Consider the following 123,437-nt stretch of genomic DNA (forward strand, 5'->3'; position numbering starts at 1 on the left):
TACTTACAAGGGAGACATCACATTTTTCTTTTGGGTCTCGAGCTAAAAGGTTTGGGAACCAGTGATCTAAAGTGGTGTTAGTGAAACAGGTGCTTGGTTCATAACGGAAGGAAATACTTAATACTCATCAACAGACACCAAGAGGTTGGCCATAGCTCTGGCTCAATGGGAAGAGTGGCAGCCTGCGAGTCTGAAAGTCAATGGTTCGATCCCTGTGCCCGACAATGTGTTGAGGTGTACATGGAACGGCATTCTTATCCCGTAGTTGCTCTCCTGCATGCTAGATATGACCGCCTCAGCTGGGTAAAGCTGAAACCTAGTTTCCCCTGTAGGAATTATATATGGTCTTTATTATTATAGAAGGCAAAACTTGGCCTTTACCCTGTATTGTTGCTTATTTGTAATTAATAACATAAATGTATTAATAAAGGTTTCTACAAACGGTAACAACAACAAAGTAACCAATTTGTGTAATTGCTCATATCAACCCAACAACTTATGACTTATACATGAGTGGGTTTTATGAATGCATGTGCAGAGGTTCTGTTCACTTTGCTTTTAAAATATATATCTATAATTTGTGGTGCTAATTCATATTTCAATAACTTCCGTTCAATCTTTGCTTATGAGTAATTATCATTCCAGAAGAAAAAGAAAAACCTCAGTTGATGTAATCAAATCATTTTTAGTTTAGGCAACGCCATGTTTAAAATGATATGTATGCAGCAGTGTCACAAACTATTTTGTTCTGGGCCATGATGCTTGGTATTGATTTCTTGAAAGCAGTCTGCAATAGTCAAATGATCTTTCTACGGTTACCATCGTTGTGATTACAGCACTTACAATAACACTCTGCTATGTGCACATGACCATGTGAGTTGAATAAGCAGTTGTCTCATCCAGTCCTGCACCTGAAAAGTGTTGCATTTGAATTGGATGCGTTTTCGGGTTTATTATATTAAATAGTGCATTTACACCAAAGGAGTGACACAACACAACACAACACAACATCAAACACTTTAATCTCACGCCTATAATCTCAATCTACACACACATGGAGAGACACACTCAACGTTAATCTTCCGGTCACAGAACCACCGAAAATGATATCACTTGGTCACTGGTACTTTCTCGCACACAAATTTGTCAGGCCACTCAATAAATGTTTGTATTCATTTTGGGGCAATCCTTAGTGTTGATAACGCAGAAGAGTGTATAAATGGAACCAAATTGACCCGTAAGGTTCCACTTGGTTCAGAGGGGGTTAAATTGGTTTGGAGTCAAATTTGTCACTTACTTTTTGTGACTGTAAATACTGTACCTTCCCATACATTTGATGTATATTTAATAGCTGTTGTTATTTTCTATGTTGCACAAGAGACTGTGGAACACTGTCACACACTTTATGTATATTTGATCATTTTGATTTGATATATTTGATGTGTGGGTGTATGTCCGTCCGTCTGTGTACAGCTAATCACTGTTGGCCCGATCGGCGTGAAACTGTGCACACACACTTCCTGAATGCCAGAGCAGAACCTCTGCCGTAAATTTTTCACATCGGCCTGTTATAGCACCACCAGGAGGCAGATATTTGCTAAACACATTTTTTATATTACTCCTATAGATTTTGTCCAAACACAAATCTGTACACAGTATCTCTATAATCATGTGATCAAGACGGGTCTGTCTGATTTTTCATATCCATCCAGATTGGCTAAGATTGCCTTCCAAAGTTTGCAGGAGTGGTCCTTTTCGAACAAAATGCCTCAAATCATGAACGCAGCGTCCGATTGCCGTGAAACTTTGCGCGCACATTCCCACATGGCCGAGGAAGAAATGCCACCCTTTTCACATTGTCCTGTTGTAGCGCCACCAGGAGGTTGATTTTTGCAAAACAAACGTTTTGATATCACTCCTACTTTAATATCTGGTATAAACTTGTGATGTTGTTCTTGGATTTACTCATTGGAGGAAGCATTCTGCTACCTGTGTCACAAATAGGCTTGCTTCGTAGCCTATCTGTGTCTAGCTCTATTCTATTATAGCTCTATCATTTAATGATAGAGCTATATATTAAATGCCATAGACCAGGGGTCCACAGTCCTTTTGGCCCCAAGGACCCCATCCAATATTGTCAATGCCCTCCCCTTCAACTATTACATGACATATTTTTTTTATTATTAACCATCCACACAGTATATAAAATGTTGCTGTTGTTATACTTACATAATACACAATTTTTTTTACTTGCATAATGGGCGTATTTGATATTTCAAATCTATTTGATATTCAAAATCTCTTAATCGAAAATGGCTCGTTGTGAGCTTGTAGATCTGCTATTTTCTGCAAATATTCGCCTATTAAAACATGCCGACCCCCAGGGGTCCTTGAGGGGGTTCCAGGGGGTTCCAGGGGGTCCCAAGTAACATTGGTTAATATAGCATCAAAATTAACCACTTTAATCCCTATATACAATGCATCACGATGTGTTGTGAGCTTATACGTATAGATCTGCTATTTTCAACAACAACAAAAAAATTACAAACATTTTAACAAAAGTCTTATATGGGGATTCCTGGCACATCATATTTTCAGATGGGGGTCCTTGGGCCAAATACGTATTCATTTGGGGGTCCTTGACCTGAAAAGGTTTGAGAACCACTGGACTGATAATGTTTTCACCTGTCCTACTGACATGGTGGAATGATGACAGGGTTAAAAAGCTCTTCCATCAGTTGAATGATCTCAGCAATGACTTTGACATAATGAAGCCTAGCTGCAGTGACGGACATTTATTTGAGTACTGTACTTAAGTACATTTTGTGAATATCTGTACTTTACTTGAGTATTTGTATTTTCGGATACTTGATTTGACTTTCACTCCACTATACATTTGAAAGACAGATACAGTACTTTTGACTACACTACATTTCTAGGAAGAGAAAAAAAGGACATTATTAACCCCTTAAAGGGGTAGTTCACCCCCAAAATAACTTTTTTTCTATTGATTACTGACCATCTGGAGCCTTGAATTCATAGATTTTTTTTTTGTTTTTGTCACATTCCTAAGCCAATAATTTGATTATAATAAATGTGTCCCCATTGATTCCGGTAGGAGACACAAATGCATTTGTGTCTCCTACCGGAATCAATGGGGCTAAAATTATTATAATCAAATAATAAAGGAAGGAATGCGACAAAAACAAATAAATATCCATGAATTCAAGGCTCCATGGGGTGAGTAATCAATAGAAAAAAAGTTATTTGGGGGGTGAACTACCCCTTTAAGCTCTATAATATAGTGAAAATAGAAGATCTACAAGCTCACAAGGTGTTGTGATGCGACGCGTATTTTCACTATTATTGATATTTTTTGTTTTACAATGTGCATGCATTGATATTAAAATAATTTGTAATATTTACTTTTGAATATATTTGAAGTATTTTGAAAATCAAGTACTCCAGTACTTTAACTCAAGTACAAATTTGACTGAGCAACTTTCACTTGTAGTTGAGTAATATTTGACCATGAGTATTTATACTTTGACTCAAGTATACTGGGGTTGAGAACTTTATCCAGCACTGCCTAGCTGTTGACATGACAATGTTTCAGTACCCAGTGTCATTTCTTTCTTTCAAGCAGCAAATGTTAACAGATAAATAATATTCTAAATAGTAGTCTAATATTCCAAGTAATCTGACCTATAAATCATAAAGGCATGGCAGGATAGCAATCATTATGTGCCCAGATATTTACCCAGACAACTCTTATAACAATATTTAATTGTGAGTACCCATTATGTACAATTTTACATATGTAAATCTATCAGCTTATACATTTGACTCACACTAAGTGAAATGTAAATTTAACACAAACGCCTGAAGTGAAAAAGAGAGAAGATTGAGGATCACTTATGATTGATATTTGTCCTGTATCAATACATAAGGATATAGTTTGTGATGTCCTTTGGATAATCTCTACACACGTTGAGAATGACCTGACACAAGTGCAGGGACTATAATTTAATAGTACGAGAGTGTTTTATTTGGGTGTACAGAAATACATCTGAATTCTGAAAAAATAGATATATTATCAGTGAAATTCAGATCAAGTATATTGATAATATTATTCAGCCTATATGATTTCTGACTTTGAGTAACAACAAAAGAAACTGGTTAACATAATACAGTACACTGTTACAGATCTATTTTCTATATATTAGGCCTGTACATATTAATGTATTTCTCCTTTAAAAGGAAGAAAAGATTACACTCCCCTATGTGGTATTTCTGTAACAGACAATTAAGAAGAAGAAGAGGGGAAATATTTCAGCATTCAGCATCTAGTACACATTTAGATCTACAATAAATAGTAGTCTATCACATTTTCCGAAATAATAACCCATATGACAAACAATACATATTTAAATAACATATCCATAGGCTAACAATAGCCTACACATAATTATGAAAGTGCACTTCAATTGTATAGCCTATAGCCCATAGGCTACATTTCCAGATATGCAGCACTCACTTGCATCATCCCAAATTCATGATTGAAAAGGAGTCATTCAGCCACAAGTAGATCTCCATCTTTAGCAGCCAGCTTGTTTCTGTCAAGTCAAGTGACAGCGACTCTCTCTCCCTGTGTCTCGCTTAAGGATTCATTAGGTCCCTATAGCCCCAACATATTGCACCATTCAGCTGGTACTTATGTGTCAGCTGTTATCTGTTGGACTGGTGTTGCTGTGCCGGGCATATGAATGATAATCAGCCCTTTGTGTCGCCCATAGAGGTGCAGCCATGATCTTTCTCGGGGTCTGTTGGAAGTTGCCTCAGGGGCAGATTAGCGGCTCTGGCAGCCGGTCCTCTGTGTCACCACGACGGTCACAGCGCCCATCCATCCCGCGGGCCGCAGAGGGACCTTAAATCCTGTTACACTGTCAGACTTAAAAAAAACATCATTTGTATTAGAAATGTGTGGGTGTTTAAGTAGTGCGTGTACATATTAAGTGCGGCGGGAGGGACAGTGTCTTTAAAACGATGAATTATTCATACTATATAAAAGAAAAAAGGAGATATTGACTACATCTCCATAAACCGAACTGCTGTTCTCCGTTTTTTTTTGTCATCAAGGCACGAGATCTATTGGGTATAATTACACATACAAGCCCATGAAAATGTGCTTCTCAAATGGCAGCAGGCTCTGGTCAGTGTTATCATCTGAAGGCTTTGGATTTGAGTGACTGACGGCAATTGTTCGGTACTTAATATCTTATAAATAATTTACTAGTTCGGTTGGAGTGTTATTTTCTCCCCTGTCGTGGTTTTGAAATAGGGTTTAACAACCCGCACCTGCAACGTGTTGACAAATTACAGGCAGAATGCATGTATATGCTTGTAAGTAGCCTGGTATTTGTTACAGCTTATACCTGAGCACACAATTGATGGGGGAATAAGGTCTATATTATGGCCTATATATAAACCCGTGTTGGAAAAATGTTGTTTTCTTGTAGCCCTAAGTACATTAGTAACTAAGTACATTTACTCAAGTACTGTACTTGAGTACAATTTTGAGGTATTTTTACTTTACTGGCTTTACTGCCAGTTTTCAGTACTTTTACTTCTACTCCACTACATCTCAGAGGCAAATGTTATACTCCACTACAATTATTTGAAAACTTTAGTTAGGCTACTAGTTACTTTGTAGATTTAGATTATTATATGAAAATAGCCGATCTACAAGCTCACAATCTGCTATTTTCAAAAGATTTTATTTCTTTTTTTTTACCAATACTTTTGTACTTTTACTCAAGTCAATTTTGAATTCAGGACTTTTACTTGTAACCGAGTATTTCTACATTGCAGTATTGATTTTACTTAAGTAAAAGATGTGAATACTTTTTTCCACCACTGCCTATAAACTTCAAACTCTCTCTGTATCATTGTGGTATAAGTGGGCTATTTCCCATGGATTATTTAGCTCGGTAACAAGTCATTATTGGGGGAATGAGATTCTTTGCACTTCTGCCCCGCGCCTCCAGAGGGAGGTCAAAACTATTTGTCAGTCTCCAGTCGGGTTTGCAAATTAGGATGAGCCTCCCCGCGTGACGACCCACCCGTGGAACCTCTATTCCTACCCGCGGGGTGGACTCTGCTGCACATCACTGGGAAATTAGGGCCTTTGATAATAGGCCTACCTTTATGTTATTCTATTGAATACACATCAGGACCCCAATGGAAGCAAGCCATAGTGCTTTCTGTGGTTTAATCCTTTTGTATTGAACTGTACTTTCTGTGCTTTTTTTTGCAAACTGTTGATAAAGTATTCAATCAATCAATCAATCAATCAATTAATATTAAGCAATACTTCAAGACCAGTCAGAGGTGTTGCCATGCCCGCTTATTATAAGTGACTTTGGGCTTCTTTTTAAAAGTGTATAGTTGCTTCCAATTTTTCTTTTATTATTATTATTTGAACCAGTGGTTCATATTTTCATGTCATGGACACCCAAATTAATGTATTCGTCCCTAACCCCCCATCGGAAAATGTTTTGTGCCAGGGAGAGCCCTGTATAGGCTTGTGGTGTTAGAATGTTTAAAGAATCTTCCAAATATTCCACATTTTATTTCAAGATTTCTTTTAAAATAGCAGATCTACAAGCTCACAACATGTGGCATTGTGAGCTTGTAGATTGGCTATTTTCAAATAGCCGTTGTAGGCCTCAGTAGGTATTCTGGTCGGTGTGTGAAGTAAATCTGGCAACACTGTCAGAGACCATGACCGGTTGACGCATGTATATTTACCAAATAATCCCTTTCTATTTTGCACCGAAATTCAGCATCCATCCAGTGTTATCTCGCTTTTTTTATTTTACTGAAGTGTTATTTCATACACCCCAAAAACAATTTGTTTTGTAAGCACATCAACAACCAATTAGGCCTAGACCTATCTATCTATCTTCCCTAATTATGATCAGAATAAAACATATAGGCCTAATACAGCGGTGAATCACAAGATTGGCCTATTAGTTATAGTCTGATGGTGGCCTGGTGTGAAATGAAAAGGACGAATAGAATTACTATGAAAATCACTGTCGACTGATGATAACAGGCTTCTGTCCATGATGTACCACTAATACACCCACAGCCTTTTAATGGTTTAACTGATCATAATGTCTACATAATGGCTTGCCCTAATTGCAGGTCTACCTTTTATGCAAGATTAGTGGTATGAAGCTGAGTCCATAGTCATCTTTATGAGGTATAAACAGCTCCCCATCATTCACGCCATTATGTTGGCATAATTTTGGGGTCTGAAGAGCCACTTCGCTGGTGGGCGCCAGGACTGCTGGTTCTGGGGAAATGACGCTTATTGGAGAAGCTGCAGATGGTTAGGAATAGGCAGGCTTAATTGTCACTGCATGTATAAAAGGGAACAACGATGAACATGAGCAAAAAAATGTGCCTTGTTGTTTTTATGGACCTGTGGTGCATGCAACCTCCAAGAGAATGAAATCATGCATTTTTCAAAAAAGAGGAATGCTGTACAATAATGTAAAACACTGCATGCGAATTAGAATCAGGCCTATATATATTTGGAGACGCCTTTTCTATTTCATATAGCCATACCCTTTAAGTTTTCAGTAAGTGATGAATATATATATGTTTTGCCTATACAGACATAACAAATAACCATATAATATATATATAATAATGTGAAATTCATTGTATATCAATATGTCTTAACATTTGGACTAATAGATATGGCTATATATGGGTCTATTTATGATATGAAGGTATTTTGTTTGTTCAACACTTGTTACATAGATTTATTTTCCGTTTTTCTTTCTTTCTTTTTTATTACATATGCCTGTTTGAGTTTTTTTTTTGTGCATTAACGCCAGTCGGATTTCAATGAACACACACACACACACACACACACACACACACACACACACACACACACACACACACACACACACACACACACACACACACACACACACTCTCACACTCACACACACAGACAAAACCTATAGAGAGAGGAAGAGAAATGGACATTCCACTATATTTACTCACATATTATGGATCGCGTCCCCCCCTTTGAAGGTGTTGTTTAGCAGAGTCTAAAGTGAAAGAAAATGTTTTCCTATTACTTAATTCAATCAGAGCGAGGAGAGAGGGGGCTTCACGCGCCGCGCGCACTGGGCTCCCTCCATGACAGAGTGGCCTTTGTGTGCGTCTATCCTCCGCTGTCACACACTTTAATTCGAGTCTCTTTCTCTCTCATTGAAACCCCTCCACAATGACATTCAATACGGGCCGCCGAGTGAAAACCTGGTTATTTTTACATATTCTTTCCCCGGACTCGGCAGGGGCCCGAGCAAAGGAATTAATCACCGGTCTTTAACAGCGTTGCCTTCAGGCAATGACTTGTCCTTTTTTGTGCACCAGAAATGACACATTAACCTTAAAATGAATATACATTCATACTCAAAGCTTTTTGTTAAAAAAAAAAGGAAAAAAGAAATTCAGCTGGCATTTTTAAGCCTCTATAGGAAAATAAAACGGCTCCCTTTTTTTGGTCAATGTTGAGCATAGATAATATCCCACATTGTGTAATTTTAAAATACATATTTGCGAATAAGTTATTAGAAAAACACTTGTTAATTGAAGATTTCTGAAGAATCACACACCCGAGCCTTATAGGTTTCCCATAACTTTATCATATCTCATAACCACATTACATATGTCACTGAATAATAAACTGAATGAATGAAGTGAACATTATTAAAGACCTTGTCAACGATATACAATTTCTGTGTAGCACCTGTGGTTTTATGGCAAAACTAAAAAACTAGATGAAAGTTGTAGCAGTTTTAGCTCACCGCCTCTAACCAGTTTATCCAGACCCGCTTATGCCTGCATGCATGCCTACAACAAGTGAATCGGGGACTTCTCAAAAAGTGACAGAAATGTTTTCTTTGCCAAATCGAGGCTATATGATAAAATAAGTGATGATAAAAGGGAGAATGGGGCTAGTGCCGCCTCTTGCGGCGTGGGTGGGGCCGACAAGAATAGAGTACATTATGCAGTTCATTTAGTTAACAAGTGAAATAATGGGGAAGCGTGCAGTGGGAATGCCAAGAGAAAAGGCACAAAACCCTATTGAAGAGAAGAGCTCTCACAGGCTCAGCGTAACCGTCACATGGACGAACCGGGTCCTCCCGGCGAACTATTTAAAGGGGGGCCGGACCAGTGTGGCTTCAGCACCACAGCGCTGTCCACCCTGCAGGCGACAACACTAATAGACTGAAGCACTCCTCTCCATCCATCCGTCTATCGCTCCATCCATTCACACACACCGCTGCAGACTCTCCAAGACTTTAGAGCAACAAGTCTGCAAAGATGCCGAGGTCATTTCTCGTGGATTCCTTGATTTTACGCGAGGCGAGCGACAAGGGCGGCGACAGCAGCCCGCCTCTGTTCCCGTACGCCGTGCACTCGGCGCATCACCACCACCACCACCACCCGGCGCACCACGGGCTGCAGCCCGGCGGCTCCTCATGCCACTCCAGGAAAGCGGGGCTGCTGTGCTTCTGTCCGCTGTGCATGGCCGCGTCGCAGCTCCACGCCGCGGCGCACCCGGCCTCCTCGCCTCATCCGGGCCTGCCGCCGCTGCTCAAGGCGTCGTTCCCGGCCTTCGGCTCGCAGTACTGCCACTCCGCGGCGGCTCTGTCGCGGCAGCACCACGCCACCGCGAACGCTGTCAACCTCGCGCACCACCACCATCACCACGGCCCGGCGTCCATCTACCAAGCCGCGTATTCGGTGCCGGACCCGCGGCAGTTCCACTGCATCTCCATCGGTGAGTTGACGTTTCGCTTGGATTGAATTAGAACTGTGCTTTTCTGTGCTTTTTTTTGTTGCAAACTGCTAAATAAAGTATTCAATCAATCAATCAATTAATCCATCAATTAGGAGTAATTTAACTCCGAATGGTAATTTGGACCTTTTGGTCCAAGGGTCCAAAATGGCAAACGTCTATATCTGGAAAGCTTAAGTAATCTGATATATCTGATTATTTACGGATGACAATATTAATTAACCCATTCTCTCCCCCCCCCATTTGTTTACAGAAAACAGTAACAGCAAACTTCAGAGCAGCAAGCGCATGCGCACGGCCTTCACCAGCACGCAGCTGCTGGAGCTGGAGCGAGAGTTCACGTCCAACATGTACCTGTCCAGACTGCGGCGCATCGAGATCGCCACGTACCTCAACCTGTCCGAGAAGCAGGTCAAGATCTGGTTCCAGAACCGCCGGGTCAAGCACAAAAAGGAGGGCAAGGGCAGCGGCAACGGCCACCACAGGACTGGCAACAACAACAACAACACGCACAACTGCAAGTGCTCCTCGTCGTCGCTGTCGTCCGCGCGGTGCTCGGAGGAAGAGGAGGACGACATTCCGGTGTCGCCTTCCTCCTCGTCCGAAAAGGAAGACGTGGACCTGTCCGTGTCCCCTTGAATTCACCATCATCACCACCCCCCAAGCCCAAAAGAGAGACACCCCAAAGAACTGTTTTCTGGTCGGTGTGTGAAGTTATAATGAATACAGCCAAAAACAAAAAAGGACAGTCCCGACTCCAAACTGTGTTCTGTTCAGATCAGATCTTGTACATAAGGAAGAGAATATATCAAATCTGGGGATTTTGCCCCCTGAAAAGTATTTGTATACATGTTGTACGTTTTTGTATGTAGTTTTTTCTGAAAACGCTCCACTTAATTGTTGTTGCCGATCCAAATTATGGTAGTCTGGTATTTACGAACCCAAATATGAATAGCAACATTTGTTTATTAGTATTATCTTGGGGGAAAGACGGCAGTATTTTGTATACATTGTGAATACATGGTTAGATTCACTTCTATTACTGTGACGAAAATATGGAAAGAGTAATTTCACTGAGGTTTAATCTGAAATTATATCGTCAGTTGTAATGGGTGAGAAAAACATATTTATTTATTTAAAAATGTTGATACTTAAATAAAAAATATTTCTGAGCGGCAGGTCACGTTGTCTGAGTCGCACGTTTTACTCTTGCGCACCACTGGGAGCGCACACACTGTCTGGAATATGAAAACATTATAGTAGGCCTATACAGGCCTATACATTATGTATACAGCCTATACATATTTATAGGCCTATTTGATAATCAAATCAGGTATTCATGAGTAACAGTGGCTAAGTAGCTGAGTGGCCTTTTGATAAAATAGTGTGTAGATTTATGTACATTTTCATCGCATCGCACATTTGAACGGCGCTGAGCTGCGCTCTCTTTCTCTTGCAACAAGTGAAAAATAAAATACATTTTAAACCATGTCAAAAACACATTTATCAGTTACTTTCAGACACCCAGAATAAATAAAGATACGTCAGACTTATTTACATTTTAAGAAATAAGCACTATCTTGTAATCATGTTGGATGGATGGAGAGGAGTTGCTGCATGTGCGCACGTATATACGGGTGGTTTGATATGTTTTATTTAGGCATTTACCAGATATATTAAGGCTAGTCGAGGGCTGACAAGGTCAAGGTCTTTTTTATTCTCTCTCCACGGGGCAGAAAGGTGTTCGTTCGGGGGTGTTTCGTGGACGCACTAAAGCAATATATAGGCTATAGTGCACAGTTTCGTCCATCGATGTTTAGCTCACTCAACATTACGCACAGACTCCTTCGCCAAGTGATGTGGAGATAGGATTCACCAAATAAACACCCTGACTCTCAATGAGTAAATGAAATGCTTGGTAATCTCTAAAGTGCATAGTATTTAAGTGACAGGATCATGATCATCTCAGCCTGGTAATGTTTGGTCTTTGGAGTGTCCCCCCCGGGACCAGGTCCCTGGTCCCGAGGGACACTCCAAAGTCCAAACATTATAGGCTATATTATGGTGGGGCCCTCAGTGGGACTTTTCCCATGCCGGCTAGGGAGCTGCTGTCACAATCTTTATCTGATCTAGCCCTGATCCGTCTCGTGTGACTGACTCAATAAACACTGTGGGGTGTGTATTGGTTCTCAAGTGCACACAGACTATAGCCTAATACATTTATCTGTGAACTGATGAGAGAAAGAAAAGGCTGGTTCGGTGTCCATAACCCCGCATTGTTCTACTGTCAACATTAACCGGCTGCTTTCACTTTCATGACTTCCAGGTGTGATCTAACCATGCTTTAAGCCCTATTCAATGCCGTTCAATTCATTGCAGATCATAAATGTGTTGATTTGATTGAGTTTTTTTTATTATGTAAAGTATTATGCTTTAATGGCTAAACGCAAATCTGACGCATACGACACAATTACGCCATGATTTGAAATAGTAGCACAACGTGTTTTTATATTTTTAATGTTTTAGCAATGGACTTGACCATTGTGGTTGTATAGCCAATGATATCTGGTTAAGATGAGACAAAAAATATGAGATTTGTGGCTGTATAGTTAAAACAAAAATGCATGCACTTGTGATCATAAAACATTTTAGAAAAGGACCCTGGTTTTAAAAGGATAATATAGCCTCGAGGTCCTGTTTTGGCTTGCGTATTTTACGCACTGCTGCTGCTGGTCTCTGAATCAACCATGGCTGAACAAAATTACATTTATTGTGTGGAATAGAGTTTAAATGGTATTTATACTTCCTTTAAAACGTACCATCAGACCTCACAGACAACAAAAAAGCACTCCTTAAATAGGCAGTTGGCATATTATGCACATAGGTTACATTGTAACTTCGGGGATGTGAAGTTTCTCATGTAAACTTTAATTTAATTGTTCACTTAACCATCTTAACAAAACCCAAACATTTGCATTTGTTAAGATATGGGATTAGACTATTTTGTTAATTGCACCATAGAGCCCCATTTTGCTCACTATACTCCTCTTGCAAAAAAAGAAAAAGAAAAAAGCGCCCTTTATCCATTCAATAGCCCGGGGGTATGCGCCCTGGGGGAGCTTATACGCTCTCTGCTCCAAATGCTCAATTTATTTATTCTTAATTTTGTGCCGATCAATTCATTGAAGCCAAAAAGGAGCACGGTGTCTTTTTAGAGCAGAAGAAAGGAGGGTTGTTGACGTAACCCTGACGGAGCCGAGCAGAGAGCTGTGGAGAGCCGCTTGAGTCAACAGGCGCCCATCTAGCAGACTCGCCCTTGTCTTTATTCCGGCTAATTTTTTATTTACGGCCTTTTCTTTGACATGTCTCTTATCTATCAGATTAAAAGAACAGCTTGTAACAAATCAGTCTGCACGATTTACAACAGCATTACAAGGGGACAAAGGGAGCAGGCCGTCGGTACCTGAGAGTCTGGTAGACGGGCGCAGCGCAGCAGCTGATTCGATGGTTTGAAAAATACGCACGAAACAAAATACTTGAATCCTTGAAAAAGAGCCCCTTTGTACGTTTCTTTAGAAATCAAGCAATTCTGCATGACAAAGGACAATTAATAAGCCGTCTTTTCACGACCAGCAGCTGGTTTCCCCGTCAAGGAAAGTTGGAAAAAAATTCAGACTGAATGCGCGCAAAAGCCCCTTTTGCGCGCAGACAGCAACCCAAGGTGACCCATTTGGCACCGTTAAAATAACCAAGCCGAGGTAAAAGCGAGGGAACTGTCAAAAACATTTAAGCTGAAATATCTTGAAGTTGCAAATCCCTTTATGTGGAGGGACGCTGCCGATGTGGGTTAGACGTTACAAAGGAGCTGGTTAAGTTGGAGAGCCTTTGGAAACGGACACGTGGCTTCTCAATGAGGGCTCTCTGCGGCAACGCGCATTAAACGACGGTTTAAACTTACTCAAGTCCCAATAGAAGTACTAGTGCAAACAGCACCTATATAAAACGTTGACCACAACTTTAGACAAAGTAGCCTTTGAAAACATGTTAATACTTTTAGACATTTAGGGCGCATTTTTACGCAAATTCCAGGAGAATTTGTGTATTTTTTTATTTTCTTTTTTTTTGCGTGTTACTCGGCAGTTGGTTATTGTTATAGGGAGCTGTTTTCAACAAGAACTGTTTGGAGCTATAAAGTTACACTGTTAAGCATTTTGCCCTCACAAAAATGTGTGGATATAAATATGAATATGGACATATTATATCTTATAAAATATCAGATGGAGTTATTTGTTATTTGTGTGGATTTTAAACGGTCACATCGTGTACCTTTTCATTATAATATATCATAATGGCATTTTACACATATAGCCAATTTTTTAAAAGAAAAATGCTGAAGTTTACAGAATGTGCAACAAACAACACGACCAATTCACGAGTGGCGTCACTTTACATTCAATTTGGTCACATTTCCATTTTTTTGTGTGTGGAAAGCAGCATCACCCTGATGCCGAGGTATAGCTAATAACTTCTCTCAAGGACATCATGGAGCCATTGAACTTTTTCAAATGTATAATACGGTTTCACTTTGGTTAATGGCGTGAACGACAGCACAGCAAAGGACATCAGTCAGTCAGTCACTGATGATGATCATGACCTTGGAAACTTCCAAGCTCCTCTTTGTTCAAGTCTCGTTCTGTTTGAACCGTGCTGTGGATAAATAACCACAACACCAGTGGTCATTAATATTTTAGAGTTTTTACACACTATTATAATGTTCTTATTTTGACCATAAGACCCAATTACTGAATGTCTCCAGTCTCCAGGTTTATTCAGAATATTTATGACTGATTTATGACACCATGTATGGCACGTTAGGGGTCCAGCAGGACAGTGGTTCTAAAACGTTTCATTTTCAAGCACCCCCATAACTCTGAGAGTGTACAAATGTAACCAAATGGTCCATTTGGTTACATTTGTACACTCTCAGAGTTACAGACCTGTAATGGTCATACCTAGGCTCTTTGTGTTTGTCTCATTTTGTATGTCTGTGGCAAAAACTGAATTTTGACAAAAAATATCCACTGCAAGCCATGGCATGGCGATGATGAACACAACACAACACAACACAACACAACACAACACAACACAACACCGCAGCAACAAGTTGACTAATCATCACTGACATGGAGCTAAACGTCGGCCCTGGCTTGGCACCTGTTTTTAACATCGTACATTACCCCCCCCCCCTCGCTCTCTCGCTCTCTCTCTCTCTCTCTCTCTCTCTCTCTCTCTCTCTCTCTCTCTCTCTCTCTCTCTCTAATTGAATATGCATACCATGGGGGCCGAGTGTTTGCCCAGGGGAGAAAGAGAATCGAGCTATTTAACTCTATACACCGGCGGTGTCAAAGGTCGACAAATAATGAACTGCACTGACTTGGAACTGACTTTTGTATAAGAGCCACGTTTCGGTGTCAAAAGAAAACGGGGCACGTCTCCACTCGCAACGCGCACTGATCGTTGATTGGATGGCTGCTGAAAATTAGATTTGCCATTTGTTGGCCCAAAGATGCCTTGCATGCACGCAGTGGATTCTTTTTTACTCATATTCCCAGGCTTTCTGAAATCCACAGTGGTGGAAAAAGAATTCAAAATGTACTTGAGTAAGAGTACAAAAGTATATCAAAATGTACTTAAAGTACCAAATGTAGAAAGTACTCATTATGCAGAAAGTCCCATTTCACAAGTTCAAAATATATACAAATCTTTTTTAAATAGCAAATCTACAAGCTCATAATGCATGACGCATTGTGAGCTTGTAGATCTGCTATTTTCAAATGGCCTCTGAAATGTATATAGGGCTGAAGACAAGTGGGTAATGTACTGTATTGTGTATATGTTTTGTAATAATAATCAAAATCTACAAAGTAACTAAAGTTCTCAAATGATTGTAGAATATGTAAAATAACAATATTTGACTCTGAGATTGTAGTGGAGTAAAAACAAGAGTATAGACAATTTAAAATACTCCAGTAAAGAAAAAGTAGGCTACCTCAACATTTTACTCAAGTACAGTACTTGAGTAAATGTACTTAGTTACTTTACACCACTGCATATTCCCAGGCTTTCTGAAATCCATACAAAGCACATGAGTGGAATACATTGGTTTATAGGCTATTCAGGAGTCTAGAATGCAGATTTGTTACATTTTCTTGATACTGATATAACTATCAGTAAGTATCATGATGGTCTCCTTTATGTTTAGGTCAAAGTGAAATAGTTGACCAACCCATGGTGTGCCACCTGTTGTCTATCAGTGGTTCTCAAACTTTTTCGTGCCCAAAATGTATTTGGCCACGGACCCCCCATGAAAATATGTTGTGCCAGGGACCTCTAGAAGCAAAGATTCGTGTTAAAATGTTCGCCTTTAAAAAGAAAAGATTTGCACACATTTTTGAGATTTTTCAAAAATAGCAGATCTACAAGCTCGGCACTCTGTGTTGCACTATGAGCTTGTAGATCTGCTATTTTTGAATAGCCAAAGTGTAAAATATTGATAAAGGGGTTAAAGATTTTATGAAGCTTTGTTAACACATTTTGCTGGGGACCCTCTGGTAGGCTAGCCTACCCCCCAACTGCCCCAAGGACCCCTGGGGGTCCCCGGACCCCACTTTGAGAACCAATGGACTGACACAACCTCATATGGAATGACTGGTCTGATACTTTTAGTTACTGTGTATCCTGACTTGTCCACCCTAAATCATTCGATATATATCCACGTTTCATTTTTAATTAATGCAATTAGGAAGACCTACTATTCCCCCTTTATATTATAAAGTAAAGTAGCTACCTGGTATATTTACCCTATAGGCTCACTGACTCCGCGTTTAAAGCCTGTTTTAAATTGTAAATACAATAATAATACAACAAGTAGAAGCCAGAAAGGCGATGAAAAGGCCTGTAAATCAAACAAGCTCGCACGCCCACGCGCACATAGAGTTAACAAAACAGATGGTAAACAAAACATGATGTAACTATCATAATATCACCAACACACTTTCTGTGCCAAAATTATTTTGAGGATACAATACATAGCCTACAAGTAGCCTATCTATCCAGTCAAAGACAATCTCTGTGTCAAGTTGAACTGGGTTTGCACCGAGGGAAAATGCTGGGCAGTAGCGCCATCTGGTGGAAATGACAAGAAATGAAAGATGTTTTCGAAGTAGGCAACTCCAACTGATAAGCTGTTGACAGACAGGAGGACGCCATTGAAAATTTAAAACTGTACAACTTTAAATCTTCTAAACTGCCCATTCAACTTGTAAACTTCCACAAGCAAGCCCTGTACTCTTGGAAGATGACCCCCACCAAGAGCTTTCCACAATAGGAGAGTCTTCTTTCCTGCTTTAAATGTATCCCTTGGTTATTCCAGTTATTCCCAAGTTCAATGGCTTATTTTTTATTTAGTTTACATGTAGGCTGGTACTGAGCATATCTGAAAGACATGGTCCTGTTTCTATAGTAACAGTGGAAACCAACTTACAGATGATTCAATCAAATGTGTATGGTTAATAGTTACATTTCACAGCCATAACTCAACAATAACTCAAACCAAACATAAGCATATTTGTATTTGTATAGATCGGCTATTTTCACTATTTTAGAACATTTTTAAAGTAAAAAAATAAGGCTTAAGAAGTAATTGAAACCAGTAAAATACAAAAAAAAAATCACTTTTATCACAATATTACAATATCTAAAACCACATATTATGATATATTGATATGATATCGATATATTGCCCAGCCCTAATTTGTACCACTGTTCACACACCCTATTCTTACTGTGTTGTAACTGACCTATTACAGGTATACTCGACACTGTAAAAGTGCTCTTTAGAACAGTGGTTCTCAACCTTTTCAGGCCGTGACCCCCCAAAATAATCATATTTGAACTGGGGACCCCCCCAACTGGGGACCCCCCCTCACACCCTGACAAGCACTTGGAATGTAGGAGTTTTTTTGTTTGACTTGGTTCCACAGATAAATATTGTGAAAATAGCCGAGCTACAAGCTCCCCAAAATCATGTGGGGTCCCGAACCACAGGTTGAGAACCACTGCTTCAGAATGACAGAGAGCCACACTTTGAGACAAAGGCAAGGCAACCGTGTCCTCTGCGCTCTCTGTGGTGAACGATATTGATTATGAATATGCATACTTACATCTCAGGCATTTGGCTGATGCTTGAAATGAGTGCAACTCTGCAATATTAGACCTAAAGGTATTTATTTTAATTTTCGGGTGTTGCTCTATCCAGGATAATAAAGAGACAGGAAACTGAGGACCGAGAGAGGAAGGACATCATGATGCAACACAAGTCTCCAGAATCGAACCTGGGACGCACCATCCGGTCAGTGAGTCCTATACCGCACCTAACTTTTGATCTTTTTGTAGATTAGCTCCTGAGAAATGGTCAATGTTATCTATTCAGGAATGAATGTCAGCATTTGGAGTTAGTTCAAGTTGTACCATTCCACATAACAAGTACACAATGAATATACGACTTTATGATAATATATCATCTCATTTTTTATTACCAATGTCAGGAAAATATGTCCATGGAATTGGCTAATACACAATTTTTCATTCAAAAAACAACAACAACTTGACTGATAAAGGTAATACTGCAGTGGAAAAATATGTAAACCATGTTCTAGCTCTTAATTTGTTGTCATTTAAATTTGTTTGATTCAGACAAAATTCATTATTTACGGTGTAGTCTGAGCCGAGCTCGGCTGATGCTTTACAACCGTGGATATACGGTGTGCTTTAGTTATCCTCTTGTTGTTACAGTATAAATCAGGCTAGATAGAATGTCCACAAAACACAGCATGCCTTCCTTGCTCTACTTGTTGCTCTGTCAGTTCTCGGTGAACTTGGTGAAGTGTTTTATATAAACTTGGAGATGTTCTTCAGAAAAGAGATTTAAACCATCACAATCTAGTCTCCTTCAGAAAATGGTCAACTACTGTATATTGATATGCACTGATGAGATTGAGAAATTAAGTGATCCCCTTGTAAGGTTATATGTGAACAAACAAAAATACTTATATAAAAAAAAGAAAAAGGTCAGTTTTGTGACATTTAATACTGATATTATGCTGCTGTTGCTTATACATTATACACATAATGTCTTTATAATACATCTGTGGGAGCCGTTTCACTATGATGCTACTCTTCCTCACAACAATCTGGTGTGACAGCGATTTGACTGTTGACCCAAGGGGTGGAAAACATCTGAGAAACCAATGAACAAAGTCTCTGTTTTCTAAACACTGGTCTATAAAGGAAACAGCAATATACTGTAAATGATCCCTTTTTTTCTTTATCTTCATAATTCTCCATAATGTAGTCATTGTTTGACTGTATGGCTTACGCAGGATTTGCTATATCATACTATTCTTGTCTTCTCTATCATAACTTTGTGATTGTAACAGCAGTACTGAACTATCTTATGTACATTACTTCTTAGACTACAATACAAATGCAAAACATAAAATAAAAAATACAATAAAATAGAGATCGGACAACCAAGATTGCAATCCCTGGTTGTCACGAGACAAAACCAGGAAATGATTACCTCGCTGGCTTGAACCTAGTTGACTATTTGAATGCACCTTGATATTTAATGAAACCATCATAGTGCTACCAGTTACAGAATACATCAAGTCAACAGCAAATCACATTGGAGGCAGGGTGTCATTCTCCCATTTACTGTCAATGGATTCATTAACCACTTAAACCCTTCAAATACTTCATTGACTGGAGTCCCCCAGAGGTGTACACTAGGTCCCCTCCTTTTCCCCCTCGAAAATAGTCTCGTGTAGCCAGATGATGAGAGATTTCCACGCATTGACTTCTAAAGTCATGGGCTAGAACAGGGTGGCTCAGGAGGTAGAGCGGCTGCTTGGGAAACAGAAGGTAAACCCTAATTGCTCCCGATGAGCAGGTTGGTGCCTTGCATGGTTTCACATGTGTGTGTGTGAATGGGTGAATGTAAGGCGCTATATAAATGCACCATTTACCATGTAACAGCGGTGAGAATGGCTGCTGACAAACCTACCTCTGATGCTTTGAAAACCAATCCTGATGCTGTCCCAATATGAACGACTGCCCGATAGTCTTTGCAATGGTTCTGCGATGCAGTTATATTTAACATTTCTGAATTGTTTCCACCCAGTTTAAGCCCATATACACTGAATTTAGATTTTCCCAGACATATCAGTATAGGTGGAGGTCTCTGATTGTCTGGCTACGCGAGACTACCTCTAAACTAGATCTCTACGCAGAATATAGCCAGTCTACAAGCTCACAATGTGTCGTGACACAACTTACAGTAAAGAAGAAATAGAATAAATGAAAACAATGATACATGTTAATTAGAATCTCGTGTAGAATACTATTAGTTCCACAACTGAAACAAGTAAAACAAAAATAGCACAACATCCTTTCATTTTAAACAGTGGATAGCACCACTTCTAGATCACAGTGCCAATGCATACATTGTATGGTAAGAGTCAAGTTCACGTCATATAACATGTCAGTTATTAAAAGAATAAATAAAGACAACTTCAGCAAAATGCAAACTCCATGATGGAATTCACGACATTCCATAAAAAGATGAAGTCTGACATTGCCATAATTCTCGTCTTGGATCTTTGATGTCTTTTCGATATTTTTTTAAAAGTGATTTAAAAAAGAAATGTCATTTTCTGATTTGTAAAACGTGCAACATATCATCCACGCTATTCTTTCAATTCACCGGTTCCACTATACATGTATTTACACTTGCACATTCCCATTGTCAGCTCTGATCTCCTGGTCCGTTCACTCAATCTGCCTGTGGCTCCTACTGTCAAATATCATGGATCTTCTTTGTGGCTGGTAGAAGCAGCTAGTTGACGTTTCAAGCCTCTGTCCACTTTTTGGAATAGTCATTTTGTCCTTTGGGGTCCTGAGATTCTCCGCCATCTCTTTGGAGAAGACGCCCAGTGCTGACGAGTCAGGCAGGCTCTTGATGGGAGAGAGGGGCAGCTTGCCATGATCGTCCCCGACCGATGGGTAGTCCATGATGGGGAACGGTGGACTGAGCAGAATGAGACTCTGAGGCCTCTGCCTGTTCCTGAAGGACGGTCTTTGCAAGACGTTCGTTCTGTTCGCTCTCGGGCAGTCGACAAACACGTCAACGTTGGGGGTGTTTTTCCTCCTCATCACTGGGAGTTCTGGAGCAGGAGACGTCTTCACAGCCTCCACGGTTTTCTCCGTACTTGCCTGCCGTTGGTGTTTGGCGGGCACGGGCTCTTTATTCTCCAGCTCCTCCTTCAGGTCTGCAATGGTCTGAGGCGGCGCAGCGTTGAGTTTCTTCTCTGCACTTGTTTTCGGGTGTTCCTTCTCTTGTCCCTTTACTGCATCCCCATCCTTCTCGTGTCTGGAGTGAGGTATCTGACTGTACTGCACCTTGGGAGGTATGACCGGCACAGCTTTGGCCTGGCATGTCTTTATCATGTACGCCGTCCTCACTGATGACACGCTGACTGGCGCAGAGTTCCGGCGCAGCGGGGCCTGCCGGTCGCCGAGGAACAACTCCAACTCCAGGGGCAGGCCGCTGCTGGCAGTCCCAGATGGGGTCAGCGACCCTCGCTGGCAGGAGGTAAAGTTGGAGGAATTGTGGTTTTGTTGGTTGGAAATGTCTCTGATGCATCGATGGCCCAAATCCAAGTTCAGGGAAGTTGGCCTGTGTTTGACCGGGCAGTTCTCTGGTCTTCTCTCGGAGGGAGATGCCTCGTGAGATGCCTGCCTGTGGAACCTCTGCGATGACGGCGTAGGTTTCAGTTTGGCTGTGGTGTAGTTGCCTGTATGTGTCTGTGTCGTGTTACTGGCGGCCGAACCAAGTCTGGTGGGTAAGGGCTGCAAATGGGTCCCTTTAATTTCTGTTTTGCCACTGGAAGCCAGCGACTTGCTTCCTGACACCAGTTCTGTACCCTTTGCGGGACATGATCTATAAGGTTCTTTGTTGCATTTCAACGAGGGGAATGAAGCGTTTCCCTCCTTTGAGCTCAAACTTTCCACCGCAAGCACATTAGCGAACAATTCACTTATTGTAGGTTCGTGGAGGGGACTGGTGACCCACTGTTTGGTGGAGCTGAAATCCTCCCAGGACTCCACAAAGTCCAACTCTTCCATGTGCCCCACACATCCGTCTTCATCGTCAAGGTTGGGTAGCAATAAGGTCTTGGGTCTGTCCTTCAAACGCAGTGATAGCCTCTGAACTCCAACCACAATCTCGGGAGTCACATCTTTCATTAGCGCCTCGCCAGGGGACTTTTTGTCAGTCTGAGGAACTTCACATTTCCCTGGTTCCTCCGTGCTTGTGTCTGCGGTTGACAGCACTGTATCTGCGGTAGTATTTCCCGTCGGCAAAGCTTCCACGCCGTGACTTTGTGAAGGAAGGTCTAAACTGGTGCGTGCAGGAACATCTTGCCAGTGTTTAATATCGACAGGTTTGTCAACGTTCGGAGGTTGAATTTTTGGAGAATCGTGATGCAGTTTGTCCTCTTTCTTATCACTTAAATCAAGGGGATAAGGGTGAGGATTCTTTGTGTTTTCATCAAGCGGGAAGTCAAAGTCTTTGTCAAATGAAAACAGAATATCGGACTCTGAGTGCTGTTTTCTGGTAGGGTGCGATCCAGCGGACAGAAAATTATCAGCAGTAGTCGAACTTGAAGCCTGTTCTCTGTAAAACAAAGAGAGAGTTGGAGAGCTGCACCTTCTCTTGGGGTGGACATTTGGCTTTAGCCTGACGTCCTCCCAAGTGCTCTTGGAACAGAAAACAGGCTTAAATGTCTCTTCCAGTATGTCAAGTTCAGGTTCAGTGATTTTCAGTTCTTGGTGGGGATCAGACCATAATTCATTCCCGCTATGGGATGATCCCTTGTCCTGGGAGGGAAAAAAAATACAGTACATATTTATTATACATTATTTAATCATAACAATAAATCAATGTTATTATCAACAGTTATTCTAAAAAGGAAAGTGCCATTGAGGGGCTTACCAGTTGTGTTTCCATGGGCTGGTTATGCAGCTGTTTCCCAGGAGATGGCGCTGTATCTTTGTCTTCTCTTGGACTTGGAATGGAAGACTGTTCCAGTTCAGCAGCACAATCCGTCCGCCCTCCTGGAGCCTCCTGCACGTCTACACTCCAATCTAAGCAAAGAGACACAAACTGGATGTTATATCTTGCACTTTGCAGAATTGGGTTAAAGGGAAATACCACTCATTTTCAACATTGAACTATGTCAAACAGTGCAACGTGTAGTAGTTTACAATGGCATTATGGTTATATATCACATTTCACAAGACATAGTACTTGTAGATACTAGAGATCAATTGGCTGAAAATGTTCTAATAAGTCTTAACTTTATATTCAAGTCGCACTGTTTCAGCTGGGAGTGAGATTCCCCATTCTAGTGAATGCAGCAGCCTAGAGGGCGGAGCCGAAAGTACACCCTACGTATGTCACTGATCACATGACCTCAGCAATCAATTCTCCAGTTCTAGGCAACATAGAGGGGGGGGGGGGCTTTTTTCTTGTTTCCACACAACAGCTCTAAGGTGTATTAAAGACATAGTTCAATGTTGAAAATGAGTGGTATTTCCCTTTGATGTTTTTTAACTGTAATCAAAGAACATTGCCATACCCTCCTGCCTGCCTCTCGTGGCGGTCTCCACTGTGCTCTTCTCCTCGGACGTTCCTTGGCCCTCTTTCCCCGGCGGGGGGCTTGAGCCGTGTCCCGCGGCGCCATCGTTGTGCTCTGAGAGCGCGGCGGCTTCCCTGCTGGGTTTCAGTGCAGCTGCGACCGGCTTGTCCTTCCCTGGCCCCCTGCAGGGGGTGCTGTTGGAGCTGATGACCGCAGACACGCGGAGGGGCACGGACACTGCGAACGGCTCCGATATGTTGACGGCCTTCCGCTGATGCCTGGGGGAGGACTCCAGTGGGAAGAAGCTTCCCGGAAAGGAAGGCCTGGATGAGCTGTGGTGTCGGGAGCAAAAATAAAATGGTTAACAAAATAATTTTCTTTTTGTTAAGGAAAAGAAAAAGATAAATGAGGCTTTACAAAAAAAAACGATTACTAACTGAAACTTGTGTGTTGTGTGTGTGTGTGTGTGTGTGTACACAACTAACTAAAACAAACTTATAGAGAACTTAGTTTTAGTCTTTGTAAATATTTGATACATGAGCAATAATATTTTAGGTGGACAGGTGCCAGTTTTAAGCCCATCAAAAATAGTGAAAATAGACGATCTACAAGCGTTGTGAGCTTATGCTATTTTTCTCAGATTTTTGAATCTATCCCCTGACTAGCCCATATCACAATAAAAAATCTGAAACACTAAAACAAATCAAAACTAAACAAAAACTAAGCCTTTTCAGAAAATATTAACTAAACCAGCAACCCCCCTTTAAATCTAAATCTAAATTCAAATCCCTTTGAATCAAAAACTAAAATGAAACAAAAAAAACAAAAAAACAACAACAACAACAATAAAACCGCCAATGAAAAGTGCAAAACTATAATAACCTCGGCTGGTGGGAGGAGGAGCCGGAGTACAGCATTCTCCGGCTTTTAGGGGAAGTGGGCTTGTAGCCGCGGAGGTCGTCGCCCTTGAAAACCTTGAGTTGTTCCGGAAGTGCTTTTTGGGGCGGAGACGACGAGGCACCGCCGGCGGGCCCACCCCTCTGACTCACGTCGGGGCTGCAACCACCTGTCGCGCCCCCCACGCTCTTCCCTTTGAAATCCCACTCCTGCTCCTGCTCGCTCAGGTCATACAGTGAGTCAGAGCCCAGCGTTCTGGACTTCTTGTCTGGCACCAAACCACCGTTGGCTCCGCTGGACGGACTCGCGCTTCCTGTTCTGTCATCATCTGTGTGTGTGTGGGAAAGTCAAAGGAGAGGCAAAATCATGTTGAAGCGAGGTGACACTTTGGTAGAGCTTTGAGTTGTGTAGTTACCTTGTCATGATGCAATTGGCGAGTCTAACGGTGTCGTTAGTTTTGCTTACATTGCATGGTGAAACAGGTCTCAAAGTCACTCTAAACTCTAAAGTCGCGACATAAACAAATGCAACACAGCTGATATTTCCAATACACTGACTGTATGACACCACAAAACCCAAAATGGCATAAAATGTCAACTTCATGATGATTTAGCTATTTGCATTAGGAAGACGACTGACTGGATATTCAAATGGTAAAATCAACAAGAAGTTTACTTTTTTCTCTATAGCCTATATAATGGTGTACTGGGTTTTGTGATGTTATACAGTTAAATGGCAGTCAACTTTGTTTGTGTTTGATTTTGTGCTAAAAGATTGACTTTGAGAGCTGTTCACTATGCAATGTAAGTCAATGTAACTACGCAACCCAAACTGCTACCAAAGTGTCATTGCACTTTAACATAGACATGATTTACATGTCCATCCTCAAATGCAACAGAGAAATTAGATTGGCAATATTTGTGTGGAGATTATTAAAAAATGTTAGATTGGGTTGGTTTGGTGTTGGAACAGAGCCCAGTGTTCTTATTTCAATATATTTCATTTTCAGTTGTACCTGTCGGTAGAGAGCACAGGGACTCCATACTTCTGGATGGTCGAAGAGATGCCTTTTCTGTGGGAAAAGGACATTATAATGACTTTAAATCCAATACAGCATGTTTCATCAGAGGCCTGTCAATCATCTGCTGATCAATACCATTAATCTTTCTAATTTAATTAGGAACACAAGTGAAGTTAAGAATTCCTGATTTATATTCATATGATCAAAAAATTTACGGCCAAACTTGCGATGTAACTGTATAATGAATGGAAGACTGAATGTGTTTTTCTTTTTTACCAAGCAAGCACAGATTCTGTACAGCAGTGGTTCTCAAAGTGGGGTCTGGGGACCCCCAGGGGTCCTTGAGGGGGTTCCAATGGTCCCAGCAAAATGAGTTAATATAGCATCAAAATCAGGGTTAGACAACTTTAACCTTATAGCCGATTGACAAGCTCACAACACGTGAGCTTTATATGCTATTTTCAAACAAATCTAGAATGTGAAAACCGTTTGAATATTTTTGAAACATTTTGACAAAACAAATCTTGTATGGGGGTCTCTGGCACAAAACTTCAGACGGGGGTCTGTGGGCCAAATACATGTTAATTTGGTGGTCCTTGACATGAACAAGTTTGAGAACCACTGCTATACAGGTTGACAGCGCCATAATAGTTGTGAATGAAGTTAGTTATATGGAGGTGGTGGAGCACTGGAGCTCTTAGGAGGATTAGGAGACAAACTGGGCCCCTGGGCATGGACTTGAAAAGGCCCCCCACACTGTCTGGTAAACACTGACTTGCAGCCAACAGCACAATAACTACACTCAACAGAACGTCATGCACACACAGATAACTGCAAAAGCATTTTAACTGATGTCTTATTTATGATCTTCGAAAATAGCTGATCTAAAAGCTCTGTGCATGTGACATGTTGTGACACTGTGGTGTTGCGTCACTGTCGTATGACGTATAAATCAGGCTTAAGCCTTATGACAGTGGTTCACAAATTGGGGTTCGGGAACCCCAGGGGTCCTTGGGTGTCACCTCAAAAATGAGTTGATATAACCTCAATATCAGTTTTAACCACTTTAACCCTATATACGTCAGCTAATCTTGAAAACGTGAAAATATTTTATGGGGGTCGCTGGCCAAATACATTTGGAGGGCCTTGGTTTTAGGCTATTCCTTCAGGTTTCAGTATAGACCTTTGGGGCTCTGTTATTGACATGAATGACTACGTTCTTTGACAAGAAATGCAAATGTAATAATAACTGCGACAGTTTATGCAAAGGCACTGGTTTAGGGGCCCCTGGGCTGAGGCCCCAGTATGCCTGCCTGTTCGCTAATCCACTCCTGGTGGAGCTATTGCTGAGTTCATTTGAAAAGATAATATAGATATAAATAGACATAAATATTTATATAAATATATTCAGAAATCTCTATGGGGGAAATGAATGGGTTTTCTATCTGTGGCACCACAAAATGGACGCCACTCCTTTGACTTATGAGCAATATTATTTAGTAGTGTGTCAAAATTGTAACTTAGGTTTCACTTTTACAGTAAAAGTGAAATGTTTTTTTGAGGGAATTGATCTATTTATTTAGGCATTTCTAATGGTATTGTTTATTTTCTTAAATGAGACACATCTGATGTATTAGATAATAGTCTCCACCTGCTGCCCCGGTATCATTTAGCCTAAAGGATTAACATTCGAAACAAAAACCAGACTGCTGTGGGCTGTGGCGTGTTTGGAGAGCAAGGGAATGTGCATGATGTCATCACCCGATGGTGATTTTTGTTATTCACAAGGAAACATAGATTAGAAGCCACGACTACATGGTGGTTTAATCATCCATTTGACATGTGCCCTGCTCAGCTCATGCAACACATGAATGTGGGTTCACTTAACTTGCAAATTAATTCCTCTCTTGTTATTTAAACACCACAAGCTAGGTAACATTACCTAAACAAGTGGAAGACATGCAATGTCTGTCTGCAGATGCAGCCAAAGGCGCCCTCTTGTGGCCATGCCTCCCTGCTTACTTGACCTGAATATATGTCATGAAGGCCCCATGATACTCGGCTGTACTATTGGACGCATTGTGAGCTTGTAGATCGGCTATTATCAAATAGGGTTAATGTGTGTTTTGTAATAATAATTAAAATTAGTAACTACAAGTTTTCAAGTAATTGTAGTGGAGTAAAAAGTACAATATTTGCCTGTGAGATGTAGTGGAGTAGAAGTAAAAGTATTGAAAATTGGAAATGTACTTAGTTACTTTCCACCACTGGAGGTTTACCTGTGATGTTCAGTCCTCGTATGAACACACTGCCATTCCGGCTCAGTTTGCCGCCCTTAGACTCTCCAACAGACTTGCCCAGGTTGAAGATGGATTTCCACTTTGATTTCCCAGAGAACTTTCTCCTATAACAGATAAAGAGAGATTAACTCCCTTTACGTAGACGGAGGCACAGACGCATTAAAACGTGCACTTGTATTGCAATAACAATTTATGTTGAAATAATTCTTATCTTGAAATCTAGAAGTAGGTCAAATACCTGAGTTCATGATTTATTTTTTACTGGATCCGGGTAATCAAGACTTTACATGCAATGGATGCCAGAGGCAAGTCGATAACTTACACACAGAGTTCCTGCCTGAGTATTTATTACGTTTTATCTTTTATTTATCTCTCTAAAATTACTTCCATAGAGAGTTATCCTTGTACAATGCTGCCAAATTAGTGTAATGTGATAGCAGTATTTCTCTAAAGTGTCAAACATTGAAAAGAGAGATCAGTGCTTCATCATTTTAACCCTATAGCATCCCTGTTATGGGCATGTCAAAACAGGTGAACATTCGACAAAAATAGCTTATCTTCAAGCTGTGTTGCAGATCTATTTTCACTGAAGAGATTTGGTGTACAGCTTGTAGATCGGCTGTTTTCACCATGCAACACCATTAATAATTTTTTTTAAATGGTAAAAAAAAAGCTCTATATTCTGGTAGTAATTATTGCTATATAGAGTGTTTGTTCAGTAACAGGGGTTTCCCCGTTTCTCCTGCTCTTTAGTAGACAGAAAATACATTTTCAGGTGGGGCACTCTTTAGCAATGATAAAAAAAATCATTTACCAGTGGTGGAAAGTAAGTATTACATTTACTCAAGAAGTATTTCCAAATTTCAGTACTTTTACTTCTACTCCACTACATCTCAGAGGCAAATATTGTACTTTTACTCCACTACAATTATTTGAAAACTTTAGTTATAGTTACTTTATAGATTTAAATTATTATATTTTAAAACATACATTAACCACTTCAGCCCTATTTTATACCTAGGCTATTTGAAAATAGCCGATCTACAAGCTCACGACGCGTTGTGAGCTTGTAGATCTGCTATTTTCAAAGATTTTAGTGCTTTTACTTTAGCTACTTTAAGTATATTTTGATATAAATACTTTTGTACTTTTACTCAAGTAACATTTGGAACACAGGCCTTTTACTTGTAACAGAGCATTTATATATTGTGGTATTGCAACTTTTACTTAAGAAAAATATCTGAGTACTTCTTCCACCACTGATAGCAATGATAAAAAAGTATCACTTACACACTTACTGCACTTTTAACCGTATAACCCCAGGAATCCATAAACCCGTCTTACTTGCTGTCCGCTATGTCGATGACAGTGTGGTAGAGGATGGCCTTGCTGGTGTCGGGCAGACTGTTCTCTCTCTGGCGCTCCCTATGCACCGGGTGGTTGGGGCTCAAGCTGCGGGCCTGGGCCTCCTCCAGGCTCATCAGCTTCATGGGTCCACACTGGCCCACCGTGGTGATGGGCAGGGTGGCGTACTTCTCCCCACACACCACACCACCCGCCGGTCCTATAGTGGAAGGATCAGTGAACACATTCATTCATACTTTCGGAAAAAATCAGCTCCTGTAATGGGTGTACAGTAAATTATATATTTTTGTTAAAAAGTTAAAGGTAGGGTAAGTGATATTTTTTGGTTAAAACAAAAAGTTTTGTATTCAAAGGTTAAAGCTCTATAATCTGATAGTAATCATTGCTATAGAGTGTTTGTTCAGTCACAGGGGTCTCTGTCTCTCCAGCTCTTTAATAAACAGAAAATACATTTTCAGATACAGTAGGTGACAACATTTCAGCCAATCAGGAGAGAGTACCCATTTTATCAGCTTTATTTTAGGGCTGCGTTCGGATATTGCGCACCGGAGCGCACTCGCCTATTAGTTTGTATTGGCCAGTGCGCTCCGTGCTGTATTTCCGAACGCACCCAATAGCGTTGCAGTTCCAATTTGTTCTGCTCATTTCTTTGTGTCACCACTTCCAATTTCACTTATTTAATCTGTATCCTGATTGGATAAAATTGGTACAGTATCCTGACAGGAAAATGCATTTTGTGTTTATTGAAGAGCTGGAGAGACATGGAGACTCCTGTTACTGAACAACTCTATATCAATGAGTACTATCAGAATATAAAGCTATTTAACACTTATTTTGACCAAAGAAAATCACTTACCCTACCTTTAAAGCTCTATTTTTCTGAACATCTCTCTACAGTAGCCTGGTAAAGCCCCTCCCTCCGGAAAATCTAATTTCCATTTGATGGAAATGAGATTTTCCGGAGGGAGGGGCTTTACCAGGCTATCTCTACAGCTCTTTAGTGAACGGAAAATCAGTTTTCAGGTTGGGGAAACCAATTTTACCCAAATAGGAGTGAGATCCCCACAAAGATCATTTATCAGCTTCAATTCTATAGAGTTCCAATTCCAGTTTTGTGAGCTCTCTCTTCTGATTGGATAAAATTTATATCCTGACCTGATTTTTTTTTTCTTCTGTTTTTACTAAAGGGCTGGAGAGATTGGGAGACCCCTGTTATTGAACAACCACTCTATAGCAACGATTACTATGGGAATATTCAGAGATACAGTATATTTAACACTTATCTTAAAGGATCTACACCATGAATTTAAAAAAAATATTTGATATTTAATATCATATGGTGTATGTCCCTCAAACCTTTTTCAAAAGGTTTGAGCCTAAATCATCACTCAGATATACTCATCCCAAGTCAATTGTCTCTGGCTTATACAGCACTTTCAGCTGCAATACCAAAACGTCCTCTTGGGCAGGGGGGGGCTACTGAGCAATTCTGTCTGTTAATTAAAAACATTATTTAAAAAAAATATTAAAAAAAAATAAAAAAAAATCGAAAAAAAAACACTTTGAACATTTTTGAACAATTCCACCAAGTGTTTGAGGTGCCTGTTTCACCCACTTCCGGGGGGCGGAGCCAAAATCCGAGCCCGAAGTATTTGTTCGTAGACCCCCACTTAGGGGGGGTAGAAAAAGTTTCGGAGCGATTCGGGCACTTTTCATTTAACATTGGGTTTGCCATCATTAATGTTTGTGACACCATAAACATTTCCATTCTGAGATCGCCTGTTCAGACACGCCCATTCTGGAAATCCATGAAATGAGAAGGAATGACTGAATAAAAAAAAAACACATTTTTTGGGGTACAAGAGACACTGGGGACCCCAAAAAATACAAAAAACCAAGAAAAAAGTGATTTTCATGGTGTAGACCCTTTAACAAAGAAATACCAGACTAAACTAAGAACTTGCAGTTTCAAGGACATTTCTTTGAGCAACTTATAAATGTATTTCCAAGCAGGAAATAAGTACTTGAATGGAAAAGCAGTGTCTAGAAGTTGTTCCAAAAACAGCTTCTGATTAGTTGTGTTTGGCACCCAATGTTTGCATATTTCGTCTCTGCAGGGTGGAAACCTGGGTGTCCAAAACTGTTACTTTTCAGGATTCAAATAAAAAAATAGCACAAGTAGCAAATCTACAAGCTCAAAACACGTCGCTTCGTGCAGCTTGAGAATCTGCTACCTTTGATGCTTTCGTGTGACGTTGTAGTATGATCAAGCAGGGCGTTAATTTACGAAAAAACACAAAACGTTAGAATGGAGATACGAGGTTTCTGCCCGACAGCAAAGATTTAACCCATTCAATCCGGGAACGCATCTGTGTCATTTTAGATTTTTTTGCTATATAACCATTATTTTATACTTTGGCTATTCAAAAATAACAGGTATACAAGCTCATAGCGCGGCACTCGGTGCCGCGCTATGAGCTTGCCCTTAATGCGAACATTTTGAACTCAAATCTTTGCTTCTGGGGAGGTCCCTAGAACAACATATTTTGAGATGGGGGTCCGCGGCCAAATACATATCATTTTGGGTATGATAGTTTTACACACACACTCAGTGCCACGCCTGTAGATCTGCTATTTTTGAATAGCCAAAGTATAAAATAGGACTAAAATCTATGACACAGATGTGTTCCCAGATTCAATGGGTTAATAGTATGTCTGAGGATGTAAGCGCTTTTTCTCAAGGCAGTGCATTGTGGTGACACTCTGAGTCTGCACAGATGGACATGATAATGTTTTACCTTCTTTGGGTTTGGGTTGCATGATGGCATGGTTGAAGATCTGCTCTGTGTGGTTCAGGATGAACTCCACCACAGACTGTTGTATTCGTACTTCCTGGAAAGCCATGTCTCCATTGCAGGACGAAACCTCTATATTTTTAGATCTGCAAAAGGAAAAGAAAAACATGATGAGGGTGAAGAGATGGTATTCTTTTTAAATGAGAGGAATGCTGAGTATAATGTGTGATCTGTCTTAGTCTTTTGTATGGTCTATAGTGGTTCTCAACCTTTTTTTGGAGTCTGGACCACTAGCATGTTTTGAACAATTCTCTAGGGCAGGGGTCTTCAACGTTTTTCAGCCCAAGGACCCCCTAGCCGAGAGGAAAATGAAACAGGGACCCCCACTACATATTGTATAAAACTGTGTTGCAGATTAAACTTTTTCTTAGATAGTTGGATTCATGCTAATGAGTATTTTCAGAAGACCCCTGCTCTAGGGCCTCCCCACCCCACAGCAATGTATATTTAGTATACTGTATAAGAATGCATAACACAGTCATTTCTACTTTATTTACAACAAACTAAACAAAAAAACTAAACACAAATGATCTTAAAGCCCGATTTATACATGATTGATCTTAAAGCTGATCTACAAGCTCACATCACTGCGGCGCGTTGTGAGCTTGTATAGCGGCTATGTCCGGTGCATGGCACCACACGCAACCACGTAAATATATCAAGTCATAACAGTAAATATTTGATTTAAGCTTTTTTCCCCACATGCCAACTAGTTTACATTTGATGGACTTATAAAATATTTTTAAAACATGTTTGATACAATTAACAAAGGTACAATATATTTTTTTTTAACATTTTAAAACATTTTCCCATGGAGCACCTGTAATAATACAGTGGACCACTGGTTGATAAACAGAGGTCTATTATAATGCCCTGCCTTCTCACATTGAATGTGAGCTGCTATTGTTCTGCTGTTCCTGTGCAGTTTGTTAGTGCTTGTGTGTTAAAGTGTGTTATGTTCTCCTACGCCCACGTCACCAAGACACATTCCTGTTTATCTGTTGTACATTTGTGCAATCACTAACAAATGCTGCAACTGCAATTAATAATCTGTTAATGATTTACTGTACTGTGAATATTTTCAGTACAAAGTGGATGTTTAAATGTAGGTGTGCAAGCTCTGATGTAATGAAAAACACTCGAGACTTAACAGTACAACATTAACTACAAACTGGTGTCTTATGCTGCATGTGATAATGGTATTTAAAGAGAAGTTTTAAAGAATTATTTGTACTCTTGGACATGCAACTAATTATGTGTAAAAATAGGTTCCGTTAAACATTCGGTGAATCCACAGAATACATTTTCAATGTATTAATTACCACTACAGCAGCTCCCAAAACATTTATTGAAATCTTTATGTTTTCCTTTTGCCTAGAATCTAGCTTTTGTCTTATTAAAAGCTAGAAATTGAATATTGATTGACTGACTGAACCGTCTCATAATTTCATGAAGGAATGGTATTTGTAACGATTTGGCATCTGATGTGTTTGTTCAGTGTTGCATAATGCAGTGGTTCTCACATTTTGATAGATTTTGTGCCAGGGAACCCTAGATATTTCATAATCTTTCAAGATTTCCCCCCCCCCCAAAAAAAAATAAGCTCACAACCAGTCGTGTCGCACAGAGTTGTGAGCTTAGATTGGCTATTTCCAAATAGGCTTAGTATAAAATAGTGTTGAAGTGGTTAAACTTTTGCTGGTTAACCCCTGGAACCCCCTCAAGGACCACTGGGGGTCCCCAGACCCCACTTTGAGAAGCGGTGGTATAATTTACTAACCTCAGCAGGTTGGGCGCCCACACCAGTGCCAGGTTGCGTGTGTGCATGTTAGTCTGGGAGCTTAAGGTGGCCAGGTGAGCCAGATGTTTGGCCAGGACCTCCAGAGTCCTGGGAAGAATTCATAAACATTTTGGTAAAGTTTCTCTGTCAAAGGAGTCATCGATTCATTACATTTTTCTGTGGCGTGCAAGTCTTTCACCTCTCTAGTACAATTTACGACCACAATATCTTTAACCGAGCATAAGCAAGGGTTAAGCATGACTTATGCTTTGCCGACAAAGCGTTGGCTAAACAAAAATACATAGGAGGGAGAGAGCCTATTTCATTTAATTAAGTACATTTACTCAAGTGCTGTACTTAAGTACAATTTTGAGGTATGTTCAATACTTTTACTTCTACTCCGCTACATCTCAGAGGCAAATATTGTGCTTTTTACTCCACAGCAATTATTTGAAAACTTTAGTTACTTTGTAGATTTGGATTATTATTACAAAACACACATTAACCATTTCATTTCCATTTGGATTACCAGACTTTTACTTGTAACAATGCATTGCAGTATTGATACGTTTTTTTTCCTCCCACCACTGATAATAATGCAATATTTTCAGCTTTTCATGCAATATTTTCAACACTTTTCTCTCAGTTGAAAATGCATTTTGTTTGTCACCACTACACTTTGTTTTGCCGGAAGCATGAATGAGAGTTGAGGTGTTCACCTGAAGTGGGGAACAGGTAACTCCTTGATGGCTCCTTGAATACGTAGCAGCTTCTCATGATCATCCTGGATTGTCACAGATTCCTGTGTGGAAAGAATTAGAAATTGAAGATGATGATGATGAGGATGATGGAAAGGAAGAGGAAATTATGACTATGAACACTCAACTGTGCTTTATTGTGCCAGTGAGAATACTATTTGTTTAATTTTACACTAGTAAAAAGTACAGTACTTGACATATGTTAATACATAAGTTATACCATGTTAATAAAATATAACTAGTACATGTGCAGTGGTTGGAGGTGTCTGGTGTCAGGTAGGACACAGTTGACAATGTCAATAAAGATATTTGAAGCAGACCATTGGACACTAGATACACTAGATCTTTATTGTCGTTTGGACATCATTGCATTTACCTCTCTCGGTAGGGAGACATAAAACGTATGCATTGTACAGTATCTTTATAGGTTTAAAAATAGTTACTTTGTACTGATACAAGAATGGCTTAGCTCATCTACAACCTTAGTACTGTTGTCTTGTGTTGCAGGACCTTCATCTTCTGTGTTATAGTCGCACTGCCTAACCTTTTCACGTCAAGGGCCCCCAAAATGATGTGTATTTGTTCGCGGACCCCCATCTCAAAATATGTTGTTCCAGGGACCCCCAGAAGTAAAGATTTGAGTTAGGAAATTTAGCTTAAAACGATATATATTCAAAGATTTGTATGAATTTTCATGATTTAAAAAAATAGCAGATCTACAAGTTCATAGCCCCACACTCGGTGCCGTGTTATGAGCTTGTATATCTGCTATTATTGAATAGCCAAAGTATAAAATAATGGTTAAAGTGGTTACATAGATGCGTAACATTTTCAGCAGAATGTACTCGCGGTGAATCTGTCGTAGAGCTCATTACGTGAGCAGGTAGTGTAAATGTGCTCACGATTCATTTGTTGTAGATCAGTGATTCTCGACCTGTTTTAGGCTACGGATACCCATATGATAGCAATCTTTTTACGTCCCTGGACGTGACGTTGAGAGCCAGTGTTGTAGATCTTGTATGTGGGCAGAGTATATGAAAGCACTGTTTTATTAGCCTCTACGGGACATACAACGGACGCGTTTTGACTCGGTCAGCAACTTGCAATGGGCCTGGTCTTCAAGATACTCAAGGGACCAGTTTCCATGTACCTGTCTAACTACTTCAAAAAGAGTGAGTAACGCCCACGGGCACAACACCAGAGGGAGCTCCACTGATCTCATTCCCCCCAGATTCGGCACAAACATGGGGATGAATTCATTCTATTATTATGCCACCAAAATGAGGAATGCCCTACCAACAGCCATCAAAAAGTACGACTCCCTCCCTACCCTCCTTCAAAACCACCATAAAAGAGCACCTGTCTGCTATTTCCTACTGGAACCTAGACAAGTCTTCTACCTTGACAAACAAAATGACCCCCCACTGTTTACCTGTAAATATAACTTCACTGCTCCTAGTATTGATGATTTCTTGTATAGTATTGTATGTCTTGATGAATTGAATACACAGGACCACAATGTAAACAAGCCCTCAGGGCTTTCTGTGTGATCCGATTCCTTTTAGCATTATTGTATAACTACCTCTGTACTTTTTGCAAACTGTTAAAGGACGACTTCACCCATTTTCAACCTATCTTCGTATAATTGGTCCTCACTGATGCTCATGATAATATGTCTACCAGTGACATCATCGATGGGGAATCCAAGCTAATAGAAACTGCAGGCTTTCTATTCCTGGAAAGTTATGTGCTATAATGGAAGCCATCGTTCTCGCGTTAATAAAAATCTAAATTTAAAAAATAAAATCGGCCTAACGATGATGTCACTAGTAGGCGGGTGTCTGAAGTGTCCACAGCCCTCCTATGAGACACAGGCAGAGTAGAAATAAATGGTACCATTTTATCATGAACATTATTGAGGACCAATTATATGAAGATACGTTGAAAATGGGTGAAGTCGTCCTTCAAATAAAATAAAGTATTCAATCAATCAATCAATCAATCAATTAGTATTCATCAGCTGATGAAGACTGAGTCAAAATGCGTCTGTTGTCCCGGTGAGGCTAATTAAAACAGTGAAAGGACATTTCTGAGTGCGGGGCTTCTCTCTTTTCTGTCTCTTTTCCTCATTGTATACTCTTTAGGCCGTTGCACCTTAAACTAAAGCCTCTGAATGGTGGTGAAGTGTTGCAGGCGTTTTGGTGTCTCTATATAAAACGTACTCACAGTGAATTTGTTGTACAGCTCGTATGTGAGCAGGGGGATGGGCAGCTCTCTGAAGTACAGCTTGCACAAGGAGCCCACACAGTGGATGTCCTGGAGGTACACTTCCTTTGTAAGGTCAAGGCTCGCCTCGGAGCTAAATTCCTGCCTGTTTATAGACATAAGCACGCGCACACACACATACACACACACACACACACACACACACACACGCACACACACACACACACACACACACACACACACACACACACACACACACACATACACACACACACACACACACGCACACGCACACGCACGCACACAGTTGAATGCATTGATTGTTTAAAGGCTTGTTTACCGTACACTTCGTTGTACTATGGTGTGTAAATTAAGCATAACTTTCCTCCATGCTTTACTTAGTGCCGTATGTCACTTCTACTCAGTTGAACGATGTTACACTATAGTATACCAACAAAGCAAACACATCAAACATGCAAGACAAGTAGTGGTGGAAAAGTAACAAATTACATTTATTCAAGTACTGTACATTTCTTTTATGCTTTATATTTATGCTGTGTTCACACCGGCAGATACAAAGATATACAGCACATTTGTATCTTTGTATCTGAAGTTGGAACCAGCTCAACGTTTGTGTAGGTTTTGCAGCAGCTCTGCAAACGTCGGATGTATCTTTGTGTCTTCATGTCACTGCATGGCTTTGAGTGGCTTCCATTGAAAAAGAATGGTAGCCTGTATCTTTGTCGCTGCCGGTGTGAACGCAGCATTTTACATAAAGGACGCCATCACCCACTTTCAACCTGTCTTCATATAATAGGTCCTCACTAATGCTCATGATATTATGGTAAAAACTCGGTCCAGGAGAGCTGTGGACTCCCGCCTACCAGTGACATCATCATTAGGCAGGTTTTTTTTATTAACGCGAGAACAATGGCTTCCATTGTAGCATGCTAACTTTCCAGGAAAAGAAAGCCTGCAGTTTCTATTAGCTTGGATTCACCATCGATGATGTCACTGGTAGGCGGGTTTCTGAACTGTCCACAGCCCTACTCTGAGACACAGAGTGAGGACCAATCATATGAAGACGGCTGAAGTCGTCCTTTAATATTGTACTTTTTACTCCACTATAAGAACGTGATAGCTTTAGGTGCTAGTTACTTTACATATTTGGATTATTAATACACAACATAGATTATAAAGTGATAAATGATGATGCATTATCATACTGTAGGTTAAGTTCCCAGCAGCACATATCAGCCCCACTTTTACCAGCTGTAACATTAAAGTAATGAACACATTAACGCATAACTAATAACTAATCCGATAATATGATTGTGTACTTTTATGTTTGGTACCATCAGCATATCGCTGTGTCTTGTTCGTAAATTAACGCCCTACTTGATCATACTACAGCGTCACTCAAAAGCATCAAGAGTAGCAGATCTGCAAGCTTGGAACGCGGCGCGAAACGACGCGTTTTGAGCTTGTTGATATATTTTTATTTGAATCCTGAAACGTAACAGTTTTGGACATATGAGGTTTCCACCCAAAAGAAGATATTTTAAAGATATATTTTTGGCATTTTCTGCCTTTATTGGTATACAGTAGACTGACAGGAAATGGGAAGAGAGAGATGGGGAGTGACACGCATGCATATGTCGTTGGGATCGGGATTCGAACCTGTGACACGCATTAGCGGCCTAGGTGCCCGGACCGCTACGCCAGCTGTCCGGGCCAATACCTGTGTACTTTTAAGTTAAATTGTGTGAATGCGGGACACTTCCTTGTTACTTGAGTATTTCTACATTGTGGTGCTGCTACTTGTAAAAGTAGCAGCACCACAATGTAGAAATACTCAGTACTCACTGAGTTAAAGCCCAGCATTCACAATATTGTGAATCCTTTTTCCTATAAAAGGAGTTCAAGCATCATATTCCAGTTGCACAGATTATGGCTGGTTGAAGCCTGCGGTGTTGCTATTAATACACTGTAATGCACTATACTTCCATGGACAGATCATACTAATCCTCCTAATACAGTGTTTGATTCACTGAAGCGTGACCTTATCTAATTTAGATTTCACAGAAATAAATTAAAAAATGCTGACAAGCCTATCATTCTCTCCCTCATGGCTTCAACACACATTGACCTATTTATGGAAAGCACTTAAAGTATGTTTTTGCATGTGTGGTGACTGAGTCCCTAATCCTGACAGGGTCAGAGCCAAACCCCAGCTGTTGATGTGCACACAGCACACAGTACTGTACTTCAGTAAAATGTTGAGATATTTGTACTTTACTTGAGTATTTCCAATTTCCAATACTTTTACTTCTACTCCACTGCATCTCGGATCAAAATATTGTACTTTTACTCCACTACATTTATTTGAAAACTTCAGTTACTATAGTTACTTTGTAGATTTTGATTATTATTGCAAAACATACATTAATCACTTCAGCCCAATTTCGGCCATTTTAAAATAGCCGATCTACAAGCTCACAATGCGTCGCATCGCTTGTAGATCTGCTGTTTAAAAAGAAATATATATATATATACAGTATATACATTTGAAAACTTGAAATGGGACATTTTGCATAATGAGTACTTTTACTTTTGGTACTTTAAGTACATTTTGATGCCAATAGCTTTGTGCTTTTACTCAAATACATTTTGAATACTGACTTTTATTTGTAACAATTGCAGTACTGATACTTTTACTTATGTAAAAAAAATCAGTACTTTTTGCACCACTGATCTCCACTGAGCTGCACACAAATAGAATCTCTGGTGGATAAACACTCATTTATGCACTGTTGAAAAAGTGACTGCCACAGCATAAATTAGCCTTAACTGCATAGTTCTGCTTTCAACTGACCTACACAGTAAATATAACTGTTTAACCACTAAAGCAAAGCCCTACATTGGCTATTCGATAATAGCCAATCCAAAAGCTCACCGCAATGAGTTAGAATCTGCAAGCTCTCAATGTGTCACTTTGCTCACAATACAATTTACTAAATTGGTATTTATTTAATCTCACTTTACTTTCAGACCTTTTTTTTCAGTGACTGGTTTTTGATGTCACACAAAACAAGACAAACTGCAGGTTGATTTCAGGGTTTCACAGGAACTTTGAATAACTCCCCCTCTAACTATACGTTAGAGGGAGTGTTATAATAATATATGTGGGGTTCTCTCTCCTGATTGGATAACATTGGTATCACAACATAAACAAATATTTGTTTACTAAAAGAGCTGGAGAAACGGGGGAGACCCCAGCTACTGAACAAACACTCAAAAGTAATGATCTTTCTTTCTTTCTTTCTTTCTTTCTTTCTTTCTTTTATTATCACTTACACTACATTTAATGTAGGCTATGACCAGTGGTGGAAAAAGTACTCGCATCTTTTACTTAAGTAAAAGTATCAATACTGCAGTGTAGAAATACTCTGTTACAAGTAAAAGTCCGGTAATCAATATTTACTCGAGTAAAAGTACAAAAGTATTGGCATCAAAATGTACTTAATGTACCAAAAGTAAAAGTAAGCATTGTGCAGAATGTCCCATTTCACAAGTTCATAATGTATACAAATCTTTTGTAAATAGCAGATCTACAAGCTCACAATGCGTCGCATCGCGACGCATTGTGAGCTTGTAGATCGGCTATTTTCAAATGGCCGAAATATGTATAGGGCTGAAGTGGTTAATGTATGTTTTGTGATAATAATCTGCAAAGTAACTAGTAACTAAAGCTGTCAAATAATTGTAGTTGAGTAAAAGTACAATATTTGCCTCTGAGAAGTAGTGGAGTAGAAGTAAAAGTATTGAAAATGGGAAAGAGAGTAAATGTACTTAGTTACTTTACACCACTGGCTATGACAAATGACCTTTTAGGAAATAAACATGTTACATTAAATTGAATAACAGTGATAGGTCAGTGAACTAATTACCTGAGGCGCTGGATGTTTGAGGTGACCCCAGACAGTCGGTATATCCCGTCCACAACTCCATGCTGTTCAATAAACTCTGCACATTTCTTCAGAACCTGAGGGACTAGAATGTAATAAGCGTGTTATCAGCCAGCATCAGCTTCTTTACAGCCACAATATATACACAGTGTTTCATTACTAAAATGCAATATATACCACATTATTTTTGCTAAAAATAACATAAAAAATAAGAATAACATGAACCAGGCAGCCTCCATAATATCACTGAAATATCAAGGATCTAGATCTTTCAAAAAACAAATTGTCAGAATTTATTGAAAAAGATACAGTAGGCCCTTCAGATGTAGCCTCTCATTTTCGAGGGGGTCTTATATTTTGACACACAGTACATCCCATAAAAACCTTGAAGAGAAAAATGGCGCAGTGGTAAAGTCCCTGCCCACCACCACAGAGGTTGTGGGTTCGAATCCACCGTGGTGCATCTGGCTTTGTCGGGCGTATGCGAACAGAATTGTGTTCTGGGGAGGGGAGCCGGGCGGGGAGGGTGATATTGGTCTCTATGTACTCCTACGAGCTGGGATGGAGCCTGTCAGCAGGGAGTGTTGGGCAGGTTTTGATGTGAATATAGCCTATGGAATGAAAGCCTTCAATGAAAGCCTTCATCTACACAGCAATGGAACATAATATCGTCTCTGTCAGGTGGAAACCTGTCCAAAACTGTTACTTTTCAGGATTTAAAAAACAGCAAAAAGTTGCAGATCTACAAGCTCAAACCCTTGTGGATCTGCTACTTTGGTGCTTTTGTGTGATGCTGTAGTATGATAAAGTAGGGCATTAATTTATGAAAAAACACAAAAAGTGAGAATATGGAGATAAGAGGTTTCTGTCCGACAGCAACGATATCATTGAATTAACACGATGATATAACAAATATGTCCATGATAATGTGCTTACGACAATAACAATGTACAGGAAAAAAGAACTGGCCTTGTTGCTGTTTCAGGAAGCCTGTTTCAGCAAGAGCAACCTTTACACAAATCAAAATAGGAGTGTGCAACAATGTTGTGTGATAGGATTATTATATAATCTTTTTCAATGAACCACTTGAACCCTAGCATCCCTATTCTGAGTGGAGCATTAGCTGAAAATAGCAGATCTACTGCGAGGCGTTGTGAGCTTGTAGATCGGCTATTTCCAGCAAAGTAGTTTGGTGTAGAGGGAAAAAGGAGCAAACCAAGTACAGAGCCAAGGGTTTACTAAGTATTGCGTGTGTAATGGTTGAATGTCTGAATCTCTGAAATAAACAAAAAAACATTCATTCACACCGCACTGATAGTCAATGAAGCTATCTATGCAATCTATGAGAAAGTTTCATCTGCAACACAATTATATGTAGTTTGGGGTTTCCCTGCTCTCTCTGTCTCTGTCTCTCTCTCTCTCTCTCTCTCTCTCTCTCTCTCTCTCTCTCTCTCTCTCTCTCTCTCTCTCTCTCTCTCGCTCTCTGTCTCTCTCTCTCTCTCTCTCTCAGCTAAGGGGTCCTTGGCCTGAAAAACGTCAAAGACCCCCTGCTGTACACTGTTAACTCAAGCTAAAAACTAAATGCTGAAATGTTAGTCTTTATCTAAATAAATGTGTGTGTCAGTCGGACAGTGTTGATTTCGTCGACTAAAACTGTGATGAAAAATGTCCGTCGACCAACTTTTTTCACTGACGAAAACGAAATAAAAACGAAATAAAAACTAAGTTATGATGACTAAAACTAAGACTAAATATATTGACAATTTCGTCAACAAATAAAAACAAGACTATAATGTTAGGGAGGTTCTAGTGGAGAAGAGATCCAGTAGAACTAAAAGACAAGTCAGTTTTATGTCCGGATGCGCTCGGTGTTGCGCTCTGAAAATAGCAGATCTACAAGATCGCTGCGACGCATTGTGAGCTTGTAGATCGGCTATTTTCAGCATGCAACCAAGTGTAAAATCAGCCATTATATGACGCCATCAAGGCACCGCCAAATATTTTGTTGACTAAATCAACTGTAGATTTAGGCGACTATAATCTTATGATATTTAGTCGACTAAAACTAGACAAAAACTAAAGCATTTCAGATGACTAAAATATGACTAAAACTAAATGGAATTTTATTCAAAAGACTATGACTAAAACTAAATAAAAAATGTGCTGTAAAAATCAACACTGCTGTCGGAACTACAGCATGAGTGTGAGCTACAACTCTCTTTGTGCTGCACACAGTAACACAATATGAGTGCGGCGGCTGTGCTTTGTATTCCGCTGGGTTACTGAGAAGGTGGAATTTGACAGGAAGTTAAAAATGGTTTGTTTGTTTCAGAGGAAGGCTGACACACCCAGTCCTTGTAGTGGGGTATTACTTGCAACATTTCCTCTAATAGAAAAAGTCTCATGAAATGTGACCACCCAGACTATACACAAGCTGCTGCTGCGTCTGGCTAGGCCCTCCACAAGCTGTATGTTTTCTTCTGCTTTGTATATTGACTGCTAAAAGACACGCTACCTGCTAATCTGTCTTTGAAAAGGCCCCGTAAAAATGTCTTGAGATAAGTTGAACCACATGAACCCTATGGCGTCCCTACTGAAGAAACATTATAGCATATAGAGCTATAGCCAGTGGTGGAAAGTAACTAAGAACATTTACTCAAGTACTGTACTTAAGTACCATTTTGAGGTATTTGTACTTTACTTGAGTATTTCCAATTTCCGATACTTTTACTTCTACTCCACTATAGCCTCGCGTGGCCAGACAATATCACACGACACACTAGGGCTAAAGTGCAATGCAATTTTGCAAAGGCAGATTCGTCTGGAACCAGGCTAACTCCACTACATATCGGATCCAAATGTACTTTTACTCCACTACAATTATTTGACAGCTTTAGTTACTAGTTACTTTGTAGATTTGGATTATTATTACAAAACATACATTACCCACTTCAGCCCTATATACATTTCGGCCATTTCATTCAGCCGATCATTGTGAGCTTGTAGATCTGCTATTTTCAAAAGATTTTGGGAAACAATGGGACATTCTGCATAATGAGTACTTTTACTTTTGGTTTTGAATTCCAGACTTTTACTTCTACTTTGCACTGATACTTTTACGTAAGTAAAACATTTGTACTTTTTCCACCACTGGATATAGTATATTCAACACTTGTTTTAACAAAGAACTATCACTTACACCTCCTTTAAGGGTACAAATGATCACAAGCTGAATTACTAAGAACTAGCAGTTTCATGGACAGGGTTTTTGAGCAATTGAATAGTTTATTTTCAAGTAGAGAAGAGTTACTTTGATACTTTGATGTTGATATGTACAGTTAGTGTTTAGAAGTTGTTCCAAAAACAACTTCTAAATAGTTGTTTTGGGAAATCCAATGTTTGCATATTTAAACCACCACATGATGCCATAGCGTTGCCATTCTGGGGGCAAACGCTCTGTGGAAATATTTGATCTACAGTGCAAGCTCACAACACGTGGCAACGTGATGTGTGAGCTTGTAGATCAGATATTTTCAGCGCAGATATGTGGTGGGGAAAAAATAGTGTGGGCCTAGTATAGAGACTTGGGGTACTCCGGTCAAGTATATATGTGGTTGATTAATCTGGAAACCCTATCTTTTGACGTTTAGTGCACACTGTTGCATTATGATACAAGTGTTATTTCACATGTACAAAACAACAATGAACAGTAAGGCTTTCACATACTGTATGTGGTTAATCAAACTTGTTAAACCACATAAGTGAATAAAACACAATATAAGCTGGTTGCAGAAATCACATACTTTACAAATCAAAGGACAAATGTCAGAGACTTTAACGTTGCTTTGTGTTGTGTGTGCTGGAGGCGTGTGAATACATCCACGTTTGATGGATACGGTATAAGAATCCCTTTCACTGGCATTCCAAAGCACCACAACCCTGGCTGTGTCTGAGTGACTATTGTTTTAGTCTGTTAGACCAATTATACGCAAGTGTAAAGGAATTATTATGGGTATAATATGTTATATAATATATTATTATATATTATAGATATATACTATTATTTATAAAATGAACTTACAGAGCTTTCTAAATCTAAGTCCATAGAGAGTTGATAGAGCACAGTATGTCAAAAGATTTAAAAAAGTTTAAACATAAAAAATCACAACTTTTCATCAATTAAAAACAATTCCAAGTATTTCATAAATGAAATGGAAAAAAAAACTAATAATAATTCATAAATAAGTAGAAGTAGTTGAAAATAGTAGATCTAACAAGCTCACAACGGGTCGCGAAGCGACTTGTGGTGGTGAGCTTGTAGATCTGCTATTTTCACTACCCGGGCAAATGTCTAATTTCTCTTTTGGGTCTGGAGCTAAACAAGTTTGGAAACCACTGTCAGCAGGGTGCAAATGTCTCAATGGAAGAGTAAGGAGACCAGTGACCAGCTCAACCGCTGCAAGATGTACTAGTTATATTGTATTAACATATATATGTTATATATATACACTGTTTCTCAAGATGTACTAGAGTGGTGTTTTGGTCGTTGGACGGGACACCACGGCGTGTGGCCAGTATTTTTTCACGCGCATGTACGGCACGGTACGCGCGTGCACGCCACTGCCGTACCGCCGTACTGTTCCGCCGGAAAAAAAACTCACTGACTACTTATATTTACAATTTACAATTTAGGCATTTACTGTAGCAGAGAGATTTACAGTAAGCAAGGACAACACAAGATAATACATGAAATGCATAGAAATGGTAATCTAATAATAAAGTAATACATAAGTAAACCAAGAATCTAATAATAAACTAATACATAAGTAAAGTTAGTAAACCAAGAACCTATCATCAGCCTGTACATGAAACTATACACACTATAGGACGCCAGGTCAACAATGACCTGGCATCTGTCTACATAACATGCTATCTAAGTTACATTTTAGCCTTTGCATAATCCTGCAAGGTCATCAAGGCTAGGGCAATGCTACAGGCTGAGGTGGAGTCTGAAGAGGTGAGTCTTCAGATTATGGTGGAAGATTGGGAGTGAGTGAGTCTGCAGTTCTAATTGCAATGGGGAGTTCATTCCATAGTTTGGGAGCCAGAAGGGAGAAGAGTCTGGGACGTGTGGAGCGTTGTCCCGGATGTTATATATATTGTATTAACATATATTCTACCACACCGTTTCTCAAGATGTACTTGTTATATTGTTAACATATACTCTACCACACTGTTTCTCAACAGGGGTCCAAATGGACCCTTACGGGCCTGTAACTCTGAGAGTATACATGAATTAAATTACCCAGTGTAGATTGGGGTCCTAAACATAAAGTTAGATTTTACAGTGTAGATTGGGGTCCTAAAGATAAAAATAAAAAAAAGATGGTGGAGGTCCATGGCCTATAAATGCATATCAAACTGGGGTACTTGAAATCAAAGGATCCCCCAAACTCGAGCACAAATTTGACTGAGCAACTTTCACTTGTATTTGAGTATTTTTTTAACAGGAGTATCTCTGCTTTGACTTTGGCACTGGAGTTGAGTTCTTTATCCACCACTGGCTTATTAGTATAGAGGCCTTTGAGAAGGTATTTGCCCCCGAAAACAGCTCCAGGGAGCCACTGCATTGACAGTGACCCTACCCTCCAACCTGTCTGGTGACGTGCAGTCGTGCACGTGTACAGGACATGCTGTGTGTGTGTGTGTGAGTGTGTGAGTGTGAGTGTGTTTATTCAGCAAAGGTCCGGTTTTCGACTGCCTCTTAGTCTGCATATCTTGACAATAATGTCATGTTATGGCACGGTGGAGCTTGCTGGCAGGGAAACGCAGGCGTCAAGGTTTGTTCTGCACGTGCCAAAGATGAGGTCGTTTTCACCCAAGTAAACAAACAACTTGTGTGTTTTTGTTATTGTTTCTGACGGCATTTTTAAATGACCCCAGTGGCACCGAAGAAATGGTGAAATTTGAACAAATTGGCTATTTAAGCACGTCCAACCTGGCATCCCTATTTTTGGGTATGTCATGCCAATTTTCTAAAAAACGTTCCTAAATATTCCAGAATGAAAAAATGCAAACCGTCTTACAATTTATTTTACAAATGTCTAAACCAATTCGAGAATTTTCCAAAATAGTAAAAAACTGATCCAAGACAAAACTATATGATATTTCTTAATAATTTCACCCAAAACGTTTATAACAAATTATGACTATTAACATAAAATAACACTGTCTGTCAGTTATGTAACATAAGAGATTTGAATAGGTTTAAATAGGATTAAACCTGACTTACGCCAAATGATTTACTGATTTACTCCAGACGTAGGCATTTTTTTGGGCCTAAGTCACAAAAACATGAGTAGCTATTTGGCAAAAAAAGGCATATTTTGGCCCAAGTCACTCTAGGGAGATAAGCCATTATACTAAAAGAGGAAGGAAGAGCATGAACCTTTTTAATTAGGAGATAGGCGATTTTACTAGAGGTGGCCAGTGTCATGAGGAGCTGACTAGGCAAAAATATAATTTTCCTCAAAAAATGACTTAGGCCATAAGTTTAAGAAGGTGATGATATGCAAGAGCTCTACAACAGCTATTTTCACTATTTCTGAAAGATTCCTGAAAAACTTCCTATGAAATAGGGCTTGCGTGGTTAAAGGCGTTTACTTTAAAACAGACAAATCATTATGCTGTATAATGAGATGTATGAAATGCTGCTTCACACAGATGGTTTGTTCACATTCCCATTGGTTCTCATGCATGAGGCTTGGTTGGACCTTCTAGCAGCATGCATGCCTGTGGTGAGGTGCTGGAGCGCAGACAGGAGTTCAAACCACCACCAGCACTCACTAGTTTACTTTGAACCCAAGGAACGCGTCTGTGTAACCACTTTATCCATATTTTATACTTTGGCTATTCAAAAATAGCAGATATACAAGCTCTGTAGACTTGTAGATCTGCTATATATATTTTTGACTCAAATCTTTGATTTCTGGGGGTCCCTATTACAAAATGTTTTGAGATGGGGGTCCGTGGCCAAATACATATAATTTTGGGGGTCCTTGACATGAAAAAGTTTGAGCACCACTGATATAGCAACATACGTTTTTTTTTTAACGGTTAGGATTTAGAAGATATTTGTAGAATAGGCTATGTATTCAAATATTTGCGCAAATTTTCACGATTTTTCAAAAATAGCAGATCTACAAGCTCGTAGGGCGGGACTCAGTGCCGCGCTATGAGCTTGTATATCTGCTATTTTTGAATAGCCACAGAAATCTAAAATGACAGAGATGCATTCCCGGATTGAATGGGTTAACCACCATGTACTGTATATATGTATATTTATTTTTTAAGCATTCAACATCATCAATGGACGATGTGTTCAGAAGAAAAGTTAAAGTATTAGTCAGCAATTACATGGTGGACTTGTAGGATGTGGAAGAGAGATGTTTGGTTTACAGAAGTCATAGAACAAAGTGGGATCTAGTGGGGACCCACCAGGGGGTCACCTCAGGGGGTGAATACGTATCATTCTGTATGGAGGACCTTGAGAACCACTCATTTGTTGTTGTTCTTACACAACAAAATCCTTAGTGTTAGTTTAACTCTGAAAGTGTACAAATGGACAAGAAAACCTTTAGAAAGCAAAACCGCAATAAATTCTTCTTGTGTGTTTCACTGCTGGCCAAAGTTTTAGACTCCATGTGAGCGCATTTATCTAAATGCTACATTATTAACCTCACTTTACTTTACTAGTTTCTGTTTCACAACCTAGACAGTTACTGTTCCTTATTTCAGTGGTTCTCAACCTTTTCAGGCCGTGACCCCCAAAATAATCATATTTGAACTAGATAAATATTGTAAAAATAGCAGATCTACAAGCTCACAACGTCTCGCGTTGCGAGGCGTTGTGAGCTTGTAGATCGGCTATTTTCAAATGTTTTACCTCTTTCTTATAATTTGACAATTTGGCCAATGTTTGACCAGTTTTTATAGTATAATTTGTTGATTACTTTTGGTAATTATTTTTAGGTATTGAAAAGGTCTTAAAAGTCCTTAAATTGTCACTTCACTGTCATCATGGGGACCCCCACAAAAATCATGGGGGGACCCCGATGATATAACAGAAATATTAGAGTATCATACTGTATGTTGCATGGTTAACTTCTATCACAATACCACTCAACATGCTCTCTGGCTGTTTTCAAACCAGGGTGGATTTGAGTGGCTGGATTAGATCAGTGGTTCTCAACCTGAGGTGGTCCGGGGACCCCCAGGAGGCCCCAGCTAAATGACTGATAGTTAGGAACCAAATGGACTCTTTACAGGGCTGTAACTCTGAGCTAAATTAACCCTGACGCTAGGCCTGTCATAACTATTACATAATCTTCTAATCAAATTTTTATTTTATTTTAGTTGTATTCTGCTGTGATGATTCCCCAAGAACTTACAGGCAAGATAGAAACTCAAGGATCTAATGCCTAGGAATGCACAGCACTGTTTGTACTCGAGGCTCGAGTCTAACATGATGCGTTGTGGTCTTGTATATCTGATATTTTCTGTATTTTAGAATTTTTAAATTCTAAAATACCCTCAAAGCTGCTCCATGGGTTGTTAGAGAGGCAGCCCCTGCCTGAAGCCCAGAGGATTCATATCTCCCCTTGGCCACAGGGGAGGATTTCCCTTTGGGGTCCCCAATGCAGATAGGAGACCCCGGGTTTGAATCCAGGTGGTAAAATTGGGGGCTCGCCTGGACCGGGTTATTCCCATTGAGGGATCAGAAGGGGGTGACTGTGACAGGGCTGAGATGTTTGGTTTCTCATGCAGGGGACTCAGGGGTTATGTAGCGCTATATTGGATCACTCCAATATGATATGATATATCCCTCCGCTGTGTGTAGGGATATATCATATCATATTGGAGTGATCCCATTCGCTCACATAACCGTGGTTACCTATGTAACCTTCGTTTAATCCAGGTGGAAACTTTAATAACGTGTGTGTGTGTGTGTGTGTGTGTGTGTGTGTGTGTGTGTGTGTGTGTGTGTGTGTGTGTGTGTGTGTGTGTGTGTGTGTGTGTGTGTGTGTGTGTGTGCGCACACGTGCACGTGCACGTGCACGTGTGTGTGTGTGTGTGTGTGGGAGGGATATGCAAAGGCAAACAAAATGTGTTTCTCTTGGCTTGACAGTATGTTTAGAATGTTGAGGCGCACATACTTGGGTTTTTTCCCCCAACTGGATATAAATGGCAGAATATGAATAATTAGATGTTTAAGCCATGCGTTACTAAAGCCATTGGGGCTTGTACCTAGTGCTTGACAACCAAGTATGGTTGTATTAACATTCCTCCAATGATCTAAACCTGCAATATGTCTCCTGGACATTTATGAGTGAAGCATTAAACCTGCCTGTTCCTTCAAGTACTCAGGCTTTTTACTTAAGTAAAAGTAGCAACACCTGTACAAATACTCTGTTACAAGTACAAGTTCTATATTCAAACTTTTACTTGATCAAAAGTTTAAAAGTTTTGGTCATCAAAATATACTTAAAGTATAAAGTATCAAAAAAAAAGTACTCATTGTGCAGAATGTCTCATTTGTTTCACACATAACAAAGTGTAAGTATTTTAAAAAAATCAATCTACAAGCTCACAACACGCTGCATCACTTTGTTTGTAGCTTGGCCATGTTGTAATAGCCAAAAAATAAAAGAAGGGCTAGTATGTTTTGTAATAATAATCTAAATCTCCTAGTAACTAAAGCTGTCAAATGATTATAGTGGAGGGAAAAAAATGCAATATTTGCCTCTGAGATGTAGTGTAGTAGAAGTATAAAATTATCGTAAAAGTAAAGCAAAAGTACCTCTAAATTGCACTTAAGTGCAGTACTTGAGTAAATGTAATTAGTTACTTTCCACCACTGCACCTATAACTACATGTATAGGGCCTTCCCTCAAGCTGTCCATAATCTCAACCTTCACACATAGCTATTTGGGATGCCCACATCAGTTCCGCATGTGGTAGAATGATGTTCTATCTTGTCAGTATATTGTAGGGAGAAGGAACGAGAATAAACGAAAGAAACATAAACAGGGAGGAACAGAAAAAGAACAAAACCCTCTATTGTGTTCGTTTCACAACTTTTACATGTAAACACTGACTTCTAAACATTTCTCCTTTTTACGAGAGAGTGCCACTCATTATAGTGTCTGTTCTGTTCTCATCTCGCATGCAGCACCGCCCATCCTTTCCTCTTGAGAAGAAAAAAAGTAGTTACAGGCAACTATAGTGACCAAGGGAAATTGACCAGAAAAAAGTCTACGAGCCACACCCTGAGTCACAATTCCCTCTTTTATACAGGCAATGGAACAATGACTTGTTTTACTTCATGCAACAACAACAAAAACATGTAGGCTATCAGCACCCCATTCCACGGTAGATGTTATATGGGAGTTAAAGCCTTTGCAATACTAACTGTTTATCATCTGTGATATTTTCATCACGTTTGTTTACGTTACCAGGTCAAATTATGTAGGCCTGTGGGTATTCTGGGAAATTAACCACTTAAGAACCATAGCGTGATTAGCGGCTCTATTCTGAGGGTGAACATTAGGCAGAAATAGCCCAATCTACAAGCTCTTAACGCCCTCACAAGGCGACATGTTGTGAGCTTGTAGATTTGGCTATTTTCAGCTACGCTTTTTGGGGACCGCGAAAACAGTAGGGGGCCTAGTACAGAGCCCTGGGGGATTCCGGTCAATTGAGTTTATAGGGTTTAAGTGGTTAAATCTTCAACGTAAATGAACGACTGTGTGAGTGTGTGTGTGTGTGTGTGTGTGTGTGTGTGTGAGTGAGTCCAGCCGTGAATACAGGATATAAGCCGGTGTAGTTTCAGGATGAGAGCTACTTTAACAGGAGGGTTACATGGGAGGGAAAGCAGTGTTTTATTTGAAGAAAAAAGCATAACAATACATTTACCATCTTGTCCTGAATTCTGAAGATGTTCTGTCAGGTCACAGCCAAACACATTCTCGCTTCCTTTCTTCTTGGCCCTCTGCTTGTTGCTTTTATTCTTCATGTGGATCCAGTTAATATTCCAGGCGGCGAAAACAGGCAAATCCTTGAAAAAGGCAGCGATCGATCCATATGACCCCTGAGAAGGAGGAAGGCGGTCAGATCACAGATCATACAGCAGCAACAGAGCAGGCCAAAGAGCAACCAACAACACAGAGACTCCCAAAAAAAACCTGCATCCGCTCACATCTTGACGAACCCCCACACTGACGCACGGGGCGAAGGAAAGAAATGCCCGAGTAAAAAGAGCAAGAAATGACGTCACTATAAATAAAAAAATACAAGAAGGGAAAAAATCTTTCAGTCTTTCAAAGAGATGCCAAGTTATCAAGTGACGATCAAAGAAGGGGACAATGGCATAGCCTGTGTTTCTAAGTGTCCCTAACAGCTGAAACGCAGAGTGTCCTCCACACACACAGCAGCAGCAGCAGAACAGACCCACTGGCGTGTTATCTCTCTCCAGGCTTGTGCAGAAACAGCATCAGCATTGCCTGGTTTCCTGTTTTTTTTTTTTTTTTCAACCCCAGCCCGTCTCCCGGTGCCTTTTTTTTCTTCTCCCTCCTCCTCCTCCTCCTCCTACAGCACAGAGTCCACACAGACAGTCACCCCTTTCACTGACTCCTTAACTGGGTTTTTTCCTTTCCTTTGAGAAAACACGCATGCATCAAGTGAAGCACATTATCTCAGGGCCATAACTTATTTTTTTGGGCTGTGGGAGGATGGCCTGAAGGGCACAGATGGGAAGTGGGGGGATGGGGGGGGGGGGATTTGACACATGGTTCTTGTTACTAACTGCTTGCAGAGTTTCTATCCCTCTCTGCTCTGCTTTAAGCCGGACCACATACCACGACACGACACTAAACACTGGCCAAACATTGGTTCGCGTCGGTTCATTTGACGGAGGAAGTGTCCGCCCGCCGCGGCGGCAGGACGTTGAGAGATTGATAGTTTGTAGTATTTGACGTCGGCCTGCGATGTTCCTTGAATTCACTCACTTCTCCCACACTGTACTCTCTTGAGTATTTAACCACTTAAAACCTATAGACCGGGGTCCCCCAGGGGACAGTGCTTGGGAGGGCCCCCCTCCTTTTTTCCGAAGACATCAAATGTCTTAAACCACTTTAACCTTGGTGATGTGCTTATTTTGGGCATGTCATTAATAGTCGAAAGAAATTATCATTGTTTTCCAGCAAAAATAGCAGATCTACAAGCTCACACTGCATCGTGTTGAAACATTTGGATCCTGTGCCTACCAGGTTGGACACAACCTTTGATACGATCCTGTTTCTGGTTCGACCTGAAGATCAAAAATGTATTTCTCCCCAGAGCAAGCAGGCAGACGATTAGCTCAGTGGTAAAAAATAATAATATTCAGCACCGCCACCTGCGCAGGAAACTAGGGTTAAAATCTGAACAGGAAAGTTACATAGTGCAGCTTTAATTATATTGTTAATAACATCTTTAATGTTTTGCCAATTATTGGGGGGGCCGCTTACAATATCCTCGCGGCCCACAGGTTGAGAACCACTGCATTATGTGTTCATGTGTTCAAGCATGACATTTATCAGACCAGAATATTGTTGCTGTCGGGCAGAAACCTCTTATATCCATATTCTTAACTTGTGTTTTGTCGTAAATGAACGCCCTACTTGATCATACTACAGCGTCACACAAAAGCATAAAAATTAGCAGATCCATGGCCCGGATCGCTGTCGTAGCGGTCCGGGCACCTAGGCTACAATGTAGCCTGACAGCGCGTCGCGGGTTCGAGTTCCGATCCCGACGTCCTTTGCTGCGTGTCACTCCCCATCTATTGTCCTATCTATATATAAAGGCATAAAAAGCCCAAAAATATATTTTTGTAAAAGGAAAAAAAAGTAGCAGATCCACAAGCTTGTAGATCTGCTACTTTTGCTATTTTTTTATTCTGGAATCCTGAAAAGTAACAGTTTTGGACATTTCCACCCCGACAAGTGTGGACAATTGCAGCGACAGAACGTCTCCTTCTACTGAATTCACACGGAAATCTAACAATGTATATATATCCTGAAATCCATACGTCCTGGAGACATTTTGCCTCGTTTCCCCTGCACGGTGACACACACATTCTATGATGTCAGCGTGACTCCTCCCATCACTTCTGAGACACTTTGTGAACCATGCATGCGTTGCCATTGTTTTGCATGTTGATTTATTGCCAGGGAGGGCGTTTCTGCGGCCCATCATGGGCTAACGGCATGCGACAACAAGACGCATGCCGGGTCAGTACGTCATTTGTTTATCCTTTGTATTGTCTCTCTGCGCTATTGAGACAACGACAGTAAAGAGCGCAGCAACAGCAACGCATGTCCTGTGGTTGTGGTCATGCAGATATTCTGAGATGCAGCTCAAAATGACCTAATGATCTGATTGATTGATTGATTGATTGAATACTTTATTAACAGTTTGCAAAGACAAGCACAGGGAAGCACAGTTCAGTACAAGGTCTGTTAAGAGGGTTGCAAACCCACTGCGGCTTGTTTCCATTGGGGTCCTTTGTACTCAATTCATTCAACATTTAATGACAGAAATATCCACTAGGCCTACTATGCAACCAGTTCCGAATTGCAGCCACCTGTAAGTGCTCTTTTAGAGCGGTTTTGAAGGAGTATAAGGATTCACATGTTTTTATAACTGTTGGTAGGGCATTCCATATTTTGGTGGCATACTGTAGCAGTAGAACGCTAGCCTGGTAAACCCTCCCTCCAGAAATCTCATTTGTATTTTATTTCAGGAGTGAGTCTGGCCTGCAGACCTATATGGGCAATTTGGCTGTGGGCTGGAGCTGGGCGGGAGTAATGTAGCTATGATGTCCAAGTGGCCCTTTGATGTCCAATTAAGCCACTTTAGGCTGCAGTGATTATCACCAGGAGTAATTGGTTTGTCTTTGATGTTAATGAGCAGCTTGTATGAAAGGTGTATTGATTAATGATGTGTGAACCACTCGGGTTCCACCTGATTGGCCTACCTCCGCTGTCAATCACAAAACAATGAGCGAGGATGCTGATTGGAGAGTCCATTTGGTGGACGAGCAAGAAACGCCCAGATAAGCCTTCAGGCCAGACTCACTCCTGAAATCAAATGGAAACGAGAATTCCGGAGGGAGGGGCTTTACCAGGCTAGTAGAACGCATTTAACCCCTTGTTAGAGCCAAATCTAGGTTGAACGTGATTCGTGGAGCTCCCTCTGGTAATGCCACACATCACTGTTAAGTGGTCTCATAGGCCAGTTGTTCTCTGGCCAGCTGTTCTCATGTCAAGGACCCCCACATTAATATGTATTTCGCCACGGACCCACATCTGAAATTATTACCAAATTATTAGTACCAACAGTATTGGGTCTGAGAGTCTAAATGTCATCAGATGGTGATGAATCCATAGCTCAAATGACGAATAAATAATGGACCTTGATGTGAAAAAGGTTGAAAACCACTGCTGTAGTGTATTGACAGTACTTTGTAAGTTTGTATGATATTGGCCTATAAACGTACACGGTAAATAACTAGCATTCAAAACAAGCTATATTTCATCTCTGTCGGGTGGAAACCTCATGTCCAAAACAGGTACTTTTCGGGATTCAAATTCAAATATAGCAAAAGTAGCAGATCGACATGCTCAAAACGTCTCGCTTCGCGTGCTTGTAGATCTGCTGCTGTTGATGCTTTCGTGTAACGCTGTAATATGACCAAGAAGGCTGTTAATTTACGAAAAAACACAAAAAGTTAGAAAGTGGAGATAAGAGGTTTCTGCCCCAACAACAGCGATTTGCAATGCTCGGGAAGCCTCTCTACTCTTAACAACGTAATTAAATGTGTATTGATGATATAACTGCCCTTGTATTTGTTTGTATGGGGCTTTGCATGGGGGAGTTTACACATCACAGCCTTGAGTATGGGAAATGTGGGGGCGGGGTGGATTTAGCTGTTCAAGAACGGATGTCCAAAATGTATACATCATATTTATCATCTATGAGAATACCAAAGTATAACATAGATATGTTTTTTTTTCACATGATTTGAATGTCCGGTGTTTAAAATGATCTAATGCCCTCCCCTGCCTTTAATATGCTTTCCATTTCCTTACCGTATAGATTTTCTTCAAAATATATATTTTTTTGAGCAGAAAAGGCAAAAATAAATTCCTGTTTTTATTTTCCTGTTAACAGCCGTGTTAGTTCTTATAGTTCTTATATTTAATTGTTCTCTCCACTAGCTTTTCACCTCACGTTTACAAGCTTCTAGGCATGTAGCAATTTATCATAAATCGATTAAAATCGATTCAAACTGGCGACAATTTAAATCGGTTTAATACAAATTTCATCTCGATGCAAAAAATTGCCAAAAAAATAAGAAAATACAGGACCTTTGTCAGAGAATTGATAAAAAATAAAGAGTTTTCAGTCATTTGCTACTGTATTGAAAAGAGGATAAGAAAAAACACAGTATTACTGTGTATTACAATACTAGATTTGTGTAAGAGAAATAATTTAAAAAATATATTTTTCGGTCATTTGTCTGGAGAATAATTATTTGTTTAAAAGATCGTGAAAAATCGTATCGTGAACCTAGTACCGTGTCGTGCATTGAGTGAATCGTTACATGCCTACAAGCTTCTAAACTATAATTCTCATCTGAACTACTCAGTAAGGTAATATACAGTACATACAAATTATGAACTCAAAGACTTGTTGTCACTGTAAAAACATTAAAGGTTTTGATATGTCCAAATGAGTTTCAGTGGCATCCAACTGGTATTGGTGGATCAGGTCATATTTAACCACTTTAACCTTGGTGTGCTTATTTTGGGCATGTCATTAACAGTCGAAAATGTTCAAAACAATGTTCAAAGAAATTATCATTGTTTTCCAGCAAAAATAGCAATCTCCAAACACACATCCTGTCGCATCTCGCTGTGTTGTGAGCTTGTAGATCTGCAATTTTAACTAACTATTCATCGTACATTGAAGTAATTATGGGCTTAACTTACAGGTCATGTCATTAAAATGTTCCACTGTCTCCTCGATTACTTCCGTGGTCATTTGAAGTCATGCACTATACATGATACTACGTATACTCATGTGTATACTACAGTGGCTTAATTGTGATAAGTGTGTTTATGATGAGCTACAGGCTGACTTATTTCTCCTGTTCTCGATGTGAACTGTCTTTAAACAGGGTGACCATTTTCTCCTGCTGGAAAAAAAAAAGACTTGTTCAAATGTCACAAGTTGAACATGATGACCAGACCAGGGCATCCTGGCCTGCAGCTCCAAACAAAGGTCTCTTTCTGCACCATAGGAAAAGGACATGACATCACTGTGTCCATACAAAGCATCACCCGACCCCCCCCACCCCCCACCCCCCACCCCAACCCAACCCAACCCTTCACCCTCCTGCATTCTTTACACCAGTGGTTCTCAAACTTTTCCAAGTCACGGATAGGCCTGTCGCAATTATTACATAATCGTCTAATCCAATAATTTTTTTGCATAAACATCATAATCGTTTCCATGTTGAAAATGTGTCAACACATTTTCAAATATAAAAAAAAAAGCAGAAATAGCATACAACGCATCAGACACGTTGTAAGATTGTACATCAGCTATTTCTGCTAATTTTTTTTACATGTACAGTATAACATTATTAAATATGCCAATATTTTTTTTTATATTTAAGTTATTTGTCATATCTGCCCTGTGCAATTTTAGATTTTAGTTTTTCATAAGTTCCAATGTCCAATGCCAAACACACAATTAAATCGTTAATCGCAATTAGTTTAGTGACAATTAATCGTCAACTTAAATTTGTAATCGTGACAGCTCTAGTCAAGGACCCCCAAATTGATATGTATTTGGCCGCAGACCCCCATCTGAAAAATATTTTTGTGCCAGAAACCCCCAGAAGAGAAGATTTATGTAAAAAAAAAAAAGTTTCCAAATATTCTCGATATTTTCCTAAAATCTTAAAAATGATGTACAAGCTCATGACACGCTGCGAGCTTGTGAATCTGCTATTTTTGAATAGCCAATGTGTAAATGGATAAAGTGGTTAAAATGATTGTGACGCTACCTCCTGGAACCGTATTAATAGCAACTCACTGTTAGTGATAGTTGGGATGGGTTAACCCATTCAATCCGGGAAACGCATCAACAAAGGTCTTCTAAATCCTAACAGTTTTCTGAAAAACGTATGTTGCTATATTATCAGTGGTTCTCAAACTTTTTCATGTCAAGGACCCCCAAAATGATATCTATTTGGTCATCTCAAAATATTTAGTTCCAGGGACCCCCAGAACCAACATTTTAGTTACAAATGTTCACTTAAAAAATATATATACATACAAAGATTGTGAATGAAAGCGCGCCGCGAGCCGCAGTCCCTATAGAAGAAACAACAACATATAACTAATAAATATGAAAACAACATGTGAATGTGTGCCTTGTGAGTGTGTTGCTGTGCTCAGGGGCCGTGCAGTGACCTACAGAAGGAAATGCACAGAAATAGCATCTGACCCTGGACTGCACAGCTGGAGCGTTCAGTGTGTACTACTACGCCCTATAGATATGAGTTCATCTGTGGCTCTGTGGTGAAACAATATATCTGTGTCTATGAATTAGAAAAATCAGGGAGTATTAACATTCCCTAAGGCAGTGGTTCTCAAACCTTTTCAGGTCAAGGACCCCCAAATTTATATGTATTTGGCCACGGACCCCCATCTCAAAATATTTTGTTCCAGGGACCCCCAGAAGCAAAGATTTGAGTACAAATGTTGGCTTTAAAATATATATATACTGTATATTCGATGTGTGCACATTTTCATTATTAAAAAAGAATAGCAGATCTACAAGCTCATATCGCGCGATATGAGCTTGTAGATGAGCTACCACACCAAGGACCCCTGGGGGTCCCCAGACCCCACTTTGAGAACCAATGCCGTAAGGAATGGTAATATTAACCACTTTCAACCTGCCATCTCTATTTTGGGCATGTCATTACAGGCAACAATTTGCAGAAGTTTTCCAAATTGAGCCAAACCACAGGGGGGCCTCGCCCATTGTTCCCACAGTTCCTTATCTTTGAAAAAAAGAAACGCAGAATAGAATAGGCCTTAAGAGGTTAAAATTCCCTACCTAGGCAATGTTAATATAAGCAAACTGACTATTTACAGCCCACCGCTGTGGTTGTACTGTACAGCTTCTTAATTAGAAATGTGTGTTAACTGTGGCATTTGCAGTGAGAACCTCAGTCAATATACTGTATATCGTCTCTGTCGGGTGGAAACCTCATATGTCCAAAACTCTTACTTTTCAGGATTAAAATTCAAAAACAGCAAAAAGTTGCAGATCCACAAGCTCGAAACGCGGTGCGACACGTTTTGAGCTTGTGGATCTGCTACTTTTGACGCTTTTGTGTAACGCTGTAGTATGATCAAGTAGGGCAGTGGTTCTCAACCAGTGGTCCGGGGACCACCAGTGGTCCTTGAGGGGGTTCCAGGGGGTCCCCAGCTAAATGATGGAGAGTTGCCAAATGGACCCCTTATAGATCTTTAACTCTTGAGAGTGTAAAATGAAACCACGCTCTCAAGAGTTAGATTATTGTTAAACATCTGCATTACTTAATTAAAGAATTGTTATTTTGATCAAGGTTTGCCTGTCATCTCTCCTATTGGTACCAACATCAATACAGCATGAAATTGTGGACAAAATCTTAGCCAACGATAACAAAATATTCTTCTAAAAAAAGTCTGGGGTCTGAGAGAAATCTCATCAAATGGCGGTTCCGTGGCTCAAATGCCGAATAAATAATGGACCTTGATATGGAAAAAGGTTGAAAACCACTGAAGTAGGGCATTTATTTATTTAGCATAGGTTTAAGGATAACGGCAAACAAACGCCAAACAGTCTACTATGGGTCTGACTGGGTTTTGTGTACAGGGTTAGGTGTTTTAGAATGCAGTCCATTTACCATAAAAGAGCAACAACAGTCCTACTGAAAAACTGAAGGAATAGCTTAAACATTCTGCACTTTGAAGATGTCACAACAAGAGAGAACCCATCATGATACTACTACCACTGAGATTAGTTTTTATCCCCTTATAGTTTCTAGATTGAGTGACTTCACCAACCCTGTCTACAATTCCGTATCAACCAATGGCTGATTACTACAGAGCAGCTCCCCAGCCAATCAGTGTCCTATAAAAAGAGGGCCATTAGGGAGTAATCAGTTAGTGGCTGTCTGTGGGAAAGAAGGTTACACCTGAACTTCTCAAGTGAGAAACAAACTGTGGTTTTCAGTTATACTAAGCGGGAAAAAACGACAAAATGGTGAGTGAGTCAGTCACTTCTGACTGTCTTTACTGATGTCCAAACGAATGCTGCATACTAGGCTATGCATCTATAGCCTATAGATCAAACAAGACTATTGTGTGTACCTGTGTGAACTAATGGAACCAGGCAGCACTTCTTTCTTCTGTTGTAGGGGGGGGGGGGTTTGCATGACCATATTTTCATACCCCCAAACCAAGACCCTTAACATAAATTGGCTGTACACACGCGCTATAGATGTTTTCATCATAATGGGGAACATTGCATTGCAGCCATATTGACGTAGCTAAATATTTCTATGTTACTTCCTTGACATGTGGTTTGTGTTGAGGTGGTTTGTGTCACCATTTTAGGCTAATGTGTAACAAAATAATATTGCAAAAATGGCTGATCTATAAGCTCGCAACACATCGTTGTGAGCTTGTATTTTGACCTACAAGCTATTGGCAATACCTTCACAGGCTCTGCTACACTAAATGGAACACAACCTTAATTTGTAGCATTGCTAACACCTGTGACTGTTGCCAATAGCTTGTAAGTCAAAATAGCCAAAATACAAGCTCGCAACGATTTTTTTTTGTGAGCTTATAGATCATTTTTACACATTAGCCCCAAATGGGGACACCATGGGTTAATGTACTGTACATTTCTAATTGAGTAAAAAAAAATGTATCGCTCATTAACAGTCCATAGCATATCATGTACCGTATACCTTTGTCTCACCTGATTGATCTCTCTCCCCCCTGCCCCCTCTTCCCCTTTTTTATGGAAATGACAAACGATAGGGCTTGCACAAACTATGCATTTGTTTTACACCTGTGAGGTGACAACTTTGATTCCAAATTGTGATTATTAGACGGTCTACTTTTCCCTAAAAGAAAATGTGCATCAATGTGGTTCCCCTCCAGCAAATCAAACCCAGCATTGGCCCACCTGTGTTGGTTAAGGTTGGGCCTTCGTCTCTACAACATTAGTTCCATCGCTTTCCAAAGGCACGCTGGATGTCCACAACAGCCTGTACTGTCCTGTAGATAAAATCGTCTTGCCCCTATTCAGAATTCTCATTCTCTTGCAGTGCAATTAACTCTCTGTCTCTCTCTCTGCAGCGTGAGTGTCTGTCCATTCATGTTGGCCAAGCCGGAGTCCAGATCGGTAACACTTGCTGGGAGCTTTACTGTCTGGAGCATGGCATCCAGCCTGATGGACAGATGCCCAGTGATAAGACTGTTGTAGGTGGTGACTCCTTCAGCACCTTCTTCAGTGAGACTGGATCAGGAAAGCATGTCCCCAGAGCTGTCTTTGTTGACCTGGAACCCACTGTCATTGGTCAGTTAAACCATTTACCAATCCCTTGCAACTTTAAAGGAATACTTTTCCTATAGATTACTCCCCATGAAGCCTAAATTCATTAGTTTTTTTGGCGCATTCCTGAGCCGATAATCCAATATTTGACTTGATAGGAGACCAATCTTAACAGAGCAAAAGTATATTTAAAACATTCTTTGAACCTGGCTCATAGGCCTCTCAGTGAGTTTATATAATTATTTTAATAGTTTTGCATTGGTCTCTTAGACTGCAGCGGACACCGCAAATATTTAATTATTGACTCAGGAATGCGACAAACTAAAGAATCATGAATTCAAGGCTTCATGGGATGAGTATTCCTTTAATAAAAGCTTTGAATAAAAACAAAGCATTTTATGATTGTCAACCATTTCCTTTAAACCTTCCATTGACAGATGAGATCCGTAAAGGACCGTATCGCCAGCTATTCCACCCTGAACAGATGATCACAGGAAAGGAGGATGCAGCCAACAACTATGCCCGCGGACACTACACCATCGGCAAGGAGGTCATTGACCTGGTGCTGGAGCGAATTCGGAAGCTGGTGAGGGCCTTAATGAATTGAATTTTATTAGCAAAGTGCTTAAATTCAGCTTTAACTGATTAAAGGCAACTTTTTTTTCCCCTTTTTTCTTCTCCAGGCTGACCAGTGCACTGGCCTCCAAGGGTTTCTCATCTTCCACAGCTTTGGTGGTGGCACCGGCTCTGGTTTTGCTGCCCTGCTGATGGAGAGGCTCTCTGTTGATTATGGGAAAAAGTCCAAACTTGAGTTTGCCGTCTACCCGGCTCCCCAGGTGTCCACAGCTGTAGTGGAGCCCTACAACGCCATCCTGACCACCCACACCACCCTGGAGCACTCAGACTGTGCCTTCATGGTGGACAACGAGGCCATCTTTGACATCTGCCGCAAGAACCTGGACGTCGAGAGGCCGTCCTACATCAACCTCAACAGGCTCGTCAGTCAAACTGTGTCTTCGATCACCGCCTCCCTTCGCTTTGACGGAGCTCTGAACGTCGACCTGACGGAGTTCCAGACCAACTTGGTGCCTTACCCTCGTATCCACTTCCCTCTGACCACCTATGCCCCAGTCATCTCTGCCGAGAAGGCGTATCACGAGCAGATGTCGGTTGCCCAGATCACCAACGCCTGCTTCGAGCCGGCCAATCAGATGGTGAAGTGCGATCCCCGTCATGGTAAATACATGGCCTGCTGTCTGCTGTACCGTGGCGATGTGGTGCCCAAAGATGTTAACTCTGCCATTGCAGAAATTAAGACCAGACGCAGCATACAGTTTGTAGACTGGTGCCCCACAGGCTTCAAGGTGGGCATCAACTACCAGCCTCCCACCGTGGTTCCTGGAGGAGACTTGGCCAAGGTCCAGAGGGCTGTGTGCATGCTCAGCAACACCACAGCCATCGCAGAGGCCTGGGCCCGCCTTGACCACAAGTTTGACCTGATGTACGCCAAAAGGGCCTTTGTCCACTGGTATGTCGGCGAGGGGATGGAGGAGGGAGAGTTCTCCGAGGCTAGGGAGGACATGGCTGCCCTAGAGAAGGATTACGAAGAGGTGGGTGCTGACAGTGCTGGGGCAGAGGATGAGGAGGAAGTAATGGAATGGGGGGGGAACTGGCCCAAGTGAGATCCTCCTCTCTTGTTTTTCTATCATTCCTTGACTTGTAACTTATTAAATTCACCCAATGGGTATGAGCAGTTAATTTGTCTTGTTTATGCTTCATTTGACTTATAAAGGTTTTGTGTGTTTTCCCTTTTTGAGACCCAGCTGAGCTTCAACAAAACTCAATGAGTCACTGGTACTCATCTCTTGAAAAATATTCTCAGTGAAACCTGGTTAAGTCTTGTTAAAAACCTCATTATGGTTGGATATTATACATTTTAATTGTAATGCTTTCAATTTCTACAGCTAATTCAACTTGGTAGTTAATTAAAAAATTGGGTGAAATGCAAAATGTTTGTGTTGTAGGCTACAGCTGTGACTAAGATGCGAGAGCTTTTTGGGTTCTATACCGTATCTGTGGCCAAGTTTGTAGAGGACTCGGGCTGCAAAGCCCCTCCGTTCAATATGCAAATGTAACAAGAAGGGGTCAAATAAAGCATTGTGTCGAAGTGTACTGACACTTAACCCCTATAACTGCTCCCCGTGATGTTGGGTCGTGTGGAGTGTTATGGCAGACTGTTGTTAATGTATTTGATGTTATAGCTTGGTGTTGCAACAGATAAGATTCCATTATCATGTTGTCACTGTGTGGTATGCCAGCGTTGAAACACCCACCACAGCTATGTGTGCTGATAAAGCTGCAGTACTTTATATCGTTACTGCAGTGTATAGCCTACTGACTGTAGCCTACTCCAGTGGTACGCAATCTTACCCTGTATACACTTATACTGTATGTTGGTTTGTTTACTGTTGATAAAACAATGTTCCACATTAAGCAAATCATCCAAGTAGTCCAATGAGAGAATGTACTGCATTAGAATGACTATTGAAATCATTCTTCCTCTGATACACATGGAGTCAACAAAATGCTTCAGTTGCTGACAGTTGGGATAGATAGCTTCACACTCTCTCTCCCAGTCAGTGAGCGCTGCTCCCAGTTCCCCCACCAACCAGTAAGAGTCGCTATAATGTTTCTACAAGGACATAACAGACAAATTTACTCCAATCAGTCTTGCCACGTCCGCTTATTAGAAGCGACTTTGGGCTTGTTTTTCTGTGAAGTCGCTTGTAATTATTGGTGCAGGTTGCGTTTTTTTGGGGGGCGTTTCTAAAGTGTAGTTGCTCATTTGGGCTTGTGGTTCTCAAACATTTTCATGTCAAGGAGCCCCAAATTAGTCTAAGGGCAGACACTCATACCATATTGACATTAAATAGTTGGGTAAACAGTAAACATAGGTGTTATGTGGGTTAAATGAGCATTTTACAGCGTAATCTCTCAATTGTAGACAAGACGGTTACATGAAATCCTGTGCAAGGATTACTTTAAAAAAACTCAGCTCATGAGAAAAGCAATATTTACTATAATTTTTGCTTTAAAAAGAACATCTCATTAGTCTTGAAATGCATAGTCCCATACTCGGTCATCATTTTTGTCTCTCCTACAAATACAATCAAAATATCTAAGACAATTGGAAATAAACTTAATACAAAATAAACTACAGATTCACATTATGAATGCTACATGATGGCTCACACTGTAGATATGGCATTCCCTTTGAATGTACAGTATTTCTACTAATGAATCATTTGGGTACAACAGAAATTCAAAAGGAAAATGTCTCCACTGGAAACCACATCACAAAAGATATTTGTTGTAACAGTACAAGGTTATGCAAATCAAATGTTATGCAATTCAACCCATAACAGGCAGGCCGTGAATAATCATACATTCAATCAAGAGTGGAAGTACCATAATTAAAGGGGGCGTAAGTGATATCCTTTTGTTATCAAATTAAAGCTCTATATTCCGATATTAGTAAGCATTGCTATAGAGTGTTTGTCTCCCCATCTCTCCAGCATTTTATTAAACAGGAAAAAAAAATTACCAATTTCATCCAATTAAGAAAGAGAACCCCACAACGATAATTGATCAGCTTCAGTTTTGTTACCAGTTTTGTTATTGTTCCAGTTCCAATTGTGTCTGCTCATTTGTATTGGTTTTTAGCTTTGGTTTCATAATTTCCATTTCTACTTGTTTATCCTGCACGAGTTCTCTCTACTTTATAGCAATAGCGTCGAAACGTCAGCCATGATTTCTTTTGTACATGGCACCTTTTAATAAAAGAGGCCAATTGTCCAAGTGTCAATTGCTCCGGTGTCTTCTCTACATTATGGAATATAGAGCTATTTAACACTTAAAAACACACAAAAAAGGCCCGGACGGCTAACGCAGCGGTCCGGGCACCTAGGCTCCGATGTAGCCTGACAGCGCATCGCGGGTTCGAGTCTCGTTCTCGGCGATCCTTGCCTCGTCATGTCTCTCCCCATCTCGCTCACCCTGTTTCCTGTCTATCTCTACTGAAAACTATAAATAAAGGCCAAAAAGCCCCCAAAAATATATTTAAAAAAAAGCCCACACATAATACCACTACTAATCATCATCATCATCATCATCATTATCATCACTTACACCTCCTTTAAATCAATGTATAGGCCCTTACGCCATTCACAACACAAAGGACCAGCAAATAAAATATATGATAATTACAGCAATTAGATAATTATAACAAAACAATTAAGTAAGTCATCAATTATCTAGAATAATAGTCTGGATTGCAATTATGTCCACAAAAAAAAATAAACTACTTTGACCATATTACGGTCTACTCAGTGGTAGGTAAGTGTCACATCTGTCTGTTGCTTGACAAAAATAATTGATCTACAAGCTAACAACGATGCGACACCATGTGAGCTTGTAGATCCGTTATTTTCATCGAGCGACACTGTGTTGACCTATGGAGTTTAGAAATTAAGCTTCAACTTCTTTGAGGGCTTCATAAATAAACGGCACATTTATGAATTATTGCATCACTGCTGAGACCATTCAGATGTATGTACTGATACACCTAATAATAATAATAATGATAGATTATGGACAGATTATGGACAGGGGGACAGGTAGGGCTGGGCAATATATCGATACTATATTGTTGCTGTCGGGTAGAAACCTCCTATCTCCATATTGTAACTTTTTGTGTTTTTTCGTAAATTAACGACCTGTTTGTTCACAGCGTCACACAAAAGCATCAACAGTAGCAGATCTGCAAGTTGGAAACCGCGGCGCAACGCGACGCGTTGAGTTGTCGATCTGCTACTTTCGGTGTTTTGGAATTTGAATCCTGAAAATGTACAGTTTTGGACATATGAGGTCACTTTCCACCCAAACAGAGACGATATCGATGTCGTGATATGAGACTACAGTAGATATGGTCTGGAATTTTGGATATCCTAATATCATGATATGGCATAAGAGTTGTCTTTTCCTGGTTTTAACCATTTCTGCCTTATTTTATACTAAAGGCTAGAAATTGGTTGTCTAGGTCCACACAGACCAAGCAGACCAAAAAAAAGTAGCTGATCTACAAGATCACGTGTTGTGAGTTTGTAAATATAGAATCAATATAAAAGTAAAATGGTATTATCAGCACAATAGTAATTGTAATAGTAATAATTGTCATTATTTCGGTGATATGGTGATATTTGATTTTGTCCATGTATCGCCCAGCCCTGGGAACAAGTCATAATCGTTTGTGGTTTATCAGTGATGTTCAAGCACATTAGTAGAGCATGGAACCGACATTGCCAAAGGTTTGGGTTTCAATTCCCCCTGGGGTCACAAACATGCTCAAATGATATACATACCGTACATGATATTGTAAGGGCATACAGGCATACAGTATGACAAAGAAATGTAAAACCACAAATTCAGTCTCATGTCTGTTATGAGGTTCAGTAGGTTTGAATATTACATACCGTACATGATATTGTAAGGGCGTACAGGCATACAGTATGTCAAAGAAATGTAAAACCACAAATTCAGTCTCATGTCTGTTATGAGGTTCAGTAGGTTTGAATATGTTAGAGTCAGGGGCTCAAGTAATTAAAGCTTAAAACATGTCTTGACTACAGCCCGACTGATGCCACATTTTGGGGTCTGAAGCTTGATTCCGATTTTGGAGAGTCCAAGACCACCGATTGGAACATCCACCGTGGTGCATTCGGCTTTGTTTAGCGTCTATAGTATATAGACACTCAACAAAGTCTGGATGCACCACGTTGGTAAAGACTAATAGATGGACTCTATACGAACACAACTGGCCCGTGTTCGGGGGAGGGTGATATTGCATGTACTCCTAATATCAGTCAGGCTCTAGTCTTGACAGTATCCTTTAATATTGCTTGAGAAAGGCTTGAGGAAATCTCATTTACTGATCAGATCAAACAAAAGATCATATTTAGCACTAACATAAGTAGGTACACCTGTAAAAAAAAAAGAAAAAAGAAAAAATCTCGACACGATAAAAAAAGAAAAGAAAGATATGCAGGTATTTCTGTAAAGTAAAACTTGGCCACTTGAAATAAAACAAAAAGTTAAAACGCCTGATCTCAAATTGATGATTTCAATTTGTTGCAATTGCTGAATGTCAGAATAAGGAACAATCCCTATTCCTGTATTTATACTTCCAGAAGTCTAAGGCATCATAAGATGACACAAAGAAAACGTTCCAAATCCCAGTAACACCGTAAAATGGAATGGAGTGGATTTACAGTAACAAGTTTGGAAAGCATTGTAATCGATATAAACACATGAATATTACTACTGTACTTGTGAAATGTAATAAAAGTTGTGCATGACAGGCTTGTACTAAATATTATTGCACTATGCTTTTCCATCAGCCTAACACACACCCAGCTTTAGTACAAGGGAATAAGGCCTTTGTGAAACGTAAGTTAGATAAATGACACCTTATCACTGGGCACATGCTTCAAAAAACAAACTGCTCTTCAAGAACAATTGCTTGTTCATGTCGTGTGTGTGTGTGTGTGTGTGTGTGTGTGTGTGTGTGTGTGTGTGTGTGTGTGCGTGTGTGCGTGTGTGTGTGTGGAGCACTTCTTCTGAATAAGGTTAGGGTTTAGTTTGAATAGTTTGAAATGAAGACTGCTGTGCTCTCTCCTTGACCTCGTCTTGTATTTAAACCCTATATACTTAAGTCAACTACTTACGTACTTGACCGGGGTGCCCCAGGGCTCTGTACTAGGTCCGCTAGTATTTCCCTCTACATCCAATCTCTTTGGGCGAAAATAATTGATCTTGTAGATCGGCTATTTTCACAGAATGTTCGCCCCCCAGAGTAGGGACGCACAGGTTCAAGTTTAACGCCTTTTTTTCGGTAAAAGGAACCCAGCGATGGATTTGTTCTTCTTTTGGAGAACAAAATGAAATGACTTAACCGATAACAACATTTCTCACACATGCAGAATAATACCTTATCCTAGCTTGTGTGTGAAGCATAGAGTGCTTGTGGTCACACAATCATACACAAAAAAAACAACCACAACAAAAACATAACTTTAGCAACTGTATGAAATCATTGTGAAAAGAAGCCGCGTCCAAAATCACTCACCACTCACTATATAGTCCACTGTGGACCACTAGTGGCGTCCGAGTGTATAGCGGCGGGAATTATTATGAAAATTGAGGTACAACCGACGGTCACTAATCAAGCACTACAGTGTATACCGTCATGCACGTATCACATTAAATAAGGCTCTAGTCTTTCCTACAGCTGGCTCAGGTTCGAATCCAACCCAAGGCTTTTTCGAAACGCAAGTCGATCACCCACCTTTCCTGTCCCTCTGCTCACTGTCTCTGTCCGACAGAAAGCATGAAATGAAATGCCAAATAAATAAATAGAAAAGAGGAGAGAGAGCAGCACAACCTGACGCTGATCTGGCATGTTTTAAATTGTGCTACAGCAATGACGTAATTAACCCTTTTTAGATCGGGGAAAGATCTGTGTCATTTTAGATTTCTTTGGCTATTCAAAAATAGCAGATTTACAAGCTCATAGCGCTACGAGCTTGTAGATTTTGCATGGGAAAATCGTGAAAATGTGTGCAAATCTTTGAATATATATGGTGGGGGGGGGGACAAAATATATGTCCCTGGAACAAAATATTTTGAGACGGGGGACATGAAAAAAGTTTGAGAACCACTGATTATAGCTACATATGTTTTAAAAACAAAAACTGTTAGGATTTAGAAGACATTTGTATTATCCCCAGAAGCAAAGATTTGAGTAAGAAATGTTTGCTTTAAAAAATATATATATATATATTCAAAGATTTGCACACATTTTCACGATTTTTAAAAATACAAATTTCAAGGACCCCCAGTTTGATATGCATTAGGCCATGGACCCCCCCCCCCCATTTGATATGTGTCTCATCTCTGGGACCCCAATCTGCACCTCAGTGTTAATGTAGTTCATTTGGTTCCCGTCCCGACTATCAATCGTTTACATGGGGACCCGCTGGAACTATACCCTCAAGGACCACTTGGGGTCCCTGGACCTCACGTTCAGAAGAAACCACTGCCCTATACAAAGTTAGAGAGTAGTTAATGACTGAATGATTTTGGACACAGACGTTCTGTATACGGTGCCGTTATGGCCGCTAGGTAATAATAGAAAAGAGTTGTTCTTATTGGACTCACAGCCTCTCTGAGGTCTTCACTCAAGTCTCTTCAGTTCAGTCACCATCCGTTCCCATGCATTCTGGATATCTGTGGTTAGCGGTTGGTGGTCCTGGACCACTCAATCTGCCCCCCATGTCCATAAGAGTTTGTTTGTTTTGAAATGATACTTTGGCCATTCATTAAAAAAAATGACACATCCCAGGAGTCTTGGACGGAACACAAGGATGATGCAAGGAGGCGTACTTGATAAAAGCGGTAGCCATTGTTCGTCGTCAAAGCGGGGGGGCTCTCTCTCTCTCTCTATGGTGAGACCCTCAGTGCGGTTTGCCGATGTCCACGGTGACGTTGACGTACAGAGGGGGTCTCTCCACCGACAGAGTCTTATAGGAACAGGAGTTTAGGCCGTCCTTTTTCCACACTTGGGGCGTCCGCCCGAGCAACCGCATCCTGTGAAAACATCAGCGTTTATATATCTGTCAAAATTAGCCATATTTTGCTGCATGACTCGGCTGCATATACCTTTAACATCTGTGTCATTTGGGATTTATTTGGCTATTAAAAAAATATCGGATCTACAAGCTCATAGCCCGGCACCAGGTGCCGCACTATGAGCTTGTATCTCTGCTATTTTTGAAAAATCGTGAAAATGTGTGCAAATCTTTGAATATATATATTTTTAAAGCGAACATTTGTAACTCAAATCTTTGCTTCTCAAGTCACTAATGGTCGCTTAAAAAATATATATATATTCAAAGATTTGCACACATTTTCATGATTTTTTTTTTTTTTGCAGATCTACAAGCTCATAGAGCGGCACTCAGTGGTCCGCTATGACCTTGTATATCTGCTATTTTTGAATTGCCTAAAGTATAAAATAATGGTTAAAGTGGTTAAAATCGTAATTTAAAAAGTCTTAATGGGTTAACAACAATACACACGTATGGATATGAAGTTGTAGTAAAACAGACTGACCTGTCTTTATTAATTTCGTTGCCGCTGTCGCGTTTATGAAACACCATGGTGTAGCGGGCGATGTCGGCCGGCGGCCTGATGATCTTCATCTTCTGCAGCTCCACCCTGTCAGAGAGGAGAGAGAGCAGGAGAAACCTCTTTATCTCCATATTTTAAACTTTTTGTGTTTTTTTCCGTATATATTAATGCTCTACTTGATCATACTCAATTTGTTTTACTAGAGTAAGTATCAATACTGCAATGCAGAAACACTACTGTTAAAAGTCCCGGTAATCCAAATTTACTTGAGTGAAAGTACAAAAGTATTGGCATCAAAATATACTTAGAGTACCAAAAGTAAAAGTACTCATTATGCAGACTGTACTGTTTCACAAGTTATATAAGTGTAACATTTTAAAGAATATATATATTTTGCAGATCTACAAGCTCAAGAGACGTGCTGTGAACAAAAAACTACATTAACATATTTTGTTTTACAGTCATGCCCAGTCATACAATAATCTTGTAATAATGTAGATCATACATGGGAAATTTATTTCTGGTGTCTTAGACGTCCAGTGGCACAGGGCTTATGATACAACGGACGTCTTAGACGTCCAGTGGCACTGAATGAGTTAATGACTAGTATAAAAATGCAATTGTCTTTTTTATTATGTCCAATGTTTTTGTATTTAACCCATTGAGACCTGAGAAGATTCTAGAAATGTCTTCTAAATCCTAATTTTTTTTTAAAAAAAAAACCCAATTTTTTTTTTCCTCGATTTTTCAAAAATAGCAGATCTACAAGTTCATAGCGCGGCACTCGGTGCCGCGCTATGAGCTTGTATATCTGCTATTTTTGAATAGCCTAAAGAAATCTAAAGTGACACAGATGCGTTCCAGGTATCAATGGGTTAAGTTCATAAAGTTAACATAAACAAATAGCAAAAAAAAAATCAGGATTCCAATAAAAAAATAGCAAAAATAGCAGATCTACACGCTCAAAACGTGTCGCAGTGCGATGCGTTTTGAGCTTGTAGATCGGCTATTTTTGTGTGACATAGAATGGCTTAATGACTAGTATTAAAATTCTATTGTCTTTTTTATGTGCAATGTATTTGTATTTAAGTTCATAAAGTTAACATAAGTACTAAATGCATTTGAAATTAAATGAAAATGTTACTTTTCAGGATTCCAATAAAACAATAGCAAAAAAAAAAATCAGTATTCCAATTAAAAAATAGCAGATCTACAAGCACAAAACGCGTCACACTGCGACACGTTTTGAGCTTGTAGATCGGCTATTTTTGCTACTTTTGTGTGACATAGAATGGCGAAGTACGGCATTCATTTACGAAAAAAAGTTAAAATACGTAGATAAGGTGTCTGCCCGACAGTATAGCAATGTGGCCCTCTGCAGTGAGAGTGGAAATATAGCGGCCCTCTCCATCATCAAAGTTGCCCACAGCTGATATAGATAGTGTCATGTGTCATGTTTTTTTGTGAGGTGGTAGTTTGGAATGAAACTCCCATCAGGTCAGCTAGGGTTAGGGTCTCACCTGATGCGGAGGTCGTCGTCCTCTCCTCCCCAGCCCCAGTAAGCGTTGGAGAATCCGTTCACTTTATGAAACTGCTCTTTTGTCATCGCTGTGACTCCACCGAAGTAGCCTTTGTAACGCAGCCTGGAAAACAGACAAGAGGAAATACAAATAAATACACAGCATGTTCATTCACGTCACTGGAGACTCACACTAGTGCAACAACCCCAAACCTGCATAAGAAAAGGGATTTGGTCCATTCCAAATACAGAGTATAAACTGCTCCAGTCATATGTCCTTACGTTAAGCCATTCAATCCGGGAACGCATCTGTGTCATTTTAGATTTTAGCTATACTAACCATTATTTTATACTTTGGCTATTCAAAAATAGCAGATCTACAAGCTCATAGCGCGGCACTCGAGCCTGTAGATCTGCTATTTTTTGAAAAATCCTGAATATTTTTGCAAATATTATATTTATTTATTTTTAAGCGAACATTTGTAACTCAAATCTTTGCTTCTGGGGGGGGGGTCCGAGGAACAAAACATTTTGGGATGGGGGTCCGCGGCCAAATACATATCTAAAAATGTTTTCTAAATCCTAACAGTATGTTGCTACTATATCAGTGGTGATCCAACTTGTCCATGTCAAGGACCCCCAAAATGATTTTATGTATTTGGCCGCGGACCCCCATCTCAAATACGTTGTTCCAGGGACCCCCAGGAGCACAGATCGGAGTTAAAAATGTTCGCTTTATTCAAAGATTAGCAAAAGAAATCCACGATAAGAATAATATAATTGCAGATCTACAAACTCATAGCGCAGCACTCGGTGCCGCGCTATGAGCTTGTAGATCTGCTATTTTTGAATAGCCAAAGAAATCTTAAAATGACACAGATGCGTTCCCGGTCTTAATGGATTAACTAGATTAACCGTAGCTGTAATCAGAGCCGTCTGGGAGAAATGCGGGGCCCTGTGCGAAGTCGCGTGCGCGCGGTTTTGGGCGGATATTTCCGAGTTTTTGGTGGTTATTTGCGGTTATTTCTTTTTATAACTCTTAATAAATGTGATTTTTTTTTTTGCAGGGCCCCCCCAAGTGTGGGGCCCGGTGCGGCCGCACCGCTCGCACCACCCTTCCTGCGGCCCTGGCTGTAATAGGCCTGTGATAAACACAGGTCTGACATATATTCATGCAATGTCTAACAACATTCTACAAGGACACTCAAATATTATGTTCAGCGCCAGTTTCCCAGACATGGATTAACCACTTAAACCCTATACACTTTGTCTTATGAGTGACGGATAGCGAGAATAGCCGATCTACAAGCTCCCACATCGCGTTTTGAGCTTATAGAGTAGTATGCAGTATAAGTGTCATGATATTTCTTTGGTTAAAACAACATTTTTATGGTAGTTTTTATTGTTAAAGCTCTATATTCTAATAGTAATCACTACCATAGATCAGGGGTGTAAAACTCATTTCAGGTCGTGGTGCCAGATTGGTTGGGTTGGATCAAATTGGTATCTCAACCTGAAAATGTACTTTCTGTTTACTAAAGAGCGGGAGAGACCCCTGTTACTAAACAAACACTCTATACAGCAATGATTACTATGAGACTATTGTATTGTATTGTATTGGTCGTATTATATTATATGTATTATTGATGAATTGAGTACAATGGACCACAATGGAAACAAGCCCCCTAGCTGCTGGGGCTTTTTGTGTTATCCTTTTGTGCATAACCTTTGACTGTACTGTATTCAATCAAAGAGTGTTCTGTTTGTATACACTGCAGTATCAAGAGTAAATTGAAACTCAAGCCTTTTATGAGTGGAGTCAGGTGTTTGCTTACTTGTAGCCTGTGGCGTTTCGTCCGACCACTAAGTGTTTGGGCTCTTTGTCGCAGGTGTAGAGGTTGTAATCGTTCTCAGGCACCAGGTCCACATCGTGGAAGATGAAGCACTGCCAGTCGTAGTCCTTCAGGGCCTCCAGGTAGCCCACGTTCAGTAACTTGGCACGGTTAAATGTTGCATCACCAGCCTTTCAAAATAAAACCATGTTGATGACGTCAGATCCACTGATTGATTGAATGCTTTATTAACAGTTTGCAAAGACAAGCACAGGGAAGTACAGTTCAATACAAGGTCTGTTAAGAGGATTTTAAACCCAAGAAAGTAGTACCTTTGGCTTGTTTCCATTGGGGTGCTTTGTACTAAATTCATCGCGTCAGAGAGATGTCTTCTCTCTACTAAGCTCAGTATATTGCAAACGTTGTGACAAATTTCCACAAGTGACACAAATATCGTCTCTGTCGGTGTGGAAACCTCATATGTCCAAAACTGTTACTTTTCAGGATTCAAATTCAAAAATATCAAAAGTAGCAGATCTACAAGCTCGAAACCGTCGGTTTGCGCTTGCAGATCTGTTACTTTTGATACTTTTGTGTGACGCTGTAGGATGATCAATTAGTGCATTAATTTACAAAGAAACACAAAGTTAGGATACGGAGATAAGAGGTTTCTGCCTGACACAGCGATGATATTCACTATTGGTTGCACCAGTAGTTAAAGCTGCAAACGAGCACTGACAGCTTGTTTGGGTCGAGGACTTATTGTACTTTGACCTTCATGTAATAGCACTTGGCAACAAGTAGGTGTCCTACCCGACCACATGATCTCAATGTCTCAATAGAAGAGCAGGTAGACCAACTACGACCACAACTCTTAAGTTACCTTGTATTAACACATTCCACGCCAGAGTTTAATATCATAATGTACTCACCAGTGCCAGCGATTTATTGTTGTTTTTTTCACGTCGCCACAGACCTCGCTAAATACCTTAAGATCGCGCGTTAAACTGTTTGTAGACACACAGGGTAGCTGTGTGAGTGGCCCAGAGAAGACCGTTTCAATCGGCGACATTCCATTTTGCAGTAGTCGCGGTTTCTGTTAAACAGCGTTCAGCGAGGAGAAAAAAGAACTCTGAGATAATGGCGGATTAGGGGAAGCTTTAGAGCGGCGGCGGATGGGAACGAAAATCTCCGGATACGGATATTTCCGTATCCGGGTGTGCTACAATGAAATGTGTCACTGCGAGGGAGGCCTACAATGAAATGTGTCACTGCGAGGGAGGCCTACAATGAAATGTGTCACTGCGAGAAAAAAAAAGAAAAATAATACCACTTCGCGTAGAACTACGCGACTGGCACGCTGCGCAATTATTTAAGTTAGCGTAGAACTATGCGATTGGCACGTAATGTGTTAACATAACTACCACACAGTTGTGTTGAAATAACATAGTTGTTTTTAGGACCACAATGGGCAAACAAGTCAACTTTTATTGTGTTATCCTTTTAGCCTAAATGTTAGGGGTTTTTTTTTACTAAAAAGAAAGTATTCAAGCAATCAATCAATTCCACAAAAAAAAGTTATGGATTGCAGCTTTAATTCAATGACACCGATATTCCCACTCCCACTGAGGCTGAGACATGGACCCTTCACAGCAAACACAGGAAAGGGCCCTGGATGGAGTCTATATACACGAATGCTACGAATGGCACTATAGGTGTCACATGGACGGACCACAGCAGAAATGAGGACCTCCATGGGGACCTACCACAGGTCACAGACAAGGTCAGAGAGAGACGGATGAGGCTGGCAGGGCACTGCAGCGTCAGGGAAGCAAACCGACACTATGGGAGCCAACCCAGGGCAAAGCCAGGAAAGGCAAGAAGCTGCAGGACAGCTTAACTAACCCATTCAATCTGGGAACGCATCCGTGTCACTTTAGATTTCTTTGGCTATTCAAAAATAGCAGATCTACAAGCTCATAGTGTGGCACCGAGTGCCGTGCTATGAGCTTATAGATGTGCTATTTTTTTGAAAAATCGTGAAAATGTGTGCTCAAATCTTTCAAACTCAAATCTTTGCTTCTGGGGGGGGGGTCCCTGGAACAAAATATTTTGAGATGGGGGGGGGGGGGGGTCTGCGGAAAAATACATATCATTTTGGGGGTCTTTGACATGAAAAAAGTTTGAGAACCACTGATATTATAGCGACAAACTGTTCGGATTTAGAAGACAATATTGTAGAATCCCCAGAAGCAAAGATTTGAGCTAAAAATGGTACTGTACATAAAGCCTATACTAAAGTTTTCACGTTTTTTCAAAAAAAAACATAGCAGATCTACAAGCTTGTATGAGGTTGTATATCTGCTATTTTTGAATAGTCCAAAGTATAAAATAATTGTTATAGCTAAAAAATCAGTATGCGTTCCCGGATTGAATAGGTTAACTAACAACAAACACTGTAGAGGTCAAGACCCTGATGTTAGATAGGAGAGTGTGGAGGGCAGCGATTCAGGAGTCCCGAGTTGGTGTTGGTTAGACCGCACTCTCGCATCATATCGCATTCCCACTCCACACATTTATGTGAAATGTGAATGTATTTGTATTAATTTTTTATTCAGTGGCATTGTTTGAGTAATGCATGTCATATTTAATCCATGGGAAAGACTGCCCATGACCGCTGCAGACAGCTACAGTGTCCTCCTGTGAGGACTTAATTTTCCGTACGCCATACTGTAAATTAAACACAGCTGTTTAAAAGGCTTAAAAAAAAAGCTCTATACCGTCACAACCCAAATCATGGCCGACAGGATTTGGGCCGACATGCCCAAATCATGGCCGACATTCAGTGGCACCTCCAGCGGATTTTTATTGGGGGTGCTGTGGTGGAGCTTGACTATTAATTGGGGATTTGGGGCCGCTCAGAACTGTGTCTATAACCTACCAACGTACGCAGCACGCACACACACACATGACTAAATGCATCACGCTTGGTTACTTGTTCTCATGTTGCTGTTTTTTTTTTATTAGAATTGTTGAACACAAAATGTTAAGAATGTCATTTAGATAGCATGTTGTCTAGACAGATGCTAGTTTGATGTCTATCTGGTATCCTAGTTTCTTTGAGGCACTACATTGTTCTATTTGCAGCACTCTACTTATGTGAATTTTTACCCTGTTTGTTTGTTGACTAGAGTTCATACTGGCTCTGCTCACTCTGATCTCGCACTTGTAAGTCGCTCTGAATAAGAGCGTCTACTAAATGTCCTAAATTGATATTTATTACAAAGCAGCCCAAGCCTCCTGTAACTGTGCACAGTGGGCCATCGTGTGAAGATTCTTGCTAGTGTCTGCTTGTAAAGTTTACAATGTTTGAAGAGCTGGGGGGGTGGGGGGGGGATAAACAGAACAAGTACAGTCAAACACTTGGTCTAAAAGGATAACACCAAAAAAGTCCTTGCGGGTCTTGTTTCCGTATGTATTCAATAGTTCAATCACCAAAATTCAATATCATCACAAATATAAAACAATATATGTACAGAGAAGGGGGGTTGGTCGCCTGTCTAAGGGAGAAGTGATAACAACCTCCCCCTTTGGCCTCTTGAAAGGTGAATTTTCAGGGCTGTTTTAAAGGAAGCCAGTGAACCACATGTTTTAAGGGATGGGGTACGGTACCTGCTGGATGACGTAGATGGCGTAGTGTAGCTGCTGCCTCTGGAGGAAGGGGTGCAGGTGATGGAGGAGATAGCGGAGGTGTTTCTCGCGGCTGCGGTGTGGAAGGAGGATGGCCACGCTCTGCCTCGGTATGCAGTCCGCAGGACGGTACTGGCCCTCCCTCACCACAACGTTGTCACTCTCCACCTCGTTGAGCGTCAGCGAGGGCTCAAAGGACAGCTTCATGGCTCCCTCTACAGAGACAAAGACAAGAGTTAAAAAAACAAAAAAAAACAAGACGATACTTTTTACTTGGTAAATGGTGCTTTTACTGTATATAGCGCCTTTATCCAAAGCAGTGGTGTAAAGTAACTAAGTATATTTACTCAAGTACTGTTCTTAAGTACACTTTTGAGAAATTATTACTTTACTGGAGTATTTCCCATTTTCAATACTTTTACTCCACTACATGTCAGAGGCAAATATTATACTTTTACTCCACTAGAAGTATTTGAAAACTTTAGTTACTAGTTACTTTGTAGATTTTGATTATTATTACAAAACATACATTAACTGCCCTATATTCATTTCGTCCATTTGAAAATAGCCGATCTACAAGCAACGCATTGTGAGCTTGTAGATCTGCTTTTTTCTAAAGATTTGTATACATTTGAAAACTTGTGAAATGGGGCATTCTGCATAGTGAATACTTTTACTTTTGTACTTTTAAGTATATTTTGATACAATTAATTAATTTTGTACTTTTACTCAAGTAGATTTTAGAATTCCGGACTGTTACTTGTAACAGAGTATTTCTACATTGCAGTATTGATACTTTTACTTAAGTAAAAAATGTGAGTACTTTTTACACCACTGATCCAAAGTGCTTTAGAATGTGTTCACCCATTCAAAAACACACATTCATACACCGATGGCAGAGGAAACATGCAAGGAAGGCACCAACCTGCTCATTGCAGTGTCTTACTTCACAAGTACCGTGTGTGTGTGTGTGTGTGTGTGTGTGTGTGTGTGTGTGTGTGTGTGTGTGTGTGTGTGTGTGTGTGTGTGTGTGTGTGTGTGTGTGTGTGTGTGTGTGTGTGTGTACTTACGAAGCAGTGGTGATTTCTCGGGACATTCAATGGGATCTATGGGTGACTGGTCGTCGGTGATGACACCCTGTGTGGGTGACGATATCCCTGGGTTCGCCTCCACCCTGCTTACAACCAGCCCTCTGCTAACAGTCTGCACTACAGCCAGGGGTAAGTCCTGAGCAGTCCTCACCGTTTCACCTGCGAAGGCAGCGATCCATGCCAACACGCTCAGCGAGAGCACGAACAGAATGACGTACTTTCCACGTCGTAGGCATTTGGACATGGGAGGACAGACTCCCATGGCTGCAGGACTGCAGTGATGATGACAATTTTTATTTTTAAGTATAGCCTGTTAGCAGAAATTACTAGTTTTGGTTTATTATGATATTTCTTCTATGGAGGCGGTTGCGTTAAAAACGGAGAGGGTCGCGGGTCCGCTGTCGAGTCGTCCCATTGCAGCAAAGCATATGATATGTTTGGGCTTCATGTCAACAACATCACTGCTTTGTAAAGGTTTGTCGCTTCGGAACGATGAACCATCGAAACCCAGTTCCAGGCACAAGAGATGTGGCAAAAAAACTCCTTTATTTCTCTGATAACTGTAATGAGAGTTAAAGAAAAAATATATTAATTAGAGCTGTCAGTTACGATCATGATATTTTAGCCTTTCAGGCTTGGAAACAAAAACTGGAAAGGGCAGATATGGCAAATAACAAAGATATAGAAGAAAATAACTGACAATGACCGGTACCAATAATCAAAATAAATGATGTACTATGAACAAAACAGGCCATGTATAGTAATAATTGTATACTTTAAAAAATAACAAAAATAGCCCATCTACAAGCTCACAACATGACGCATTGCGACACATTGTATGAACATTTTTAAGCATTGTTTAATTTCTTTGCCCTAAAAATGCCCGAAATCGGGAGAAAGCCAGGCTGAAAGTTATACTACAGTAAAGTAAAGATTCCTAAAAATGTGTACTTATTAAGTACAGTACTTGAGTACATGTACTTTTACACCACTGCGATCAGGAGATTATGTAATAATTGTGACGGGGTCAGGCCCTACCATTGGCAGCGTATCCACTCACACCCTGACCCACACCCCACTACTTCTGCTATTACATTACAAGCTCAATACAAGATCATTTGTACTGTACAACATTACACCTCAACACCTGGGTGTATAGTAATACTAATACCCCATGATCAATACCTTGTATACTCTTTGGAAGGAAGTGAGACTACTGTCTTTTGTTTAAATGTCACCTGTTTTCCCTGTCGACACAGTTCCAATCTATTTATTTTCACACACTCTCCATACAATGGTGTCCTGATGGTAATCTGCAGCTGTAACAGTATACTGTATACCTGGTGTTTTGTGAGCACCTCGGCAGATATAATGCATATCCTGTTGACACGCTGCTTTTGTTTCACTTTTTCTCCTCGGTTGCACAACCATCAGGGTCTCAAGTATCCCATCCTGAGACAATTAACATATCTTTGCTGTCGGGTGAAATCCTCGTAATGTCCCAAAAAAAAACTGTAGCAAAAGATTGCCAATCTACAAGCTCAAAGCGCGTCCATTGCGCCGCGTTGAGCTTGTAGATCGGTTATTTTTGCTACTTTTGTGTGACGCTGCAGTATGACGAAGTGGGGGTACTTATTTACGACAAAGTAAAAAATATGGAGATAGGAGGTTTCTGCTCGACAGCAACAATATTATATCCTGACTATTAAACAGTATATACACTGGCCAGTATGGGGAAGTATTAAAGCGGAATATGAATAAAATGTCATCTTGACAAAATCTGTATGGTAGAGTATGTTAATAAAAAAACGTATACAATTGGGGTGGTTGTATTTGGTCTCCCTGCTCTTCTGTTTGACATTTAGAATCTAGATCGTGTCAAAGGTCATGACTCACCTAGACACAGGATCTGACAACGAATTTTGATCTGATGGTCAAGATTCAATTTATCTCCTGAGCAAGCAGGTAGGCTCTATAGGGCATAGCAGTGGCGGACATTTTCTGGTTCCACTTCAAAATACTCAATGCATTTTTCCCATTGACATTTCCAAAAATATTTATATCAATTCATTTAAGCCTAGAATCAAGCCATCCAGGGTCCTGGTGAATCATGACCATTAAAAGAAAAATTCTGTGATTTTATTTTATTTTATATTTAATTATATGATATACTATATTTAATAAATACCCTTTGTTTTGCCGTTTTCCAAAAAGTTTTTTCACAGAATCAAACGTTTTATGGTCATGATTCACCAGGACCCTGGATGGCTTGATTCTAGGCTTAAAATAATTGATATAAATATTTTTGGAAATGTCAATGGGAAAAATGCATTGACTATTTTGAAGTGGAACCAGAAAATGGCCGCCACTGCTATGCCCTATTGAGTATATTAGCTCAATGGTAAAATAAAATCAGGACTTAACATGAAACCTGGTTCAAATCCGGGGTATAAGAGGACAGTTACATAGTGCTGCTTTAACGGTGCAACCAACGCTCTCCCAAAGCTATAGAAACCAGAGATCTGCTAGTGGTATCTGTTCTGTCATCAGAACCAAGCCTGATGCTTGCTGATGTTAATGATTAATTGAAGACAGACTTGAAAAGCTCCACTTTTAACACCAACTTAATGGAGGTTGAACTACCAGACAGCTACCATTTGGGTTGGTTCCCTGACTCTGGGTCAATTCAACCATGTCCAGGACTTTACCCCCTCTTCACATAATATATATAATATATATATTTCCTTGTTTCTAGTGAGGAAGTACATTTTGGGTAACAATGAAAAGAAACTATCCCACTAGACAGAGTGTGGTACATATAGATGGTTGCTCTTGAGATAAAAATAGGAAAAAAAACAATGGAAAAAATGATGGAATCTGGGAAGAATGCATGTTGTGTGAACCGCGCTCACCTTAGAATTATGTTCTGCCAATCTGAATATTATATAATCACAATTCCATATGGCGTGCAGGCCTGGCATGTATTGCTTTCATAGTGTACACAGCATGGTCCTATAGCACCAACCCCCCACCTCCCCCCATTATGTTTGTATAGCTTTTTTGACTGATTGAATACGCTATTAGTCAGAAATGTAAACAGCACAAGGTACAACAATACATTAAAGGACAACTTTGTTTTTTTACAACCAAGGTTTATGTTTTAGATTGTAATTAAAGTAAATAAAAGATGAGTGTTAAAACATTTAAATGTACTGCTTTCTATAGTTTTAGCCATTTTCGTGTTCTTTTTTACAGTGGGCGGGGGCATTCTGTCCGGTGGCTAAATATGTATTTTTTTACACAATAACCCGGCGTTTTCTTTATTATTATTTACAGTAGCTCTTCTAGCCCCCAATAACTCACATCTGGCCATCAAAGACCACAGGACCTTTTTTATTGTGTAAAAAAGGCATATTTAGCCACCGGACAGAATGCCCCCGCCCACTGTAAAGAAATATCGCTAAAATTGCTAAAACTATAGAAAAAAAAAAGAACACTCATCTTTTATTTACTTTAATTACAAGCTAAAATATAAACCTTGGTTGTAAAAAAACTAAGTTGTCCTTTAAAACAGGATAGTTCACCCCCTATCGATTACACACCCCATGGAGCCTTGAATTCATCAAAATCTCCATGAATTCAAGGCTTCCTGGGGTGTGTGTAAGCGATAGGAAAAAAGTCATTTTGGGGGTGAACTATCCCTTAAAGACTAAAAGGACAATACAAAAAAGTCCTGGACTTGTTTCCATTGCGGTCCTATGTATTCAATTCATCAACTTATTATGCTGTTATCCCCTTTTTTCACCACCAGAGAATTACTTGAACATCAATCAAATCAACCTGATTATTTAATGTACTTTTTTGTCCCATCATGATCAGTGGTGGAAAAAGTACTCAAATTTTTTACTTAAGTAAAGGTATCAATACTGCCATGTAGAAATACTCTGTTACAAGTAAAAGTAAGGTATTCAAAATTTACTTGAGTAAAAGTACAAAAGTATTGCTATCAAAATGTGCTTAAAGTACCAAAAGTAGAAAGTACTCATTATGCAGAATGTCCCATTTCACAAGTTCAAAATGCATACAAATCTTTTGAAAATAGCAGATCTACAAGCTCACAATGCGTCGCATCGCGAAGCATTGTGAGCTTGTAGATCTGCTATTTTCAAATGGCCGAAATGTATATAGGGCTGAAGTGGATAATGTATGTTTTGTGATAATAATCTAAATCTACAAAGTAACTAGTAACTAAAGCTGTCAAATCATTATAGTGGAGTAAAAGTACAATATTTGCCTCTGAGATGTAGTGGAGTAGAAGTAAAAGTATTGAAAATGGGAAATACTCCAGTAAAGTAAAAATTCCTCAAAAGTGTACTTAAGTACAGTGCTTAAGTAAATGCACTTAGTTACTTTATACCACTGATAATAATAAACTGGTAATAAACTTCTATCTTGTGATACAACGTGTCTCCACCTCTGTTTGCCTCAACAATCCTGCATTGATCCAGGATTCCTGGACACACTGTAGCAGAAGCTATAAAACAGTTACAAACATGTTGAGGAGAAAAAAGCCCTGAAGCTCATTGTACCAGCTCATTATTATCAGTGCTGAGTCACTCTTTTAGAAGGACTGACTGACCCCAGACCCCCACCCCCTTGTTGCTAAGTAACCAATACACATGTTCCAGGTGTAGGCTACAGCTTTTGTAGCAAATTGTAGCAATTGTAGAAATATCAGACCTTAATTGTCCAATGTTCAAGCATGTTCTAATCATGTATACTTTACATGATTGTTTCCCAATTTTATTTTATTTTTAGGAAAATAGCCAATTTTATCTTTAGAGAAATAGTATTAGCCTGGCTCTAAAAAAGTGTGTGAAATCCTTGTGGGACTGGTACTAATTAAAAACAGTTCAACTGCACACAATGTCCTCTAGTCTTTCTACTAAAAGATGATATGTAATGATGGACATACACATATATAGTCCCCCTCTATGGTGGGAATAATGTTGTTTTTATACCAAAAGCTATAATACCACGCATTGTGCTTTATAAATTAAAACATGTCAGCTTTGGATTCAAACATGCAAGTAAATAAACACAAGTACACAAACATCCCCTCCACGTTAAACACATAATATCCTAGTATGTATCTAAAACAAGTCAATCGGACATTTAACAGGAATCTAATTTGAGTAAAAAACAGAGGTTTTTGTGATCAACTCATTCTGTGAAGTTTGTAAATAGCAATTATCTTAAAAGAAACTAACTTTCTCTTATGATCCATGAACGTAAAGACACTTACATTGTGAGGAGCATCAGTCAGTCAGGAAGGACAGCAGCAAACAGAGATCATCATGAACACATCTTTCAATCACATCACAGATCTGTAAGCCCATCTGTGTTGATGTTGGTACCTGATCTGTGATGAGAACACAATACACGTCTGTCTGTTACTTCTGTCAGCTGGTGGCGCCAAATACTTCCGGGGCGGGGTCGCGTTTTCACAATAAAATCCCAGTGTAAAAGCCTCGACCACGATCAGTGTTGCCATGTCCGCTTATTATAAGCGACTTTGGGCTTGTTTTTTTTATGTAAAGTTGCTTGTAAATATTGGTAGTTGCGGGGGTAACAGGACAGGTGGGCACCAAAACTATCTGGGCACGAGGGACAACTGGGCACCAAAACCATCTGGGCACTAGGGACGTGTGGGCACCTGGACGAGTGGGCACCTGAATTAGGATTCGTGTCCACAAATGTTTTTGTTTTACTTTACATAGCAGCATGCTGCTTTGTTGTTGGTAAGTGATATTTACCCACTGTTCTTTAAACCAAATGTATTTTTGACCTCAATACTATTTTGGGAAATACACTCTTTATAATTTTGAGTTTTGACCTCGTTGTTGTGTTATGTTGTGGTTCTCTCTCAAACATTTTCAAGTCAAGGACCCCAAATGAAATTATGTATTTTTCCACGGACCCCCATCTGAAAACATTTTGTCCCGTGGAACCCCCATACAAGATTTGTGTTTTTGAAATAGCTATTAAAAAAAAATGCGCAGAGCTCGTAGATCGGCTATTTTCAAATAGCCTATTTGTTTAAAGGTCGAGGGCTCGCTTCTTTGGGCTTGTTTTCATAGACCTGCTTGCTTATTTCTCTCGCATAATCTGGCAACACCGGACACGATTGTCGTCGTACGTACGACGGTGTCGCGTGGTGAAAATAAGTTACGTTTTCAACGTATTCATAACATTTGGCATAAGATTAGACATATAGTGTTTCTTTTTAAATAAATGACAAAAGGTTGAAAGGAATCCTAAATAGTTTTGATATGTAGAACTATAAACCCGGGAAATATTGCAGACAGTTTTGTTCATGATTTCTATCATATCAACAAGGACAATTTCCTCCCTTTTTTTACATTTTAAAGACCAAAATACTGGTTCACATATTTTGCACTGGTCTGTATGGACGGTGAATTTGGATTTACAGAGAAAATCTTTGGAAGTAAAAGTATCATTCAGATTATATTTCTACAGTAGTTTTGTAGCTTGGGTCTCCACCTAGCGTCTTGATGTGGGAAGTGCGGGCAATAGACCATATTCACACGGCGGCCATATTGGAATTTAACATTGAAAGTGCCGCCACCCGGGGTGGCTACTTTCATTGACTTCATAGAAACATGGCCGCCGTGTGAATATGGTCTATGAAGCACTTTCATGACTCTAGTCCAGGGGTCATCAACAGGGGGTCCGGGACCCCTAGGGAGTCCTCAGAGTTACTACAGGGGGGTCTCCAAATCTTTGTGTGATAGGAACTTTTTTTGTTTTTTTTGCATTAACCACTTGAACCCTAGCGTCCCTATTCTAGTAGAATGTCTGTGATCTTACATACATTTAATGTATTCCAAATACACAGGCATAGATCGGTCCTATCCCTGCCAGGTTAGCAGCAGTGGTGGAAAAAGTACTAATATTTGTTACTTAAGTAGAAGTATCAATACTGCAATGTAGAAATACTCTGTTACAAGTAAAATGTACTTGAGTAAAAGTACAAAAGTATTGGTATCAAAATATACTTAAAGTACAAAAATAAAAGTAGGCCTACTCATTATGCAGAATGTCCCATTTCAAGTTTTCAAGTGTATAGAAATATTTTTGAAAATACGTATCCATCTTGAAATGTATAGGCTACACTTAAACAAACATTAATTATAGTTGGGAATGGAATAGGAAAATTTTTAAAATCCAATTTTCGTCTGTCATAGACAATCACCAAACATGTAATTTGTATGAGCCAAAGATAGTTTTCTTACCATCAAGGCAGGCAGGCACCACTTGGAGACTATTAGACTTGGTTTATTGAGTTTGTTTGGTAGCCTAATATCAACCTACTGTATATAAAGAGCACCTGTTCTGCATGTGAGCTATTTGCTTCCTTCTTCTGTTGTACACATACCGGTAAATGTTATTTGACTAAACAATTCTCTTTCTGATGTAACCAGACCCTACTACAGCCAGCACTTCAATGCAAATGTGTATGACAAATACAATGTGGCCCTGTTGGTGTACATGTGTGAAGGGAAGGACACTGACCATAGATTTCGGTAAGCCAAAACTATGCATTTAATGCAAACAGGTTCAAAAGACATGTCTTTATAATTCCTAACACACTCTTTATATATTGTATTGCTTTCTTTTAATAACACTGACAATACCGTATGATGTATGTTACAAGCAACAGGATCAATATGTTTGCAAAAGATTTAACACAAACTTGTGACTGCATTAATTGGAAAAATCAAAGATGAGTCATAAACTGGATCCTAAATGAATTTTTACATTTTATACAGCATGTTACCCAACATCTTCAGTTCTATGCAACTATGCCGTCCTCCACATCTCTGTTAGGGTACTCTAATGCACATAATTCAATGCATGGCAAGTCAGCTGCAAAACAAAGATATTTCTTCTGTTGGCAGCATTGTTTGTCTTTGCAGTAGATACGGTATGTTCTGTCTGAAATAACCACATTTTGGACCAACTACACCATACATGGGCAACTGGCGGCCCGGAGGCCACATCCGCATGTGGCCTCCGGGCCACACCTTCATTTAATGCAGCCCGCAGGTTAATATCGGAATACTGATATATTATTGATTTCAGCTGTTACAATTCCAAACATGCACACATGACCGGCCTTTATTACATCAGTCTATATTAGTAGCTTAATGACTAGTATTTAAGTTAATATTTGTATTTAATTTAATAAAGTTAACATAAGTACTAAAGGCATTTGAAATTAAATGAAAATGTTACTTTTCAGGATTCCAATAAAACAATAGCAAAAAAAAATCAGTATTCCAATTAAAAAATAGCAGATCTACAAGCTCAAAACGCGTAGAACTGCGACACGTTTTGAGCATGTAGATCGGCTATTTTGCTACTTTTGTGTGACATAGAATGGCGAAGTACGGCATTCATTATAACCATGTTATATACAGAGACAGAAGGTCTCCAACAAGCTAAACTCCAGAAGCTGTCATAGCTATTTACTACAGTGTGTTTGTGATCAGCGTTTAGCAAACAAAACAAGGGGTTGGGGGGAATTGAGCATTTTCTTAAGAACTTGTCTTCACAATTGTGATTTTTCTTTGGATAAATGTAACCTTTTGATTTTTATTTTAATGTTCCCTAAAATAGCGACACCATGGTTAATGTGGTTAACATATATATTTAATTATATTGTTAAAATTGTGATATTATCAAACATATATATTAGACAGTCTACATTTCCCAAAAGGAAATGAATATATATTTAATTCATTCCTACCAGAAGCATGGATAAAACATATCCCCACCAGCCTTAACAATGGATGACCAGAAGGCGTATCGAAAGCAAACATTTGTGATTGAACTGATTTGATCCAAGCAAAATGCTTGTTAAAAAATGTAAATAACAAAAAGCTATACTCGTGATAGAACTGTGGTACCTGACATTATTCAATGTGTTCTGTGTCTGAAACAAGTTATGGCTTTACTGTGTAGACTGAGTCATGCACTCTTAAGAGTCTGTCGCCTTAAGAGTTTCTTTCTGGGCCTGGACGACTGGCGTAGCGGTCCAGGCACCTATACTCAATGTAACCTGACAGCGCGTCGCGGGTTCGAGTCCCGAGCCCGATGACCTTTGCTGCGTGTCACTCTCCATCTCTCTCCCCATTTCGTGTCGGCCTACTGTCCTATCAATGAAGCCATAAAAGCCCCAAAATAAATCCCAAAAGAAGCGACTAGGCCACATGAGAACTTTAAACCTAGGCTATTTGGCTATTTTCAAAAGAATCTTGGGGGAAAAGTGAAAACATTTTAACAACACAAATCTTGTATGGGGGGGTCCCTGGCTTCAGATGGGGATAAGCGGATAATTACATATTAATTTGGTGGTCCTTGACATGAAAATGTTTGAGAGCCACTGGTTTAAACAACATTAGGAAGCAAGCCCAAATAAGCAACTACACTTTAGAAACAAGCCCCAAAAAACGCAACCCGCAACTACCAATATATTTACCAGCAACTTTACAGAAAAACAAGCCCAAAGCCGCTTATAATAAGCAGACATGGCATCACTGTTTCATGCCCCTCCTCTGTTCCTGACAGTGATGGGTGTGTGTGTGTGTGTGTGTGTGTGTGTGTGTGTGTGTGTGTGTGTGTGTGTGTGTGTGTGTGTGTGTGTGTGTGTGTGTGTGTGTGTGTGTGTGTGTGTGTGTGTGTGTGTGTGTGTGTGTGTGTGTGTGTGTGTGTGTGTGTGTGTGTGTGTGTGTGTGTGTGTGTGTGTGTGCGTGCGTGCGTGCGTGAGGGGGTCTCACATCAACATGTCAGACCAGCCTGTACTGTTTGCAGTTGTCAGACACTCGTTATGCGTGCGAGTGAATCAAATTCTTTGAAAAGTCTTTGCCAACAAGCTATAGTATAGAGAACCTCTTTGTCAATGGCTTGGTAGATTTTGTGATGAGTTTTTTTTTAGCATATATCCCTGATCCCTTTGGCATCTATTTGTTTTATATTCATATGATTCTATGGTAACTGTTTTGGACATATGAGGTTTCCACCCAACAGAGACAATATTATGTAACCAGCCCAAAGTATGCACTCTATAAGCCACTCTCCTTAGCTCCTGAATATTATGTAATTTCTCTGTAAGACCTGGCTGCATCGAACAATTTTCAAAGGTTTTGACATGATTTAAATCTTTTAGAACCATTCAATTGTGTCTTCATGGTTTGCCTGATATGTTCCACTTAAGAATACAAAAGCTTCTTGATTTGACATGACATGTAAAACACGAGCACAGATAATACATTTATTATAATGACTTTTATTGTAAAACATATATACATTTTATGATTTTATTTTTCTTTACAAAATTGTATAGACCAAAGCACTTAAACCCTATACACTTCATTGACCCATGTCTCCCAGGGGTCGAATGGTCCTCTACTTTTTCCCATCCACACCAAATCTCTTTACCAAAAAATAGCAGATCTACAAGCTCGGAATACGATGCGTTGTGAGCTTGTAGATCTGCTATTACCTCGGCTATTATGACATGCACATGCCCAGAATAGGGACGCTAGGCCGGGTTCAAGTGGTTAAGTGTGTTGGTACCAGGGTTAACATGTTAATGTTAACCCTGTCACCAACTTGGTAAAAAGAAAAACAACAGGATCTAAGTTCTTGGCTTTGACTGGTAGGCTTTCACTGCAGGGTTCCTATGGGGGCTGAGCCAGTTAGTGCACAATGTAACGCCCGGGATTTGAACCCGGGTCTCCCGTGCCGGATGGGATACTGAAGCCAAACATCTTATACATTAGCTAGGCTAAAGAGAAATCCCTGTTGGCCAGGGGAGATATTAAGGTTTTGGTCTTCAGGCAGAGGCTCTGAGCCACTCTGCTACTTACAGACCATAATATGGCCTGTGCACTAACTGGCTGACAGACAGGATACTGGCATATTATGCTACTTGCTAAGTGCATGGAGTGGAGGGCCCGGGTTTGAATACTTTTCTCACGTGTCTCCCCCCTTTGCTCTGCCCTTGTTTCCCCTTCTCTCGCTAGTCTCTACACTCTCCTGTCTGAAATAAAGCATAAAATACCAACAGTAAATCAAAAAAAGAACTGTTTCTACAAAAAATGGAAATAAAAAATGGAAATAGTAGGATAGGTCCAAATGTGTCTGTCTTCATGGAATGGCTATAATGTCTAAAATCTCTGTCGTTCGACGTTGTGACGCAGGCCACAAATAAACGATCTAAAAGCTCACGACACGCCCCACCACGACGTGTTGTGAGCTTGTAGATCAGCTACTTTTGGCCCATGACACCTTCGTACCGCAAAGTATAAACCAAGCTTACGTCGGGGACATTTTAAACACTCCCAAATGTCTCTTTAATAATCACATCAACGAATTCCTCCTCGACTCCTCGAAGCTCAAGGACAGAGTAACTGTTCCGCTGCCGAAGCTCACGCGCGGCTTATGGACGCCCCGCCTCCCCGAGGGCGTCTCGTGGTCGTTGCTGTTGGTCTTGAGGCTGATGGACGAGGAGGGCGTGGAGGCGGACGATCCGCCCGTGCTGCTGGAGCGCTTCCTGGAGGCCGAGCTGTGCTTCAGCGTGGCCTTGGCGGCCACCTTGAAGGCGTGGGCGGCCGTGCAGCAGCGCACCTCCTCTATGGTGTTCCTGGAGGGCTTGAAGAGGATGATGTACACCTTGTTGGAGAAGATGCAGGCCAGCAGCCCGAAACTGGACGACAGTATGGCGATGGCCTCCACGGCCGACACGAACTTGCCGTAAGTGCTGAAGTAGGCGGGGATGAAGGAGATCCACACGATGAAGAATATCAGCATGCTGAACGTGATGAACTTGGCCTCGGTGAAGTTCTCCGGCAGCTTCCGCGACTTGAACGCCACGAGGAAGCTGATGGCCGCCAGGAGGCACGTGTAGCCGATCAGGAAGCCCAGGGCCATCATGGAGCCCTCCTTGCAGGTGATGAAGATGATCTCGTCGATGTCGTGGTTCCTGTAGCTGGCGGGAGGCGCGTTGTACAGCCACACCACGCAGATCATCACCTGGACGAACGTGCACAGGAACACCAGCAGGAACTGGAGGTTCAGGCCCCACCACTTGCGGTGGAGGCTGGTGGGGATCTTCGCCTCGAACACCAGGAGCACCCGGTTGGTCTTCACCAGGATGCAGGAGATGCAGAGGACGAAGCTGATCCCGAAGGCGGGCTGGCGCAGGCGGCAGGTCCAGTCACCCGGCTCGCCGATGAAGACCAGGGAGCTGGAGAAGCAGCAGACGAGGGAGAAGAGCAGGAGGTAGGACAGCTCCCGGTTGGAGGCCTTCACTATCGGAGTGTTGCGGAACTTGACGAAGACCCCGAACACGAAGGTGGTCAGGACGACCCCCAGCACGGCGAATATGGCCAAGGCGATCCCGAACGGCTCCGTCCAGGAGAGGAACTCTATTTCTTTCAGGAAGCAGGACGTGTGGTTCCCGTGAGACCAGGAGTTATTTGGACACTTGGTGCAGACACTGGCATCTGTGTGAATGAGACAAACATCAGAATGAATATGTTGACATTAGCAAGGTGAACACAGAGGGCACACACCTGTGTTGATGATGTGCTGGCCACGGCAGGTAACAGTGTTGATGAGGCCGCACAGCTCTTAGCCACGATGCAAAAAGTTTATTAAAAAGAAACCAACGTTTCGACTGTAAAGTCTTCCTCAGGGTTTAACAGAGAATTAATGCAGCAGTGCACTCATCACTTATATAGGGACTGGGACAAAGGTGGACTCATTACATGGGAGTGTCCTCAATTAAATACAGTAAAACAAGTATCAATTTTTATAATATTACAAACAGTTGAGGGTGGGAAAAACCTTCTGGAGAAAATGTTTTAAAGAAGCAAAATTCCAATAATATTTTTCTAAAGAAAATGCAAAAAACATTAGCAAGGTGTTCATCACTCAATTAAGAGACTATTTTATTAGTTTTCAGCAAACTAATAATATTGTATTTTTATTGAGCAAGTAAAGACAGTGTGTGGGTGTTATTAATAAAAAAAGGATGTGATTGCTCCACCAATGCACCTGTCGCCAAAGTTATAATCAGGTGTGCAAAAGCCTTTGGAGTACATACTGTACTGTATGACATTAAATGTTATGGTTGGATTGGAGCTGCCCATTGGACCACATTAAAGTTCTCTGTATGAGGAAGACAACCCACTGCGATGCTAGGTTTTAGTTCGAAACATAATGTTTTTGGTTAAAATGATTGGTCAATATTGCTGCTAACCACTGGCAACCACGTTATAAAAGCAACAAGGCTGGGATATACAGCAGCATGTTATACAACAGCCTATGGTCATTTAAGGCACCTATAGCCGTGATATAATCATGACCATCAGTATTGCTGTAAGACAGGGGTCTTCAATGTTTTTCAGGCCAAGGACCCCCTAGCTGAGAGAGAGATGAAGCAGGGACCCCCACTACATATTGTATTCATGTTAAATGTGTTTTCAGACATTTAACCACTTAAACGCTCAATACTTTGTAAACTTGACCGTTGGCTCAGTACTTTGTCTGCTCTTTTTTTCCCCCTATACCAAACCTCTTTGCTGAAAATAGCCGATCTACAAGCTCACAACGCCTCGCAGCATGAGGCGTTGTGTGCTTGTAGATCTGCTATTTTCGGCTAATGTTCCCCTCAGAATAGGGATGGTAGGCCAGCTAGGGTTCAAGTGGTTAGTGTAAAAAAAAAAGTCCCTATCACACAAAGATTTAGTGGCCCCCCTGTAGTAACTCTGAGGACCCCCTAGGGGTCCTGGACCCCCCGTTGAAGACCCCTGGTGTAAGATGTAAGTTGCTCATACCTTTATGGTCACTGTATTCTCCATCTGAGCACTCAGTGCATTCAAAGCAACACGTGGGCATGCTGTCAATGATGCCCTTCCTGGTGCCAGGCTCACAGTCTTCACTGCAGTTAGAGAATGGAAGCTGTAAGGTGGTAGAACACACAACATCAAGAGGAAGTTTAGTCTTTGACATTTTCCTATAAAGAATGATGCACTATGACTATGTGGGACCTGATGCTGCTTCAATTTAAATACAGTAGGTTGTGTCTGTAAAATATATCAATGTAAATAGTCATAAATGATTGTTAGAATAATTGTGATAATATATTCTCTCCTTGAGCTTCATTCAATTAGCCTATTCTTTTCCCCCTACTGTATATGACACAAAACATATTTAACCTCTACTGGAATGGGTATCACTGCAATGGATCAAATTAATGCACAGAGTGGATTATGTTGGCTTTGGTTTGAAATGACAGCAATTCATCTTTACTGTTACAAGCACTCAAATTGACCTTCATAGGTATCATCAAGAATAAACGAGGAAGACAGACATAAAAGTATATTTAGGATGGGATCTGACTTGACCCTGGTGTCGGGAAGGACACCGACTTGTTGACACTGTCAATAAAGTTATTTGAAGCAGATATGGCACACTGGACTGGACGCGCCACCATCGTTATTGTAGTTTGGACATAATTGCAATGACCTCTTTCCGTCGGGGGAAAGAGAGACAACAGATATAAAGCAGATTGTACTGTATCTTCAATTCAAATACCTCAGTACTGTGTCCATTCCATAGAATCTTGGTCTTGTCGATGAAGAGTTTGGCTTCTTTTCTAGCTTGCATGCTGAAGAAGCCGACCTCCTCAAACACCACAGAGGCATCCTCCGTAGACCTCTGCCAGTTTATAAGGGTGTAGTTTCCCATCAATTCGGCGTTCTCGTGAAACCGCACCTTTTCCCCCATGCTGTTGGTGTAGTTCAAGTGTCTGAGCTGTTTCAGGACCTGAGCGAGAAAAATCCCAATTCTGATTATAGGACCTGATTTTTATTCTCCTAAATAAGATACTGGGCAGTCCATTCCACTTGTATTTGAAAGAGGGAGATATCATTCAGTACATGAATGTCAAGCACGGTATAAAGAGACAAATCACTAGTCTAGAAGTGGTAGATGTGATGTAAGTATGGGTTAAAAACCATAACCACATCAAGGAGTACAAATAGATAATATATTAATAAATGAATGAGTATGCACTGTATTTACTTTGTTTGTGTTGTAAGACACCTTCTACTACACAGTGTGCCAAGCCTAAGGACTAATATATATTTTGATTTATGACCGCATGGCAAAAATCTGTTATAATTAGTAGAGAGACATGTGGCGTGCGTGGAATTATGAATCGGGTTTTACCTGCCACGCTTCCATTTTCTTGAAATCTGCACAGGAGTTGTTTGCAAACAGACCACGTCCAGGTGTGCATGTGAGTATGTCCTGAAGCGCCTGCGCAATCGAGTGAACCGCCACGTACACGTTGTACGAGACGCGAAGATTATTAAAGTCCAGATATGGAGTCTCAACACTCATGATGTCTTCCTCGCCGGTACACAGTGGTCTGGAGCTGGTGCTGCCGTTCTCGCTCTCCTGCAGTCTCAGGCTGTCTTCCAGATAACAGTTGAAGGTTTCTTCCCAGAACTCCCTGACAAACTCATTAGGGTGGTTTTTCTTTGGCTGGACCTGTTGCAAGAACTCCTTGAATCCGGGGATGAGGCCGGCCCGCAGGGCAAAGCCGATCGTCCCGGCCATAACGTCAAGGTACTCTGGCCTGGCGATGAGGGAAGAGGTGGACCACGCCTCACTGGCGAGCCAGATACGATCTGTGATGTTTCTCCTGACCATCTCTTTGATTAAGGGCTCTATGTCGGGGCCACTGGCAAAAGCCACAATCACTTTGGCGGTAGAATTCTCAATGCGGTCGACCAAGGCTTGGATTTGGTGATCCTCAGAGTACTGGGAGATAAGTTCATTGAGGTCAATGCAAATGTCTCGCTCTTCCATCTCTTTCTCGAACTTTTCGATCCCCGGGCGTCCATAATCGTCGTCGGAGGCCACCGCGATGACCCAGTTCCACTGGAAGTGCTCAATGATGTCTGCCATGGCGGTGGCCTGGTACTCGTCTGTTGGAATGGTTCTCATGAAGGATTTATACTGCTTCTTGTTGCTCAGCAGGCGACTCGAGGAGGCGTAGCTGATCTGCAACAGCAACGATTAAAGGAATTAAACAACGTTGTACCCAATGCATTTGAAACCACCTGCAGTGTCATGCAACCTGAATCCAGATGGAAACAAAACATCAACTTTCTTTTTTGCCTTTATTTAACCTTTATTTAACCATGCGGGCAAGATCACAACTGTGGCCCGGAAGGCTGAATCTTTATGTAATTCATCCAGCATGCTTTAATATTGGTCAATTGGTCAATCAATTGGTCAATCCTCTGTGGATAGCTTTAAAGCACACCTCAAGACCTACTTCTTCACTCTTGCTTTTAATTGATTTTTTGGTTGATTTTTTAATCTCTGTGTTGTTATCCATGTCCTCACTGTATTGCCTGATTCACTGCCTTTTGCTATTATTTTAATGTTGTTTTATGCTTTTCTTTTTTGCTTTATTGTTAAATTAGTTGTAGTTGTAATTGTATTCTTGCTCTGTAAAGCACTTTGAGCTGCATTTCATGTCATGAAAGGTGCCATACAAATAAAGTTTATTATATTTTTAATAGTGGTGGACCATTGATTGATGATTGATCTCGGTTCTATAACTCACCTGAGGAATGTAGAACAGACCCAGCAAATTGGCGACGGCAGTTGAGACCGCCGATCCCGATGCTCCGACCACCGCGATGGTCGATGGGATGTGAGCGGTACAGTTACAGAACTCATCCAGGTTGAGGGAGTCGATCTTATTCTGAGCCACGAAGCTGAGGGTGGCCTCCAGGGCCTTTGACACTGTGTTGCAGGTGTCAAAGATCCTGTAGCCCAGAGTGATGTTGGGCAGCAGGGTGCTGCTGTTGTTGATCTCGTCGATCGCAAAGATCATCGCCTGGAGCCACCGGAATCCACGGAAATTGTACCTGCAAGGATGACATGAATTTAGCTGGATCTTTGTACTGTGTGGTTATAAATGTTGAACTTGAACAATTTTAAGAAAGGTCTACTTTAGAGAAAGAAAACATTTAACCACTTTCAACCAGGCATCGGGCAAGTCATTACAGGCGAAACTTTTCAAAATCATAAAAAAACTAAATAAAAATATAGCTGCAAGCAGCGATAATACGGGGCCAGCGATTGCAGAGAGAAGAAAGAAAGAAGCAATGATAAGTAATATGCACAATAAGCCATAGAAACATAGAAGACTGAACTTGAGAGAAAGAAACAAATGAGCATTTTAAACCCTCACTAACCCTAACCTCAGTAAAACTATGCCTACCCCTAACCTCAAGAAACACTACGCGTAAGCATACGAATGCCAAATCATGATCACCTCAATACATCGTCAGGGACAGGGATCGAACCAGTGACCTTCGGACTCATAGGCTGCCTTTCTTCTCATTGAGCTAGAGATATGATAGCCCTGGTAGTGTCTGTTGATATATATGTCTTTCCGTCCCTGATGGACCAAGCCTCTGTTTTGCTAACTACTCTAGATCTCTGGTTCCCTAACCATCTACCGATCAAAATTGTACATCTCCTCGGAACAGAAACCAGTGAAAGTAGCCGATCTACAAGCTCAGAAAACGTGAAAAGTTGTGAGATTGTAGATCAGCTATTTTCACAATGAAGTATGTCATACATTGAAAAAACATACTCTCGTTGCTATCTGAAAAGTTTTGAGATTGTAGATCAGCTATTTTTACAATGAAGTATGTCATACATTGACAGAAAATACTTTCGTTGCTATCTGAAAAGTTGTGAGATTGTAGGTCAGCTATTTTCACAATGAAGTATGTCATACATTGACAAAAAATACTCTCAAATAAGCATTTCATGTTATCTTTAACAATTGCACATGCATTAATTAACAAGGTCATGTTTTATGCAATGCCCCCACTCACCCACCCTAACCTCAGTAAACACTACATGTAAAACTAAGAATGCCAAATCATGATCATTTCAACACATTGTCAAGGACAGGGATCGAACCAGCAACCTTTGCCCTCACAGACTGCCTCTTTTCTCATTGAGCTAGTAATATGGCCTCCCTGACAATGTCTGTTGATATGTATTATTCTTTCCGTCCATTATGAACCAGGCCTCTGTTTCACTAACTACTCTAGATCACTGGTTCACAAACCATTTACCAATAGAGAAATTGTATGTCTCCTCGGAACCAAAACTTCCGAAAGTAGCCGCTCTACAAGCTCACAAAACGTTGCTATCAAAGTTGTGAGATTGTAGATAGGATTGTAGATAGGCTATTTTCACAATGAAGTATGTCGTACATTGAAAAAACATACTCTCAAATAAGCATTTCATGTTATCTTTAACAATTGCACATGTATTCATTGATACAGTCATGTTGTTTGCATTGCACTTTAAATGAAGTCTGCATGAACCAGCGACCTTGCGGTTGTCAGGCAGATTCTGTAGAGAGAAGCCATCGGACCGACAGACCTGAAGTGGTGAAAAAGGAGGTCACACAAATAATACAGTTTCACGCAAATAGCTGAAAAATCCTGGGTTTAAGTGTTTTTCAAACTGCTCAAAATTGCGGACAATCTAAGGGCGGAGCTTACTGGTCAAAGCGATAGATGTGTTCCTCATGAGTCAAGGCACAAGTGTAAGCAAGTTTCACGACTTTCGGCCAAACGAGGCATGACTTTTGCCTGTTTAACGTTTGCATGTTCAAAAAATTGCTATAGCGCCCCCCTTTGGCCAATTGGAGTAAGATTGGTTTCAGTGATATTTGAAATGTGAGTCTGCATGTGTGTGTTAGGGGCAGATGAATAATTTTCATAAAACTGCAATAGTTAAAACCTATCTCCTCCTGGGATTTTTGAGTACCTTTGCCGACAAAACGTTAGTGGCGGATTTTCCATAAGTGAAAAAATTCAGAAGTTAAGAGCCAATGAATGTTTTTCATATAATTCAAAATGGTGGGAGATATAAAGGTCAGAGGTCAAAAGTCAGAGTGTGAAAGTTGTTAGGCATGAGTAGACGCATGTGTGTATCGAAGTTTCTGGCTGTAGGTCAAACAGGGCTTGAGTTGTACCTGTTCAAAGTTGGCACTTTCAATTGAGTGCTATAGCACCACCTTTTGACGAATGACTGTGAGATTCATTTCTTGACCGTTTCTCATGACACACTACCATATGGCCGAGTTTCTTAAAAAGCGACAGCACTTTAGAAAAATAATGCCAATCTTAAAACGGAGCCCAGCTCAGTGCCTGAGCTCTGGCCCCGTAATAATAAAATGTCAGAAAATGTACTAAATGTCAAAACATTCAAGATTTAAAAAAAATTGCAGATCTAAGCTCACAACGCATGGTGAGCTTGTAGATTCACCACACAAAAAAGTATATAGCAAATACACTTTCAGAGTTAAACTAACCCTAACACTACCCGCACATTTTGCCTAAACGTTAACCGTACGCTCACATTACCTGACACACTCTGTGGATTCAGGACGCGCGGCCAGGTCTTGGTCTTTGGCGGTGACACCAAAGTGAATTGGGAAAAGCCCCCCAAGCAGGATGTCACCGGTCATCTGCGCTCTCTGGTGGGGTCCGTACGTGGAGATGACACACGTGCAGCCCATCAGCAGCACATAATGCAGGGTGAATTTCATCTCTCAATGCTCTCAGACAGGTTTCTTCTGTGTGAAGATGTCTTCAGCCGCAGGTCCTCCCATGAATCTGCTTGCGGTGTCGTTGTGTGTTAGTTGTGTTTGCTCTGATGGGAATGACTATAGAGGAACAGAAAACACATGTTTGGTTCAGTGTCACATCAAGAGCAGAAGATCTGATCTCACTGGCAAAATCTACTGTATATAAACTAGATTTTAGTGTCTGTCTGTGTTTCTGTACTCTGTATGTCTGTCCTGGGAGTAACCTGGGCGTCCTTCAACCGTACAAGCTCAAAGTTGGCATGTGTGCCGACGATGACCTGGGGGGGGTGCCTTTGCTGAATTCAGCTTCACTGATTGGCGGAGCTTTGTGTAATGTTCGTGCTAATGATATCAGGGATTCCCGTATCTCCAAATTCGGTCGTACGGTAGTGGGTATTGCAATGGCTACTGGTAACAGGTACAATGGGTACTCTGACATCAAGTACAACAATTGCAAGGGCATTGCATAAACTGCTGGTACACCCAATTTGCATCGTTCCCGAGTAGGCCAGTGCCCATTTCTAAATCGCTGATTGTGGTAACGGGTACCGCACAAAGGTACCCTAACAATGGGGTACAGTGAGTACTCTGGCAACAGGGCATGCATTCCCAACTTGTATTGTTCCCAACTTGTATTGTTCCCCGAGGAATAGGGCTGGTGCCCTATGTTTTCTAAAGTTTTTGAAAGATTTACCCTGATGTAATGACATGCCCAAAATAGGGAGTTGAAAAAGATAAATGAATGAAACGGTTGTTAAATGTGTCACAGTTACCTAACTGACTCGTCTAGCTCCTTAAAATAGCTCTCAAGAGAGAAGGGGGGGGGGGGGGGGTAGAAAGACCAGAAGGAGCATGAAACAGGAGTGGTCACACTCCACTGATCTTCCTTCCTGCTTAAGCCTCACGCTGTGGCCCACAGTCTCCATTACCATGGCGACGTGTGATAACGGCTCCGCCGCATCGGGCTAATAGTCCTGGAAAAATGCTGTGGCACTGCAGCACTGTGCTAATGAAGCAAGAGCTCAGCTCACATGGAGGAGCCACACCTTCACTAACTCAAACTTTATACACAGTTTTAGGCACTGTTTACAATGTAATGTCAACTTTCCTCTTGGAGTGAAGATTGTTTTTTTATTTTTTTATATTGATTGATGAAAGAGTGAAGATTTTAAGAAATACTGAAATTTAAATATAACTTTTTCAATGATGGATACCAGGGTTCCCAATATAGGACAAGACAACAAGAACAAAAAATAAGTCACAGTCTCAAAAAGCACATTAATTATTACACACTTTTAAAGCAGCACTATGTAACTTTCCTCTTACTACCCCGGATTTGAACCCGGTTTCCCGCTTAAATGCTGACATTTTTACCATTGAGCTAATAGAGCCAGCCTGCTTGCTCAGGGGATAAATTGAATCTTTGACCATCAGGTAAAAATTCGTGTCAGATCCTGTGTCTAGGTGAGACATGACCTTTGACACGATCTAAATGTCTCAATAGAAGAGCAGGGAGACAATACACAACCAGCCCAATTAATAAATTAATAATAACAATTAGTTGTACTGTATTAAAATACTCTACCAAACAGATTTTGCATTATATTCATTTAAAAAAGTTACATAGTGAGGTAAATTAATTATCACACACTTTAAATACTAATAGAAGCATTACTATATATGTAGTATTATGTATATGTCAGGACTACTGTATGTGTGTAGTGCATATTACATAATTCATACATCCACTAGGCTTTACCAAATGAATCACAGCAAATAATGAGAAATCTCTGTAGCTAGTTATAGCATAATATATAGTATTAACGGCTGTATCAATAATGACAAAATAATCACAAAGCCTTATCATCATCCGGTAAGTAACACCTAATAAATATCAAACTTACCCCCTGGGTTCTTGGAAATTATTCAGATATGCATCTGTAGTAAAAACACAGTTTGTCTGCATCTCTGCACTTTTTCTCAAGGATCTCTCCAGCCTCTCCAGTGTGTAGAATGGATTCCTCAGACAATAGGTTGCTGGACCTATTTCTCCATGTCAATCATTAACAGAGAGAGAGAGGGGGCAGGCCATTTCCTGCAGCTCATTTTCAGCCCATTCCTCCTTAACCACATTAACCCTGATGTCACTATTTTGGGCAAGTTTTAAACATCTTCAGAATAGCGAAAGATTTCATTATTTGATGTACAACAAAGTATATCGTTGCTGTCGGGCAGAAACCTCTTATCTCCAAATTCTAACTTTTTGTGTTTTTTGTAAATGAATGCCCTATTTGATCGTACTACAGCGTCACACAAAATATCAATAGTAGCAGATCTACAAGGCCGAGCTTGAGCTTGTAGATCTGCTACTTTTGCAAAATAATGTAATTGAATACTGAAAGGTAACAGTTTTGGACATTTTCCACCCGACAGAGACGATATAGTGTAACAAGAATGAGAAAGGTGTCATTAGTCTAAAACAGGGGTTTAGATTGAAATTATTCCCTTTTATCAACAGTGACATAATTATGTTCAGTTACTTTCCATCATCTACGACTATGTAGTTAAAGTTACTCAATGAACAAGGTGCAAATATGTGAATATGCTATCTTTCACTATTTTTGTACAATGATGCTTAATTGTGTATGTAATATAACAAAACTCTAATCTAATATAAAGACCTCCTTCCTTTAAACTTGTCCATCTCAGTAATGAAGCTCATCCATATTTTCCAGCATAAACATAATCAGATTTTTGTGCAACAGATTACATTGTTTGTAATACGATTAATCTTAACCCACTGCTTGCAATCCATTAGTAGAAATTAGTCTGATTAGAAACGCTTCCAATTAAAGAGGGAAATGTCTTGATTAGCAGATTGTATAAATTGTACTATGTAATGTTGCTCACATGCAATCTCAAAAGCATATCCATAAATGTTGTCCCCAAACGATTTTCCCTTTTATTAGGTCACTGTTTACTGGTTATTAGCTTGTCATCATGTAATTAAAGCCATAATGTGATTTCCTGGAGACAGTGGACTGCACCTTGCAGTTCATTTGTTTGTTCACTCGTTACCATCTAATGGACATCTCCTCAGTGTGTTGCTAGGCAGATGTCCACGGTGAAAACAATGACGATTTACAACGCGTCCCCTTCACATCACTGGTCCAAGGGGGTCTGTTCCAGTTTGGAGAGGAGAGTTGTAGAACGATGCTATGTCACACTCACGTCACATCAGTGGTGTGTTCTACCGTGTTATATATACGTAGTATGACGTGAAAAAAAAGCTTAGCCTCTAAACTAAGTACATTTACTCAAGTACTGTACTTATTTACTCAAGTACTTAAGTACAATGTTGAGGTATTTTTTACTTTACTGGAGTATTTCCAAATTTCAGTACTTTTTACTTCTACTCCACTGCATCTCAGAGTCAAATATTGTACGTTTTATTCCACTACAATTATTTGAAAACTGTAGTTACTAGTTACTTTGTAGATTTAGATTATTATTACAAAACATATATTAACCACTTCAGCACTATATACATTTTAACTCAAATCTTTGCTTCTGGGAGGTCTCTGGCACGAAATATTTTTGGATGGTATTCTGGGATAAAATATCTCCTCCAACTTATAGCAAATCCCTCCACAGCTCTGTCTGTCTGTCTCTCGCTCTCTCTCTCTCTCTCTCTCTCTCTCCGAGACTCTCTCTCTGTCTCTCTCAGTCCTCTGTTCATTGTCATTTGATATTCACCAATTACGTAACAATGGCTGTGCTGCTCCAGCACGGCTTAGGAGCCTTCCTGTGCCTCCCTTATGTCACTTCCTCTAATCATATATGTCAATAGAGAACATAATAGCAGGGAGAGTGTCATTTGAAACACGTATTGTTGCATATTCACAACTTGTAATCCTTGATAATGATTCAATATTAGATGATATACCTGCCTTGTCTCATGACAGCAAATACTGTTCACACAGATCATACTGTGCTCATCTGTGCACATACTGTGTATGCTCCATCAAATCACTGGCACCATTGGGAATTTAACTCAACTCAGAGAGTGTACAGATGGAACCAAATGAACCCATAACTCTCAGGGTTACAGCTCTGTAAGGGTCTGTTTGGTTCCTTGTTCCTAACTATCAATTTAGTAATCATACATCTGCTGCTATGCTCCACCACCTTATGTCTTACCTCAGGTACTTACTGTTACTGCACCGGATATAGCTATGTGTAGATATATGTATGATTATTTTGATCTCTGTCTTCCGCTTGCCACCCTTCTTCTTCTTCTTCTCTTTCTCTTTTATGGAAATAACAAAACCATGGAACTTGTAAACCTGTGATGTAACAATAAAGTTGATTCTGATTTAGCTGGCGATCCCCTGGAACCCCTTCATCCCCCTCTGGTGGACAAATCCACAGCTTAATAAGACAAAATATACATTAACTAGAATTTAAATTTAAACTTCATATATTTAGCTTTCTTTGTTATGGGCATTGGCTGGCAAAATATTTACCCGAAGTACAGTACTCAAGAAAATGTACTTTGATACATATCCACCACTAGAGATCAGTGACCGTTGTACTGCACTGATTTGTTCTTTAGTTTCCAATCTATGAACACAATACGTTGATGCAAGGCCACGTTTATAAACAAAACGCATTGTTCAGTTTTTAAAGTTTCCGCTTTTTCAACATTTCTTTCTCTGTCTCAACAGGAAAGTCAATGTACTGTAGTTTAAAGTGGCACTATGTAACTTCAGATCGTGTCAAAGGTCATGTCTCACCTAGACACAGGATCTGACACAGATTTTGACCTGATGCTCAAGATGCAATCTATCCTCTGAGCAAGCAGGCAGGCTCTATTAGCTCAATGGTAAAAAATGTCAGCACTTGCGGAGGAAACCGGGTGCAAATCCGAGGTAGAAGAGGAAAGTTACATAGTGCTACTTTAAATGCTGTTTATATTTTGTCTTATGTGCTGTTTTCTTTGTTATGGGCATATTGGCTTTACCTAATAACACCTAACCTCTTTTGAGGTCACATTCTTCTCGAGATAGTTGCGTTCTCCTCAGACTGAACTGGTCAGGGTTATTTGCTTAACCCATTAAGACCTGAGGCCGATTCTACAAATGTCTTCTACATCCTAACAGTTTTCTGAAAAACTTTGTTTCTAAACTTTCTACATCAGTGGTGCTCAAACTTCTTCAGGTCAAGAACCCCCAAAAGTATATGTATTTGGCTGCCGACCCGCATCTCAAAATATTTTGTTCCAGGGACTCCCAGAAGCAAAGATTCGAGTTAAAGATGTTCGCTTAAAAAAAATTATATACTGCACAAATTTTCACGATAATGGGTTAAATCTCCTGGGAAGAAGAGGTGACATAGGGACAACACTAATCTGCACACTCCTTCTATGAAAATTACTTATATTTCAAGTCAAATCTGTCAAATGTAAATGTTATATAATGTTTTGACATGTTTTGACATGTTTTGACATTTGACATTTGACATCACACATTCATGGTTGGGCACTTGGGCACAAAACAGCTTACAGTGCAGCTGCTGAGTTAAGTTTAAATTCCTGCATCACCAACATTACAGCCAATCAACATTGAACAAAAGTTGTGCCATTTCTCAGAAAAAATATTCTGATCCCGGAAGGATCACAAGTGCCACATGCAAACAAAGCTATAAGAACAAAGTCAGATGGGTTTTGAAATTAAATGAATACATAAATACTATAAAATCGTATAATATCCTGACCTCTAACAATGTATCCTCTGGTGGACATACTGTACACACAGAGACAAACAGACAAGCTCATTACAATTAAATTGCATTTTGATATTTAACCATGTGAATCCTAGCATCTGTATTGTGGGGCAAACATTTGGCAAAAACAGCAGATCTACAAGCTCACAAATGCGTTGCAACAGTCAGATTTTGAGCTTGCAGATCTGCTACTTTTGGCGAATATATTTAGTGTAGAGGGGGGGGAATATAGGGGCTCTAGGATAGACCCCTGGGGGACTCCGGTAAACTGTATGGGTTTTTAAGTAAAGTTAATGTCAGATCCTTTAAGACTTCTACTTTAATGTTCTATATTGGGTAATTTCTGGAATGCCTACAGTATGATACCGTCACTGTCAGGTGTCCAAAACGGTTGCTTTTCAGGAGGAAAAAAAAAAAATCTAGCTGATCTACAAGCTCAAAACTTATCACTTCGGGAAAAAAAGAATTGTTATATGGAGAAAAGAGGTTTCTGCTCGACAGCAATGATATGTTATTGCTTCAGATCACACTGTAGTACCTTTGTCAGATTTATGGGAAAGTTATCATTCTGATCCTGTCCTTTTCAGAAGTAGCACGTACGTCTGAAATGTAACATAATGTGTAAAAGATCAACACAGCGTAACCTGGAGCCTGGAGGCCGCTCACACAGGAGGACACGTCCAATGGCTTTATGTCCACAGAGAGAGAGGTCTGGGGCCTGGGAAAGAGGCACTCTGCAGGGTCCAGCCAACAAGGTAAGAGGGAATTACATACAGTAGCCTAATATATAACTATAACAATAATATATTGATTATTGTATCAATATATTATATGGATATTGTGATATGAGACTAGCTATTGTATGGGATTTCGGATGTTGTGATTTCGTGATATGGCATAAGTGCTGTATTGTCCTGGTTTTATTTACTTAAGCCCTATTTTATACAATTTATTTTTTGAAAATAACCAAATATGCCGATCTACAAGCTCACAATGTATCGCATTGTGACACGTTGTGAGCTTGTATTTTAGAAAAATAAATGTATGTTATCGTCACAATACAATATTATCCTCACAATATTGGGTCAAACATATTGTGATATTTAATGTTGTCCATAGGAGGATTAATATGCTTTAAAGTACATACAGTACTTAATTGCATAGCCTATATTAACATTCCCTTTGTCCACCTTTAACATAACAAATGTCTTGTGATGTCAATGATTAAGTTTATGCCTGTATGTGTGATAGTGGTTGGGTTGAATTGTCTTACCTCATCATTCTTTGCTCTAAAAACATTCAAAGTAGAAGATCTAGAGATCAGTGACCATTGTACCGCACTGATTTCCAGGAGATTTGTTCTATACGTGTTATTTAGTTCTATCAACACAAAAACACTTTGATCCAAGGCCATATTAGCACTATTCAGTTTTCAATGTTTGTTAGTTTTTTCTCTGTCTCGTCATATATTAAATTCAATGTAGTTTTATATTTGTATTTAGTCTTATGTACAGTTTTCTTTGTTATGGGCATTGGCTTTACTTAATAATACATACCATGTGTTCTCCTCAGACAGACTAAGCTGGTCAGGGTTATTTGCTTAAATCACCTGAGAAGAGGTGGTATAATGACGACATATCTATATCTACACACTCCTTCTAATTCATTGTATTCAAAGTCAATTTCAAACCTGCAGTTGATTAGATTTTCATTTAACATACCCAAAAGTAACGACATACTCAAATTCAAATGCAAAAGCCTGGTTTGTTTGTATTTCAATTTATAGACAATAAATAGTGACGTTTGGAACCTGCAATAAGAGGTGCATTGCTTAGAATAATAGATAACAACTACTACTTATAGTGACTGTAATCTTATTATAATCGCAGTGATTATTATGTATTATGAAATTATTATAATGTATTATAACTATAGATAGTAATATAATAGACATTGTATCCTGGTCAAAAGAAAAAGTCTGTGAATGTCCAGCAATTATGAAGTGATACTTGATGTTTTAAGTCATTATAAAATGCTTTATAATGTGATATGATTATTGTTATCAAACATTACGGAGCTTATGAGTACTTATAACTGTAATTATACAGTGTTATAAACAAATTATAACCATTCATACATTAATTTATAAGTCATTATACAAGGCTTTATAATATGTTATGATTATTGTTATAAAGCAGTATTTATTAGAGCTTATAACAATAATTATACATTGTTATCAGCATATGCATTATGTAATGCATTATACTGTAAGTATGTTCATAATACATTATAGATATGGGCTTCATAGAAAGTGTTACTGGTCATTTTAGTCATGCATATTATTCAGGTGTATAGGATTTATACACGATTTATTTCTTTGTGATTATTCTATCGATTACTTACCTGAATTGAATAATTGAGTAATAATAAATAGCAGATCTACAAGTTCACAACTTGTTGCGAGCTTGTAGAGCACAACAATTTCGATATTTATATTTGAAAAAAAAAATCAAATTGTTTTGTCTGTAATGACATGCCAAAAACATTGATCAAGTATTAATTCATTATTTGATTAAATTACCAATACATTTTCTAATAATCAATGAAATCGATGAGTTTGATTGAGTGTTATTTTTATGTGTGTTATGGTGTGTTGTGGTGCAGGATGTCCGGTGCCAAGGTACTGCTGCTGCTCCAGAGCCTGACCCGTAGGAAACCTCTGGAGCCGGAGGGGGAGGTGTCCAACTTCAAGCGATGTCTGACCACCCTGGACCTGGTGGCTCTGGGGGTGGGCAGCACCCTGGGGGCCGGGGTGTACGTGCTGTCGGGGGAAGTGGCCAGGGTGGTGGCGGGGCCCAGCATCATCATCTCTTTCCTCGTGGCGGCCATAGCGTCCGTCTTCGCGGGGCTGTGCTACGCCGAGTTCGGAGCTCGAGTCCCCAAGACGGGCTCCGCGTACCTGTACAGCTACGTGACGGTGGGCGAGATCTGGGCCTTCATCACGGGATGGAACCTGCTGCTGTCCTATGTCATAGGTAGGGAGTATAGAACCTGCTATTGTCCTATGTCATAGGTAGGGACAGAGCCATTTAAGCCGTGAGTTGCGTCACCTCCGTTCACTTCATCAGGCCAGTCAGAGGAGCCGAATAGTGACAAAGCCCTGAACCGGAAGTTTACGGAATGCACTGGAATCTATGAGTTAGTTTGTCACTATTTCGACGTGATGTTTTCTGCCCCCGAGGTGACGCAACTCTCTAATACAAGGCTCTGGGTAGGCAGTAGTAGAACCTGATGCTGTCCTATGTCATACTGTAGGTAGGGAGTAGTCCTACAGTATGTCATAGGTAGGGAGTAGGGATCATGCATTTTGCCTGTGTGATCTCCTACTGTATATCTCACCTGGAAAACTGCAGTTTCTCATGTCTTATGCACCTAAATTCTCCCATCACCTAACCTGCGAATACTTTCTTTAGTAGTGGATCCCTGTGGCCATTTGTGTCCAAGTCAAATCGCTCTCTCTCAAATCGCTCTCTCTCTCTCTCTAGATTATTGAGTCTCTCTCTCTCTCTGTCTCTCTTTCTCTCTCTCTCTCTCTCTCTCTCTCTCTCTGTCTGTCTCTCTCTCTGTCTCTCTGTCTCTCTCTGTGTCTGTCTCTCTCTCAGGGACATCCAGTGTAGCCAGGGCGTGGACAGGAACATTTGATGACCTCATTGGCAGTGTGATCGCCAACACCCTGGGCAGAACTGCTGCTATGGATCTACCAGGACTGGCACCTTACCCAGACTTCTTTGCAGCTGGACTCATAATGCTGCTGGCAGGCAAGTGCCACAATGTATATTCTTTAATTTATACTTCACACCTTATGGACATATAGTGATTGATTATTCAACAAAATGTTCAATTAAATAGTAATTTTGTTAGACTAGGCCTAGCTCGGCACAGATGTCTGACGCCAGACGCCATGCAAAATCCAGCACGAAGCCCAGCACAAATAGCATGTGAATCCCATAAACATTATGCGAAGCCCAGCACAATCAGTCTACACCCTGGCTACACTGGATGTCCCTGAGAGAGACAGAGAGAGGGTCAATTGCCTTTCGGCAGGTTCCATCATGGAATCTTATGAGACACACGCCCAACATCTGAAACCGTTTGGTCTATTGCCCTCAGAGTTATGTCCCGGAGAGACTGACACGCAGAGATTTAGTGACTTATAGATATAGGCCTGGCAGAGATATGTGCCCCAAGGAGCGCACCTTTCTAGTTTAATGATATGATTCAAAATGTGACACATTTCAGAGCATGTCAGCGTCTTATTCAGTACAGCATCCGTTCTCAATTGTCTTGGGTAGATGAGGTTGTGTTGTATTATGCTAAGTAATTTTCCTGTGCTTCCTCCCTATAGGCATTCTTGCTTTCGGCGTAAAAGAGTCTGCCATCGTAAATAAGGTTTTCACGGTGATAAACGTGGTGGTGTTGCTGTTTGTTATCATCGCTGGTTTCATAAAGGGAGACATTGACAACTGGTACATCAGTATGGACTCTATCCTGAATGGATCATTATTATATGAGTATGAACTCTTCCTGTTTCTGTACAGACACACTTCCACTCCATTCACACAGAATTATTATATTATTATATTATTAATATTTATAAAGCTACCTCACTGGAGTGTTAGTTTAACTCTGAGAGTGTAAGAATTTGTCAGTGGTGGAAAGTAACTAAGTACATTTACTTAAGTACTGTACTTAAATATACTTTTGAGGTATTTGTACTTTACTTGAGTATTTCCAATTTCCAATACTTTTACTTCTACTCCACTACATCTCAGAGGCAAATATTGTACTTTTACTCCACTACAATTATTTGAAAACTTTTTGATTATTGAAAAGATTTTTATATGAAAAGATTTTGATTATTATTACATACATTACATACATTAACCACTTCAGCCCTATATACATTTCGGCCATTTGAATATAGCCGATCTACAAGCTCACAATGCGTCGCGATGCGTCGCATTGTGAGCTTGCAGATCTGCTATTTTCAAAAGATATTTATACATTTGAAAACTTGAAATGGGACATTCTGCATAATGAGTATACTTTTACTTTTGGTACTTTAAGTCTATTTTGATGCCAATACTTTTGTACTTCTACTCAAGTACATTTTAAATTCCGGACTTTTACTTGTAACAGATTATTTCTATATTGCAAACTTAGAGTTAAATTAACACTTTTCTCTGCATGTAACTATTTTACTGATTCTATTTTAGAAACCAAACCTATCTGAATGAGACCACTGACTACGGTAACGCCGGTGAGGGTGGGTTCTTTCCTTTTGGAATTGAAGGAACATTGGCAGGGGCAGCCACATGCTTTTACGCTTTCGTTGGATTTGACTGCATTGCCACAACAGGTAAATGACATTTGTCGCTATGTTATCATAGCTTTTATTCCTGGGCCTTTGCCCCATTGAAAACTTTTTTTAAATTTGTTTTAATGCATCCTAATGTCATTGTATAATTGTGTTTCCTTCCTTCCTTCTTGATGTTCTGTGTAAAGCACATTTAAGCATAAAAGAATCCCATGCTTTGTCTTCTAGAAGAAAAAGAAAAGTAACTCAATCAGAGGCAGCAGCAAACAGAAAGGTCTTTAGTTGTGTTTTAATAGAAATAAGAGTGGCAGCAGACCAGCAGTTTACTGGGAGTTTGTTCCAAATATGTGGTGCATAAAAACTAAATGCTGCTTCCCCGCATTTATTTATTTGTGGTTTTTGGGGACAGAAATCAGACCTTTTCCCAGATGACCCCAGAGATCTGGATGGTTCATGATATCGCACAAGATCAGAAATGTATTTTGGCCCTAAACCATTCAAATTTACAATGTATCACACATGAACATAGCAACGGCCGTTAAGGGTCCAGCGCAGTGGTTCTCAACCAGTGGTCTGGGGACCACCAGTGGTCCTTGAGGGGGTTCCAGGTGGTCCGCAGCTACTGTAAATGATGGAGAGTTGGTAACCAAATGGACCCCTTATAGATCTTTAACTCTTGAGAGTGTAAAATGAAACCAAATGGACCCTTACGGGTCCATTTGGTTTCATTTTACACTCTCAAGAGTTACATTATTTATTGATACACATCTGCATTACTTAATGAAATAATTGTTATTTTGATCAACGTTTGCCTGTTATCTCTCCTATGGTACCAACATCAACACAATTGTGGACACAATCTTATCAAACGATAACAAAATATTCTAATTTTTGGGTCTGAGAGTCTAAATCTCATCAAATGGTGGTCCGTGGCTCAAATGCTGAATAATTAATGGACCTTGATATGAAAAAGGTTGAAACCCACTGGGTCTAAGACATTCGCATGGGAAGGGCTGACCCCGCTGTTGTGGTCCAGCAAAAAGAAGTGCCTAAATTACTTCACAAAAGGATAATATTTTCCTACATGCTCCCATGCTACAGTACATGTTCACACGACACCAAACAATGGAGATGGATGCGTGTTTAGATGAGTACTCTCCAGTTTGTGTCACTTTAAACACCTTCCTTACCATGTGTATTTAATGTAAAGCTAAACAGGAAACTGCTGAGGAGACAAACTGTTGCAAACAGTACTAAACTACAACAATGGCTTTGTGGTGTGATGATCTACAATGTGTTTACCTTTTAGGAGAGGAAGTGAAGAACCCTCAGAAGTCCATTCCTCTGGGAATCGTGGCCTCCCTGCTCATCTGCTTCCTGGCTTATTTTGGCGTGTCTGCCGCCCTGACCCTCATGCAGCCGTACTATTTGCTCAGTGCCCACAGCCCGCTGCCCGTGGCCTTTTCCTACATCGGCTGGGGCCCTGCAAAATACGCAGTGGCCGTGGGATCGCTCTGTGCACTGTCAACAAGGTACGAGATGTTTATGTAACAGGTGTGTGAGATTCAGCCGAGCTCCGACTTTATAGTGACACCTTCACGTGGTTTCCGGTGTATACTCAAAATTCCTTTGCAATAGTCTCTCCAGACAGACTGTTTTTGACACACACAACTTTCAAATGCTTCTGCCTAACAGTCCAGTACAACGGAAACGCTGAAAAGGAGTAGAAAATGAAGCGGAAAATCACTTCCGTTTTGCGTTTGCAGTCTTCTGAATAAGTGGTTCTCAAATTGATGTATTGATGTATTTGGCCGTGGACCCCCATCTGAAAATATCCGGGGACCCCCAGAAGAGATGATTTATGTTTAAAATAATTGATTCAAATGTTTCAAATGTTTCAAATGTTTCAAATGTTTCCAAACATTTTCAAACATTTTCAAACATTTTCAAACATTTTCTAAATCTTTCACACATTTTCACAAATCATTATTATTATTTCTTTAAGTAGCAGATCTACAAGCTCACAGCGCATCACTTTGTGACGTGCTGCAAGCAGACCCCACTTTGAGAACCAATGTTCTATAAGTGGATTTGGAAATTGGAAATCAAATTAGTTGAATATTTTTATGAACGGAAATGAAAAACAGATGACATCTTCCTGTTACAACTTTTGTGAGGCGCAGTTACAGACCAGCGTTGCCAGGTCTGCTTATTATAAGTGACTTTGGGCTTGTTTTTCTGTAAAGTTGCTTGTAAATATTGGTGGTTGGTGTTTTTTTTTGCTTATTTCAAAAGTGTAGTTGCTTAATTGGGTTTTGCTCCCTAAATGTTGTTTAAACCAGTGGTTCTCAAACAAGGACCCCCAAATTAATATCTATTTGTCCACGGACCCCCCATTTAAAAATATGTTGTGCCAGGGAACTCCGCATACCAGATTTGTGTTTTTAAAATGTTTAAAAATAATCTGGCAACACGGTTACAGACTCAGTAGCATTTGAAGATTGTGGAAGAGTTGTCTTAAGCTAGCTAAATTCCAATACAAATATTTCTGCTTCCTCAGTCATCTGTCCTCCAGCATAGCGGTGTTAAGGTGAAATTGGTGACCTGCCGAAATGAGTGACAATCGTGTAGACATCACATTACGTCAGTGTCCGAACATAAATCATTGCAGTTTGTTTATGAGCAGAGTTCGAGGCCGTGACCTCCATGTAAGTTATGTGAAGTCCACAAGATGGTCACATATTTTGGTAGGTCACCAATTTCACATAACACTGCCATGCTGGAGGACAGAGGACGGAGGAAGCGAGGAGGCAGACATTTGAGTATTGGAATTTAGCTTTAGAGACTACTGTACAGTTGCAACATCTGGGTAACAGTGTGCATTTTGTATGTTTCCCATATAGCCTCTTGGGGGCGATGTTTCCCATGCCTCGTGTGCTCTTCGCCATGGCGAGGGATGGACTTCTCTTCAAGCCTCTCAGTCAAATGAGTGATAGGCAGAGTCCTGTCATAGCTACTCTGGTTTCTGGGGTCGTAGCAGGTGAAACAGTCACTACATGTTTTAGTGGAGTGGTTCTTAAACATTTTCATATGAAGGACCCCCAAATGTATATGTATTTTGGCCGGGGACCCCCATTTGAAAGTATTTTGTGCCATGGGACCCCTATGTCAACATCTTGTCAACATTTGTAGCTATCATGTGTTAATGCAGTGTACTGTATGTGTTCTTCCAGCTATCATGGCTCTACTGTTTGACCTGAAGGCACTAGTCGACATGATGTCCATTGGAACTCTCTTTGCCTATACTCTTGTTGCAATATGCATCCTGATACTGAGGTACACTTCTTGGAAAACATTTTTTTAAATTATTGCGATATTCATGTGTGATTTTTGTAGTATTCCATTGGCTTAAATGTTTTCAACATGATTAAATATAGGCGTACATGTTTTCTTTATACAAAGCAGTAGAAGTAGTGTACTAGTAAAATACATAACCTTTCATAGAGGCTATAGCGTGCGTGTGTGTGTGTGTGTGTGTGTGTGTGTGTGTGTGTGTGTGTGTGTGTGTGTGTGTGTGTGTGTGTGTGTGTGTGTGTGTGTGTGTGTGTGTGTGTGTGTGTGTGTGTGTGTGTGTGTGTGTGTGTGTGCACGCACACGCAGAGTAGATTTAAATTTCACAATGGAAGTCAAATGGGGCTCTGATCGGGCTGAAACATTGACCAAATATGTCATTGTACATCATAAATATGTCACAGGCTGGCCACTTGAAGTCCGAGATCCACTTTTACAGAGATCCACTTTTATACACCTGTAAACTTGAGTTTAACTTGATGTGTCCTTTACCTAATCCATCCGATGGGTGAATATCTACTGTCTTTACAGGTACGAAGCTGATCTAAGTGAAGACTCAAGCTTCAGCAAACCAGAATCGTTCACTGTGACCGGGGCCGTGTTTCCTCCCTCACAACCCACCGTTCGAACCTCGAGCAACGTGACAATGCTTGCAGTTATAATGAGTACGAGATCTTCTTAACCCCATATATTTGTATTCTGTGCAGTATATCTACACCTAATGGAGACAGCACTAACCATTAGGGCTGTCGCGATTACAGCATTTAAGTTGACGATTAATTGTCATGCAAATAATTGCGATATACAAATAAATGGAAAATAATTAAAACATTGTGGAAATAGCTTATATCGCGTTGTAGATAAGCTATTTTGGGATTCAAAAAAAAAATTATGAACATTTTTCAACATAGATTATCATTATTATCATTATTAGATGATATAATAATTGTGATTTATCCGTCCCCAGTCCTGTTAACTATCCTTCTGAGCCTCTTCATCAGCCAGGCTGCAGCCTCTCTGCAGAGGCAGGAATGGTGGAGCGTTCTGGGTGTCACCGTGCTCACACTGCTGCTGGTCCTCACTGCTCTGGTCATATGGAGACAACCACAGAGCACAGCCAAGGCTGCCTTCATGGTATGTTTTAACAACCCATTCAATCCGGGAAACGCATCTGTGTCACTTTAACATTTCTTTGGGCTATTAAATAGCAGATATACAAGCTCATAGCACGGCACCGAGTGCTGCGCTATGAGCTTGTATATTTGCTATTTTTGAGCGGTGCAACCGCTCCTATAAGAGGGTATAGGACCCATCCGTGGTGAAAGTTTTTCTTTCCGTCGTGAAAATGTGTCTTTCGCTGTGACGCCATGCTGTGGAAAACACGCCCATAGGCTAAACTTTGCAGAACGTGCTGTGATTGGCTAGCGAGACACATGATGAAATTAACTTCAAACTTCGCAGACGCGCTGTGATTGGCTAGCAAGATGCATGATGAAATTAATAATAATGTAAAAAATATAAGTACGTCACTTCGCAGGACGTGCTGTGATTGGCTACCGAGATGCATGATGAAATTAATAACTCATAAATAGCACCGCTCACTTCACACTGGGTGAGCCTAAAGTATAAAATAATGGTTATAGCTAAAAATCGAAAATGATACAGTATGCGTTCTGACACGTAATTCCAGTTCATTCAGACAGTTCTTGGATCAAATACAAATATTTATTGAGCATACATATCTATGAGCATATATATATATATATATATATATATATATATATATATATATATATATATACATATATATATATTAGGGACCAAGGCAATTCATTCATTACCCGTTAGCATGAAAATATGTATAATATATATAGGTAAGTAATAAGTGGTTAACTATAAGTTTAACATATACTATAGCAACATTTTGACTTTTATTTCTTCAGGTTCCCTTTGTCCCCTTGCTTCCAATATTCAGCACTTTCGTAAACATCTATCTAATGGTTCAACTGGGATCAGACACGTGGATCCGCTATTCCATTTGGATGACAGTTGGTATGGAAGGACAATTATTATTATTATTATTATTATTATTATTATTATATTATAATCATGAAAATGCACCAATTAAATATGCAGATGCATATCGTCTCTGTCGTGTGGAAACCTCATATCTCATGTCCAAAACTGTAACTTTTCATGATTCTAATTCAAAAGCATTGAAAGTAGCAGATCTACAAGCCCGCGTTTTGAGCTTGTGTGGATCTGCTACTTTTGATGCTTTTGTGTGACGCTGTAGTATGATGATCAAGTAGGGCGTTAATTTACGAAAAAACACAAAAAGTTTGAATAATGGAGATAAGAGGTTTCTCTGCCTGACAGCGACGATATATCAAATAATAACGCATGTTGTAACTTTTCTTTTCTTACAGGTATACTCATCTACTTCTGTTACGGTATCCAGCACAGTGTGCAAAAGCAGAGGATGCAGAATGCACACAATCAAGTCCATGTTCACAGCATCAACGCAAATATGGAGCCAAAATTTGAGAATTTCAGTACGCCTGACATGTGATACCTTTCACTACCACTAGTTCAGAAGTGGGTTTGCATACATCAGTGGTTCTCAAACCCTTTCACGTCAAGGACCCCCAAAATGTATTTGGCCGCGGACCCCCATCTCAAAATATTTTGTTCCAGGGACAACTATTCAAAGATTAAAGTCGTTGAAATGATTGTGACGCTGTATTAGCAAATGTTCTATACCTAAAAGCTGATCTACAAGCTCACAACGCCTCGCAGTGCGAGACGTTGTGAGCTTGTAGCTCGGCTATTTTCACAATATTTATCTGTGGAACCCAGTCAAACTAAATAGTAATGCCTACAATTCCAAGTGTTTGTCAGGGTGGGGAGTCCCCAGTTTAAATTATTTTGGGGGTCACGGCCTGAAAAGTTTGGAACCCTTGCTATATGTGTTGCTATTCTATTGCTACGCCTCATGTATATATCTATCTGTTATTATATCTGCTGCTATTTTACTCTACTCATATCGGGAATATCTGGAATAACTGACCTGTTTTCCTAGTTTTCTCTTTCACTCTCTCTGCTTCTTCCCTTTACTGACAAACGCAAAGAGAGCTTTTACCAAACAATTATTCAATTTCACCCACGTTTTTACACCTGTAAACCTGTGATGTGACAATAAAATTGAAGATGAGTAAGTTGAAGCTGAGGATTGCATTACTCCTGACCGCATGACAGAGGATTTCACTACAGTATATGATCATGTTTTTTTATGTTCACAAATGTACTTTGTAAATTAATTTCAGTTCATTATGAACTCTCCCTGTAGTATCAAGATCCAACCGGTTTCACATGAATACTTCTTCAAGTAGTGTCTAGTTTGGACAATGAGAAACAGTAGGCTAGTGTGCATTGGGATGTCTGCGGACACAAACTATATACTGTAAGCCAGTATACAACGTATACAGTGCAGATTGTTTGGGGGAAAAGCATATACAGTCTAATAACCGTTTCATCCATTGAAAACGCGATAGCGAATTGCGCATGTCGTGCAGGGAATAATTATCGTATACCCTCGAAAAAAAACCTAGAACACACCACTGCTGTAAGCTGCCATTTTGAACTGTGTAGTCTGACATATTAAGTTGCATGTCTGGTATTAGATCGCACAGCCTGTTAAGAAACCTTGTTAAAGGACTATCTGTGTGATCTCTTTTATAATGATGAATACAGACCTTTTAAAAGTGACCAGATCAGTGCCTCGTCAGACAGGACCCAGCAGATGAGGCGACACGATCGCATTGTGACATGATCACATCTCTTTCTCGCTTTCTCTCAAACTTATTTTCAGCGAGAAAGGCATTTTGGACGCTTTTGTAGTCAAACCTCTCAGCAGAATGGAGGCTGTGGGAAAACGCAAAAGACGGCAGAAATCTCCTCTTCCTCTTCCTTCTCTACCACTTGATATTGAGCCCGGTGGTCATCTTCTCCACAGCACGGTACCGGGTGTGCAGCAGTGCTCTGGCCTTCTCCTCCCCTACACTCTGAAGCCATGAGCGGTAAAGCTCTGCCACGCGCGTGTCCTCCTCTGGCACCAGGGGGCGCTCTGCCCGGTATAGTCGCTCCACTTCCTGGATCAGGTCCTTGCTGTTCCGATCAGGTAACGGCTTCACCTGTCCACCGCCATTCACACAGCCCGAGGGACACGCCATGACCTCCACGAAATGATAGGGTGACTTGCCCCTCTTTAGCTTCAGAACCAGGTTCTGAATGTTCCGGAATCCATAGGCGGCCGCGAAGCGCAGCACGACATCTCCGTCCTTCTCCAGGATCACCTCCTGGAAGTCTTTGTTTTTCATCGTCTTGTACGCGAGCTCCTTGACCTCCACTCCAAACAGCTGCTTGGCAGCGTGGGTGAAGACATGGTGGAGGTAGCCGCCCGAGCTGCTCCCCGCGTGGCTCAGCAAGTCCTCCCCGCACACACCGCTGAACGTTTCATCGAGTGCCGCCGGCTCCACGTCGATAAGAGACGTTTTCTTCTCCTCCAGCAACTTTAGAACCTCGCCTGTGGTGATGACACAGTCCACCTCGCGGGTCTCTTCTTCCTTCAGGTGGAAGTCTGTCCTGGAGGCTTCCAGTTTCTTGTCATAGCAGGGCATGACCGTCACGTGGTAGATCTTACTCGGATTCAACCCCTGTTGTGTAGCGAAGTAGCCTTTAACCAGTGAACCCATCATCTGCTGCGGGGAGCGGGTGGAGCTGATATACGGAAGGATGAAGTCGCCGTGGGTCTTCTCAGCGTAGCACACCCAACCTGGACAGGCGGACGTCAACATGGGCAGGGCCTTTTTGTCCTCGTCCTTCTTCTGGAAGCGCCGTATGAACTCCCTCTGGCTCTCCAGCAGGCTAAACGTCCTGCTGAAGCCGGTGTCGAACACGTAGTGAACCCCCAGGCCTTTGAGGAAGGACGCGAGCCTTCTGCCCGTCTCGCTGCTGCTCAGGCCGTAGTGTGCAGCCAGGGAGGCCCTGGACTGTGGTGACAGAGACACCACCACCGTCTGATCTGTGGCGTTGGCCAGCCTGTTGTTGAGCAGCACCCGCAGGATCTCCTCGTGGCTCTGCTGGGCGATGAGGACGCTCTCGGCAGAGGTGACACAGCCGCTGCAGGCCAGGCAGTCGTTCAGCGTGATCTTTGCTTTCTCCAGCTTCTGCTTCGTGCCGTCCTGTTCGACTTGGAAATAGTTTCCACCTTCTACCTGGATTCTGGCCACAGATCTGCCGGGTTTCCTCTCTAGTTTAACGGGTTTAACGCATTCCTGAGAGGGGGTTATGAAATCGTTGAGGTCGGTCAGTTGCAGCACACTGCTGAAGTGGGAAGCCATGTTCAGTGCAGCCATACAGTGTTATGTAATGTTTGTTTACCACCTTGTCTTGTGAAACCTAACAGTCTGATGAAACCACTAAAACCAGAAACAATCTCAACCGTCACCTGGACCATCTCTTTAGTGACATCTTTAGTCATGTTTGTGTGAAAAAAGAACTTTGTAAAGAATTAAGTGCTATTGCACGCACTGCCACTTATATTGGTACAGTGACATAAACGGGCGAGTTGGGCACTCTCCATATATGGGCAAGTGTTTCAGCCAATCATCTTGGGAGAATACCTCTCCCAAGTTGATTGGTCTCAAGTAGATGCATTTAAAATTCAGACTCTAGTCCCAACTCCTGACTTACCTGGTACAAAAACCAGACCTGGACACTTCACTGTCTGCAGCCAAATTGAGTCTGCACGCACGCACGCACTCAAACACACAATAGAGAGTGTAAAGTATGATGTGTTTTGTCTTAAGATTCGCCCCTCTAATGGTCTCTGCACGGCCCTGTTATATATGTTATGTTAGGTGTTTGACGCAGATTGAATATCACAGAACTTGTTGTTATTAAGTGAGATTGTTGTCATGTTATGGACCTCCGGAACCAGTGCTGTAGATTAACTATCAATCATTTAGCTGGGGACCATGGGGGCCCCCAGACCCATCTGGTCTAAAGGCTGCTACTAACTATTCTGTCAAGGCACAGTTCATGAACTGTTGTGTTTGTTTCACTATAATATAAACATGTCCTAGACTGCCTTTACACTATCTAATAGTTCATTCATTTACCGGTTGCAAATGAAGGCATTCATTTTGCCATTCAAGTTATTATTGACAGTCCATTAAAAAGGTGTTTTGTTTATATATGGCATTATAGCATTTCAGTTTTGGGAAATTAATTATTTAACAACCCATAGAGCTTTCAGGTGTGATGGTGTTGTTGCCTTTGATTAATTACTTTTACATTTGGCAGGCTTGAAGTTTGAACGTGCATCATGCTCTCCAGAATAAGTAACTGTAAGGTTCATATCAATGTATTGAAGGTTTGTATTTAAATATTTCCAAAAATAGTAAACCTGTGAAAACAAGACAGGGTCTCAGCGTGGCTCCCATGTAGATATCAGACCTCATGTGGTTTCTTGCCCAAATTGAACACAAATTAAAACAAAATACAATATTTGAAAACATATCGTTGCTGTCAGGCAGAAACCTCTTATCTCCATATTACTTTTTCAGTTTTTTTGTATATTAGTGCCCTACTACTTGATCATACTACAGTGTCACACAAAAGCATAGCAGATCCACAAGCTCGAAAGCTTTTGAGCTTGTAGATCTGCTACTTTTGCTATTTTTGAATTTGAATCCTAAAGAAAGGTAAGTCTTGGACATACAGTATGAGGTTTCCAACCGACAGAGACATATAAAGCATGTGTGAAAAAATATGTGTGTAGGTACTTCATTCATTGGGCAACTGGAAGACAGTGTGCTCAAGAAATGTGGGTCTGATCGGTTGAGCAGTTTGTGAGATTAAAGGGATAGTTCACCCCAAAAAAAAAAACATCTATTGATTTAAGTCACCCCATGGAGACTTGAATGCATGGATATTTTTGTGTTTTTTTCGCATTACTAAGCCAATAATTTAATGACCAGCGGACTGGTAGGCATCGGTTCCGGTAGGAGACACAAAGGAGACTCTTTGTGTCTCCTACCAGAACTGCTGCCGGTCATCAAATTATTGGCTTAGGAATGCGACAAAAACTAAAACATATCCATGAATTCAAGTCTCCATGGGGTGACTAATCCATAGAAAAAAGGTCATTTTGGGGGTGAACAATCCCTTTAACTCCAGATGCACACAAACAGGCACAGATGCTCTTACAGGTGCCGTGTCCACAGAAAGCTTTTTTTATGGGCGGTGGAGCACTTTGGACACAGACCCTCTCCTAGGCGGCTCGCCTCCTAGAGGCACGCCGTAGATATATATAATACCACATGGTGGTTTTATGCCTCAGCCAACCAGTTGCAGTTTACATGCACGTCTCTCCACACTCAATCATATAATACAATATGTATGGACTTTAAAGGAATTTGACGCTGGAGGCCACTATCTCCCAAGGGTCACACAGTCATTTTTCTATTGAAAATACCATAGGGTCATCTTAAATTGCGTCATATAAGAACTGATTAAAAAATAAACAAATCAGCCCAGCGATTTTACTTACATGGATCAATGAAGCGTCAACTGACGGTGAAAAATTACTAATTTATCCAAACACAGACGTTATCAATTATAACTCGATATAAACGACACAAAGTCACACACCTGACAGAATTCTTTTTGGAACACAGTTCTTGACACAATCTACGATTTCCCTATGGTATTATCACTATAGAAAAAAATAAGTCTGTGAGATGTGTGGTAAGTACTAGGAGCTGATGGTAGGCGCCGCTCTCCACCTCAACAATCCATCTCCCAGGGGTCTAGCGCATTGAAAAGGGAATGGAGACACCCTCATAATGCCTCTGGCTGTCGCTGGCATTGGCATAGAAATGCTAAAGAAAAAAACACACAAAAAAACACAAAAACTAAAGAAATGAAATCAAAACAATAAAGGCATTTTTCCCCAATTCCAGCTACATTGACTTCCATCCAAAAAAGTACTTATTTTGAAGCCTTGAATTCATGGAGATTTGTTTTTGTCGCATTCCTGAGCCAATAATTTCATGACTGGGTGGCTGCTCAGTGGAAGACGTCGGTCCCTCTTATAGACGACTAGCTCCTACAGAGCCATGCTGTAAAAAAAAAGTGGTCACTCACCACCATTCTTGCCTTGGTCTAGAAACGAAAAGGCGAGTCTATCCATGTCTACAAACGAGTCTCTTGCACGAGATGCATATATTATGCAGACCCACGTGGACATCACACCACGCCTTCCTCTTCGCGACGGGGGCGTCGACCAGACCTTCGAACATGAACAATAGGATCTCTAACGATAACGTCCCGGGTGGGAGATTTTTCCACGTTGGGAGATGCACTTCTACTATAAATACTCACATTGTCTCGTGAAACGGGCCTGGGCGACCTCTCTCGTTGCACACTCTCTGTATGTCTGTCAGATACCATGGATTGCACATTCTGAATTGCCCCAGATACCGTGTACTCAATCTTCTCTATCTTCTCTTGAAGGAGGCCAATCTGCTTTTCAATCTTCTTCCACATGCAAAATGTCGCCGTCATCACGCCGACACCGATGGCGAACATTAACTGAATGATTATCATCATCAGGACAGTTTCGTCTCTTTGGAATCCACTGCGAGTCGACTTGTAGATATGATTACACTGGCTGTTTTAGCCGAGCCTATATACACACTCGCTCTCTTACGCAAAGGTCTACGTCACACAGACAGAAAGAAGTGCTGTGATTGGACAGTTTTCAGACATACTGTATGAATATGGGCAGAGTATCGTGTCATAACTGTCTCTTTCAACGAGTCTGGACCGAGTCACCTGTGACTTCACCTATTGTTTTGTGGAGTTCCGATAACAAACTGTCATTACACCTTGGTAAAACAGAATCCTTAAGCCCATGACCCAGCTAGCTAGTTTGGGATGGCTCAGGGTAGAAGACAGGGTTAAGCAAATACAAATGGGATTGGTATTTAAGATCAAAGGGGCAGTGAGTGATGTGCTGTGAGCTTGTAGATCTGCTTTTTTGAATAGCCAACCTATAAATGGATAAAGTGGTTAAAATGATTGTGATGCTGCATTAACTGCTTTTGCTGGGGACCCCCTGGAACCCCCCCAAGGACCCATGGGGGACCCCAAACCACTCTTTGAGAACCACAGGCCTATACCACACAAGCAAATGACACGAGCAACTACAGTGTCACACACACACACACACACACACACACACACACACACACACACACACACACACACACACACACACACACACATCCTGCCTTGACAATGAGTCGGCTGAAACCTGTTTCCCTAATGTCTAGCCAAATTATACAGTATCTGCTGTGATGAACAGAAACTACATGAAACTACACAGAAACTACATGAAACCTAACAGGTGGCTGCAATTCGAAATTGGCCCCTGTAAAAGTCAAAACCTAGCCCCCCCCCCCCCCCCCCCCCCCGGCCCTCGAACTGTTTTGTATATATTTTGTCTTTTTCCTAAACTGTTTTTATGATGTTCTGCATAGTAGTGTATATCTGTCTGTCATTAATGTCACAATTGAGTACAAAAGACCACAATGGAAGCAAGCCGATGGCTTTCTTGGGTTTTTCATTCCTATAGCTGACCTTGTATTGAACTGTACTTTCACGTGCTTTTTTCTGCAAATTTCTAATAAAGTATTCAATCAATGAATACTGCCTCATTCACAATACCGTCACAAGGGGGCGTAATAATACGTCTGAATTGTGCTAGTAAAACAGCGCTTTGATTCTCAGATATTAATTCTGAGAAGGTGTTTTTTTTTGTTTAACAACCTAATGCTAACCAACAGCATTCACAACCTCGCATAGGGATACAGAAATGAATTGTATTTATTATTGTTCAATTCCCAGTCTGTTACAACACTGGTTCTCTAAGTGAGGTCCAGGGACTCTCTGAGTTCCTTTTAAGGGGTTCCAACTGGACCCTTACAGGTCTGTAACTCCGAGAGAGTGTACAAATGGAACCAAATTTGTTCACTCTCGGAGTTATGGGGGTCCTTGAAATTAAAATGTTTGAGAGCCACTGTGTTACAAGTAAGTAACAAGAGGTGGGAACTGAATGAAGGTCGTTTTCGT

The 123,437-nt window shown here is 40.5% G+C and overlaps 7 protein-coding genes across 8 annotated transcripts; 3 read left to right on the plus strand and 4 right to left on the minus strand.

Moving 5' to 3' along the window:
- Positions 1 to 9,402: 9,402 nt before the first annotated feature.
- gsx1 (GS homeobox 1) lies at positions 9,403 to 10,531 on the plus strand (the record flags this gene model as incomplete). Its single annotated transcript, XM_080435723.1, has 2 exons — positions 9,403 to 9,874; positions 10,146 to 10,531. Exons 1-2 carry the CDS (start codon positions 9,415 to 9,417, stop codon positions 10,529 to 10,531), a joined length of 846 nt encoding a protein of 281 aa, XP_080291849.1. The 5' UTR covers positions 9,403 to 9,414.
- A 7,935-nt stretch (positions 10,532 to 18,466) lies between these two features.
- On the minus strand, positions 18,467 to 52,461 carry arhgap31 (Rho GTPase activating protein 31). Of its 2 annotated transcripts, XR_013933635.1 has the most exons (14): positions 51,794 to 52,461; positions 40,802 to 40,904; positions 36,852 to 36,996; positions 34,587 to 34,669; positions 33,868 to 33,975; positions 32,031 to 32,173; positions 29,212 to 29,431; positions 27,847 to 27,971; positions 25,562 to 25,618; positions 24,532 to 24,874; positions 23,650 to 23,981; positions 23,004 to 23,155; positions 19,229 to 22,888; positions 18,467 to 19,189 (listed from the first exon to the last, which is right to left on the minus strand). XR_013933635.1 is itself a non-coding variant. In XM_080435786.1 (13 exons), exons 1-13 carry the CDS (start codon positions 51,891 to 51,893, stop codon positions 20,780 to 20,782), a joined length of 4,020 nt encoding a protein of 1,339 aa, XP_080291912.1. In that variant the 5' UTR covers positions 51,894 to 52,461; the 3' UTR covers positions 18,467 to 20,779. The 2 variants fall into 2 exon arrangements, 1 of the variants encoding a protein (XP_080291912.1); XM_080435786.1 differs by having other exon boundaries at positions 18,467 to 22,888.
- Positions 52,462 to 60,246: 7,785 nt separating this feature from the next.
- LOC308090655 (tubulin alpha chain-like) lies at positions 60,247 to 63,234 on the plus strand (the record flags this gene model as incomplete). Its single annotated transcript, XM_080435921.1, has 4 exons — positions 60,247 to 60,250; positions 61,357 to 61,576; positions 61,990 to 62,138; positions 62,236 to 63,234. Exons 1-4 carry the CDS (start codon positions 60,248 to 60,250, stop codon positions 63,232 to 63,234), a joined length of 1,371 nt encoding a protein of 456 aa, XP_080292047.1. The 5' UTR covers position 60,247.
- A 6,404-nt stretch (positions 63,235 to 69,638) lies between these two features.
- On the minus strand, positions 69,639 to 84,364 carry b4galt4 (UDP-Gal:betaGlcNAc beta 1,4- galactosyltransferase, polypeptide 4). Its single transcript, XM_080435807.1, has 7 exons — positions 84,236 to 84,364; positions 78,910 to 79,490; positions 77,822 to 78,054; positions 74,153 to 74,340; positions 72,319 to 72,441; positions 70,781 to 70,885; positions 69,639 to 70,255 (listed from the first exon to the last, which is right to left on the minus strand). The coding sequence occupies exons 2-7, from the start codon at positions 79,190 to 79,192 to the stop codon at positions 70,123 to 70,125; spliced, it is 1,065 nt and encodes a 354-aa protein (XP_080291933.1). The 5' UTR covers positions 79,193 to 79,490; positions 84,236 to 84,364; the 3' UTR covers positions 69,639 to 70,122.
- A 6,014-nt stretch (positions 84,365 to 90,378) lies between these two features.
- Positions 90,379 to 98,686, minus strand: casr (calcium-sensing receptor; the record flags this gene model as incomplete). The annotated part of the gene is made up of 6 exons (XM_080435922.1): positions 90,379 to 91,523; positions 92,859 to 92,982; positions 93,619 to 93,849; positions 94,255 to 95,094; positions 95,666 to 95,972; positions 98,502 to 98,686. 6 exons carry the CDS (start codon positions 98,684 to 98,686, stop codon positions 90,379 to 90,381), a joined length of 2,832 nt encoding a protein of 943 aa, XP_080292048.1.
- Positions 98,687 to 107,174: 8,488 nt separating this feature from the next.
- LOC308090657 (cationic amino acid transporter 2) lies at positions 107,175 to 115,809 on the plus strand (the record flags this gene model as incomplete). The annotated part of the gene is made up of 11 exons (XM_080435923.1): positions 107,175 to 107,544; positions 108,172 to 108,327; positions 108,915 to 109,080; positions 109,786 to 109,928; positions 111,196 to 111,418; positions 112,790 to 112,926; positions 113,120 to 113,222; positions 113,769 to 113,902; positions 114,205 to 114,371; positions 115,181 to 115,289; positions 115,667 to 115,809. The coding sequence occupies 11 exons, from the start codon at positions 107,175 to 107,177 to the stop codon at positions 115,807 to 115,809; spliced, it is 1,851 nt and encodes a 616-aa protein (XP_080292049.1).
- A 1,402-nt stretch (positions 115,810 to 117,211) lies between these two features.
- Positions 117,212 to 118,639, minus strand: LOC308090574 (cytosolic Fe-S cluster assembly factor narfl-like; the record flags this gene model as incomplete). The annotated part of the gene is made up of 1 exon (XM_080435801.1): positions 117,212 to 118,639. One exon carries the CDS (start codon positions 118,637 to 118,639, stop codon positions 117,212 to 117,214), a length of 1,428 nt encoding a protein of 475 aa, XP_080291927.1.
- Positions 118,640 to 123,437: the final 4,798 nt, after the last annotated feature.

The sequence above is a fragment of the Gymnoscopelus braueri genome (genome assembly GCF_963280865.1).
Source record: "Gymnoscopelus braueri genome assembly, chromosome: 8".
Lineage (NCBI taxonomy): Eukaryota > Metazoa > Chordata > Actinopteri > Myctophiformes > Myctophidae > Gymnoscopelus > Gymnoscopelus braueri.

Excerpts from the sequence above, each read along its gene's own strand:
- arhgap31 (XM_080435786.1), bottom strand. The coding sequence starts at position 51,893 with ATGAAGAATAAAAGCAACAAGCAGAGGGCCAAGAAGAAAGGAAGCGAG. Across the intron at positions 40,905-51,793 it reads TCAGAATTCAGGACAAGATG|TCCCTCAGGTTCTGAAGAAA; the intron begins GTAAATGTATTG and ends ATTACATTCTAG. Across the intron at positions 23,982-24,531 it reads TCCTCCTCCCACCAGCCGAG|CTCATCCAGGCCTTCCTTTC; the intron begins GTTATTATAGTT and ends CCGACACCACAG.
- b4galt4 (XM_080435807.1), bottom strand. The coding sequence starts at position 79,192 with ATGGGAGTCTGTCCTCCCATGTCCAAATGCCTACGACGTGGAAAGTAC. Across the intron at positions 78,055-78,909 it reads CGAGAAATCACCACTGCTTC|AGGGAGCCATGAAGCTGTCC; the intron begins GTAAGTACACAC and ends TTGTCTCTGTAG. Across the intron at positions 70,256-70,780 it reads AACGAAATTAATAAAGACAG|GATGCGGTTGCTCGGGCGGA; the intron begins GTCAGTCTGTTT and ends ATGTTTTCACAG.